The 144179-nt window shown below is 40.8% G+C and overlaps 3 protein-coding genes across 14 annotated transcripts; 2 read left to right on the top strand and 1 right to left on the bottom strand.

Annotated features, from left to right (window-relative positions):
- Nucleotides 1-28152: 28152 nt before the first annotated feature.
- On the top strand, nucleotides 28153-48387 carry IVNS1ABP (influenza virus NS1A binding protein). Of its 4 annotated transcripts, XM_084782247.1 has the most exons (15): nucleotides 28172-28438; nucleotides 33600-33809; nucleotides 35403-35531; nucleotides 35945-36114; nucleotides 36224-36299; nucleotides 38609-38782; nucleotides 39361-39486; nucleotides 40828-40935; nucleotides 44200-44329; nucleotides 44531-44755; nucleotides 45532-45653; nucleotides 45743-45869; nucleotides 45957-46088; nucleotides 46314-46487; nucleotides 47854-48387. In XM_084782247.1, the coding sequence occupies exons 3-15, from the start codon at nucleotides 35421-35423 to the stop codon at nucleotides 48105-48107; spliced, it is 1929 nt and encodes a 642-aa protein (XP_084638373.1). In that variant the 5' UTR covers nucleotides 28172-28438; nucleotides 33600-33809; nucleotides 35403-35420; the 3' UTR covers nucleotides 48108-48387. The 4 variants fall into 4 exon arrangements, with proteins under 4 accessions (XP_084638376.1, XP_084638374.1, XP_084638373.1 ...); XM_084782248.1 differs by lacking the exon at nucleotides 39361-39486 and having other exon boundaries at nucleotides 28169-28438; XM_084782249.1 differs by lacking the exons at nucleotides 28172-28438; nucleotides 33600-33809; nucleotides 35403-35531; ... (2 more) ...; nucleotides 38609-38782; nucleotides 39361-39486 and adding an exon at nucleotides 39882-40018.
- Nucleotides 48388-53826: 5439 nt separating this feature from the next.
- SWT1 (SWT1 RNA endoribonuclease homolog) lies at nucleotides 53827-110264 on the bottom strand. 6 transcript variants are annotated; one of them, XM_084782147.1, is made up of 21 exons: nucleotides 110128-110264; nucleotides 104736-104834; nucleotides 102963-103049; nucleotides 100871-100954; nucleotides 98322-98380; nucleotides 96256-96949; nucleotides 93245-93304; nucleotides 90824-90950; nucleotides 89592-89693; nucleotides 88487-88675; nucleotides 86782-86875; nucleotides 85695-85840; nucleotides 83251-83414; nucleotides 81206-81344; nucleotides 76551-76699; nucleotides 72070-72266; nucleotides 66574-66705; nucleotides 61440-61506; nucleotides 60023-60087; nucleotides 58303-58439; nucleotides 54561-54700 (listed from the first exon to the last, which is right to left on the bottom strand). In XM_084782147.1, the coding sequence occupies exons 2-20, from the start codon at nucleotides 104787-104789 to the stop codon at nucleotides 58337-58339; spliced, it is 2712 nt and encodes a 903-aa protein (XP_084638273.1). In that variant the 5' UTR covers nucleotides 104790-104834; nucleotides 110128-110264; the 3' UTR covers nucleotides 54561-54700; nucleotides 58303-58336. The 6 variants fall into 6 exon arrangements, with proteins under 6 accessions (XP_084638269.1, XP_084638271.1, XP_084638270.1 ...); XM_084782143.1 differs by lacking the exon at nucleotides 58303-58439 and having other exon boundaries at nucleotides 53827-54700; XM_084782145.1 differs by lacking the exon at nucleotides 58303-58439 and having other exon boundaries at nucleotides 53827-54700; nucleotides 83251-83411.
- Nucleotides 110265-110438: 174 nt separating this feature from the next.
- On the top strand, nucleotides 110439-143714 carry TRMT1L (tRNA methyltransferase 1L). Of its 4 annotated transcripts, none has more exons than XM_084782206.1 (15): nucleotides 110439-110764; nucleotides 116694-116804; nucleotides 118821-118934; nucleotides 121179-121243; nucleotides 123949-124078; nucleotides 125407-125530; nucleotides 126099-126178; nucleotides 131535-131778; nucleotides 134434-134646; nucleotides 136492-136682; nucleotides 138534-138612; nucleotides 139781-139947; nucleotides 140922-140984; nucleotides 143003-143129; nucleotides 143226-143714. In XM_084782206.1, the coding sequence occupies exons 4-15, from the start codon at nucleotides 121187-121189 to the stop codon at nucleotides 143476-143478; spliced, it is 1728 nt and encodes a 575-aa protein (XP_084638332.1). In that variant the 5' UTR covers nucleotides 110439-110764; nucleotides 116694-116804; nucleotides 118821-118934; nucleotides 121179-121186; the 3' UTR covers nucleotides 143479-143714. The 4 variants fall into 4 exon arrangements, with proteins under 4 accessions (XP_084638332.1, XP_084638329.1, XP_084638331.1 ...); XM_084782203.1 differs by having other exon boundaries at nucleotides 110439-110936; XM_084782205.1 differs by lacking the exon at nucleotides 118821-118934 and having other exon boundaries at nucleotides 110439-110936.
- Nucleotides 143715-144179: the final 465 nt, after the last annotated feature.

Here is a 144179-nt window from a genome sequence, read left to right as displayed (position 1 = left end):
AGAAAAACACAAACCCTATTAAATCTGCCTTGATATCTGGAATGGAAAAATGTCACAGGAGCTTTAAAGTCCCTTGGAAATAGCATCTTTGTGTTGTGATAAAAAAAAAATGACATCAGCTATACTAAATGCAAAACAAGAATGCAAAACTAGTTTTGAATATTTCTTGAGGTAGGGTCCATCACACAAAGCTTCCTGCCATCATTTGCAAGCCTTTCCTCTTCCTATGCAAAATGCCCAAATAAGGCTGGGCATGGAGCTGGTCCTAGGCACTCCCTGACCTGCACTGTCTTAAACCCTTAGGAATTTCCCTTAGGCATTGCTTGCTTGCTTTACTTGTTATTTATTTATTTAGAAATAAGAGTCTTACTCTGCAGCCTAGAGTGGACTCCAACTAGAGATGCGCACCCCCCCACCTCGGTGTTCTGAGTACTGGATGACAGGTGTGTGCTGCCATGCCCAGTTACCTCGGGCATGACCGTGTTAACATGTTGACAATTCATCAGCCTCCTCTAGACAGAAAATGGGGGTGGTTGGGACAGAAAATAGGGAAATTGCATGCAGAGCATACACATGCCTGCTGATTCTAAAACCCTACTACCTAGCCATGATAACTAGCCCTGCTTTGTTTATAACCTTAGCATAAACTCTAAGTGTTACCTGACCAGACCAAAGCGACACGGCTAAGGTCTTTGGATCACAGGTCCAGAAGTTAAACAGAAGAGTGTTAAATGCAAGGACGTCTTGCTTGCTCGCCCCCTCTTCTTTCCTCCCTCCCTCCCTCCCTCCCTTTGTTCTACTTAATCAGATTACTACAGGCTAAAAGACTGGTTTGTGGCAGCACCCACTCACTCACAGTCAGGCATGGTTACCTGGAGCAGGGGACTGAAGCTGAGCGCAGGGACAGAACAAACACCAAAGGGCCCCTCTCTGTCCCACGCAGCTCAGAGCCCCGTCACCCTCAGATGGCACACCCCAGCCAAAAACTAACTCAGAAGACCTGAAACTGAGTTTTCGCCAAGGCTCTTTTTCAAAGAGCTCTTTTGAAAATTACATTTTCAGTTACTTCTTTTTCACGCATGCGCACTTACCTGTGTATGCCACACCGTTGTGTATAGGGACCAGAGGACAGTTTGCAGCCGTCAGTTCTCTTCTTACAGCATGTAGACCCCCAGGGATTGGTCTCAGGTCATCAGCCTTGGCAGCTGGTGCCTTTACTCACTGAGAGATCTAGCTGGCACCTTCTTCCTCCTTTTTTAAAATGTGAATGAAACTATGTGGGCTGCTTGTCACCTCTATTGTGTTTCTTCAACCTTTCCAGAAGGAAAAGGCCCAGACTTTCCTGCTAGACCATGGACAGGGCCTTCAAGCTTGCTAAGTGTGTAATGAATTAGTGTTCATATACTCCCTTTTATTCCGAAAGACAGAAAATCTCAAGTCTCAGGCAGCTGGCCCCAAGTTGTTCAGTGAGGTACTGTGCTCTTGAATCCTAACCCTCGCCTGATAAGGACCATGCAGATGACACAACCTTAAAGGCACCATCAGGCTGGCCAAGAGTACCTTCACCTGCTAACCAGTCCCCCACATCCTTTTGGTTGTCTTTGTGAGAGTTTTCTATGTAGCCTGACCTGGAACTTGCTGTGTAGACAAGCTAGCCTCAAACGCATGGCTACGTTCCTGACTTAGCCCCCCAAAGTGTTGGGCTTCTGAGATGTAAACCAGCACACTCAGCCTCATTTCTCACTTTTATTTATCTTTGACATGGGTCCGCTCTGTTTCCCAGACTGACTGGTCTCAAACCTCCAGAGTGTGGGGGACTGTCACCAAGCTGAAGGTCTCCCCTCTGTTCTGGGATTCTCAAAGGAAAGATTTCACTGGAAAGATACAGACAGCTCATACAGAGGTTTGTTTAGAAAAACAAGACAAAGAATACACTACAGAGAGATACTGGAACAATCATCCTGTTGAATTCTGCTCTGTGGGTTTTTAATATTTTATTTATATGAGTGTTTCCCTGAATGTAGGTCTGGGTACCACCTGCAGCGTGATGCTGTCAGGGGCTAGAGGAGCACATGAGTTCTCCTGGAACTGGAGTGACAGAATTATGAACCACCATGTGCATGCTGGGAACCTAACCTGGGTCCTTGTCAAGGACAGCAAATGTTTTTAACTGCTGACCTGTCTCTCAAACCCCCACTTTGTCAATTAGTAAAGGTCTTATGAATACTTAGGAAGGGATAGCATATTCATGCTTAATATAGCCCTTTTCTCCTCCTGCATCACAGTGAACTCATTCTCCCATTTGGGGTACTCCCTATGTCCCATCTCCCTGGCCCCCATCCCCACCCCTGCCCCAGCTCCTCTTACCCCCCAACCCCCATGATCCTCTTGAAGAGCTCAGGGACGAGGGTTGCAAAGCTACAAAGAAAATGATATTATACTGAAAGCAGAGTCTTTTGAGTAAACATGTGTGTTGTTGCAAAAATTCCAGGGAACCTTATTTTCTGACTTAGCAAAAAAAGCCCAGCTGAAGTTTCAGGGAAGATAGACCACACAGGGGTATGCTAACCACTGGAAGATGAGGCTACCAAGATCGGTAGCAGTCCCTTGCTTTTTTTCCATCTAACTCCCTGCCAGACCAGGAGACTTAGCTACACATGTACAGCTGCAGTTTCCTTGGCTTGTAGAGGGATTTTAATTCAAAATATGGCTGCTCTGGCAAGATATCACATCCAAAGACCTTCTAGGTTCATGTGATCTGTTTGGAATACAGACTTGCCTTTAATCCCAGGAGACAGAGACAGGTAGATCTCTGAGAGCAAGTTTCAGGTAAAGAAAAGCTTAGGTCCAGGTATGGTGGTACACATCTTTAATCCCAGCACTCAGGAGACAGAGGCAGGCAGATCTCTGAGTTTCACTCAGTGCTATTCAGTCAGTTCACTTGAGTCAGTGAAGTGAGAGACAGTGCACTGGAGTTGAGTTTGTGGCAGTTCAGTTTGTAGAATTCAGAGGCAGTTTTACTGGGAGAGTTTTACAGAGACAGGTTACAGAGAGAGAACAAGCTAGATGCAGGTGAAGACAGGATGGTCCAGAGAATTAGAAGTAGCCAGAAGATTAGAACTAGATTAATAGAATTAGTTTAAGGCCAAGCAGAATAATTCAGTCAGAAGCTGAGAGAGGCCAGATTGGAGAGGAATTTGAGCCAAAACACCTGAGTTGAACCAGCCAGCCAAGGTTCAGAAAAGGCTAGAAAAGGTGAGCTTATTGAGCAGTAACTCTCAGAGGCTGAAAACATTCTAGGGCTAGATTAGATTATATGGAGGCTAGAAGCTTGCAGGACCAGGTCTAGGTTAGCAGATGGAGGCAGTAAGCCTCTGAGATGACAATTCCATCAGACCAATAAGTTACTTTCACATTGGGTCCATCACATCTAACTTCTACTCAAACAGGAAGATGTGATTATAAAAATACATAGACAGTCTCCCTTGGTCAGTGCATATCTAACTTGTTGGCTGGCTGGCTCTATTTTACAGGATTATCCCTGATGCCATATCCAGCTCAGGTTATTTGTAAAATAGACTACACTGTGTCTTATTTCCTTATGTCTTTTATGTTCTATGCAGTTCAGGCTAGCCTTGGGCCTGAGCCTCTTTTGCCTCAGGATTCTAACTGCTAGGTTTACTAGTGTCCACCACTACATCTAGCTTACGTGATAACCAAAGGCTATCCATAGCACCACAGGCTATCCATAGTACCACAGGCTATCCATAGCACCACAGGCTATCCATAGTACCACAGGCTATCCATAGCACCACAGGCTATCCATAGTACCACAGGCTATCCATAGCACCACAGGCTATCCATAGCACCACAGGCTATCCATAGTACCACAGGCTATCCATAGCACCACAGGCTATCCATAGCACCACAGGCTATCCATAGTACCACAGGCTATCCATAGCACCACAGGCTGTCCATAGCTGGCTAATTCAGGGGCTTTCTTTCTTTCTTTTCAAAGATTTATCATTTATACAGTATACTGCCTGCATGTGTCCCTGCATACCAGAAGAGGGTACCAGATCTCATTATAGATGGTTGTGAGCTACCATGTGGTTGCTGGGAATTGAACTCAGGACCTTTGGAAGAACAGCCAGTGCTCTTAACCTCTGAGCCATCTCTCCAGACCTGGTTCAGGGGCTTTCAACAAGCCTTAACAAAAGAGAAAAAGGGGCTGGAGAGATAGCTCAGAGGTTAGGAGCACTTACTATTCTTAGAGCAGACTAGGGCTTGGCTCCCAACCCAGCAGCTCACAACTCCAGTTCCAGGGAACCAGATGCCCTCTGGCTTCCAAGGGCACCTGCATACACACAGTGCACATACATTTACCTAGGCACATGCACATACAAATACATTTTAAAATCTTTGAAAAGAAGGAAGCATAGCTGTATGGCCACATATTTTAAGTAAGGGAATTTGGTTCTATGTAAAAGCACATCCAAATGTTGATGTGCTTCATTAGAAGGAAGCACTTATGAAAGTGGAAGTGTGGTACAATCCTATTACAGCTATTGCTGGTTGTGAGACCTGAAAGGGGAGAGAAACATACAGGCCAGGTCCCCACCTAATATCTTTGAAGTAGAAGGAGTAGTGAAGGGCAGCCCCCGAAGCCAGCTGAGTATTGGCTGAAGTTGAGACGATGAGCTGCATTGAAGATATCAAAATGGAGACTTTCAGTTCAGAATGCACAATAAGGCTGGATATTAAGATCTAATGTTAAAAATTACTTTTGAAGGATTTTGTGATAATTCCCATAATACAGTAGAGTCATGCCACATAATGTTTGGGAACAGTTTCTTTTTTGTTGTTTGGGGTTTTTTTGAGACAGGGTTTCTCTGTATAACCTTGGCTGTCCTAGACTGGTTTTGCAGACCAGGTTGCCCTTGAACTCACGTGGACAGATTTTTTTTTTTTTAACAAACAAAAAACAGAAAAAAAGTGTGGTGGTGCATACTTGCAATCTCGCACTAAGACGACTCATGTAGGAGGGTCAGGAGTTTGAGGCCAGCAAAGTCAGGTCATTCTTGTCTTCACATTAAGACCCTGTCTCAACACACGCACATGCACACAAACACACGCACGCACACACTAACAACAACAACAACAACAAAAACCCACAAATGATGTCACTTATCTGAAGCTCAGTCTTACAAAGGAAGCCAAGACTGTCCTCAAACTCACGACCTTGCAGCGAAGTGTCGTGCACGTGCCACCGTATCTGTGGGGGTTGGGGGAGCTAGAGTTGGTCTCTCCTTTCACTGTGTGGATTCCAGGGACTGAACTCAGGTAACCAGCCATGGTGACAAGAGCCTCTACCCTCTGAGCCATCCCAATGACTCTTATGTGGCAATCTTAATCAGAGTTCGAGTCACCTGAGAACAGAGACAGACATACTAGTTATGACATAATCGTTAGGATTAAAAATGAGATGGCAAGCAACAGATATGATATGGAGAGATTTATTTGAGGGAAGGAAAGGGGGGAGGAGTTGGGACTTGAGTGAGCCATGAAGGGGGGGGGAGGAGAGAGAGAGAGAGAGAGAGAGAGAGAGAGAGAGAGAGAGAGAGGAGAAGGGGGCGCCCTTAGAGAAAGTCCAAGGGAGAGGTATAAGAGTAAGAGACAAAGTAAGAGACAAGGTGGCAGGTCAGCCCTTTTATAGTCTGGCACACAGATGATGTCAGAAGTTGCTAAGCAACCTAGAAGCAGGCCACTTATATGGCAAGAAGAGGGAAGGAAACCCTGAAACTAGCCATCTCATAAGGCCCCTTTGCCCAACAGAGTAAAACTGTAAAGACTTTAACTGGAGAGTTGAATCATCAACCCTTGAATTCCTTATAAGCATCAGGGACCGTGCAGAGTGCTCCTTCACCTGCATGATGGCTGCACCCGGAGCCCTGGAGTGGCTGGCTGGCTCTGCTATGCACCTCAGAGAGCAGTGGCCCCCATCTGCCAGTGGAGGGGTGGCTGCAGTATGCCCTCCCCCAAGGCAGCCTGAGCTAACACTCGGTGGGGGTGGGGCTATTCTAAAGGGACTAGTCTAAAAGGAAGAGTTCTTTCTTCGGTACAACTTGCTTTCAGCATTGAACTTGACATGAAAACAAATACTGAGTGGTACTGCTATTGATACAACTTCTGGAAAAGATGAAGCCACACACCCAAGCCACACACATTTTCGGTATGTATGATCCATGATCTGAGTAGCCTGGCTTTTAAAAGAAAGACCCTGAAAAAAAAAAAAACAAAATAAATATAACACATCAGAAGTATTTCAAAACATATAATATTTTTTTCTTTCAGGGCAGCTGTGCCTCACTGTCCTGGACTCTTACCGAGTGCACGCTGTAAACAGAATTCCTTGTCCTTGATCTTACAGTAAACACTGACGAGCTCTCTGCCCCTGGGCTCTGACTCCAGAGGGCTCCTGGGAAAGGAAACAGCAAGCAATTATATGCACTTACTGTGAGAGTGGTTCACTGGGGCTGAAATGATAGCTTCTTGGACGTTGCCTCGCCCATGTTCCATGAGCAGAAATGATTTAAAAACCTATAAAGAGATGTGTAACAGAAAATAAGTAAAGGAAGATGAGTGGCACCTGCCATTTGATCACATGACATCATTCACATGCAGATGAAGGAGGGGCCTTCAGCTGGGACACTGGTGCTCCTCCTCCATATGATCCACCAAGGCAGCTGGTGAGTATGTTGGAAGGAAAACTGAAAACATTCAGTGCTATTCACTCCCAAGTTTGTCCAGAGCAACCCAGTGACCAAAGGCAGCCATTAGCTTCATTCCGTGCATGTCTGTGAGCCAATAAAGCAACAGGCACTGTGCTAGGCTCTGCAGAAAAAGACACACACATACACACATACACACACATATACACACACATACATACATACATACATACACAGACACACACATACATACACACACATATACATACGCACACATATACACACATACATACACACAAATACACACACATACACACACATACACACACACACACACACACATGAACTATACTATAACTGACCCGTTTTGAGTTTTTTTTAAATTTTGAGGCTGGGAGTGTAGCACAGTGGTAATGTGTGTAAAGTGTACACACAAGGCTCCAGGTTCAATCCCAAGCACCCAAAAGAAACAAGATGGTAACCTTATAGAGATAATTGAAATGCATTATGTATTTGTGAAGATGCACAATGAAACCCAATATTATGTAAAAATTAATGTATGCTAATAAAAAAACATTTCTAAAAAGTAACCCTAGCTGCTAATTAACAAAATGTATGGGAGTCTATCATTGTGGACTGATCCCTTTTACTATGGCCCAAGAGGTGATAGCAAAGTCCCACCACACCAAAACTGTGTGGCTTATCTGACCATGACTTCCAGACAAGTCAGGAGAGGAAGCCAGTGAAGGGCGAGAGATGACAGAGAAAATAATGGGCTTTGTTGCTTTGTTGTTTCCTTGTTGTTCCGGCTACTGTCTAAAGCTCACTGCCCATCTCACCCCGCACTGCACATGATTCTGACTTGTGAACTCCAACTTAATCTAACCTAGTCATTGAGCTAAATGAGTTAGATTTTGTCTTCTGGCAATGTCTTTAAAAGGCACACTGAATAGTACCTGGTTTGTTCTATTTTTTTTTTAAGATTTACTTATTTATTATTATGTATACAGTGCTCTGCCTGCTTGTACACCTGCACGCCAGAAAAGGGCATCAGATCACATTATAGATGGTTGTGAGCCACCATGTGGTTGCTGGGAATTGAACTCAGAACTTCTGGAAGAGCAGTCAGGGCTCTTAACCTCTGAGCCATCTCTCCAGCCCCAGTACCTGATTTTTTAAAATTTGTATTGTTAACATTTTTAATTAGGTATGTGGGGGGGTGTGCATGTACAGGTGCCTCCAGAGGCCAGAGGTGCCAGATCCCCTTGGAGCTGGAGTCAAAGGTGTTCCTAAGCCATCTAATATGGGTGCTGAGAATCAAACCCGGATCCTCTGCTAGAGTAATATGCACTCTTAACTGCTGCGCCATCTCTCCAGCCTGTTCTTCCTTTGTTTATTTGTTGTTTTGTTGGTTGGTTGGTTGTTTAATTGGTTGACTGGCTATTTGGTTGGTTAGGTGATTGGTTGGCTTGCGTTGGTTTTGGTTTTTGAGACATGGTTTCCTGTACCCCAGGCTGGCCTTCAATTTACTATGCAGCCAAGAATGACCTTGAGCTTCTGACCTTCCTGCTTCTACCTCCCACAGGTGGGGATTACAGGCCTGTGCCGCCACCCTGGGTTTTTACATAGTGCTGGGGCCAGAACCAGGGCTTTGTGCACACTAGGCAAACACTGGAAATGCATCTCCCAGCTCTGGATTGTATGTTTTAAAAGTCACACTGGAACCTCACTCTGGATCCTCCTCAACTTCTTAGTCCTTGTCTCTGTGGAAAGAACTAAGGCAGACATACAGAGTGCAAAGAGAAAGACAAAATGTTACAAAGTAATGTGGGGGCACTCTCAAGGGCAAAAGACCTCTGTCCCACAGAGTCACAGTTTAGCCTAACTTTCCTGAATAGATGGCTTCCCTGAGGGGCGTTTCCTGCTCTGGGAATTGACAGGCCTATGTGGACTACTTCTCACGGGATGCAGCAATGGTGTGTACCTGTTACCAGGAAGCCTCCTGTTGACAGCAATCTTTTACGGCTAGAGCTTTGGAACCAGCGTGAGACAGTAATCATTTAAGGACTGTCAGGGTATGCCTCAGATCCCTCCTTCTGACCAGGCAGCTGACTCAGGCAGGAGTCCAGCCATACATCTCTGTCAAGCCTGCTGATAGCTAACCAGGCACCTCACAAAGCATTGATCCCACTCAAGCTACTTAGTATTACCCCAGGGTTTGATTATTTATTTGTTTAAAATTTTTTTTATTTTTTGAGTGGACTCAGAAATATAAGCTCTTAGAAAGAAAGAAAGAAAGAAAAGGAAAGAAAGGAAGGAAGAGCCGGGCAGTGGTGGCGCACGCCTTTAATCCCAGCACTGGGGAGGCAGAGGCAGACAGATCACTGTGAGTTCAAGGCCAACCTGGTCTACAAAGTGAGTCCAGGACAGGCAAGGCTAACACAGAGAAACCCTGTCTCAAAAAACCAAAAAAAGAAAGACAGACAGACAGAAAGAAAGAAAGAAAGAAAGAAAGAAAGAAAGAAAGAAAGAAAGAAAGAAAGAAAGAAAGAAGCAGAGCAGTAGCTGGCATTCATGTAAGGCACATCCATGGAAACAAGATGCTGGGCCTCTCGGGCTTTGGTTCCTGGCTTCTGGGCTCTATTCAAGCGCTTTCTGACAGCATGTTGGTGGATATCTTCTTTAGAGAGGCTGGAAATTGTGCAGATTGTGCCAGAGCCCCAGGTGACACAGCACGACAACATCTATCAGCTCAAGAAAAGCTTTCAACAATAACAAGTTGAGACCCCTCAGAGTGACGAAAGCAGGGTTTCTCGAGCTGTGAATCATGACCCCTTTGGGGATTATATATCAGACATTCTGTATAGCAGATATTTACAGCAAAATTAAGTTATGAAGTAGCAATGAAATAATTGTATGGTTGGGAGTCACCACAACATGAGGAGTTGTATTAAAGGGTGGCAGCATTGGGGAGGTTGAGAACCATGGGACTAAAACAATACAATCTCAAATAGACGTGTGCTTTCTCTCCAGGCCTCCTTGAAGGCCCCTTACTCAATGGCAGGCTCACTCAGAGTCAGGACATCCTGCTACAGGGGAAAATCTTGTTTGCCATTCCTATCTCTGACTGAGGTCACATAGCTCCCGTCCCTTCTTTACCCAGAACTGTAGCAGCAGCCTCTGTGGTTGGGCCTTCTCAAACAAAGTCTAGAGGTAATGATCATGTCTAGTGAGTTTCTGATAGAACATGTGCACTGCCATCTTGATGGTGCTGGAGACGCCGGAAAAAAGAGTTTGTTTGCTTGCTTGCTGCTTGCTTGCTTGCTGCTTGCTTGCTTGCTTGCTTGCTTGGTTTTGTTCTGCCTTTTTTGTTTGTTCGTTTGTTTGGCTGGTTGGTTTGGTTTGGTTTGGGCTTTTGTTTTGGTTTGGATTGTTGCTTCTGTTTTAAGACAGATTCTCACTCTGGCCTCCATTTCAAAGCAGTCCCTCTGCCTCAGCCTCCTAAGTGCTGCAATTACAGGTTACAAGCATGAGCCACCAAGTCTAACAGAGATTTCAAAAGTGCAACATTGGAAAAACATAATGAACATTTTATTTTAGATAGAAATAGTACAATTGAGTACTTTTTGACTCAAGAGGATGCAGGAGGATACATTCAGCAAAACTACACACATAAATACATATAGTGTGTGAGAGAGAAAGAGAGAGAGAGAGAGAGAGAGAGAGAGAGAGAGAGAGAGAGAGAGAGAGAGAGAAAGGGAGGGAGGGAGGAGACGTTTGACAGAGATTGCTATGAAACCCAGCTTAGTAGCCTGGAATTTGAACTTGTAATCTTCTTCCTTCCACTTCCCTACTACTGAGACTCCTGGTTAAAACTAATAAAAAAAATTTGAGACAAGATCTCATTATTTGGCCCAGGTTAGCTCTTGAATTCTCAACCCTTCCTCCCACTAGAAGCATAAACCAGCCAGGCATGGTGGTGCATACCTTTAATCCCAGACTTGCGTGGCAGAGACAGGTGGATCTCTTAGTTCGAAGCCAGCCTGGTCTACAAAGCAAGTCCAGGACAGCCAAGGCTACACATTTGAAGCCATCTCCACAAGGAGGTTCTTTGATGCTCATCATCTTCTTTGAGGTGGGTCAGGTGTTTCCAGGAGTTAACCTGTCTCGTTGTAAATGAATCTTTAAAATAATAAAAACATCTTTAAATGCCACGTTCTATATTTCGCTGAGGTTTTTGAAGACCTTATCTAACTATTTTAGCTTATCTCTCTATAGAATTATATCTGTTACACCTAGGTTGTATATTCTTGTGATAAAAATAGACTAGTAGTAGATATGACCATAATTTGATCAACTAACAATGAGCTTGTATAACTTACTTATCCTAAACAGTCTGCAATACCACTTTCAAAGTATTGGAAGTAAACCTTGCACCAAGTGCTTCAGTTGCTGTTCCTCATCAGAATAGGACAGCTTCGAAGAAAGCTTCCAATCCCAATTGGTCCAGCATTTCAGTCTGTCCTACACAGGACTCTAATTAAGCCTAGAATTTATCGACATTTAGAAACTGGACCACAAATGCTATTCCTACCTTGTTTAACCATTTCCCCAATTTTATTTGGGCCCCATACAAAGGTATTCATCCCAAATCAGCTGGAAGAAACCTTAAGAGAATGACACTCCATTTCCCTTAAGGGGAGGTTAGGTAAGTTTTTGGTTGCTTTCTTGGGCAATAGATGTTTATTTTCATTGGGAGTTGGTTATAAGTTATTATTGGTCTTATTTACAGAAAAAACAAGGTTAGACTCAGTGATGTCTCTCTTTTCCTTTATCTTTCACTCTTAGGTTTGGAGATAGGGGTTGAAAAGAGAGAAGGGTGAATATAGAAATATATAGGGATGATAGGACAAAAATAGATTATTGAATCTACTCCCTAACTTAAGGCTTTAATTGTTACTCACACGGTTATTTTTAATTTACTGGTATAGAATTTTGTATATAGATGCAAAATAAGTTTAATTTTAGATACATTGGTATAGAATTCAAATTTAAGATTATTCTTCACACACATTATCTTTATTTCTTCTCTAATATGCAGTATTGTACCCATACAATTCAATTATCATACAAAGGATGTGGCTTCTAAGTCACAGAACAAGAAACAGCAGAAAGGTAGGATCATCAAATACATGGTGGGGTCGGGTGGGGCGGGGCGGGGCGGGGCAAACACTTACCAGGAACTACCTGAGAAAGCTGGATCAGCCCAGCCAGCGGGACTTCCAAAAAGAGCTCCCTAGACACAGCAGAGCCGGTGGGGCGGGCAAGACCTCCAAGATAAACTAAAACAACAGATAAGAGATAACCCTTTAACTAAGGCATTTGCAACAAGCCGCAGAAAACGAGTCGGGTGGCTGGATGGCCAGCTAGAGATCCGGACTGAGCTTTCTCTCCCTGGATGACCATCCCAAGGCAGAACCTCCAGCGCCTCTCTCCCACAGGTACTTTTATACCATGGAAGAAATAATAACCCCCACCCCCCCCCCTGGAAATGTTCTACCTTCTGTGTGTTTGTCCCCCGCCCCCAGTCCGGTTTTTTGAGACAGGGTCTCTCTGTGTAATCCTAGCTGTCCTGGGCTTGCTTTGTAGACCAGGCAGGACTTGAACTCACAGAGATCCACCTGCCTCTGCCTCCGGAGTGCCAGAATTAAAGATGTGTGCCACCATTCCTGGCATTTAAAAAAGGAAATACACAGCCAGGCGTGGTAGTGCATGCCTTTAATCCCAGCACTTGGGAGGCAGAAGCACGCGGAACACTGTGAGTTCAAGGCCAGCCTGGTCTACAAAGCGAGTCCAGGATAGTCAAGGCTACACAGAGAGACCCTGTCTCAAAAAAACAAAAATGAAAACAGTCTTTTCAAATGTATGTTCAAATGTATGTACTTATGTGAGTGCAGGTGCCCTTGGAGTCCAGAAGAGGGCAGCAGACGCCCTTGAGCGGCAGTTACAGGCTGCTGTGAGCTGTGAGCTGTGAGCTGTGAGCTGTGAGCTGTGAGCTGTGAACTGCCTGTGCTGGGAATTCAGCTTCCGTCCTCTGCAAGAGCAGTAGAGGCATACACCTAAGGCAGTGGTTCTCAACCTTCCTAAAGCTGTGATGACCCTTTAATCCACTTCTTCTTGTTGTGGTGACCCCTCCCCAACACACACACACACACACACCATAAAATTAATTTCATTGCTATTTCATATGTGTAACTTTGCTAGTTATGAGTCATAGTGTAAATATCCGATATGCAAGATACCTAACGTATAACCTCTGTTCAAGAGTCAGGGTCACGACCCACAGGTTGAGAACCATCTAGCTAAGCCGTAAGTCCAGCCTCTCCTAGATGTTTTTAAAGACACCATGCCCCACCCCAACCCCCAGAGGGGAGTGTTTTGCTGTTCTCTTCTCTCCCTGACACAGAGTTAGAAGGACCAGCCCATTCCAAGCCATGGGACCTTGAGACAAACAGGCTTATATCTGAAACAAGGTGGGGACAGCTCTGCTTCCAAAGCCAGCTTCTCAACGAGGTCAAACACCACACGACAATTCACCTGCACTGTAACCTGTGTGGTAAACAAGGACACATGACTATTCTTGCCCCTTCATTCCCAGGTATCTCTCTCTCTCTCTCTCTCTCTCTCTCTCTCTCTCTCTCTCTCTCTCTCTCTGACACTGCTGAGCATTCAGCGGGACTTCATCTCATATGACTAAAAAGCATTATGTTCTAGCTCAAGAAAGAAAATTATCATTTGAAGTATATTTTATTGTTATTGTGTGTGTAGGAAAGTCATGTGACAATTAGGAACAGCTTTTGAGACTTGGTTCTCTTTCTACTGTGGATTCTGGGGATGGAGTTCTAGGTTGCCCGGCTTTTACCCCCTGGACCATCTTGCAACAACAACAGCAAAATCCCTAACTCTTTACGTCGAAAACTTCGTTAAGAATTTACAGTCCTGCCCTTCCAATCTCTCCACAGTACAGAAATTCCAATCAGTCCATCAGTCTGCAGATGCAGATTCCTTGAAGGAAGAAAAGAATTTGCCAATAGTTCCTAACAAATTCCCAAAGGATTTTGCTCACACCCTCCTCAGCCTCCCTCAGCCTCCCTCAGCCTCCCTCAGCCTCCTTATTTTCCCTCAGTGCCTCTATCTGCCTCCTGTCTTACTGCGCATGCCCTCAGCTCCCTCAGCCCTCTCCTCTCACCTCACTCTCTCCATTGCCTCCTCCCTCTCTGTAATGGGCAGAGTAACAGATGCCTTTTAGACATGTAAAACTAGCTCAGTCAGGACCCCTGCTACACCCATGGCTGCACGTGGTAACCAGAACTCAGTGATGTCACTCACTCAAGATTACTAGACACAGTCCTCACACCCCATGACGCCCGCGGGAGACCATATAAGCAGAGACCGAGAGCGATGCTCTGCTCTGCACATCTGGAGAGACACCACCTTGATCTGCCCTGCGGCTGGAGCGTCCCTCGCTGGGATCTGACCCTTGAATCAGAGACTTCTGCTAGAGACTGGACTTTCACCTAAGATATATAGGTGAGCAGCCTTGGGGAGATACGCATAGGACTGTGGTTAGGAATTTAGAGTGTGAACATTGTGTGAAGACCCTCAGCATAGTAAAACACAACATGTGTTATTAAAAAAAAAAAAAAAGAATTTACCGTCCTGCTTGCCAGCCTAGTCTACAAAGGGAGTTCCAGGATAGCCAGGGCTACACACTGAGAAACCCTGTCTGGCAAAAAAAAAAAAAAAAAAAAAAAAAACAAGTATACATGGCAAAAATTATTACATATGGACTGCACAAAATTTGCAGGTTACATTGCGTAGGCTTCTTTGCAAAGGACTGTTTTCTATGCGGCCCTGCATAGTATACGCCTGCAAAGTTGGAATTTCTAGCCTAATTGGCACACGGAGTCTCTGTTACCTTCCATTTTCTTCTAGACCAATAGGATCATATTCACTCTGGGTAATTTGGTGAGAACGTCTAATCATTTTTGTAATAACATTTTTATGCCCCAGTCCAGATGCTCAAGACCTTTTGTGACCTCACATTACATCCAGGTAGAATTTAGAAAGGGCATGGAAATTACCAATCAGAGTTTTACCTTTGTTATAAGAAAAGAAAATTGCAACCGTTTGATTTTCGCCAATGAGGACTCAAGAGCCAGATGCTGGGGTGAAAGCCTACGAGCTCAAAGAGGCAGAGAGAGAACTCAGCATCCCAGAAGGAAAAGGCCCTTCTTACTCAGCTCACATCCCAGAAGCCCTTTCTCCTCCTCCACACAGTCTTAAATACCATTCTCTCAATGTTCCTTTATGCTTAATCCTTGTCAGCTGGTTTCTTGCTCCATCTCTTAACCTAGGGTTAACTTTATTAAATCTTGTTTACAGAAAGCTCTTGGATTAAAGTGTGTGTGTGTGTGTGTGTGTGTGTGTGTGTGTGTGTGTGTGTGTGTGTGTTAGCGATGAGCCACACCACAATTACTTGTTTACAGTAAACAGAAAGCTCTTGGGTTAAAGGTGTGTGTCACAACCAAGCCACACCAAACAATCTGGTTTTTACAGTTCATAATGGGATCAAATATCCTGCAACAATTTATTGTCACCTCCCCTCCCCAGGCTGATAAGGCTTGTTAATGACAACAGGTGGACACCAAATTAGCAATCAGCTTCAGCATTGCTCAACCTAACACTCAGCAGTAGTGTTCTCAACCTGCGGCTTGTGACCCCTTCAGGAATTGTTTACTAGATATCCTGCATATCAGATATTTTCATTGCTATTCATAGCAATGGCAAAACTACAGTTATGAAGTAGCAACCAGTTATGGCCAGGGGGTGGGGGGTTGGGGGGGTCACTGTAACATGAGGAATTGTATTAAAGGTCCCAACGTAGGAGGTTTGAGAAGCAATGCTCTAAAGCAAGCTTGCAAGCCAACTGGAATCAATGTCTGCATTGTGATATTTTTGTAGTTCTCGGGTTAAATTAAATCTCTCTCTCTCTCTCTCTCTCTCTCTCTCTCTCTCTCTCTCTCTCTCTCTCTCTCTCTCTCTCTCTCTCTCTCTCTCTCTCTCTCTCTCTCTCTCTCTCTCTCTCTCTCTCTCTCTCTCACACACACACACACACACACACACACAATCTAGCTCTTATTTTCTTATTTGTTTGTGGTGTGTGTGTGTGTGTGTGTGTGTGTGTGTGTGTGTGTGTGTGTAAATGTAAATTGTGTGAGATGAAAAGTCCGGTGGTTTCCCACATTTTCTGTTAAAGGACCCTTAAGATTTTAGTTTCCTTTGTGTTTAAGGTAATCACTATATGTTTTCATTATTTACTGGATTTATCTAACCTTGAGAGCTATAAAAAGTAATCATTACCTACGTGTTATTAGATCTTGACAGGTGCACTTTAACATTCATTGGTAATGAATAAGCAGTATGACAAAGTAACTCCAAATCTTGCTTACAGGATTTCAGAACCTGAGTAAAGAATTTTAAGCCCTGGTAATGAAGCCAGGAGTGCTGGCACATGTCTTTAATCCCAGCACTCGGGAGGCAGAGGCAAGCAGATCTCTGTGAATTCAAGGCCAGCCTAGTCTACAAAGCAAGTCCACTGGCAGACAGCCAGGCCTACAAGAGAAACCCTGTCTCAAAAATCAAACAACAACAAAAGACTTGGTAATGATCAAATGTACTAGTCTAGCATTGTACCAAAAACAAATTTTTTAATTACAGGAGGCATTAGATGTTTGCATGCTTTCAGTTTGCTGTTTCACAGCCCCACACCCACAATCACTTATTAGGTCAAAGATGACATCTTAATAACATGATGGCTCTGAGGGAGGAAGAATTAGGGTTTTGTTGTTGTTGTTGTTGTTGTTTTTGGTTTGGTTTGGTTTAGGCTGGCCTTGAACTCACAGCGATTTGCCCACCTCTGCCTCCTGAATGCTGGGAATACAGGCCTGTGCCACTATGCCTGAAAGAAGACTTGCCTTTAAGGGTGTGGCTCCGGAGAGTTCACCGTGTTCTAATGGGCTGCACATACTCATGAATCCAGGAGCATCACAAGTCAGAATAACTGGGTTTTGAGAGGAGAAAGGGAGGAGGGAGGAGGAGGAGAAGGAAATGAGAGGAAGGGGGAGGGAGGGAGGGAGGAAAGGAAGGAGGGAGGGAGGAAGAGAGAGAGAACAGAGCTGAGTTGGGAAGGGTGAAAGATGGGTTGTATCTAGTAGGAGTTGGGGGGAGGAGTGTGGGTGAATATTGTTTGCATATATGAGAGTCTCAAAAAATAAAATAATATAATAAACAACAACAAGACTTGGAAGGCTTTTCCTCTCTTCCCACTTAGGGCCCCGTCCTGCGGCCTGTGGTGTGACGCTGTAGGTCCTCTGATGAAGCTCTCACCTGAAGGACAAGTCTGTCTCACCTTCCCTTCTATTGAACTTGTAACATCTTTTATTTATAAAGACTCCCTGCCAGTACCTGGAATTGAAGAGGGTTTTGTTTCCTGTCAGTACCCCATTACTGCTGCCTGTGGGCCCTGATGGCCGTTACTAACTAATAATTCTAATGATGTTCCAAGAGGGAGAACAATTATTTTTCAAGTTTAAAGTAAAAGGAAACTGACCAGTGTGTCCTACTACCTCCTTGGAATACTGTTTTTTGGAGGGTAGAGGTGGGGGAGGGCCACGGACAGGGTGTAGTTGTCACTTTAGACTATATATGTAGCAGGTCACAAGTTACCCTGGTACAGTTCATATTCATGGGACACCAGTAGCAGCTAATGAAGCTATTTACTATAATGCAAGCAGGAAAACAATAGTACATGTTTTTTAATATTGTGTAAATTCTTCATCTGCTATGCTTTGTTTGTGTTTGTCATTGCACCTGAAAGTCTCTTTCCTATAAGAAATGCTGCTTTTAAAAGCATGTGATACTGGGGCTGGAGAGATGGCTCAGGGGTTAAGAGCACCAGCTGCTCTTCTAGAGAACCCAGGTTCAATCCCATCGTCCACATGGCAGCTCACAACTGTTTCTAACAGTTCCCGGTGAGCCCACAGCCTTACACAGACATACATGCAGGCAAAACACCAATGTACGTAAAAAAAAAAAAATAATAATTTTTTAAAAAACATGTAATAGCACTCAGGGAGGTAGAGGCAGGTGGGTCTCTGTGACCTCGAGGCCAGCCTGGCCTACAAAGCGAGTCCAGGACAGCCAAGGCTACACAGAGAAACCCTGTCTCAAAAAAAAAAAAAAAAACCCACACAAAAAAAGCCCAAACAACAACAATCCCAAAACAAAACAAAACACATCATACCTGGGTGGTAGTGGTGCATGCCTTTAATCCCAGCACTTGCGAGACAACTGCAGGTGGATCTCTAGGTTCAAAGCCAGCCTGATTTACAGACTGAGTTCTAGGACAGCCAAGGCTACACAGAAAAATCCCGTCCCGTCTACCCACAAAATAACAAACAAACAAACAAACAAATACATAAGTAAATATTACACATATATACCCAGATACATGCACAGTGTATATACTGTATATATACACTATATAATAAAATGCAAAACCTTTACCAGTAATTAAATGGATTGGTATGATGCCTCAGAAGGGTAAAGGCACATACCATTAAGCCTGAAAACCTTCGTCTGAACCACAGAACCCATATGGTGAAGAGAGACTCATTTCTCAATCTAGCAAGTTGTCCTTTGACATCCATACACATATCACAGCAGGTAGCCCAGTCCAGGAATTCCAGCAACAGGAGGTAGAGGCAGGAGGATCACAAGTCTAAGGTCAATTCTAGGCCAGCCTGGGATACAGGAGCCCCTGCCTGCCTCTCCAAAGCCAAAACTCAAGTCCTCACAAACCCTACATTGAAAGGTGACTTATATCCCACTATGGGGCAAGGAATGGTTATTTTATTTGTAGGGTCTTTAAAATAAGCAGGGGTGTGTGTGTGTGTGTGTGTGTGTGTGTGTGTGTGTGTGTGTGTTTTGTTGGTTTGGTTGGTTTTTGTTGTTGTTGTTTGGTTTTTTGAGACAGGGTTTCTCTGTGTAACCATGGCTGTCCTGGACTCGCTTTGTAGACCAGGCTGGCCTCGAACTCATAGTAATCCTCCTGCCTGTACCTCCCGAGTGCTGGGATTAAAGGAGTGTGCCACCACGCTCTCCGCAAATAAGCACTTTTTAAAATAAAGAATTTAAAATTATCATAAAAGTGATGCCACAGGCACAGCAGAATAATTCAGAAACACAGACGCAACCGCTGCTCTGGTTTGAATGCCCTCACCAAAGCTCCTGACCCGTAACCCACAGTGTTGCGATACAAAGAAGGTAGGGACTATAACTGTGGGGACAGGGGGATCTTTGGGAGGTGGCTGGGCTTTGATGCCCTAGGACTGTGGATTTAGGGGTAAGGTGCAAGGGTCTCATATATAGTCCAAACTGCCATAAATTTGCTGTGTAGAAAAGAATGGCCTTGAACTTCTGCCCTTTCGTAACGCCAAAGACTTGGGATTTCCGGTATACCACCATGTCTGGCCGGAACTGTGACTTTATATGAAGCGGAGCGACCTGAGACCTGAGCTAGGACAGTGCTTCACCATACGGCGCCCTGTGTCCACTTGGAACTCTACAAGGTCCCCCGCCAACAAGAAGGACCTTAGCAGATGTGGCCACTCAATCTTTACCTGTCCTGCTTTAAACTACAATTAAGTACACTTTTATTCTTTGGACTCAGTCTTTATTCAAATGTAAGGTTACTCAATTTGTCAAAATTATGAAAAATATTTCTTTAAAATGATTTGTGAATGTTTGAGCTTCATACATGTGATGAATTTTAATTGTTTTCTTTCCCGTTCCCTTCTCTCAGACCCCTCCCCCCAATGGGAGCCTGGCTCTACAAGTTCCCCGTCTTGCCTTCACATCTGCTTTCTGGGTGACGGTATTTCCTACGCTGAATGCCAGCACGAACCATTAAGCCTCTCCTATTATAAGCACTTACTGGAAAAAAAAAAAAGGCCACCTTGAGAAAAGATGCCCGGAACACAGCTCCTTTGATGACAATACACACAGAGGGGATTGGTTAGGTAGAGAAAGGGCCCGGCAGCAGCTAGACTGCTAGGTTACAAGTGATGAAAAGCCAAGTTGCCCGGTACCCAAAAGGAAAAACAAAACAAACAAACCCCCAAAACACTAATTGATTCATGTTAAGTCCGAGCCATTGGCCTCAGCTGGGGCTGGATTCCAAGGCGGCAGCACCCTGGGCACCAGTTGCTGGCTCCTCCCCCTTTGCTGTGCCAGACAGGCTTTCTGCAGCAGAAGAGGACCCAGGCAGCATTGGGCACATATCTTTGACATTCCTGGGCAGCCAGTTACCAAGGAGTCCTAGTCCAGAGCGGGAGTGGAGGGCTGTGGGGCTGTGGGGGGGGCTGTGGGGGGGGGGTGGGGATGGGGGTGGGGTGGGAAGGGGGGAATGAGTACGAGTCGGTTGGAAAATGTAGGTTGCTACCATAGCCCCCGTGTAACCAATTTTTCAGCTATGAAAGCTTGTCATTTTGAAAACTGGATGTTAGGACTTCACATAACTACCTCAAAGTTTTATGGCAGTAGAAAGACACTAGACTGAGAAAGGCTCTTACTTAAATGTTGTTGAATGATGCGCTTCTTGTTTGTTCTGTGTTCTATCTGAAGCCTCAAAGCCACGAATAAGGAAATCATTACTCACTCCTCCCATTCTATAGAGAAGTGCTTCGCACATACACATGCCAGACTTAGTTAAAAACAACAGAGCAAACCCTGTCTCGAAAAACCACCACCACCACCACCAACAAAGCAACAATAACAACACTTGGACCAGTCTAGTACCTATGAAAACTTCACCTCCCTTCTACATAAGTTCAAAATATGAAAGGCACTGAAGAAATTCAGGACAGGAATTCAAGAGTAATGAGTGTCTGGGCCTCCTCTCCACCACACCCCTCTCATGCGTTTATACCCTCTCCCATAAAGAGGTTATCATTAATGTTAAGTACGAATTATCATATAGGAGATGAAAAGAACTGATCAAGGAGTAAAGGGAATGCGCCTGAGTCCCTTGAGATAGCATGGACAGGCCGTCTCAACGACAACGTGACATCTGCACAGAAAGTTGAGAACGAGGGGAGGAGGAACTGCTGGTAACTCAGAAGCAGTGGCATGTTGTGTTTCTGTCTCGGTTTTGGGAACTGAAAAGAACTCACCCTGGAGGACAGTGCCCCAAAATCCCTTGGTGGGGACATATGCAATATGTTCTGAGATGGAAATAGAGGCATAAGGGCCTGCAAAGAGGCCAGCAAGAGAAAAAAAAACAGGCAGGAAGCAAGGGGAAAAGATGGAGGTGCCATTCAGCACCTTGGGGTCAAGAGTACAGACTGGGAGAAAAGCCTTCCCTGGCTTGGTGAGTGTAAGGACCTTAGCATAGGGGCGGGCAGAAGGGAACGCTGAAATAGATGAGGGGCTAGTTTTGATTCAGATGGAATTGTTACTTGTCTCTTAATACCTGAAAGTGATGCTTAAATACCCGAGGAGGAGAAAACAATGAGATTTCTGGGAGGTAGTTTATACAGGAGGTAAAGGAATAGAAGAGAGTTAATAGGCAGTCCATGGTTGAAGGTTAGATAAAAATCAATCTATTTCCTATTTGTACAGCAGAGATTTTATCCATCCAATAACTGGTTATCTCCCCCACCCCCAAATAATAACCTAGCTGTAAGTTTTAATTTAGCTCTTTTTTATTTTTCTTTATTTTTTGAGATTATAATTACATAATTTTCCAAGCTTTCCCTTTCTTCCCTCAAAATCTTATTTATTCTTCCTTGCTTTCTTTCAAACCTATACTATTACTATTACTATTACTATTACTATTACTATTACTATTACTATTACGGAGGATGTGTTCCTAAATACATAAATGCAACCTGCCCAATCTGTACAGTGTTACTTGCATGTGACGTGTGTTTTCAGAGCTGACCATTTGGCATTGGTTAGCCAGGTGTGCTCTTCCCTGGGGAGGACCATTTCTCCCACTCCCAGCATTCCTTGGGTGGTTCTGTGTGTTTAGGCCCCCTGCCTTTTCCCCTGCCTTCATTAAGCAGATACTTGGTAGAGAGCTGCTGTGGAGCATCAAGTGGGCCATTTGGGAGAATAAGAACGATGTAACCTACATCATTAACCAGTATGAAGAAAGTGAGGAGAGACTTGACTTTCTAAATTGTGTATTTCAAAACCAAGGTTGCAGCCTTCACATGTGGCCTCCTGACCTTTCAGCAGAGCCACCTACAAACAGCTTGTGTGTGTTTGTTGGACAGAAACAAGAAGCAAGCAGTCCCTTGCACAGAAAAGGTTACTTCTTGCTAGTTTCCCACGGGCAGTGTGGGCTCTAGGAAGTACAAGTGGCCGTGGTGTTACACAGGGAAATAAACGGAACAGAAACATCGCCCAGGAGGCCTGCTTAATAGTTTGCTCTTACAGCCTTTTGGTTTTTGTTTGTTTGTTTGTTTGTTTTGGGTTTTTGAGACAGGGTTTCTCTGTGTGGCCTTGACTGTCCTGGACTTGCTTTGTAGACCAGGCTGGCCTTGAACTAACAGTGATCCTCCTGCCTCTGCCTCCCAAGTGCTGGGATTAAAGGCATGTGCCACCACCGCCTGGTTTAGCCTTTTGGTTTATATAAGGTAAAAGTTTACTTCCTTTTCACATGGAAGTCTACAGCCCAGGAGTCCAGAGAAAGTGAGCAACAGCCCAAGGTCAGTGGGAACTGGGCCATTCCTATGGTACTGCCTTGCTCATTCTTTTGTTTGTTTGTTTGTTTGTTTATTTATTTATTTATTTTTTGGTTTTTCGAGACAGGGTTTCTCTATGTTATCTTAGCTGTCCTGGACTCGCTTTGTAGACCAGGCTGGCCTTGAACTCATAGCGATCCACCTGCCTCTGCCTCCCGAGTGCTGGGATTACAGGCGTGCGCCACCACGCCCGGCTTCTGCCTTGCTCATTCTTGTGAACTCATGGTCAAAAACAATGACTTGACAGTCTGGAGGTGCGGGGGGACGGTGGTTCATGCCTGTCATTCTAACACCCCAGCAGCCGAGGCCCCAGGATTGCTGGGAATGTGAGGGGCTGCAGGGTGAGAAGTGACCCATCATTTTAAACTCTAACCAGCAGGAAAAGGGCGTCCTGTTGTTAAGTCCTCACACAGTACTTCACTTACCAAAACTCTGAAAGGGAGTCACAGCTTTCAGTAAAGAAGACAAGGAAAATAGATGGAGGATAGGGGCAAGTACACATTTAAGACACACACACACACACACACACACACACACACACACCACACACACACACACACACACACACACACACACACACACACCACATACACACACACACACACACACACACCACACATACACACACACACACACACACACACACACACCACATACACACAAACACACACACACACACACACACACACACACACACACACACACACACACGATCTCCGTCACTTTTCGTCCCGAGTCTGCCTCTTGAGTGCCTGAATTTCAGGTGTGTGGCACTTTGCCTAGCATCCCGCCATTTTCCTGTCTAGTAAGATGTGAGAGACAATTGGGAGAGAATGCATTTCACTTCATAATTCTGTCCCTGAGGGTATTAATTTTAGAGAGATATGGCAGAGAGATATGACCATTAAGGAACAGAACCCTCTAGATTATAATATTATGACTCTGTCTTTTAGCAGTTGGAAAACTTGGCTCTCGAGATAATGCAAATTTTTGTTTTGCTTTGTTCAGACGAGGTCTCAGTATAAAGCCCTGGCTGGCCTGAAACTCAAAAGTGATCCTCCTGCCTCTGCCTCTTGAGTTCGGGGATTACAGGCGTGTGCCACCACACCCAGATCTAGTCCTGTACGGTTTTCTCATTCTTCTCTTAGTTGTCTTCAGATCACAGGGATTGGTCTGGAAGAAGGAGGAAGAACGTTCCACCCCAGCTGCTCTGCCCTTTCTGGCGTTTCCTTTCGCAAAACTTCTTGACTTCCCTTGCTGAGTGGTCAGTTTACACTTAGCACCAGCCGGTTGGTTGCTGTAACTGAACTGTACTGTGTCACTTTCATTCATGAAGTCTTCAAAGAAATCACAAGAAAAGACCTCTCTGGGCTGAACTGTGAAGATCATGCTACACGCTAACGTAACTTTGTTTTCACACTTGAGTCCTGACATTGAAACTCAGTACGAAGGGCATTTCTTCCAGGCTGTTCTTCCTTTTCAAGAATCAAACTGAGTAAACAAAGATTTTGCTCGTGCTGGGTCCGGGGGCCACACTGCACATTACAGGTATGCCTGAAATTGCAGTGCATGGAGGGTGGAGGCAGAAAGATATGGATTTCAAGGTTTTCCTCAGCTACATAGCAAATTTGAGGCCAGCCTGGGCAACACGAGACCTTTTCTCAAACAAACAAAAAAGGATGCTTTGGGTGCCTTTTGGTTTTGGTTTGGTTGGGTTTTGTTTTGTTTTGCTATAGAAGCCTAGAGTACCAGGGTAGAACAGAACACCTGTGGCTACATGGTGTAAGAACAGCACGTTTGGAGGTTCTACCATAGGAAGAATATGACAAGTTTCCTTTTGTGCTATTTTTAGAGACAGGGTCTTCTGCATCCCAGGGACAGCCTGGAACATCCTGTGGAGCCAAGAATGACCTTGGCTTCATGGTCCTCCTCTCCCGAGACCTGAACTGAGGGCTTTGTAGAAGCAATGGGGGGAGGGGCACTGTATCAGCTGAGCTATAGCCTAGTCCTAGTATGAAACGTTTTAATTCCTCAGAAACTGTCAAAAAGGAAAAAAAATCCATCAGGGAGTCCTTGTAGTCAGAGTAGGAGACGAGTGGATTTCCAAAACTTTATATCAGCGATGACTTCAGAAAACTAGCACAACGCCATTAGTAAGACTGTCTCTTCGGATACTGTAGCAACCAGTAAAGATAATTTAACACACTTAAGATGTTCTGATCTATACTTAAAGCATTTTCTAATCATCAGATTTATAAAAATGTAAATGAAAGTTTGCTTTATTCTGGTGAAAAAAAAATCTATGGAGGTCTTACCCAGGAAAGTGGAATCTTTAATAGCAGGGAATGTAGATAAAAGAAACAATATTTTAGAAAGGCACCATGCTCTCAATTTTTATGCATTACAAAACATAATGATTTCCAGTGACCTACTTTAATGCTCAGAGCATGGAAGCTGGAGGCTTTTCCCCTCTGCTTCTTTCTTGTGCCTTTTTTGATAACACTATTTTGTAGTTCTTGCTCTTAAGATTTCACTAATGTGCCCTGAACATACCTTGAAGGTCCAAAGGGGAAGAAGAAAAAGAAACTGAGGAAATGGAAACACTAGCTGCAAGGAATGAAAAATAACAGACAAGCCAGTCACTCTGAACACAGGAGAAAACCGGATTGGAGGACACAAAGCAGTGCTCTGCCAAGCTGGACCAGCGGCAGCTTTCATTAGGCACAGGACATACAGAAAATGTCAGCGATCGATCAAAAAATAGTGTCACGTGGCACAGATGGCTTAAAATGTAAACAAAAGTCGGACTCACAGTTAAGGTTGATTCTGATTTATGGAGCATCAGAATTGCTAAATGGGTAAGGTTTAACTAAGTCAAGCCTGCCTTAATTAGCATGTCCACTAAGTGAGAGAGCTGGAGAGTTATCTGAGAGGAGTGCAGCCAGTCCCACTGCGCAAAGCAGATTCAAAAGGAGCGGCGGTGGGTTTTAAAACTTTAGTATGTTGCGGGGAACAGTTGCTAGGATGCTCCTTTGAAGAGTACCTGTCCCCGGCAAAGCTGGGGACTTGTATGCCTATCAAGAGCAATCGGACGATTCCTACACATGTGGTCAGTGACCAACACTCAGGGGTTGAACCTTGTCCTCTCCCTTCAAATTCATGTGGAAGTTTTAACTCTCAGGGCGTCCAAACATGACCTCATTTGGGAACAGAGCAGTTGCAAGATTTAGCTAAAATAGGGTCATACTGGAACACAGTGGCCCTTACTCCTATGTGACTGATAACCTCTTAAAAAGGGAAAATCTGGATTACTGGCATGCAAATAAAGAAAATATCAAATACATATTAGAGTCTGGTGCCGGTAGTGTGCTTCTGTATTTCCAGTACTTGGAAGGCTGAGGCAGGAGGATCGTAAGCCCAAAGCTAGACTGGGATACATAAGACCCTGTCTCAAACACACACGCGAGCGCGCGCGCGCACACACACACACACACACACACACACACACACACACACACACACACACACACACTGCTGTAGAAGCCAGGACACTAGCAGATGCTAGCTGCATGGCCCGGAGCAGATCTTTCCCTAGTCTCGGAGAGAGAACCTCTGCTTAGCTCCTTGACCTCAGACTTAACGTCTTATTACTGGACACAAACGTTGTCCTTTAAAACAATCTGTGGTAACTTGTTTCGGTGGCCCTAGGAAATAAGCACATTGAGAATAAACAAGTTGCTGGCCAGAGTTCAGTATGGGACAGGATTTGAAGCATGATCAAAGAGAAAAAATGAAGATGACGATTGTCATCAATTCCTAACTTAGCCGACACAAAAGATGCACTCAAAAAATTAATAATGAGCACCCTTAGAAAACCTGTGCATGTGGGTTTGCAGTGTCAGGAAAGAGATGCAGATACTCAACAGCCAAACTACATCCTCAGCCCTGAGAACATTATATCATTTGTTGTTGTTAAAGACACAACACAAATAATCACTTATGGCACACTTGCAAGTGTCAGTGGCTTATTATACAGACTGAGATGCCTGAAAGACGGATGCAGTGTATAAGTTATGCCAGTATTCATAAAGAAGGAAATACATAAAGGCACAAATGCACTGCCTCTGATCACGCTGTAGCTTTAAGAGAAGTGTTGACTGTTTCAGATTACAAAGGCGCTATTTAGTGTACAGCAAGTAGGAGCATGTGTCCAGCAGGCCAGTCATGTGCCTGTCCCCAGTGGGCAGTTCATATTCTCTCACTGCTAGAAAGAGCTCAACAACCGTGTTCCTTAAGAATCTCCTCCTTTGCAACACAAGTGATGCACCAGCAGAAAGAGAAAAGTCGGGTGCATACGCCAGTCTTTTTCTCTTTAAGACACAAAAATCCCAGTTGACATCTTACTCCCTCCTTCCGGTAAACAACAACTACAAAAAGGAAATAAGTCTCCAGGCCTCAAGCTCTGATTTTTAAAATAGTAATAAAGACATCCCCCCCCAAAATTTTATTTCCTGCCCCATAAGCATAAACGAAGGATGAGTAGGAAGCATTGACAAAGAGCTCCGAGAAACGATGTAGAAACTAAGAGGGATGATGAAATACAAAGTTAGGTCTAGACTGTGTAAGTGCCCTCTTTAAACTAACCTAGAAACCCTTACCTAACTCGAGTATGTGCATAATTTACACACGTTTGGATATAATCTCACCAAATCCCCTCATCTTGCAGTGTGACCTTCAGAGTCATACGGAGTGGTTGTGGAGGGCAGCTTTAATCACATTTGACTTCTAAACAGATTGCCTCCCAGGGACAAGGTGGGTGGATAATTGAGCTTGGCTCCTGAGTTAAAAGGCCCCAGGAGGCAGAGATAGGGACTAACAATCCTCCAACCTACTTTCCAAAGAAGGCGACAGTAGTGAGGAATTGACTACCATGGGACAAAAAGTAGAAGTGAACCCGTTTTTATGGCACACTGATAATATCTCTTCAACTGGTCTCTCCACTCACTGAGCCCTCACCCCAAACCAGGCCAAAAAAGGGGCTGGTTGGTCAGGCCCTCCTCTCAGACTTATCTCTTCTTCCTCCATTCCTCACCCCTACACCTCCAAGGAAAGCACCTGACGCCCAACCACTGCGGGGGGGGGGGGGGGCTGTCCCACAACAAGTAGATCCAGTCTAGGGTGGTTGCCTAGAAGTCAAGTGTGACGCCTAGAGTTCCAATCGCCACGTCGGATCTCTGGAGAAGGCAGAGCAGGTGAAGGAGGCAGGACGGAACCGGTTCCTGGACAGTAAAAAAAAAAAAGGGGGGCGAAGCGAGGGTGTGAGGCACGGGAGGGAGCGCGCCCGATAAGTAACACGAGGAGCGGCGACCGCCGTCCGGTTCCCCCGGATCACCTTGCGCTGACCTAGTTGAGAGGGGGAGGGAGGAGGGGGCGGCCAAGGAGGGGGCGCAGGGAGGTGGGTGGGGCTCTGTCCGGGGGCGGAGCCTCAGAGCGGGCTCTTCCCCGGAGCTCGCCTCTGATTCGCCCAGGCATCCGAGCCGGAAGCAGCCGGGAAGCGTTGGCGCCAGCGCACGTGGTGACGTGCAAGGGAGTGCGGCGCGAGCGCGCTCGGCGGCAGCGGCGGCGGTAGTGTGTCCGGGACGCGCGTGGAGGTCGGTCGCTCAGAGCTGCTGGGCGCGTCGTGGCGGCGAGCGAGCGAGTTCCTGCGAGTACCCCGAGGTCTTCCTGAGCCAGGAGCCTCCATCCCGGTCGCCCCGCGCCCCTTCCCGCGCCTTCCGCCTGCCACCCGTCGAAGCTCTGGAGATGAATTTCACCATCTCTTTAGAGATGACCCAGGTAACGCGCTGGACGCGGGAGGAAGAGGGCGGGGTGGGAAGATGGTGACTGTGCGGAGCGTCCGGCTTCTCCCGGGAGGAGCGGGCATCGCGGGCACCCCGCGCTCGCGTTGTAGCCGGTTCGCGTGGTACGAGCGCCGTGGTCCAAAACCTTCCTGCGCCGGGGCGGGGACCGTCAGGCTTCAGCGCAGGGTGACGGAGGTTCTCCGGACCTAGCCCTGAGGACCGCTAGGAAGGATGGCTCGCCGGAAGAGAGCGGCGGCCACCACCGCGGACTGTGGGCATGGTTCCCCGCTGTCAAGAGCGGGTGCCGGCTGCGGGTCGGGACTCTCTGTGCTAAGACTCCCCGCAGCCCGCAGCTAGGGACATGGGGCTGGCTTCAGAGCGCATCGGTTCCCGGGACTTGGCGTAGGGTGGCACGGAGTCCCTGGTCGCCGTGGACCGCGGGGTCCTTTGTTCCAGCTCCACGTTGCCCGCTTTTCTTGCCAAGCGCGGGGAGAAGGAGGCGGGAGGAGCGAGGGAGCGGCTGCCCTGACGTGTCAGTCCTGAGTGACTGCGCCGCCGGCCAATCGTTGCCGGGGGTGTGCGGGGCGCGGGTGGCTCTCTGTGCCTTCCGAGAGCGCGTTATAGGCCTGCGGCGCGGGGTCCCTGCACTCTGAAATAAGTGGAGAGCATGCTTTTTGTCCCTTCACCCTTTTTTGTGAAGGACCTCGTTGTATATTCCTGAAAGGAAGACACCGAGAAATTTCCAACTGGAGATGAACATAAAGAAACATGAACACTCCCCATCCACCCCCAAACTTGAGAAATATTTTTGCCTTTTTCTCCCAATACATTGTAGACAAATGATTTTGGACAGCAGACATTTCAATTAAAAAAAAACATCAGACTGCCTAAAAGAGAACGTTTTGTTTGATGTCGACTGTCGGCCGTGGAGGTTGGAAACTCCCGACGTCAGGTTCTTAGGAGTTTTTGTTGTGGTCTCCTGTTTTGGCAATGCACCATAGTTCTGAAAGTCTGGTACACAAGGGCAACATGGCCTAGATCACAATGGCCATATTTTCTTTCATGCTAACACCAGTGGCATGAAAGAAAAATACTGATGAGAAACAGGAGGTTGAATCCTGCTAAAACTTAACATATTAAAAATGTTAAAGGAAGCTGGGTGAGGTGGCACAAGCCTGTAATCCCAGCACTCAAAAGGCACAGGAGGATCTCTCTGAATTCGGGGTCAGCTTAGTCTACAAATTGAGTCCAGGACAGCCAAGGCTACACAGAGAAACCGTGTCTCGAAAAATCAAGAAAAAAAATTAAAGGACTATTTTGTAAGCCTAGGAATGAACACTGAGTGTGTTGAGTTGAATTAGATTGAAACTAGTAAGTTCTAACGCTACCTAGCCGGGCATAAGGTCAAACCTCTGTACTTTGGTGGCTTCGCTTCACAGAGTCAGGGAGTGTCTTTCCTCTGTGATTTCTAATATGTGAAATACTGGGTTAATTAATAGACCTGTTTCTGTAGCCATTGTCTTAATTTATAGTTGTCTTCTTTGTTCTTTCCGAAGATAAAGCATTTCGGGTTTTATTTTAGGATTAAATTAGTGGGGGGTTGGTCTTTTGCTTTTAAATGGTGAGATTTTGCTTTTCTTGTTTAGATGTTTTAGGCACCATGTGAGTGTAGTTTTTCCAAATATGTTTCTTTGAATGTCTTATCCAGTGATACTAATGCAAACCTGAAAGAATTGTTAGCTTTTTATCAGAGTGGTGGTATGGTCAGATCCTGCAGGAAAGTATTCTTGCAGGTTGAGTATCTTCCTACCTTCTGTTGGTGTTAAAAGTATTATTGAAGTGATTTCTGGGATTTTATACTTAACTTGTAATGCCAGTTACTACTTGTTAATGTTTCTAACCCGTCAACTTCGGTTGTCAGCCTGGATATCCAACAGGTACCTCAATATTAGAACATCTCAGACTCTGTTCTTTCTCCTTCCCGTTTTTCTCGATGCAATATCAAAAAGTGATGTGTCGATAGCAGAGCATCCATGCCAAAATACCTTAAGTCCTCACTCAGGACCAAGCAAGCATGGGTGTACAGAATCTTCATTTAAATGTCCTGTGCCGTGGTTTTCCCAGGCATGCCCTACCATACCCCTTCTCAAACACCCTTTTTAAATACTTCATTTGGTCTCTATATTTAGCGTTGTTAAAACCTTAAAATAAGTTGGTTACTTCCTCTCGCACCATGTACCATGTGCATCCTGCAATCTACCATCTATTGAAACCAAAATAGCTACAGTTTCTGGAATATGTGCTGTCATGCCTTCCCTTCCCCTCAGCTTGAGCTGTTTTCTCTGCTTTCTTTGGCCTCTGAAATGTTTAAGGCTGGGAAATTGAGCTAATTCCATTCAGTTCTAAGTGTTTCATTCCAGTTCGAGTGTGCCATGTTTAGTGCCACAGACGTTTGTGGTTAAGTGCTTGTCCGATATGCACAAGGCCTCGGTTTACTCTAGCACTAGGGAGGGAGTTCTTTTTGGTTTTTCAAGATAGAGTTTCTCTCTAACAGCCCTGGCTGTCCTGGAGTAGCTTTGTAGCCCAGGCTGGCCTCAAACTCACAGAGATCCACCTGGCTCTACCTCCTGCGTGATGGGATCAAAGGCGTGCACCACCACGCCTGGCTTGGGAGTTCTTAAATTACTTCATAATTGACTTCCTTGAAGAAAAAGAAATTACCTTTAAACTTAAATATTTGTAGTTTACCTTGGTAATGTTTTGAAAACGTGATGTTTCCTTTTGCTTAATGGAGGGTGGGGACTGCCAGGCCTGTTGTTTTCACAGCCTGTAAGACCTGCTGGATTATATTTCACTTAAGCTAATCTTCTAGGCTCTAGTGATTCTTATGTTCTGGTAGTAAAAGGAAGCCCGCTGCCTTCCATTTCTCATGCTGGCCACACTAAGGAACTGGAATGTGTTTAGTATATATTCCTTTTGACCCGTTTCAGTCATAAAAATGGACTAGTTCAAACTGTATTTTAAATTTTATATTCTTGTATGACTTTGGGATGTTTGAACCTTGGTCTGGCTTTTGAATGACAAAATTTCTCTCCATTTTAAAATGTTATGATTGTGCATTAGTTTTATATATCAAATAAGAAACATGACATTTGAGAATACTTTAAGTTTTTAAAAGTATTGTGTGTGTGTGGCTGTTTTGCCTGCGTGGCGTCTGATATACCCAAGCTTACCTTAATGAAAGTGAACATGAATTTTAAAAACAAGTTTACACTAACTTAAACATCATTTGGACATGGGTTAGCTTTTTAAGTCAAATAGAGTTGTAATAATGGGTAAGTGATGGTAAAGGTGAAGTTTGTCTTAATTTTTTCTTTTTTTCTTTTGACAGTCTCATGTAACCTAGGTCAGCCTTGAAACTCATTATGTAACTCAAGTTGGCTTTGAACTCTTGGTTTTTTTGAGACAAGGTTTCTGTGTAGCCTTGGCTGTCCTAGACTTGCTTTGTAGACCAGGCTGGCCTTGAACTCACAGCGATCCGCCTGCCTCTGCCTCCCGAGTGCTGGGATTAAAGGCGTGTGCCACTACGCCCGGCTGGCTTTGAACTCTTAATACTCCCATCTCACTCCCAAGTGCTAAGACTATTGACTTGTGTGTCTCATATGTTAAGTTTTTTTTTTTTTCCAAGACAAGGCTTCTCTCTGTAGCCTTTGCTGTCGTGGACTCGCTTTGTAGACCAGGCTGGCCTTGAACTTACAGAGATCTACCTGCCTCTGCCTCCTGAGTGCTAGGATTAAAGGCGCGTACCACTACAACCCAGAATATGTTAAGATCTTAATAGGCAGAAAGTCAGATATTAAATAAAAAAAGCTGTATTCTTTTAACAACATTCAAAACAATATTGTGCAAGTACGTAATGCACAAGTGCATGTGCCAGAATTACCCCCAAAATTCTCTACAAAGTTTTCTCCTTAAAGACTATAGTAAGGTAGTGCCCCTTCCCCAAGTAAATCCAAGTTAGAACATCCAAGCTGTCAAAAATAATAGACATTTGGTGGGAGGTTGGCTCTTCTAGGACTCAGTTCAGTTTGTAGCAGTAGCTGATCACTCCTAACTCCAGGTCTAGCATAGTCACTGCCTCCTTCTGGACTCTAAGGGCACTGCAGCATGGTACACAGACATGTACAGGCAAAACGCAACTTAAGTGATTGTAAATCTCCAGTGTGTTCTCTGTGTACATGGGATGGGATATGTTGCACTCAGGAGACAGAGACAGGCGATCTCTGAGTTTGAGGCCAGCCTGGTCTACAAAGTGAGTCCAGGACAGCCAGGGCTACACAGAGAAACAGTCTTGAAAAACAAACAAAAAAGAGTATCTCGTGTAACACAGGCTGGCCTAAAAATGAACCTGGAAGCCGAGCACAGAACAGTTAGTTCTGGACCCCATGCATGTCTCCAGAGGAGGTTCTGAGTGCGGAGACCCGGGGTCTCTGCTTTCTAGCTCTAGGGAACGGGCAGAAGAGTTTACCTGTCAGAGGTTGGCCTAAGGTTTTCCAGGTAGAGAGGCAACTTGAAAAAGGGCAGGGGTGAAATGCCAAGCACACTTGGAGAGTGGGATGTCTGGCTTATAGCAGTGTGTATCTCTGGAAATAGTGCCCAAAGGTGGTTTCCTGACTCCCAAAGCAGACATCTTGTGTTTGCCTATTAGCTGGAATCTAATCATAAAAAATTCGAGAGTTAATATTTTTAATTTGTCCTTTACTTCTCAGGCTAGCATATGCCTCTTGAACAATGAGAAAGGATTTTGTTTTTTTGTTTTGTTTTTCAAGACAAGGTTTCTCTGTGTAACCTTGGCTGTCTTAGACTCTTTGTAGGCCAGGCTGGCCTTGAACTCACAGTTAATCCACCTGCCTCTGCCTCCTGAGTGCTGGGATTAAAGGTGTGCACCACCACGCCTGGCTAGGATTTTTTTAAATCACTATTTGCATGTTCAATAAAGAACTGCTAGTAGTTTATGTTTTTTTAAAATGTAGTATGAATATTTTTTGCCAATTTTTTTACGTCAAAGACTGATTTATTTTGTATGACCTGTTCTACCTACATGAAGGAGAGATTGGTTCGTGTGAATATCTAATTTAGATATGCTGTTGTTACAGATTATGATGCATGATTATCACAGAAGAAATTCATGTCTATAGCTTTTAAGGACTTGATTACATCATTTTCAAGCCTGCTAGTTTTGGAACCACCATTAAAGCCTAAGACAGCTACCTTCACTCCGCCACCCACCTTCATACCGAAACGAAGTGCTTTTGTCTTTGCATCATTTGCGTTCTCAGTGACACATTTCTCATCAGGAAAAGTTGGTAAGTGAATATTATGCATGTCTAACATTAACCAGCTTGGTGGTAACCACCCCATCCTGAAAAACATCTTTATCTCCCCTCCCCCGCTTCCATTTTTTTGAGACTGGATTTCTCTATGTAGCCTTGGCTGTCCAGGACTTGCTGTGTAGACCATGCTGGCCTTGAACTCACAAAGATCCACCTGCTTCTTCCTCCCCAGTGCTAGAATTAAAGGCATGTGCTACCACACCTGGCTCTTTTTAATTAAAATGTAATTATTTCTTCCCTTTTCTTTCTTCCCTTAGTGTCCCTTTCTGTGAACTATTTTGAGTTTTAAGTTACTTTAAAATGAAATCTCATACCACTTCTTTTTTGTTTGTTTGCTTGTTTTGTTTTTCGAGACAGGGTCTCTTCTGTGTAGCCTTGGTTATCCTGGACTCGCTTTGTAGACTAGGCTGGTCTCAAACTCACAGCGATCCACCTGCCTCTGCCTCCCGAGTGTTGGGATTAAAGGCGTGCACCACCACGCCCAGCCCCATACCACTGCTTTTTAACAGTGCGTTTTACATTTTATAAGTTAGGTTGAAAACATGTTTTGAGAACAATAGGCTGGAGATGTGGTTGTGCTTGCCTAGTATATTTGAGGCCCTATGTTCTGTTCCCAGTGTTGTATATGGAACATGTGTCTTCACAAAGAATGTTAGTTTTGCCAGGGGTAGGAGTACATGCCTGTAATGTCAGCCCTCTGGTAAAGGAAGGGGCATTGAGGAGTTCAGGGCCAGTCTCAACTGTGTTCTGAATTTAAAGCCAGACTGGGCTATATAAGATGTCTCAAAAAATGAACATTGAGAGCTGGGCCTGGTGGTACATGCCTGCAGTCCCAGCACTCAGGGAAACAGGCAGGCGGATCTCTTGTGAGTTCAAGACTACCCAAAGAAACCTTGTCTCAAAAACCAAAACAAACAATAAAAGAAGATTAATTTATTTCTATTTGGGAGTAAAGAAAGCCCAGCAGGAACCTCTAGACGTAGCTGTTAAGTCACTCGTTGACTAGGTTTGGGAGGAAAGTACTTCATTTCCCTCCCTTCAGAAGGAGTGTCCGTCAGACATGGAAACCTGGTTCAGGTTGTTGGGATTTTCACGACAGTATGACTGGTTACAAAAAACCTAGGATTGAAGTTGGGATAAAAACATGAGCATCCTGGCCATGGTGGCGCACACCTATTAATCCCAGCACCCAGGGAGGCAGAGGCAGGCAGATCCCTGTGAGTTCGTGGCCAGCCTGGTCTACAAAGTGAGTCCAGGACAACCAAGGCTAGCTACACGGAGAAACTCTTGTCTTGAAAAATAAAAAATAAATGAGCATCTTGAACCATTATTATTTCTGCTAGATTAAATTTTTGGTGTGTTGGTAGGATAGATTTCAGTATAAAGAAGATACTATATTATGTTTGAAAAAATACACCCAAACATTCTTTTTTGAAACAGGGTTTCTTCTTGTCTCTGCCTCCCAAATGCTGACTGATATTAAAGGCATGTATCACCACACCCTCTTGAAAAAAAACAATTTGCATGTAAAGTAACTTAGCTTTCTTTTTTTTTTTTTCTGTTTAGCCAAATTTATAAGGAAAAATGATTCCCAATGGATATTTGATGTTTGAAGATGAAAATTTCATTGAATCTTCTGTTGCCAAATTGAATGCCCTGAGGAAAAGTGGGCAGTTCTGTGATGTTCGGCTTCAGGTATTTAAAAGTTAATTCGTGACTCATAAAAGCCATAAGTTGGATTTTACCCTCCAAACAAGTGTTTAATGAGATGACTAGGTTTTTTTGAGATTTTATTTACTTTTCTTTTATGTGTATGGGTGTTTTGCTTGCATGCATCTCTGTGTACCACGTGTGTAGTGCCCATGGAGGAGAGAAGAGGACACAGGATCCCCTGGAACTGCAGTTACAGACTGTTGTGAGCGACCATGTGGGTGCTAGTTCTCTGGAAGGTTCTCTGAACCATTGAGCCAACCTCTCAGTTGTGAGATGCCACCTTTCTCATTTTTTAAAAGACTTAGCCAGAAACGGGAGACAGAGGAGGCTGATGTGTCCATCGGCTGGAGAAGCGCGAGGTCTCCGGGAGCCTGACTCTGGTTCTGTTATCTCAGGTCTGCGGCCATGAGATGCTGGCACACAGGGCGGTCCTGGCCTGCTGCAGCCCCTATCTGTTTGAAATCTTTAACAGTGACAGTGACCCTCACGGAGTTTCTCACGTGAAGTTGGATGATCTCAATCCAGAAGCTGTTGAAGTCTTGCTGAATTATGCATACACTGCTCAGTGAGTACCTCCACGTGATCCAGAAAATCAGAATACCAAGTGTCTGAATTTTAGAGCCTGGTATTATAACTTAAAAAAAAAAAAGACTTTATTCTTTTTTTTTCAATAGGTTGAAAGCGGATAAGGAGTTAGTAAAAGATGTTTATTCTGCCGCAAAGAAGCTGAAGATGGACCGAGTAAAGCAGGTAGTGTATTGCACATGGTGACAGAGTAGATTGGAGGGTGTTCTGTGGGGTTAGAATGTAGACGTTAGCATGAAACATTAATTAGGCCCAAGACTTTGGAAATTCCATCCCTTCCTCTCATCTGAGCGTCTGGTTTTGACCCTCGGGCTCTAGTCATGTGGGAGGGTCACCTGTTCTCTTGACTGGCAGTCTCCTCTGGCATAATGGCGATGTCAGAGTCTTTCTCAGTGATTTTTGCATTCAATATTTTTATATTTAAACTACTTTTATATTTTTCTGCGATGATGACAGATAGTATTAGGAAATGAAGTTACACAAAATGCTACACGCCTTTGATGGATAGATACATTTATTTCTGATAGGACATTAAATAACATTAGTGATACTGTAAGGTTACTACATGGAACTGTAGCTTGGCCTTGACATGAACCTTTTAGCTTAAGCATAAGCTGAGATCAATTTCAAAACTGCGTGTTCACCCTAGAGCAATGCAAAGGAAATATGTTAAGGGATTAAAGTGACATGCTCACAGTATCTGAGAGCATGAGTTAATGTGTGCATATGTTCTGCATGCGTGTGGGAAAGTGCCTGCAGAGACCACGAGAAGGCATTGAGTCCTGAGCAGCTGGAGTTAGCAGTGGATGTGAGCGACCTGCCTGATGTGGCTGTGGAAACCTAGCTCAGGTCCTCTGGAACAGCATTTATCACTTAGAAAAGCGGCCAGTACTCTGACCCACCATTTCTCCAGCACCCCCAGTTGTAAGATTTTTAACCAGAGACTGCAGCTTTGAATAAGGGCCAGGAAACCAAATATTTTCTTAAAGGGCCAGGCTTTTTTGGCTGCCTGGTTTGTTGGTTTTTTGAGACAAGGTTTTCCTCTGTAACCTTGGCTGTCCTGGACTCTTGTAGACTAGGCTGGCCTCCAACTCATAGAGATCCACCTGCCTCTGCCTCCCTGAGTGCTGGGATTACAGGCCAGGCCAGGCCAGGCCAGGCTTTTTTTTTTTTAAATAAAGTTTTATAAAGAATAGCTGTGTAGATTTAAGCTATACTTTGTAGTTACAGTAACAAAAGTGAAGCCATTGGTTCTCAAACTTCCTAATGCCATGACCCTTTAATACAGTTCCTCGTGTTGTAGTGACCCCCAACCATAAAATTATTTTTATTATTTCATAATTAATTTTGCTATTATGAATTGTAATATAAATGCCTGATATTTCCAGTGGCCTTAGGTGACCCATGTGAAAGGGTCATTTGACCTCCATAGGGGTTTTAACCAACGGATTGAGAACTGCTGAGTTAAACAATTGTGACAGACAATATGGCCCATAAGCCTAAAGCACTTCTTGCTTTTGCCGAAGACCCAGGTTCAGTTTGTTCTAAGCACATGATGACTCACAACCGTCTGTAACTCGGGTTCCAGAATATCTAACGTGCTCTCCTGGCCTCTGCAGACACTGCATGCACATTGTGTATATTGCACAGACAGACAGACATGCAGACAAAATACCCATACACATAAAATGAAAATAAGTGAATCTTAAAAAAAAAGAATCCTATGATTAGGCCAGCAAGGTGGCTCAGCAGATAAAGGTGTTTGCTGTGTCAAGCATGGCGACCTGATTCTGTCTCACGCAGAAAAGGAGAAGCTATCTACAGTGCTGCCTTCTCATCTCCACACATGCGCCTACCCTACAGATGACACCTGTACACACCACACATTTTAACAGAAATCCTATGATGCAGATACACGTTGACATTCCAGCTTCTTCCTAATACAGATGCTATTTTTCCAAAATTATTTTCTAATTTTCTTAACCTTGTGCTACATTCTGCATGTGCTGTACACTTGACTTTTTTAGTATAGCCCCATTTATGTAACCTTTTAGAGAGCCTTACCTGACTGCTACTGTTGAAACACCCAGAACCTGTACATTGCATTTCCATTTGTCACATCTGCTACTAAACAGGTTACATTTTTATACATTTTTATTTTATCTTTGATGTTTCTCATTTGCATTTCGTTGTTTGGTTTTATTTTGAGACATCTTGCTATGTAGCTCAGGATGGGTGTGAATTTAGACTTCTCTGGTCTCAGCCTCCCAGGTGCCCCAGATTCTAGGCATCGGCGCGCACCACGCCCGGGTAATGTCATTAGGACATGTGTTGGCAGGTTGTAAAGTCTGATGCTATCCCATTGTTAATTTGATTTCTGGTGCATCCTTGTATTTCAGGTGGTGTTTATGTATTGACGTTAAATACCCAGTAAACTGTATGCAAATATTGGCATGCTGTATTTCTTTTCTAAGGTCTGTGGAGATTACTTACTATCTAGAATGGATGTTACTAGCTGCATCTCATACCGAAATTTTGCAAGTTGTATGGGAGACTCCCGTTTGTTGAATAAGGTTGATGCTTATATTCAGGAGCATTTGTTACAAATTTCAGAAGAGGAGGAATTTCTGAAGCTTCCGAGACTAAAGGTAAGGAATAGGCCAGCTAGGCCACACAAATGGACTGGCACTCTATAGCAGCAGGCACAGTCTTTGTCTGGTGAATAGGGCTTACAATAGTGTGATACATTTACGGGGTTGCTCCTAGTGCCTCTCAGTTTGTTTACTTCCTTTATTTAGGCTTACTGATTTCCTTGCAAATTACAGAAAGTTCATGGAATGCAACTTTTAAAATACAATGTTGTCGAGAACGTAAAGAAAGTGTACAGTGTATTTTAACCGTATTAACTCCCGGATCCACACTCAACTTCATGTTCTCTCAAACTTTTTTGGCCCTGTGTGCTGCTTGTTACTGATGGGTATGGAACAACCCACTAAACCGGTGGACCTACCAAGAGCCACACCCAAAAGAAACCTTGCTTCCCAGAAATCGACAACTATTGGTAGCACCTCAGCTAGTGGCGGAACTCCTGACCCTAACCCCCCCCTTCCTCCCCCCCGGGAATAAAATTTTTATTATAAAACTGAACATGAACCTGAGAGCTAGAATTTCTTCAAAGCTGATGTGTGGGTGTCATTGGTTTTTGTTTTATTGTTTATAATTCTAGTTGGAGGTAATGCTTGAAGATAATGTTTGCTTGCCCAGCAATGGCAAATTGTACACAAAGGTAATCAACTGGGTGCAGCGTAGCATCTGGGAGAATGGAGACAACCTGGAAGAGCTCATGGAAGAGGTTAGTTTTAGAGTAAATGGGATCCAACAGTTCTTACAAACCATTTTTGCTATAACATGAAGGATTCCCTCTCACTTTTATTTTATAACCATGACCCTGAAGGATTTAAATTTTGCTATAGGTACCCCTAAGCTGAGAGACAGGGGGGGTGTCCAGGTGAGCTGAACGAACCGCTCAGTTTGCTCTTCTGCTTTTCTTTTTTTTTTTTTTCTTTTTCCTTTGCTTATTACGTGCTCTCTTTAAAGTAACGTGTAACTTGCTTTAGAAATGGGAGGTGGTACTGACATTTTCTGTAGATTCTTAAATTTTCTTCACAGGTTTTTGCTTTAAGTTTGACAAGTAGGTAAAGCTTCTAATGGTTGTTCCTCCCCATTGGTTTATCTCCCCATAGGTTTATTAACAAAACTAGGATCCCCAAGACTGAAGAAGCGAGAAGAAACCTCCAGTGTATTGACACGTAAAGAAGCAGCAGTCCTGCCCCAGTTCTCCTAAGAAAAGTCCGCTGTGGGCAGAGAACGATGATGATTTAATGGTGTTTACTCCTTTACAGGGTTCTTACCGCTAAAGCTTTGTGGTTTTCAATGGTGTTGTTCATACATCTAGTCAGTTAACTTGGGGCTGTTTTTAAAAAGTACACAAGAAAAACAAAATTTAATGGAGAAGTTGGGACTAGTCCATGTGTTGGAGCAGTGGAGTAACTTGGAGTGTGTCATTCCACAGAAGCCCTCCACGCTCAGTAAAGCTTACCTACTGTTAGGCTGACTCACCACCATTGCTGCATTATAAAAGGGCTAGCAGATGCTCTTTGAATTCTGTGACTTCCTACATGGGAGTCAGATGCAATAGTCGTGTACTTGCATCCATGCAGGAAGATTGCAGTTTGCTTGAAGTTTTGCATTTGTTTTTTGTTATGTGCTTTTCTTGACATTTCCTATAGGAGAGAAGTATGTTTATTCAGACAGTACCATTTATCATTAAAGGTGTAAACTATTCAGTATTTTATTGTAAATATATGTATTTAAGAATCTGCTGTACTATGCCCTTTTCTCTTAATGTCATATAATAGAAGCTATGGGAACAATGAAGATTTCTTTCAAGCCAATCAAGCCAAGGATTCTTCAGCCAGTATTAGAAGATTTTGTATTTGATTTTGATTTTTGTTTTTGTTTTGCTTTTTACATTTTTACCACCATGACATGTGTTTTTCTTTACTTCGGGATCCTGCCAGAGAAAGATGTCAAGAAGCACACTGGAGGTTACCTTGAGGCGGTTGTGTAATCTCATGCTAGCGAGTAGCCATGGTGACAGTAGCCACATGGGTGTTCTGTTGCTGTTTTGCAGGTTCAAACCTTGTACTACTCAGCTGATCACAAGCTGCTTGATGGGAACCCACTAGATGGACAGGCTGAGGTGTTTGGCAGTGATGATGACCACATTCAGTTTGTGCAGGTACACATTGCACAGTCTGAGGTAACCTCAGGTTAAATGTAACTGGAGACTAATAGCATACTTAAATTTTCCTTTAATAAAGGAAAGTGGACGAACTTCGTTGTTATAACTCGACAGAGACATTTTTGGGGGGATAAAACAAGCATATTTTAGAGCTTCCAGCATTTTTGCCACACCAAATAGAAGCTAACTCAGCAAATTAGATCGACGCCATTTACACCTTTTAAAATATGGTTCACAACTAGTAATAACAGTAAAATGAAGCAATATATTAGGTTTTTGTTATTTTGGCTAGGTTTTTTTAAAAAAGTTATTTGTAACACACATGACTAATAGGACCAGTTTTTTAAAAAATACAGTTGATTTACATTGCTGATGGCTGTGAAAGAAATTTTGACTATTTCTTTAATTACTGAACTCTCAAGAAATAGAAACAGCATCATGATTTATATATAATGTTAAGTTTACACACTGTTGAACTCAGAAATGGTTGATCATGTGTTACAATGTGATCTGGATATTTCTGAGGCAAAATGTATTAACGCAGTATAGCTTCATTGTGCTGACTGAGTTTCTTTTGTAGCCTTTATTAAACACATACTTAAGTCATAGTTTTTTAACTGTAGAGAACAAACATTGAGATGTATAAACAATTTTAACTTATGGACAACTGATAATATAAAAAAAAAACACCTTCTCTTGTTACTTTGTATATTGTAAATTAAACCCAGTGTTCTGCATGTACTTCATGCCCTCCAACGCCAAGCAACACCCTGGTAGCCGTACAAATTGTGAATATCACAGTGAGCCGCTCACTAAACCATGCTCTTATTAAGAAGTGCCCTGGAGCTTTCCTCTTAACCATTTTTCAATCATTGCCTATGCTGTCCAAAGAAACATTGCCCTAACTTGAGATACAGACATATTTTGCCTATATTTGGAGTTTTCAAGTAATAGTCGTGCAATATGCATTATTTTTACTTGGCATGTAGCTCAGTATTGTGAAAGGCTATGATAGAGAGCAAACCCAGGTTGCGGAGGGTTTCCTTTAACAGTTGGGTCAGTGGCCCTATCCTGACTTGTGTGCTTACGTTGTCAGGTTACAGCTGTCTGGTATCCTGTGGCAGTCCGTGGCATTTCTAAAGAATTTGGGGTCTTGAAGCCACATTTATATGTGTACTACCTTATATATGCTAAAGAAGCATAGACAGCTTCTGTTATAGACCCTACGGCTGTATTGTTTCAGTGGTAAACAATACAGTCTGAGAAGAGGCCCTGAGGGAGGCCATGGAGATGTGAGGTGGAGGGCATCATGACAGCAGGCTTAGGACTGAGAGGACTTTTCTTAGACAAGTGGTAGAAGATTATCTGTGCAAGGATGCTGCTCTGTGGTGGCAATCCAGTTTGGAAAGTAGGCGTACAGCTGATGCTTTTTCCTGTCAGTGGCAAGAAGTTTAATTGTACTTATTTTGTGTGGAGCTTGGGATCAAACCTAGGGTCTTTGCATATGACAGACAAATGTTCCACCACTGAGCTACATGCATGGCAAGGAGAATTTAGGAAGAATACTGGCGGTAAGAATATACACATTAAAGAAAGTTACTAGTGAAACACTTTGAAACAATTTAGACAGCTGTGTCACTTCTGTTTCTAGGTGGCATTTGTTAATCATAGCAAGTGGCTAACGGCTAGGTGGTTGTGTCTGGGCTATATGATCCAACGAGTTTCCATTTTTTAGCTTTCCAAAATTGTTGGCTTGGACTTTGCTTTTTTTATGGTCAGACACAGATGGTAGATTAAAGCTTGTGAGAACAGTTTGTAGACACTGCAGGTAATAGTTTACAGTTTCAAGAATGATGAGTTTAACAATCTAAGAGTATAGAGGAGAGAGGATGGACTCCATCCTCCAAATGTTGAGGTAGGTCTTAATAGTGGTTTGAGAAGTTTGAAGGAAAGTTTGAAAAGATCGTTAGGATGTGTGTCATTCTGACCTTTCTTGTTAAAATGGCCTGAGTAGAGATCATGGAGCAGAAAAGATGCAGGGCCATAACATAGACTTCAGAAACTGAAAACGCAGGTTGAGAGGAATCCTGGAAAGTAGAAGTGTGATTAGAGCCTGCTCAAGCTGTAAAAGCTACCTAAGAAGAAAGTGTGGAAGCCAAAGAAATTATAGGCTCTCATATCAGGTGTGTTCATTAAATAATGCCTGTAGTCTTTAGTGGTATAGTGTTGGTCACATTCGTTCATTTTCTTCAGTTATCATTCATACATTTAGAGCAGGATTTATTGCTGCTAAGCCTATTTAGTATAAGCATCATCTATTTCTTATTTTGGGACTCTTTTCCACAGACTGAGGTAGAGATATTAATATGTCTTGTAATAATTTAAAAATCAGAATCTTTCTTTGACGTTTTTCTGTTGCTTTTTCTTTCCACCAGCAGTACAAGTTTCTATTGGAAACTGTACTTGTTTGTGCAGTCTGTCCCTCGAGACTAGGATAAGTGGCTAAGCAGGGTTTGCCAGGTGTTGACTTGTAGTGCCTGTTCTTTTCATGGTAGACCTTTTAAGGCTCAGTATCACTTTAGCTCAGGCTGTGATGGCAGGTGTGCACCACCATCAAACCCAGCACTCAGGATTCTATATGATCTTTTCTCTTGGAATGGCAAGGGCTAAGGTAACTGAAAGAAGCTACAAAAAATCCTTTGTTGCCTCTCCCGTATTACAATTTTGTGAATGGTTCTTTTAGTATTACTTCATTTATTACTCTTTGTGTTGAGCTTTTACAGTATCAATAAGCAGCCCTAAAATGTACACACACATGCTTCTGATATGCAAATGCTTTTAGAGAGATTGGCAGAATCTGTGTGTACTCACTCCTTGTTGGCATTTGTATGAAGGATACAATTTTAGAAAGTTTCGTTAGGCTGACAGTTTCTTGCATAGAGCAGATGAGATGTATTTTTTTCTCCTTCCTGTTCCCACATTGAGATATCATTCTGCTGCTTGATCTGTGACATGTTTTTGAGTTGCTTAAATTGATCTTTTTCTGAGCAGCCAATTGTGTAGATGTAGCTGTTTCACTTTTAAATGATAGTGGATGTGTGGCAGGAATTTGGCTGGGAAGTGTTGGTTTGTGTTCTATGAGTGTGTTGTGTAGGTAGAAGGCGCTCAGTGTATCAGCAGTGTTGCACAATAGCTCAGGAACAAAGGTACAGCAGGAATGCTCTCTGGCTAGGTGTCTGTAGCTACCTTTTGATTTTGCAGAAAAAGCCACCCCGTGAGAATGGCCATAAGCAGATAAGTGGCAGTTCCACTGGATGTCTCTCTTCTCCAAATGCTTCAATGCAAAATCCTAAGCATGAATGGAAAATCGTTGCTTCAGAAAAGACTTCAAGTAAGTTTGCCTTCAGTTTATCTATTTGTAAGGATAGCTGTCAGTTTAATACTTTGAGATGACTAAGGAAAAACTCGGCAATGACATATGGAAAGCCGTAGCAGACGGTTCCGATCTGGAGACTGGAGTGCAATTCAGAATCCTCTAACCACCCCAAGTATTAGCAGTTCCATGGTAAACACAGAGCTCTTGTGTTCACAGATAACACTTACTTGTGCCTGGCTGTGCTGGACGGTACATTCTGTGTCATTTTCCTTCACGGGCGGAACAGTCCACAGAGCTCGCCAACAAGTACTCCAAAACTGAGCAAGAGTTTAAGCTTTGAGATGCAGCCAGACGAGCTCCTAGAAAAGCCCATGTCTCCCATGCAGTATGCGCGGTCTGGGCTAGGGACAGCAGAGATGAATGGCAAACTCATAGCTGCAGGTAAGAGCAGAACGATGAGTGGGACAGACAGTCCTGTAGATGAGCGTTTATATTGACTTATGACATGCAGATTTGGGGCGAGAGGACTCAGTATGCTTTGTTTCAATACAGAAAACCATTGCTGTTGAATATCCCTGCCTTTGACTAGAGGAGGTCATTAGCTGTTTAAGTTACATGGTGGTGTGCTAGGGCTTGGATGCACAGTGCCTCAGTGCTTGCTAGGCCAAGTGCTCTCTCTATATAGTACACCTGTATGTTAGAATACAGAGCAAATAAACTTAATTTTCAAGCCAGAATAAGCAGTTGGCTCATATAGACAATGTTACTCCTTGACTACTAGGAACATTTAGTTAAATATTTTTCTTGTTGGGTACGCTACTTAAAGACATTCTGTCAGGGTCCTGGTGAAATATAGTTTAAAAAAATTTTTTTTCTTCTTTTTACTTATTTAATGTATGTGAGTGCTCTATCTGCATGTTCACCTGCATGCCAGAAGAGGGCATCAGATCCCATTATAGATGGTTGTGAGCTACCATGTGGTTGCTAGGAATTGAACTCGGGACCTCTGGAATAGCAGGCAGCGCTCTTAACCACTGAGCCATCTCTCCAGCCAAAAATACAGTTTTTAATCTTAGCACTTGGGAGGTGAAATAAGAGGCTCACAACTCTAAGACCAGCCTAGGAGACATTGTAATATGCCCACTGCCACTAGGGATCAAATGCAGCCATTCTGATCCTGTTTCACATTTTAAGCAAACTTGTGATTCTTTTGCCAGGTGGTTATAACAGAGAAGAATGTCTTCGAACAGTTGAATGCTATGATCCACGAACAGATCATTGGTCTTTCCTTGCTCCCATGAGGACACCAAGAGCCCGCTTCCAAATGGCTGTGCTGATGGTAAGCACAGTACGCTGCAAAACAATCGTGTTAACTTTTTTTTTCCTAGACTTTCCTAGGGAAATTCTCACTTATCACTTTTGACATAGGGACAACTCTATGTGGTGGGTGGATCAAATGGACACTCAGATGACCTGAGTTGTGGAGAAATGTATGACCCAAGTATTGATGACTGGACTCCTGTTCCAGAGTTGAGAACTAACCGTTGTAATGCAGGTAATAAAATGATACTTCCCTTTTAACTGAGAAGGCCAGTGGTTAATTATGGTAATTCAATTATTGACATGTTTTACACCTTCCTAGGAGTGTGTGCTCTGGCTGGGAAATTGTACATTGTTGGTGGCTCCGATCCGTATGGTCAAAAAGGCCTGAAAAATTGTGATGTGTTTGATCCTGTCACAAAGTCGTGGACAAGCTGTGCGCCTCTTAACATTCGTAAGCTGATTGGTCTCTGTTGTGTTTTGGGGTATGGTTTTGCTACGTATCCCTGGCTAGCTTAGAGCTTTTTGTATAGGTAAAACTGATTGGCCTTGAACTTGGCAGTTCTTTAAAAGACCTGTGAATTAATAGATTGGCAGTTCTTTGAATTAATAGATTGTAACCCACATTTACAGTTTCAATAGCTTTAGTAATAATTCTGATTTGCCTTGATTTTTATAGGTAGACATCAGTCTGCAGTTTGTGAACTTGGTGGTTATTTGTATATTATTGGAGGTGCAGAATCTTGGAATTGTTTGAACACAGTAGAACGATACAATCCTGAAAATAACACCTGGACTTTAATTGCACCCATGAATGTGGCGAGGCGAGGAGCTGGAGTTGCTGTTCTTGATGGTGAGTTTGGAGAGGTGAATAGTACAAAATAGCAAGAGCTAGTTCGAAAATTCCAAGAAGGGTTACTTAAACACTCGCGTACGGATCGTGGGGCCTGGTGAAATGGCTCAGCAGGTAAAATGCCTGCCTTACTGGAAACAGCCATGAGTTTGGGATCCCCAGGACCCACGTAAAAGTGGAAGGAAGGAACTGACTCTGCAGAGTTGTCCTCTGTTACCATGTACATACCCATATCCGTGTCATACAATTATGAATAATTTTTTAAAATTCAGATCCAGTGTCTCTTGTGACACAAAAGGATTAAAAATGCCCCCCTCCCCCACCCCAAGTGTCCAAAAGTAAGCGAAGTACATTCATTCACCCACCTCTTGGTGGGTGTTCTTAACCAAGTTCTAAGTTTCCCTCTGTGAGCCGTATCCACAAACCAGTCTTGGATTGGTAAGTTAACATCATTGGGAACAAAGCTGAGTCTTAGCAAGGCTTTGTGGCTCAGCTAGTGAGCATATAAGTGCGCTGACAATAATTAGCAGCCTCCTGACCCAGGATCTCCAACCTGTGTGAGCCCTGTCAGTATAGTTACAGCTGTGTGTATACAAGCTTTATGCACACAAAATCAATCTGAGAATTAGTGTTTTTCCTCCCCCATGGAGTTTATTGCTGACATTTCTGTTATAGTATTTAGCTATTGCATAGGTACTTAAAAGTAGTCATAAGTATTTCTGGAAGAGACATCTGTACCAAAAATGCAGGTGAAAGCTCTAGAAGTTCAGTCACTGATCTTTTTTCTGTAATTTTTCCTTTGTGGTGCTAGTTTGAACTAGGGCCTCACTTTTACTGGGCAAGTGTTCACACGCACATACACACCCCAACTCCTCCTATAACTTCTTGGTCACATCCTTAAGCAAATTTCTACCTTTATATCTCTTAATTCTTCATCTGTGAAATGATCACAGTAATAGTTGCTAGACAGCCATGGGAGATGTACTTAAGATGATACAGTTTCCTTTTCTCCCTGTAGTTGCCTGAGTCTCCAAAGGAATGCATTCTTGTCCATTTACTGTATCTTATACCATGGTTTCTAGGACCCTTGCCCCAGTCACACAGACCTTTTCTTCTTTTTGTAAGATAAGATCTCACTATGTAGCCCAGGCAGACCTGGGCCCTCAGTCGTGGCTTCCTGAATGGTGACAGTACAAGTATGCATTACTATGCCTTGCCTACATAGGTATTTAATTAAAACTGTAAAACAAAACAAAAGAAAGAAAAACCCAGGCATTTCTACTTACAACTTACCCAGAGTTTTGGAGGTTTTTAAAATTTGTTTTTCTGAGCCCGTTTCAACTGACTGTCGTGTTTCTCTTTTTAGGCAAACTGTTTGTAGGTGGCGGCTTTGATGGCTCTCATGCTATCAGTTGTGTGGAGATGTATGATCCAGCTAGAAATGAATGGAAGGTGATGGGAAACATGACTTCTCCGAGGAGCAATGCTGGGATCACAACTGTAGGGAATACCATTTATGCAGTGGGAGGATTTGATGGCAATGAGTTTCTGAACACGGTGGAAGTCTATAACCTTGAGTCGAATGAGTGGAGCCCTTACACCAAGATTTTTCAGTTTTAACAAATTTAAGATTCCCCCCAAACTAACAGGCTTAGTGATGTAATTGTGCTTAGTAGAGGTACACTTGTGAATAAGGAGGGTGGGTGGGTAGATGTTGCCAACAGCAACACAGAGCTTTTGCATATTGCATATTATTAAACATGCTGTACATAATTTTTGTGTTTGGAAAGGAATGCGAAGATGAAGGTCTGTTTGTGTATTCTTTAGACGTCTTTGGTTGTTTTACTTTTTGAAGGTTGATACTGTAAAAGAATAAACCATGAATTGATTGGGAACATCATTTCAAGAAGTCCCTGCTCCTCCACATTTGTTTTGCCAATTTGCACATTAAATGACTCTTCCCTCAGTTCTGTCTTAAGGGGCAAGAGGGGTAGGGTTTAAACGTAGGCAGTTGGGTTTTTTAAGGGCCCTTTTTCAATAACTGGAACACTCTATAACAAAATACTTATTTAAATAGATAACAATGACTATTTTTGTTTTTATTAAAAGAAAGTTGACATGCCTACCAATATTTAGTCTTTTATGATTACATTTTTATAACTTTTTATATTCTCAGCAGAGTGCTTTATCTGTTGAAGTAAAAATGTGACATTCAAGTTATCAAAGCAGAGTGGCAGTCGGAAGGATGCAGAGTCGGGTGTTTTCTTTTAAATGCTCAGAATGCATTGCCGCAGCTGTACTTTTTTTTCTTTTTCTATTTGACAATGCAGTATCAATGTTTATTTTGATGGGGTTGCTGAACAGTAACGTCATAATAATTCAAACCTGGGTTTGATGAATTACTTAACTTACTGAGTAGAACATTTAGCCTATCTTTATTTATCGTTAACAAAACAATTGTTAAGTGGAAGCCTTTGGTTGAAAGAAATTAAAACTGTATTGGGTTTGTGAATGCACCCTTTTTCAGAAGTGTTTTGTTCAGCTTTCTTACTCACCTGGATTAATACTGGTTGGGGTGACTCAGTGTCTGATGTGTAGTGCTACACACTTAATTTATGGTGCCCAAATAAGCAAATCCTAATGCTTTCTGCAGATGCAAACACATTAAAGGTACTTTGCAGTAAATTCTTGCACTGTGGGATTAATGTCTAAATGTTGATATATTGCTTATAATGTGGGTTGTTTTTTCTCCAGTAAGGGTGAATTTACAGTATCAGTGGAAAATACTTACTCATCTGCTACATCTGCTATAAGGTTAGTGTTTTACAGGAACCAAGTCAGCCAGCTGGCATAAGATGACTAAGTGGCTGGCATGGGCTGTGGGTGTTGGACTGGTCCTTTCTACCCCATTTCTTTGGTGTACAACCACCAAGAAAGAAAAACAGTTTGCCTGCTGTGTAGTTCTTATTTCCCTGGTTTGGTGTTGGATTAAACTAGTTTGGCAGGTTGGTGGATTTAATACAGCCTAGTGACTGTTCCTTATACAGATCTCTGTATTCTGTTCAGCCATGAAATAAAGTTTGAGTTGAGGATCTTGAAAATCACTTTTCATGCATAAGTCACATGCTTAATGCAAATAGTGTGAGAATACTTGATATGGAAATTTGCCTGAGTTCAAAGTTGTCACAAAATAGGAAATAGCCTATCTCAATACCAAAACAAACAAACAAACAAACCACAGACAATTAGTGTTTATCTCCATCTAAAAGTTGTGTTTCCTTCCAGGAAGGAGAGAGGGGCATTGTCTGCATACCTTTTAAAAATTAGAGGTTATTTTAAAAATTGGAGTGATTTAAAAATTACAATTTGCAATGCCTTTTTTTTTTTAAAGCTCTTTCAAAACAAACAAAAGGTCTCTATGTCTGGCTGGCCTGGAACTAACTATACAAATCCAGGGTGGTCTTGAACTCGAGATCTGTCTGCCTTTGCCTCATGAGTGCCAGGATTAAATGCACATACGGATTACCATGCCTGGCACCAATAGCTTTTTAACTTTTAAAAAATTTTTAGACTTATTTTATATGTACGAGTATGTACATGCAGTGGGTGTATGCTGCGCCCACAGAAGTCAAAAGACCGTGTCACATCACCTGGAACTACACTTATTTATGGATGGTTGTGGGCCACCACATGGGTCCTGGGAGCCAGCCAGATTTGGGGCTTCTGCAAGAGCAAGTACTGCTGCCCATGTTTCCAGCCCCATTCTACATTTTATTTATTTGTTTATATGTAACAGCCCTGGCTGTCCTGGACTCACTTTTTAGACATAGCTGGCCCTCAAATTCTCAGAGATCTGCCTGCCTGCTTCTGCCTGACTCAATTCCACACTATTTGATCAATTGTGATAGCACACAACATTTAAAAAAAAACTTAAACTTCAACAAAATATTTAGCCATTCTCAAGCATGAGTTTTCTTTTTTTAACATGGGATCAGGATCTCATCATGTAGCACTTGCTGGCCTCTAACATAGATTCTCCTGTCTCTGCCTCCCAAATGCTAGGGTTCAGCAGCCCCCACACCCAACTGAGTTTTCATTTATTATGATTTCTAATGAATATCATGTTTAGAGTAGTTTGCCATTGCTCAAAGTGTTCTACAATTCTCTAAAGATAACTGGGAAGGGTGTGCTAGAATGCCAGAATCTTTATTAACAAGTCAGTGTTTTTATCTAACCTTTAACTGGACAGAGACAGAGGCAGAGGCTGAATGGTCCAGGTAAAACAGTCCTGCCATTGCAGGGTTGCCCCAGGAGTCTCAGTTACAGCAAAGTATCTAGTATTTCTCTGGACTAGAAGGATCTAAGTCAATCTTAATATACATTAACTGAGAAGAATTAACTGAATAGTAACATTAACAAGAAGGGGAACAAAGCACAAAGTGATTTAACTGAATCAAAAGGGAAACTCAAAATGAATGTTAAGTCTAGTACAGCCAAATAACAAATCTACCCTTACAAAGTTCAGAGTGGATGGAATACAAAGGAACAACTGCCATCAATCCTTAAGTTTATCAGAAGTTAAAATGATACACTTTAAATGACAAGTATTTGCACAATGGTTAATAAAAGTACCATATTTACAGTGGCATAAGCCTTTTGTCCCAGCACTGAGGAGGCAGAGATAACCTATTTTATACTTCATGAGTTTCAGGCCAGCTAGGGCTACATAAACTTTACCTAAGGAAAATAAAACCCAACATTTCATCTGTACTCAAGATTGTTAGGGCCTCACACAAGACACACAAGTGTTCTGCCTGTGACCCTTAACCTTGCTGCTAAAAACTCTACACCTTACTAGGAGTGATACTGACATAGCAAACCACCCAAGTTGTTAGAACATGCAGAAACTGGAATTCCTAAGGTGCATGCTCATGTAGACACTTTGAAAAGTACAGTTCAGAAATGCCTGGGACAAAGTAATCACATTGATGGTTAATTATAAAAGTGGTATTTGTTCGCACACAGACCTGTATGGGATTAGGTTCATTTGGGATTCCCAAACTAAAGCCATAGTAGCCTACCAACTGGCTAATGGTGTATTCTAGAATACTGCAGGATAAAAAGAATGATGGTACTGATGTACTGCAAGCATTGAGAAGTAAAATTCTGCCCTTGCTTTGAAACACATACTAAAATTGGAGCTATACAGATTATCAGTATGGACCAACACAAGGATGACGTGCAAATTTGTAATGAGTCTCCTCCAACCCAAAGGACATTTTCCTCTTGACACTAGGAGGACACTGTAAGAGATAAAAATCTTCTGTTGTCTTTTAAAGAATGTCAGCTGCTCCAACTGTGAAAACTTCTACTCTTGGCAGAAGACAGAAACTTTTGAGAGCATCTAGCAGTCTGTCTGAGCTTCTGAATCGTGACATAACTTTCTCTAATACAACCATTCAACTCATTTTTGGCAGGCCAGTCTCAGTGCTTGGCCTTGACTTAGAAAAGCTCTTGAGAATGGCTTTCTTTCTCCCACTCCCTCTTTTTGTTTTGTTTTGGTTTTTTTGAGACAGGGTTTCTCTGTTATCTGGGCGGATTGGCTTTGTAGACCAGGCTGGCTTTGAACTCACAGAGACCTGCCTGCCTCTGCCTCCTAAGTGCTGGGATTAAAGGCATGTGCCACCACCGTCCAGCTTGAGGATGGTCTTTAAGTAGATGTGGTAGTTATTGTGCAATGATGGACACACATGATGGTGGAAGAGACAAAAGTGACTTCCTGGGTGTTGCTTAGGTGACTGTTTCCAGCAAGTAAATTCTTAATAGGAAACTTCCTTTGCTTTGATGTCATTCAGGCTTTTCACTTTGAAGGGACACACAACCCCCTATTTCTACTTGGCTCAGCTTACTCTGTTTAGACACAGCAGGGCAGTGGCATAGCAGCCTTTGATACCATATGGCGTGACCACTGGAACATACTGGATGCTGGGGTGACCAGCTCCCGGGCATCTAGATGTAAAATGATTTTCATATTTTAAATAAAGTGGAGAAACAAGAGAGGGTACACACACATGTGGGCAGAACAGTTGTTATTATACACGAAGATATTTTGGAAAATTTATAATTTTTTCCCAGCCTAATTTTATAAAAACTGATCTGTTTCTTCCTAGGAGAGGATATTCTGGTGTGGTGGGTCCCTGGCACTCTATTTTGTGGGGCCAAGGAAAACTGACTAAAGAATTGAAGTATATATACTACTTCACTAACGCTTGCAGTGGACAACTGTTGACTGCAGATTAGAATTTTATAGTTCTGTTTCACTTTGACATTGTAGGTCTTTGCTTATCTCATAGAAGACCATCACAAGACAGACCTAAATGCTACTGTCTTGATGTTCAGAATGTCATCTTAATGGAAAACAGTCTTCTCAGAGTCAGTCTATATTTTTGTAGTGTCTTGGCCAACTCTTAGCGAGCCCAGGTCATAGTGTTCACATTCCCGACTTGCCAACTGCCTGGACCACCTGTCTGAGGAGTGCTTTTCAATCTTGACTCATCACAATAGGCTGGGATGAATGACCTTCCCTAAGTATTCAGACCAATCCGAACTCTCCAGAGTGCCACTCAGAGTACCTGAAATCCAGAGACTGGACAAACTAGCCACCCTGCATTTTCATTGCTCTTAGGATCTTTTGTTCATCTACCTGAGTAACTGGACCTCTATGTAAGCAGGAACTACACTATCATGTTTAATTCAGTATTGGGGCTCTACCTTTGCTTAGACTTGAAAGCTCTGTGCTGTGCATTGGACAACAAGCTACTTAACAAATCCAAACCCTTGAATTTCCATTAGCCCCTTGAAATATGCCCCATAAAGACATTCTTCTTGAGCCAAAAATCCCTTTCCAAAGGGATTTAATACTATATGTGCCACATTAAAAATATCCAGGGTAGGAGGCTGGACAGTGAGATAGAGCTCAGTTAGTAAAGGCTTGAGGACCAGTGTGTGATACCTGCACCCAAGTGAGAAAGCCCAAGCAGTGAGACTGCCACAAGTTCAAGGCCAAACTGAGCTATCATGCCAGGCAAGGAGGAGGAAGACATCCTGACATGCTCAAGCTTCTAGTGGTTGTGAGGCTCATAGCCCTGCTGGATACTCATCTCTCTCCATAACCTTTAATGTGTGGGTTTTCTCACCTTGCAACCATACAGCTGAGCAGATCTTTTACCAACTACTACTGAATGTCCAGAATCAATTATTTATACTGAAAAGACTCACTTTCATAATCACACTGTACTCATTTCAGAGACAGACTTTGGAAGTAAACTGAAAAGCAAAATATTATTAAAATAAGTTATTTATTGCTATTTTAAAAATAAATTAACATTTATTAGAAAGTATCAAATTTGATTTAATCTAATATTAACAAAAGCATAATACACTCCAGTAAACAAGGATTTCCAACTTAATGTGTAACTAAGTCAATTAAATACTTTTAGGCAGGGGCAAACAAGCCACTGCCATGTAATTCCCAAAATCCAAACAGCTTCACATTTAAGGTGCTCTTCTCCACTGGAAATGCACAGAAAAATGATACATCCCGAAAGCTACAGAGAAGGCGCTAGCTAGCTCAAAATTCTACTTCATATCCCTGAAGGAGGTGGTAGCTTTCCCCACCAGTTTTATATAATTGACACTTTGTTCATGAAAGCAGCCCATTCATGGAATGTGGTAGCATGGTCATGTCTTGGGGCTTGGCAGTGTCTGCTCATGTGCCCACATTCAGAGTTAGGAGAGATACTAAGGCTGCGGGCTGCCATCATTTCACAGTGATTCCTGCCTCAGGAACACTGAGAAGATGGCTCTCTTCTCCTTAGAGGTAGGAAATATTGCCACTCCAGAAAAGCTAGGTCTACAGTTCATCTTATAGTAGATTCAATAAGATGGTCAATACAATTTTTTTGTATCTATGAATTTTTTTCTTTCTTTTTTTTTTTTTTGCAATTCTAGGTTTGGCTCCAAAAAAGCAACCAGGTTGAAAGTTGGGCTATTCATGAAGAGAGATGCCATTCGTCCTAAGACCTTAAGTCCTGTTGTTGAGCATGTCTTCACACCATCCTCTGTTTTTGGCCTCCATATAGACAGATGCACTGCACTGCTGCATGGTATATTCCATCTCAATGAGCTGGCGGCATCCAATGGTTAATTTTTCCCTATGGGAAAAAGAAGTGGTAAATCACCACAAAACAGTCAAAATATCACTGGACTCCGGAAGTAGAGGCAGGCAGGTATCTGTGAGTTCAAGGCAACCTAGTCTATGAAGTGAGTTCCAGTCTTGCCAGGGCTACACACCCTGTTTCAACAATTATTTGGTTGGTTGGTTTTGGTTTTTTGAGACAGGGTTTCTCTGTGTAGCCTTGGCTGTTCTGGAACTCACTCTGTAGATCAGGCTGACCTCGAACTCATAAAGATCCGCCTGCCTCTCCCACCCAAGTGCTGTGATTAAAGGTCCTCTCCAAAAGGAGTATATCCTCTTAACCCCTGAGCCATCCTCCAGCCTTCCACCTACATTTGACATAAGAGAAGCAACGAAGTAAATCTCCAAATTGTCCTCTACCTTCACATGTATGCTGTGGTACACATGTACACACACACACACTTTTAAAATAAGAAGTAGCTATGCAGCTGAATGTGGTGGCTCTTAGGAGGCTAAAGCAGGAAAATCCTCCAATTCAAGGCCAGTCTCCCATACATAGTGAGTTCTAGACCAGCATGGACTGGAGCGAACAATCTCAAAACACACAACAAAAATAGGAATTGCATATATTTACTGTATACAGCATGGTTTGCAATATGTGTACATTATTGAATTGGCTGGGTTGAGGTGATCAATACCTATTACCTCCTAAGCATCTCTTGAACTACTACTCATAACTGAAATTTTGTGTCCTTTAACATCCACCCAATCTTTCTACTACCACCTCCAGGCCTATTTCTGAATTCCACTATCTTGGTTCTGCATAAAAGCAAGATCATAGAATAATGACATCAAGGCTTGTCCATATGTCTACAAAACAGAACTTGCTTCTTTTCAAAGGCTAAACAATATTCCATACAGCATTTCCCTTATCTATTTATTAGATATACTTTAGACTGATCCCTAATCTTGGCTACTATGATCAATGCTACACTGAAAATGGAAGTGCAGAAATCTTATAAGCATATTATGTCTATTTCTGTTTGATATATTAAACATTTTCTCGTTTTTGGCAGTCCTGAGGATAAAACCTAAGACTTTATGCATGTGAAATAAGTGTTCCACCAGCCAATCGTCTTAATATTACGTGACAATTTGGAGAGAAAATGTTCTTCTTCACAAAGGTAAATTTGGGGAGCTGAGCACAGATCCTTAGATACCCAACAATGGAGAGACTTCCAGCTGTTGATTCCTAGAATTCAAAAATAAAGCTTCCCATGGCAGAACTCTCTGTAAATAGGCAAAGTTTAATGTTTAAGTAGAACACCGTGAGTTGAACAGCCTAAATTTCAATCTTACTCTCTGAAGGACCTCTCCTAGCAGGAGGTGAGGTTATGTTTAGATGTCACCAAGGAGTAAGTGACATCTGTAGGACAGATGGCTATACTGTATCTACTTCAGTTGGAGAGTTAAAGAAAGGGGGACTGTAGAGATCACTATCCTGAAGGAATGGACACTTCAGAAAAGGCAAGGTGCCATGCTGCTGCTCTTTAAAAAAGGCTGGTGGTTGGGTAAAAGTGCTTGTTGCTAAGCCTGATGACCTGAGTTTGGTCTTCAGAATCCACATGGTAAGAAGAGAACCAATTCCAGCAAACTACTATCTGACCTATACATGTCCACAACCAGCAATTAAGTGAATATTCATAACTCCAAACCAAAGGTGGGATATACTGGGAGTGATGGCACATACCTTTAATCCCAGCATTTGAGAGGCAGAGGCTGAGGCCAATGGATCTATTTGATTTTGAGGCTAGCCAAGGCTACACAGTAAGACCCTGTCTCAAAATAATGTCAGAAAGTAGGAAGGCATGCCTAATATACTCCATTGCCTATATCATGATTTTTTTAATTACTGTTTTAAAAAGTTTATTCTGTGTTGGAGCCCAAAGGCCAAAGGAAGATGCTGATGGAGTTAACAAGAGGTTCTAAACCACCCAACTTAGGTGCTGAAAATAAAAATCAGGTCCTCTAGAAGAGCAGTGAGTACTCTTAACCTCTAAGCCATCTTTCTGGCTCCAATTACTTTTTTAAGAAATGAGATTAATTCAGTTGACTGTCAAAAGCAATAGGGGCCTACAAATTATGACAGCCCCAGTTCTAGGACAGCAAAGCATTATTACCTTTAATGTATTTCCACCTAAGAGAAGGTATCTCTAAGCTCAGGAAGGACACTCAGTATCTAGTACAGTCTGACATGTTAGATATTCAGGAAAGGGTAGTTATCCTCATTATACTAAGAATGTCATTACTTCCTGGGTTTCCAGAATGGCTCAAAGCCATGTCCACAATGTTAGCAAGGACTATAGCTACTCTCCTCCCACACAACACATCCCTTGACGTAGGTAGGATACCAAGGGAAAAGAGCTACTCAGGAACCCATGAGAAAGACGAGACAAGAAAAAAGTAAATACACTATATACAAATATCCTCATTTCTGGAGGATATGTCTTCTCAGAGACTGACTAAAACCCAATTTTAGTGTGGGGATGGGAAAGAAGGAATAATGGGAGGATAACTAACACTAACAACTTTTGAAAAAGCCATATGGACACCTACTACAGTGAAAGCTTCCTAAGACTATATAGATAAACATATATACATGTAAAAGGAATTTAGAGGGAGTTATCCTATAATCAGAACACAACAACCAAACTAGATATCATGACCACCAAATAAAAACCCAGTAGTACCAGGAATAAGTTACTTCTTTTTGAGCTGTTAGTCAATTTGATCAAATAGACCCCCAAACATAGACAACTGGTTCTGTTCTTTGGTTAGCTTCCAGAACTTGACAGTAGATCCTATTGTAGGAAACACCACATAATTGAGTCATTAACATGGAGAGATCAAGTGGGTATTGACCTGGAAGTTTCATCCAGCTGGCTAGCTTTTACAGAGCTGGAAGGTGCTAGGAATGGTACCAGAAAACAAACTGAAGAAAACTAATCTTCAATCTCACTCAGCCATGACCCACAACTTGCCTGCAAGATATGCCCACTGGCACAACAGTGGCATGAATGTTGTGGGGTTAACCAAATTATGGCTGGATTTAAGGCCTGTTCCACAAAATGAACCCAGACCTGGCATTGTTAATGAGGCCAATGAGAACTTGTGACTTGATAGGCCATAGGCCCTTGTAGAAAACCTATTAATTCTACTCAATGGACACAGCATTAAAATGACTCCTAATGACTTACTGCTATACCATTGATCATTGCTTGTCTCAGACTTCATCAGAGAACCTTGCAGGAAATGGTGATCAACACGGAAAACCACACCAGTTAATATGTAGACAGTAAAAGACCTTAGACACACTTAATCCTAAACAAGACATATATATCATACCCTCCCCTTTAAGGCTCATGGATCTTTGAGGAAGAAGATGGGACGACTGTACGAGCCTGATGATGTCAAAAAATGGTATTTTCTGTATATGCCAGGGCAGATAGATGCACACACAAACTCACTGAGATGTGACAGCATAGATAAGACTTACACAAGCTGAAGTCAGACAAAATCGAAGTATGTGGAGAGAGAGGTATGGGCACACAGTCTCACCCTTCCATGAGGAGTTGTTGGCATTTGATAGCAGTCAGGAAAGACAAAGCCAGTATTTCTTTAATGGTGTGACCTCTATATTACCACATTCCATGATAAGTCCCACATTCAACAGTAGTTGGCCAACACAAACTGGACTTGATGGGAAAAGGAGAGGGTGAGGGAGAGGGAGAGAGAAACGCATGAAGTTGGGTGGGTAGGAAGGTGGGAGGGGTGAGTATGATCAAAATACATTGTTTGAAATTCTCAAAGAATTAATAAAAATATTATTTTAGAGTTACTCTAGGCCTATTTAAACAACTACTCAAAAATAAAGATTTTCAGAATAGCCTTGCACAAGGTTCAAAATAGAGATAAAAATGTTTTCTTATAAATTCTAAAATAAAACAAAAATTAGGCATGTCTACATTCCTATCTTTCGCCATTTATTCTACAGCTGCAAACAAGCTGAACTATCTTTCAGTAACTGAATCTTTCTCTCTCTCCTTCCTTTTTCCTCCCTTCCCCACCCTCAAGGTTAAGAAGGGCTCCCTCTCTTCAGCCTAGTAGCCCTGAGTTCCTTCCCTTCATGTGAGTCAGCATTGTGGCAATGAGTGTTCAGTCATTTCCTTCAGCAAGCTATCAGTGCAGGCTGTTCATTGTAGCTGGTGTGGTGATAGAACTTGAGTTCCTTTCCTCAAGATTTGTCTATTGTATAGATGACCAACCTCTGACTTTGTCTCTCCAGCATCTCCAGTGAGCCATCTTCCTTGAGCACTCACCTCTTGGTAATAGGACCCTCACAAAGACGAGAAGCAGCTCAATACATTCTTAGGTACTACCTAACTACAAGAAAGCTCTTCCTTGAGGCCCATAAAAGCCATTTATCTGAGTCTAAGTTAAAATGAAAAATATTTCTACTTTCTTCCTGACAGTCTTATTGTCTAGAGTGCCTTAAATATGTGATCTTCATGTCTCAGCTTTGCAAGCAGCTGAGATTACAGGAATGCACCACCACACACCTACCTAGCACATTCTGAATTCACATAGAATAGATAGATATGGCCCACATGAACAAAAGCTCTTTAGAGTCTTCAATAATCTATAAAAATAGAATGTGGAACATGTCTATAGTCCCAGCTAATAGGCAGGCTGAGACAAGAGGAGTTGCTGGCTCTCCCAAGTTCAAAACCAATCTGGGCAATACAACACCACCTTGCCTCAGAGTAAATAAATAAGATTGTACATACATGCACACATGAAAGAATCTTGAGGTCAAATATGTTAAAACCACTTTAAGCCATATAGGTGATAAATTAACAGAGGCATTTTACAGATATGAAATATTCCATATTAACAAAGGTTTAAAAAGGTGTAAAAGGGGTTAGGGAAATCACTTCAATAAAGTGTGTGCCATGAAAGCATGAGGACCTAAATTCAGATTCCCAGCTTCCACACAAAAAGTCAGGCATAACAGCATCTGCCTGTAATCTTCATGCTATGGAGGCAGAGACAGGCAGATCCCCAGAGTTCACTGGCCAGACCCTATCTCAAAAATAAGGTGCAGAGTGACTGAGGAAGACAGATGACTCCTTTACGAGCTTACACATGCATGTGTACACACACACACACAAACACACACACACCCCATTTTTAAAAAATGGCTTCACCTCCACAGTGATAGCAAATAGGGTAAAAGCTTGTGACAGATGTCTCATTATCTACATATAGATGTGCTTACCGATACTCAGTCTGAGAAACACAATCATAAAGTTCCTGGGCAGTAAATTTGACATTTTTATTTACCTAAAAAGAACCAAAATACAGTTATTAAGGAGATATGGTAAATAAAATGGGTGATGAACGTAGAGTTAGAATGGGGCATATCCTGAGAGCAGAATCTCCAATCTTCAGTCACTGCATAAAAGACAACTAAAACAGTAAAAGGAAGAAGTTTAGTGAACTATGTGCAAACTTTAGTCCTATTTACAACTCAATCTATTCATCGAACTAGAAATACTAGAAATGAAATGGGCCTAAACATAGTAGAATCTTTAAAAAGCAGATTACTTTGGCGTTCAGCTGGACAGAAAAAAAAATACTTCTATAAGCGGAATGAAAAGGGCTTGCCCCACAGGTATTTCTGTCCCTCGCTCTTTCCTTCCCCCACCTTCATTCATTCATTCACTGCGTCATTTTCTTCCTCCCTCCCCGCTTCCTTATGGTCTTAGGAATCAAACTCAGAACTTCATGCATGCTAAATAAGTTCTCTACCCTAGTGCTATGCCCCAACGCATGAAAACTTTTTAAAAATCTGTACCTTAAAAGCCCAGAGACATAATTTATAAAGCCACTCAAGTTGTTGTATACTTGGAACACAAAATTTAAAAATCTTTTTTGAAGTTTTATTATCATTAATGTGTGAGTGTATGTGTTAGTGTGGTGGTTTTATGCCACGGTTCAAGTGTCAGGGTCAGAGGACAAATTTGAGAGTCAGTGGGTTCCAGGAATGAAACTAACATCACCACGTTTATACAGCTTGCACTCTTTTACCAGCTAAGCCTAGAAATTTTTATTTTTTGGAACTTACTACTACTGATGCAGACAATGTTCTATTTATGTGCAATGAGTCTGTTTCAAGGCTTCTGCTACACTATCAATACTAGATCTTCACTGAGACTTCTCTCAGCTGTCCCATTTTTGTCCTGTGTTACAGAGATCCTACAGCTTCAGATCTGCAGGACTGACCTCTTCATGTCAGCAGCTCATAGATGGGGTAGATATTGGGTGGGCCAACTCAAAGCCCTGGATCTGTGCTGGATGGTAGCTGACTTGGTAAGCCCTCCAGCTCTCCAGTACTGGTCCCAGTAGCTTATCCGAGTGCCTAACCCAGCAAGGGGTGGGGCCAGCTCTCTGTGCTGCAGGCTATCTTGTATAGCTTAAATATACACTTTTAAAAAACAAGTAGAAAAACAAATGTCACTGGCAAATTTTTATGACACTCAGAAGCTTTAATTTAGGTCAGCCTACACAGCCTGTACAAGACAGCAAGATCCTGGCTCAAAAACAAACAACAAACAAAATCTTCATTTGAAGAAAATGTCAGTGTTAATCTTACTGTACTTATTTATATCAAACAATATAAGTACTTTTCATACCTCATACTTGATTAAGAAGTTATAGAGAGTCTCAATATCTTGGTAATTACTATTAGGAGCCAAAATCCTAAAATGAAACAAACAAAAGGACTATGAAAATTAACTTTAATTTTCTCCTTCAAACTTATATGTATTCATGTTTATAAGGTTTATTAAAGGTTTATAAAAACATTAACTTAATGAGATCAATTTATTAATATATTTTAGCTTAATACCTACAAATTAACAATTACAAACATTTTTCTTTTTAGCTTACTGAGACAAGTCCTATGTAGCCAGATTGGCCTCAAACTGGAAATATAGCCAAGTCAGGCCCTGAACGCATAATCCTCCTAAGTACTGAGATTACAGGCATACACCATTGTGCCTATCTGCCATATATGTAAATTATAATTCACACATTGCATTATGCATTTGTGCATTCCTGAAAAGGAAGACACAAATATGAATTTACACTCTGTATCTTTTAAGCTGTAGATTTCCTTCTATAATGTTCAGCCAGGTCAAAAGACAACAAACAAAACTGACCGAGTAGTTCATATGCCCAAAATCAGATTGTAAAAGATAAATCTGGAATTAGAACCCAAGCTTTATCTTATTTGCCTTTTTAACTCATGAACTGGGTTATCAAGTCATCTATCATAGAGTTCCAATAGTACCATATATTGTACTACTTTTTTTTTTTCGAGAAAGGGTTTCTCTGTGTAGTATTGGCTGTCCTGGACTCGCTTTATAGACCAGGCTAGTCTTGAACTCACAGTGAACTGCCTGCCTCTCAAGTGCTGAAATTAAAGGCGTGCACTATCAAGCCAAGTGATATTGTACTACTTTTAAGATAAAGGGAAATAAAGGTAAAATGTGAGCATGTGTGTCAAAACAAAATGGAACTATGCTATTTCAATAAGCACAACAAATGCTAATGAATTTCAATCATTACAAAACCATTATCCAGGTTTAATTTTTTAAATATATCCCTACTGTTCAAAAGAAAACTTTTAAACAGATTTCTTTAAAAAAAAATATTTTGGGGGCTGGAGAGATGGTTCAGTGGTTAAGAGCACTGACTGCTCTTCTGAAGGTCCTGAGTTCAATTCCCAGCAACCCCATGGTGGCTCACAACCATCTGTAATACAATGCCTTTTTCTGGTGTGCATAAGTGTACTCATAAACAAAATAAATAAATCTTAAAAATATTTTGGTTTGTTTTTTAGAAAAATGTCTTGCAACAGCCTAGGCTGGTCTTGAACTTTCCGTGGTCCTGCCTCAGCCTCCCTGGAATTACAGGTTTGTACCACTAAATTTAGCTAGCTGGGCTTAATTTGACTTAATTTGATTCTGTTTTTAGGAATATTTCAAGCACTACATGTCTAGTTACAAACATGTTATTACTAATTTTCATATAATAGTTACATCTTTATTTACTCTTTTTAAAAAGATTTATTTATTTTTATTTTATGTGTTTTGTCTGCATTTATATATGGACCATAAGCATTCCTGGCCCCTGAAGCGGCCAGAAGAAGGCGCCAGATCCTCTAGAACAAGAGTTACATCCAGATGGTTGTGAGCTGCCCTGTAGATACTAGGAACCAAAGCAAGGCCCCCTGTAAGAGCAACAAGAGGTCTTCACCACTGAGCCAGCGCTCAGCCCTGAAGTTGTCATTACATTTTCTGAAGAATTAGAAGAATAATGGGGACTGGAGCAATAGTTCAGCGGTTACAAGCACTGACGGGGTGTTCTTGGAGAGAAGCCAGGTTCATTTCCCAGCACCCACATGGCAGCTCACAACTGTCTGAAATATCAGTTCCAGGGAATCTGAAGTTTTCTTCTAGCCATCAGGCACCCACATAACTTACATGCAGACAAAGTACTCATACACATAAAAGAAACAGATTAATGACATAATAATAATGACAATGGTGATGAGAACTTATGGCATAGTGGCTGGTGCCTGCAATTCCAGCACTCAAAAGACTATGGCAAAAGAAACCTGAGTTCAAGGCCAGGTCAGGATACACAGTGAAATCCTACATCAAAACAAAACGTTGTAATTTTCGTAGTTCCTTTTGATCAGTGAATGGTGAGATGAGTATTAAACTTTTTATTCACACTACTGTTTACTGGTAGCTCAAGAGATAAAAAGGCTAGAATGTACCATTGCACATAATTTTTTAACTACCTGTGTATAAATCCTCTAGGAAACTTATTAAATATACAACCTCCTTTCTGCATAAAAATGTCTGGTTATTTTTACTTAAGTAAGTTTAGATTAAGATTACATTTTAAAGAAGTTTTCTCTCTCTTTTTTTTTAATGTGCATTGGTGCTTTGCCTGCATGTATGTCTGTGTGAGGTTGTCAGATCTTGGAGTTACAGACAGTTGTTAACCTGCCATGTGGGTGCTGGGAATTGAACCCAGGTCCTTTGGAAGAGCAGTCAGTGTTCTTAACCATCGAGTCATCTCTCTAGCCCCAAGAAGTTCTCTTATAAACAAGTTAAGAATCACTGGGTTAGTTACTGATACCAACTCCTCCCTCCCTTCTTCCCTCCCTCCCTCCCTTCCTTCCTTTTTGGTTTTTCAAGACAATGTCTCACTATGTATATATGTAGCCCTGGCTGTCCTAGGCTTGCTTTATAGACCAGGCTGGCCTCAACTTCACAGAGATCCAACTGCCTCTGCCTCTCCGAGTGCTGTGATTACAGAAGTATGCCATCATGGCTGGCCCAGCACCTCATTTTCAAAGCAGAACTATGTCCAACCCAACACCTTATTTTCAAAGCACAAAAAATATATAAAACTGAGAATATTATCTTCTTACTTATATCTTCCCTTGAGACAGAGTCAGTCCTCTCTCTCTCTCTCTCTCTCTCTCTCTCTCTCTCTCTCTCTCTCTCTCTCTCTCTCTCTCTTTATTTTATTTTTCTTTGGATTTTTGACACAGAGTTTCTCTAAGTAGCCCTGGCTGTCCTGGACTCTTTCTTTCGTTCCTTCTTTTTCTTTCTTTCTTTTAAGTGTAGCCTTGGCTGTCCTGGACTCGCTTTGTAGACCAGGCTGTCCTTGAACTCACAGTGATCCACCTGCCTCTGCCTCCCAAGTGCTGGGATTACAAACGTGCACCACCACGCCTGGCTGAGACAAGAGTCCCTTGACATGGCCCATGCTGGCCTTAAGTTCATGATGTAGCCCAGTCTCACCTCAAGTTTGAATTGTTCTTGACCTAGACTCTCAAATACTAGAGTTATTTTAAAACAACTTATAGCTTAGTTTATAAAGTTATTAATATGTTAGTGGGTGTAAAATGATTTCAAGAGACTAGCATACTATACAGTTTTTCCAAAGCTTTTTTTTTTTTTTTTTTTTTTTTTTTTAATCAGAAACACTCTGTCAAGGAACTCTTATGTATGTGGTTTCAGGGATACTCTGTGAATATTGGAGTGCACATCCAGCACACAAGAAGGCACCATTGCTGGGTTTTTTTGTTGTTGTTTTGGTTTTTTTATTTTGTTTTGTTTTTTTGAGACAGGGTTTCTCTATGTAGCCCTAGCTGTCATCGAACTCAGAGATCCTCCTGCCTCTGCTTCCCAAATGCTAGGATTAAAGGCATACACACACACTCTTCCCTAATCCCCAGCCACTACTGTGTCTTTTAACATGACTATACCCATGTTGGAGTCAGAGGTTGAACCATATTTATCTTTGTTTCCCTGATGCCTAGTATGATGCCAACCCCAGCTGGTGCTCAGTAAGCACTTAGACAAATTTATATCCTTGCTTTCTGCAGATGTTATAAAGTATAGATTTATATACTCAAAGTGAACCATAGTCACTTTAATATTTATTAATATTTATTATTTCATATTACTTGAAGTTAAAGGATTTACTGCAATATAGAAGCTGTATTTCAAATAACAATATTGTCAAGACTTTAATAACTGTTCATTCTAAAAATCACTCAGACAAACTGAGGTAAAATACTGTCTAAATATTAATAATGATATGAATTTTTATTTTTTATTTTTGGTTTTTCAAGACAAGGTTTCTCTGTGTAGCCTTGGCTGTCCTGGACTCTCTTTGTAGACCAGGCTGGCCTCGAACTCACAGCAATCCACCTGCCTCTGCCTCCTGATTGCTGGGATTAAAGGTGTGTGCCACCATGCACAGTATGATACGAATTTTTAAAAGCTATAAAAGGAAAAACTATTATTTCCTCTATATGACGAATATTTAAATCAGACATGTATAAAATCTCAACCATCATAAGACCACATTGCCTCTTATACTGTATTTCAGTTTGTAGTATGGTGAAACTCCTTTTAGATTTTTTTTTTAAGATTTATTTATTTATTTTGTATATGAGTGCCCTATCTGCATATACACTTGCATGCCAGAAGAGGGCATCAGATCCCATTGTAGATGGACCTTTGGAAGAGCGGACAGTATTCTTAACCACTGAGCCATCTCTCCAGCTCCCTATTTTAGGAATTTAATCATGTTAAATATTAACATATTTGGGCCAGGCGTGGTGGCGCACACCTTTAATCCCAGCACTCGGGAGGCAGAAGCAGGCGGGTCGCTGTGAGTTCGAGGCCAGCCTGGTCTACAAAGAGAGTCCAGGACAGCCAAGGCTACACAGAGAAACCCTGTCTCGCAAAACCAAAGAAACAAAAACAAAAACAAAACGTATTTGTTTAAGAGGGGCAGTGATAATTAACATATTTCTCCAGGGTAATTACTAAGTGCCCAAATGTGCCTGGTACTGTCCCAGAAGCTGTAATATATGAGATAAAAACAGAGTATCTAGGTTTTTTTTCCTATAAAAGGAAAAGGAAAAAAATTTTTGTGTTCCAAACTAGAAATCCATATTATCTGCAGGAAAAAGAGAAAGGTAAATCTAAAAGCCAATCATTTGTTAGGTGTGATGGTGTACACCTTCAATCTTAGCACTCAGGAGGCAGAGGCAGGCAAAGCTCTGTGAGTTTGAGGCCAGCCTGGTCTATACCTGATCTGCCAAGGCTGAATAGTGAGACCCTGTTTCAATACAAGCCAATATATATATAACTTTCTAGAAGACTTCTAACAGGTCTAAATTAAGCTGATAAATATAGAATTTATAAATTTTAAGTTTAATATGTTTACCTTTGAATTCCTTCAAGAATATCCTTCACAGCTGCCATTAATTTTTGAAGATATATAAATGCTTCTTCAAATGATGCTATTTTTGAAGTGGTCAAAGTTGAACTTGAGTCCAGTGTTTGAAACACATCTGTGCTAAAAAATGAAAAAGAAGTATGTACTTACTTAGTATTTAGGTCTTTTCTTCATTGAAGACATATAAAAAAGTAACAATATGATTAATCTTTTGCAATGGTTATCTATTTAAATTAGAAATAAAAGACAACATGAAAGAAATCTGGGCTAACATCCACACAAGGGATATTAGCCACACACCATACAGATGTAATTTAAAGGAACTAATATAAAAGCTAGATACATTTCACTCTAAAATATACATTTAAGTCAGTACTCAAGAACATAAACATGAAGAAAGAACTAGGTATCAGAGTAAATAAAAACCTGGAAGTTCAGGGGCTAAAAAGATGGCTTAGAGGTTAAGAACACTAGCTGTTCGTCCAAAGAACCTAAGCTCTATTCCCAGCACCCACATGGTGGCTCGCAACCATCTACAATGAGATCTGGTGCCGTCCTCTGGCTTCTGGATCATATGCAGGCAGAATACTGTAGAAACAATAAATAAATAAATCTTAAAAAAACAAAACAAAATTAGAAGTTCATCCTTGTAATCCTATTTCCAGAAAGCTATTGTGATGGCAATAGATACTGAAACTTTTAATGTCTACTTAATAAACTACTAAGATATTTTTAAATGTTTATGCATATATGGATCAAAAATAAGACTAGGTATTATGGTACAGTTGAGAGTCAAAAGCAGACAGACTAAATTCAGAGTCAGCCTGGTGTATGTAGCAAGCTCAGATCAGCCAGAGCTACATAGTGAGACCCTGTCTCTAAATAAATAAGTAAATATTTATTAGGTAACAGTAACTATATTAAAAATCAAAACACTTTGTATATGAATGGTGTCCTCCAAATTCACATTCATCTAGAGCAGTGGTTCTCAACCTGTGGGGCCTGGCCCTTTTGGTGGTCATAGGACCCTTTCATGGGGGTCACCTAAGACCATCGGAAAACAGATATTTATATTATGATTCACAACAGTAGCAAAACTACAGCTAAGAAGTAGCAATGAAAATAATTTTAAGGTTGGAGGGTCACTACAACATGAGGAACTGTATTAGAGGATCGCAGCATTAGGGCAGTTGAAAACTACTGATCTAGAGCCTCAGTATGGACCTCATTTTAAACAGTGCTTTGGCAAATATAAATGGTTGAGCTAAAAGAAGGTTGGAGTAGAATAAGCTATGCCCTCTCCATGAAGACAAAAGTAGAGACTGGAGAGATGCATTTACTAGGCAAGCATTGAGGTTGACCACTGGAAGACAGAAAGGCACAGAGCAGATTCTCAATTAAAATTCCCTCCAGTCTTTTGCTTTTCCAGTTTGGGGCCTTCATAACTGTTCACAAATAAATTTTACTGCTTTAAGATATATAGTTTTATGGTGATTCATTGCGATACCTCTGGGAAACAAATACATATGACTAGAAGCAAAGATGTACCTATAGTATATTAAAAACATTAACTGTGATACCCTTTAGGTAACAGCATTAAAGAAAACATAAAGCTGAATATCATGGCACATGCCTGTGATCACCACAGAGGCAAGAGGATCTCTGTGAGTTTGAGGTGAGCCTTGTCTATACAGTGAACTCCAGGACTACACAAAGAGAGCCTGTCTCAAGAAGAAAGAGGAGGGGGTGGGGGGAAGAAGGAAGGAAGGAAGGAAGGAAGGAAGGAAGGAAGGAAGGAAGGAAGGAAGGAAGATAAGATAAGATATCGGAGTCTGTAGACCTTAAAAACTATGTGATCCTATTCTGCCTCAAGATAAACAAACTGAGTGTCACAAAGACTAGATAGCTTTCCTAAAGTCATTGTCTTTATTCTCCCAACAGGAACTGTGGTACAGTTTTTTACATAGCAAAAATACTAAGTTGAGATGGTGACCCACGTCATTAACCCCAGCACTCAAGAGGCAGAGACAAGTGGATCTTCCAGGCCAGACAGGGCTATGTAGTAAGACCATGCCTCAAAAAGAAAAAAGAAAAAAAGAAGGGGGGAAAAAAAGAAAGAAAGAAAAGAAAAAGGTAGTGAAACATTTTTCTTTACGTTATTTTTATACAAAATAAAACATGGGAAAATAGACTAAATAAATATTACTAATATAATTCCTTATAAATATAGTCACCCTGAATGAGTTGGTTCTGGTTAGGAACATTTCAAATCAGTTATATATAAAAGCTGCAATCTACTGTCAGACCCATTAGATTCAACATTATGAAATAAGCTATTCACCTGGTTAAGTGGTCAGTTTATATAAAATTATCAATGACCAAAAGCAGTTTCTTTATTGCTTTTTCCTGCACAGTATTAATAAAGTTGAGTCATTTTGAATAATAATGACAAAGGTAATAAATTATAAATATAAATCATTCTGAAAATTCAAAAATACACATATAGACAAGTGCCTCAAACACTTGAGTAATGAATTTCAGAAGAGCCTTGCTTTGTTTTGTTTTGAGACAGGATCCTATGTGGCCCAAGCTGGCCTCCAAGTCACAGCCATTCTGTCTCACCCTCCTGAACAATAAGTAGGATTACAAGCCTATGTCACCATGCCCAGATAAAAGATTATTTTTGACCTGAATCAGCAATACAAAGCACTCAACATACAATTTTCTCATAAATAGACAATAAAAACCTGACCTGATATGACATAAGTTCAAAACTGATTATCAAGCCATAAAAACAATGACATTCATAGCTGTGAAGAAGGACTTGTCTGTTTCTTTTCCTATTGTTAAATAAAATACTTTGACAAAAGCAATTTAAGAAGGAAAGAGTTTATTTTAGTTGACAGTTCAAGATACAATTCATGGTGGGGCTTTGAGCCACCAGAGCTGGAGGCAGCCAGTCACACTGCATCCACAGGAGTGGATGAATGCATGCTGCTGTTCACAGCCAGTGCATCTTTTCACTTCAGTTAAGCAATCAAGATAACCTGCAATAAGCATACTCATAGGCCCATCACTCAGATGTTTCTCGACTCTGCCAAGTTGATAACACTAATCAAAAGCATGTTCTAGTAACTTATATGAGTAATTAAGAATAGACTTACCAGACCTCCAAATGAGCATTTTTAAATGAATTATAGTCAATGAGTTCTATTGCAATTCTGGTATACAGCTTGACTTGTGAAAAAAAAAACTAGGCTAAATAAATATGTATTGTTAAGGTAATATAAATAGTGTTACTTACTGAAATGCTATTATATATAAAGTCTATTATCCAGAAATAGTACAGAGTTCTTTAGCATGCAATACAAATGCCTGAATATTATAGATCAACTCCTATGTTTTCTAATATCTTCGATGTGGTTTTATATTTAATATAAATATATATTTATATTTATAAATATATATATATAATAAATATTTATATTTATATTTATATTCTTGCCTCCTATATGTGGTAATTTTCTGTACACCAGGATTGTCTCCTATATATGGTAATTTTCTGTAAACCAGAATATTGGATTAGCCAAAACACCAAAAATAATGTTGACTAGAAAAACAAATTGATACATTAAAATTATAAGTTTGTAATATAATCTTTAGTTCATATATTTCATAGTTTATGTATTCTAGTGTGATGGGTTAGAAAGCCAAATAGCAAGCCATAATTTGTTGAAATATGTTTAATTAAAGCCAAGAACTAAACAAATGAGCTCAAAGAACAAATGAGACAAATGGGATGGTAGAGAAAAGGAAAGACAGATGAGAATGAGGCACAGGGAAATATACAACATAAACATATACTTGTATTAAATTTAAAAATAGATATACAAGTAAATAAATAAATAAATGAGTTCCTAATATCCAATGTTGTAATAGTCAATTGAGAATAGATATTTCAGGCTGGAGAGATGGCTCAGAGGATAAAGGCACTGACTGCTCTTCCAAAGGTCCTGCGTTCAATTCCTAGCAACCACATGGTAGCTCACTACCATCTATAATGTGATCTGATGCTCTCTTCTGGCCTGCAGGTGTACATGCAGTTAGAGCACTCACATACATAAAATAAATAAATAAATAAATAAATAAATAAATAATTTTTTTTAAAAAAAAAGGAGAGAAAATACTGCTAATATTAGTCTGGTGATTTTAAAACAGATGACCTTAATCTAAAACAACTGTCACACTGGAGCTTGAGCCAAAGTCATATTATAAAGACAATGGGCTTAGGCAAAAGTATAGGTGTTCATCTATTTTAAAATCAGTGGTTTTTATGTAAGCTATGATAACAGTACCTTATTTGAAAAACTATTCAAAGGGAATGTAGCCCAGTGTCAGTACACCTGTCTAAAATACAAGTGCTCCTAAATCCTGGGGGGTGGAGGAGAGAGGGCAGCAAAATGGCTTAACAGTTAAAGATTCTTGCTGCTAACCTGATGACCTGAGTTTGATCCCAGGAAATCACAAAGCAGAGAGGCAAAGAACCCACTTCTGAGCCAGGCATGGTGGCACACGCCTTTAATGCCAGCACTCAAGAGGCAGAGGCAGGCCTAGTCTACAAAGAGAGTCCAGGACAACCAGAATTACTACACTGAGAAATCCTGCCTTGGAAAAGAAAAAAAGAAAAAAAGAAGGGGGGGGGGGGGAACACACACCTGTAAATTGTCCTCTGACCTCCACACTATGACACCCCCACACCCACAAACACACAAATAAATATAAAATAAAAACTACCCAAGAATGATCTCTGTATCTATTCATTTCAGAATTCTAAATTCAGTGTATTATGTTTATATAATAAATAGTATTTTTTCTTTTAAATAACAGTTATTTATCAACCTTTAAAACCTTTATATGAATTCTCTGTAATCAAAGAAACTTTTCTCAAGTTAGTTCCAGTTTAATTACAGAGTCACAGCGTCACTGGTTGTGACCTATGCAAGCAATGCTCCTCATCTTTTTTTCTCATTTCTTTTTTCTTTTTGAACTTTCAAGACAGGGTTTCTTTGTGTAGCCCTGGCTGTCCTGGCTGTCCTCAAACTCACAGATATCCACCTGCCTCTGCTTTCAAAGTGCTGGGATTAAAGGCATGTGCCACCACCACCCACCACTCCTCATCTTGATTACATCAGAATCACCTGAAGAAAATGCACTCTCAGATTCATGTTGCTCCTACTGAATCCAAATTTCTAAAAATAGTGTTTAGATATAGAAACTTTAACATTTTCCAGGTAATTCTGATTTTTACCTCTATTTAAACTTAACTATTTCTAATGTACCAATTTGACAAAGGGCTCTTAATATGACAATCTAGCACAATAAACTCATAGCCAAAACAATAACAGTAGAAGTGGTAATAATAGAAACACTACAAAAAGCAAATTTGTCATGATAAAGTTGAAAAATGTCTTGGGAATTTAGTACCTGTTCTGATATATTGAAGTCCAAACATTCTCCAGGACAGACCAGATTTCTTGATGCCTGGTGAACTGAGGAAGCTGGTGAACTGGAGAATCCAAAAAAACACTGACGTCTTGGTTATGAAGCTTCGTCAAAGAAGGGTCGTCCTGCTTTTTACTCACTGTGCTTCCTGAAGAGTTTGGCTTAAATTTTGTCTTGGCCTGTGACATAAGAATTACATAAAATGCACACCCAACCCTTCACTAGCAATTGAGAAAACAGTTACTAGCTTTCCAGACATGCTGGCTCTTCTTTTCTTTCATATGTATAGAATATTCCTAGAAAAGCATTAGACTTAGAAAAGATATTTTTCTTTCCTATTTAAATCAAATATGTTCAGTTTATTTACTATAGTAACTGTTTTTACCTAATATATGAATGTCAATTAAGAATACTGTTCGATATATTATTACATAGAGACAAAGGACAAACTAGGATGGTTAAATAGGGAGGGGGATGGAAGAAGAGGGCAAAGAAGGAAATCTAGGAAGGGACTACTAACACTAAAGGCCTGAAAATCCATATGGAAACCTACTACTGTAGAAGCTTCCTAAAATACATACATACATACATACATGAAGGGAATCTAAATGGAGTAGCCAAATAATAGGGGAGACAATACCCCAACTAGACATCTCATGCCACCAAGGGAAACCTCCAGTGCTAGGAATGGGTTATATTTTGTTGAGTTGTTGGAAACACTCAAACATCACAGATTATTGCCAAGGCTATTGATTACCACCACAACCTGATAGTAAGGCATTACTGCTGAAGACAAACCTTACACATACCATGTAACACACAGAAGTTGAGTTGGTGTCTAACTTTAGAGACTTCACTACAACTGACTAGTGTTCATGGTACTGGAAGGTTCATTGCCATGCTAGCAGAAGAGAAAGGTAATCATCAGTATTTCTCAGAAACAAGCCTTGTGACCTACAAGATTAACTAGCCTGCAAGAAACACTGGCACAATAGTTAAACGCTATGGGAATAACCAATCCCTTTCTGATTGAATTTAAGGCCCACTCTTTTGTTTGTTTGTTTGTTTGTTTTTCAAGACAGGATCTCTCTGTGTAGCCTTGGCTGTCCTGACTCACTTTGTAGACCAGGCTGGCCTCAAACTCACAGTTAGCCGCCTGCCTCTGCCTCCCAAGTGCTGGGAATAAAGGTGTGTGCCACTATGACCAGCTCCTAAGGCCCACTCTTAAGATGGAATCCATATCTGGCACTACTAAAGAGGCCAAGAACCTGAGACTAGATAGGTCATGGGCCTAGGGAAAACCTAATACTATTCTACTAGAGGAACATAGCAATAAAATGGCGCCTAACGACATGCTGCTATACTCATAGTTCAGTGCCTTGCTCAGCCCTCATCAGAAGCTTCCTGCAGTAGATGGGAACTAACACAGAGACCCACAACTGGACAATGTACAGATAGTGGGAGACTGGAACACTTAGTCGTAAATGGGATGTCTTCATCAAAGTCCTCCCTTGACGGCTCAGGGATCTATATGGAAGAATAGATGGAAAGACTCTAAGAGCCAGATGTGATAGATGACTCCAAGGAAACAATGTCTTCCAGACACAAGATTGAAGCACATATGAATTCACAAAAGCAGCAGCAGGACACAGAAGGCCTGCACTGCTTCAAGCCAGATGGGTCTAGTGTAAATTATCTTGTGCGCCTAGCCCTTTAAAGGAACCCCACTTGCGAGCCAGGAGTAGTGGCACATGCCTTTAATCCCAGCAGTCAGGAGGTAGAGGCAGGTGGATATCTGTGAGTTCGAGGCCAGCCTAGTCTACAAAGCAAATCCAGGACAGCCAAGGCTACACAGAGAGACACTGTCTCAAAAACAAAAACAAACAAACAAACAAACAAAGGATCCACAGTTGCTAGTCAGCTGGCTCTTTAAGAATTCTTAGCTGTTAGAACTGCTTGACCCTACCATCTTTGATGTTCATTACCTCTTGGATTTCTGGGAATAAGATAGGTTATAAAAACCAGCTGAGGCTTGGGGAGTTGGGAGGGGATGGCTGGCAGTGTGAGAAGAGAAGACAGTTGGAGAAGAGTAGTTTGTTAGGAGACAGTAGAGCCAGGAGAAGCTGAACTGAGCAGATAGGCTAGAACAGCTGTTATAGTTTGGAGCTGCTAGTAGTTAGGAAAACTGGGGGGAAGGGACTGTTTAAGCAAACTGTTAGGGAATTGAACAGTTGAGAATAACATCTGAAGGGGCTGGGCTGGAAACTGGGAGGAGGGATGGCAGGGAGATAAAAGAATAATTAGTGTTCTAAAAGAGCTAGCCATTTATAGTTAGGATTCCAGCACTGAGAGGATCAAACAGACACAGGCTCTTATGCCTAAAACCAAAAAGATATTTGCAATTGATACCCGCTTGCAAAGGCAAAATTAGTTTTCCAATAGAGTCTCACTAGGTATGTTAACCATACTTTTAAGGTTGACCCCAATGTCCAGGAGTAGGTGGCCAACACAAACAATACTTATTTCTCTAGAGTTAAATTTCCATATTAATAAAGAATAATTTCAAAAGTTAGCTTCATGTCTTAATATTTTTATGCTTTAAAGTGTTTTAAACAAAATTTCTTCTTTTTAAAAAAGATTTATTATTTATACAATATTCTGCCTGCAACGTGCCTGCCCACCAGAAGAGGATACCAGATCTCATGTATAGATGGTTATGAACCACCATGTAGTTAGGTAGGTATTAAACTCAGGACCTTTGAAAGAACAGCCTGCTCTTAACTTCTGAGTTCTCTCTCCAGCCTCTAAACAAAATTTCAGATACTGTAAATAGTAACTGTTACTATTTATGCAAACATGCCATGCACAGGAGCTTTCTAAGAGATGGCCCAGAGGTTAAGAGCGCTGACTGCTCTTCCAGAGGTCCTGAGTTCAATTCCCAGCAACCACATGGTGGCTCACAACCATCTATAATGTGAACTAATGCCCTCTTCTGGCCGGGAGGTGAACATGCAGGCAAAGCACTGTATACAAAATAATATATAAATCTTTTTTTAAAAAAAGATTTCATATTAGCTCAATCCTCATGACTACCCAGTATTATGACACAGAACTGAAATCCTATGAAACAGAAACAATTTAGGGTTTTTTTTAAGATTTATTTATTTATTTATTATTCTGCCTGAATATGTATCTACACACCAGACAAGGGTATCAGATCTCATTGTAGATGGTTCTGAGCCACCATGTGGTTGCTGGGAATTGAACTCAAGACCTTTGGAAGAACAGGAAGTGCTCTTAACCTCTGAGCCATCTCTCTAGGCCCAATTTAGATTTTTAAGTGGAGCAAACTAATAAATAGATTTTAAAAACTTATGCAAGATAGTAAGAAGCCTAACGAAGATTTGACTCTCAGCAATCTATAAAAGAGGTTATGATCCCACACCAAGTGCACAGGTATTATCATTCTCTATTTTGTGGGGCAGAAAGCAAAAAGAGATCATCCCCTCATTTTGTCTATTTATATTAAATTATGAACTTCATAGACACAAATAATGGACATATATAAATATACATAATTTTTTTCTTCTTAAAATATAAATTTTGTGGACAGGCGGTAGTGGCTCATGCCTTTAATCCCAGCATTCAGGAGGCAGAGGCAGGTGGATCTCTCTGAGTTCTAGGCCAGCCTCGTCTACAAATCAAGTCCAGGACAGTCAAGGTTACATAGAAAAACCCTGTGTCAAAAAACTAAAACACCCCAGGCAGGTCAGCTCAAACTACTGTACCAACCAAGGGCAATGCATGCAGTAAACCTAGAACTCCTACCCAGATCTTGCCAATGGACATCACATTCTCCACAGTTATATGGACAGCAGGGACTGATTCGGACATGAACTATGCTACCCCCTATTTGACCACTTCTTCTTGGTAGAGAGGCCTGGTAACACTCAGAGGAAGAGTAAGCAGGCCACCAGGAAGAGACCTGATAGGCTGTGACTTTATAGATGGGGACAAATTCCCCTTCTGTCACAGACCTAGGGGAGGGGAATAGGATGGAGAAGGGAGGGAGAGGGAACAAGAAGATACAAGTAAGGAGATAACAATTTAGATATAATAGGAATACATTACTTAAATAAAAATTTAAGAAAACTAAAACATACACACATGCACAAAAATCCCAAAATTTACATTGTTTTTGTTTTTTAATTATTTGTGTGTATGAATGTATTGTTTGGATGCATGTATGTATGTGCACCACGTGCATGCCTGGTGCCTAAAGAGGTCAGAAGATGGTACCTGAAGCCCTGAAATGAAGTTAAGGACAGTTGTAAGCTACCATGTGAATGCTGGGACCTAAATTAGAATAAGTCAGGGTAATAGGATCCTTTCACTTCTGTCCACAAAATTCCTGTTTGAAATGCATGTGATCAGCTACCCTTAGTCATCTCTGGGCATCTTACCTCTGCAAGTACTTGGAGGAGTTTGTTTACTTGAGCAAAGGTCTGGGGAAGAATGCCATCATAATTCGACCTTGTACTGAAGGCATGTAACAGACTTTTAGAATCCTGAAGCAGGAACTTCACTGTTGTAAAATCCACTGAATTATTAGCTAGTTAAGAGAAAATTAAAGAAAAAACTATGAAAGAACAGGCATACAATGCAACAGTCCCTTGAAATACTAATCAAGTATTATTTCTGCCATTTAAACAGATTAGACACACATGACACAACTAATATGTCTGTGGTATCAAAAGCAACAACTGAACACATTTTTCATGGCAAAGTATTCATGTTGACTCTGGATTTCTGTTTTTGGATTCTTTTATATATTTGTTTTTATGTTATGAGCATTGGTCTTTTGCCTGCATGTATGTCTGTGTGACAGTGTTGGATTCTCCAGAACAGGAGTTACAGATAGTTGTGAGCTGCCATGTGGGTGCTGAGAATTGAACTGAAGTTCTCTGGAAGAAACAACCAGTATTTTTAAACTGCTGAGCCATCTCTCAGCCCCTCTGTTTTCAGATTCTAGGAGTTCTTTGAACACAGCCAACTTCAAAGGAAAGGAAAGTGGAATATTGCACTCCTCAGTTGAAAAGGACTAATCACTAGAAAAAAACCTAGTGTCGTGTCTTCAAAGCTGAAGCTGTCACATCCACATAAACTATTACACAGGAATGTTAGAGGCGAGCAAGTGAATTAGAGGTGGCTCCTGACATGATTAAACAACTATCATGCAAAACCATACCTGAAATTTCATCACGTGAGAAGTAAAATTGAAAATAATATATTATCTCTTTATATACAAAAGAGTTCAGCTAATAAACAGACTTTGAACAACAGTAAGAAACAAAAGAAGCTAAAAATTTCCTCCTCTAAATTAAGACAACCTACCATAATAACTTTTTCTCATTAGGCTAAAAAATTTCCACTAAATTCCCAAGTTGTTGGTGACAATCATTTCAAAGGTTTAAAAAGTTATGAAGAAGCCATAGTGGTTCATGCCTGTAATTCCAGTACTCAAGAGGCAGAGGCAGGGAAATTGCTACAAGTTCAAGGCCAGTCTTGTCTACATAGTGAGGGAATGCCTGAAACAAACAAAAAACATTTGAAAAGCAGGACATGGTGATGCACACCTTTGCTCCCAGCACTTGAGAGGCAGAGGTAGGGAGATCTCTGAGTTCGTGACCAGCCTGGTCTACAAAGTGAGTTCCAGGACAGCCAGTGCTACACGGAGAAACCCTGTCTCCAAAAACAAAAACAAAAACAAAAAATTTGAAAATGAAATAAAGTAAATTTCTAATGTCACAAAACAAAAGAGGGAAAAGATAAATCTTTCCGTCGTTAAACCAAAATACAAGGTAGTTGCTTCCCAAAGGCAGAATCATTATGCTGTAATATTTGCTTTGCTTCTGTTTTAATGTTCATGGCTTTGGAGGCTCTGCCCCATCCTCCCGCCTCCCCCCCCCCACACACACACACTCACACTCGAGGAAGCAGAGAACCTCAGGTATTCCTCCTCGCAGGTCCCTCACTGGACTAGACTAGAGCTTGCCTAGTTAGGTTAGGTTGCTGGCCAGCAGGTCCCGAGGCCCACCTGTCTTCTCTCCTACCCTTATCCTTGTATTCAAATACCCACTACTGCACCTAGCTTTCTTACATGAGTTCTGGGGATTGAACTCAGGTCCTGAAGAGTGTCTGGAAGCATTTTACTGATTGAGCTATATGCTCACTTCAGAAACTATTATATTTAAATTTGACCATGGCTTTCCATTGGAAAAATGAGTTAAAATCAAATATAGCATCCCCATGTATTATATATAAGAATTTGCTCATGGGATTCTGAAGAGTCAAATGAAATTTTAAAAATACTTTTAAAGGCTGGAGGGATGGTTCAGCCGTTAAGAGCATTTGTACTCACAGAGGACTTGGATTTGATTCCCAGCACCTACATGGTGGTCAACAACCCTAACTCCAGATCCAGGTGATCTGCTGTCCTTTTATGGCCTCCATCTATGTGGTACAGAATGACACATCGGCAAAATATTCACACAAAATAAAAATGAATAATAATGTCCTTTTTAAAGAAGGAAAAAACATTTAAATAATTATTCAGTAATTTTTTAAACTTTATATTTCAATACAGGGTCTTACCATGTAACTGGGCTGAGCTGCAACTAGCTACATAGAGCAGGCTGGCTTTGAATTCAAGTACCAGGGTTAAAGGTGTGCGCCGCCACGCCCAGCCACACTTGGTGACTCTAGCTGACTAGGATGGCTATAGTCAAGACTCCTCGATGGATCTCTACTTCCCACACCAAACAGCACCTTTCCTGACAGGAACACTTTTAGTTCTTTTTAAAGGCAATGACTAGTTTACATTTCTCTGGGGAGGAAATGAAATATACTACATGTGGTACAGACTGGTGTACTCATGACCTGGCCAGAGTAGCCGTGTTTACTCAATTTGCCCTTTCTAGTTTAAATGATTACTTAACCATCTTTGTAACTTAAGTGCTTGTAAAAAGAGCCTGTGAGCTCACAAGCTCACAAGGGTCACCAACATGTCTGAGTAGTGATCACAACATGCTAATGACTACCTACCCCCGACTTAGGAATTCCCCTAAAAGTCTTTAAAAAGAGCCTAGAAGCTCATGCCGGGGTTGTCAGGTGACCCCAGCATGCTGGATTTCTACAGAATAAATGCTCTTTGTTGTTTGCATACTATTTGAGCCTGGGGTCTTTTCTGGACCCTAACACTTTAAAGAACACTTCCCCCAGGTAGCCTGTGTTTATCCTTGAATCAATTCGAATCCCACTAAAAAGGTCTTATCGCTGGGTAAAGTTGCACACTGCAACCGCAGAACCTGAGAGGCTAAAGAGGAAGAAAAGCCAGGCATGGTGGCACACGCTTTTAATCCCAGCACTGGAGAGGCAGAGGCAGGTGTATTTCTGAGTTCAAGGCCAGCCTGGTCTACAAAGAGAGTCCAGGATGGCCAAGGCTCCACAGAGAAACCCTGTCTTGAAAAACCAAAAATAAAAAAAAAATAATAAAAAAAAATTAGAGGAATAATACTTTTAAGGTCAGCTTCAACTATACAAGCACATTCAAGGCAAGCCTGGGTTACATGAGAGAGAAGCTGTCTCAAAAAACTAAAAGAAAGAAATAAAAGCAAAATAAGAATGATGAATTCTATGCAGTCATTTACAAACACTTCTCCATGAACTAATACAAGGATATTAAGCTTGGTATACTGAAGTCAAACACATGTACAATATAACAACTATGGACACTGCTATTAAAAAACAGTAAACAGCCGGGCGTGGTGGCACATGTCTTTAATCCTAGCGCTTGAGGGAGAGGCAGGAGACTCATGGGTTCAAGGTCATCCTAAGATACATATTGATTTCAAGACAAGCCTAGGACATAAGTTCTTGTCTTGGACTGGAGAGATGGCTGAGAGGTTAAGAGCACTGGCTACTCTTCCAGTCCTGAGTTCAATTCCCAGCAACCACATGGTGGCTCATAACCATCTATAATGTGATCTGATGCCCTCTTCAGGCGGGGAGGCACACATGCAGCAGAACATTGTATACACAATCAATCAATAAATAAATCTTTTTTTTTTAAAAGACCCTGTCTCAAAACAAAGTTAACCATAGACCAGGAGTTATATATTCTCCACAAGCCACTAAACAAGAGGTATCAGATTCATCTAGATCAAGGACTAATAATTAGGTACCCAATGACTGGAAAACTAATTTTTAATAGAACATACAGCCAAGTCAGGAAGTGGTAGCACACAACTTTGATCCCAGCAGGAGGGAGACAGAGACAGGTGGATCTCTGTTACTTCCAGGCCAGCCTGATCTACAGAGCTAGCTCTAGGACAGCCAAGTCTACATGGAGAAACTCTGTCTGGAAAAACCAAAACAAAGAAGATATAGCCATTGGATCTTTAGTTTTTCTCCCTACTTCCAGTAACAACTACTACCTATCACCTTTCTACTTACATGTTAGGGCAGAATACTGCTCACCTTTAGGAAGATAATCACACAAAAGCAGCTAAATGAATTTTTTAAGCCGTCACATAACTGGTGTCATTGTTAATGTTTCTAGACACTGTGAATATATACTTTTAAATAATATGTACTTTAAAAGCTACTTTTGGAGCTGAAGAGATGGCTCAATTAATAGTTCAAGTGCTTGCTGCACAACCATGAGGACCAGACTTCAAATCCCCAGAAGTGCATGGTGGGTGTGCAATCGACCTGTCTCCATCTCCCAAACTCTGGATTAGAGCACACTGCTGCACACTGCTTTTACCGGGCTCTAGGGATCTGAAGAGAGGTCACTATGCTTACACAGCAAGTACTTTACCTACTGAGCCATCTCCTCCATCCATTTTGGTTGGTTTGTGCTTGTCTGTCTATTTTTAGAAAAAGTTCCATATAATTTAGGCTGGCCTTGCACTCACTATGTAACAGAAGTTTGCCTTGAACTTCTGACTTTTTTGCCTCCACCTCCCAAGTGCTGGGATTACAAGCATGTGCCACCACACTAGGTTGACTTAATGCTTTAACAGATTATTGTGAAAGTAAAAAAGAAGACTCATACCTTTAGAGAGATTTTCATATAGGCTCTCAATAGTTAGAAGCAACTTATTTTCCATAACTAATCCAAATACAGCCATCCAATGTTTTTTAAAGCACTGTAACAGATTTATTAGAGTCCATGGTGGTTTCAAGTACAGTACCTAGAAAGTATTATAAAATCATCATCTACTCATTTACTTTACCTATTATTTAAACATACCAATATAGGAACTTCCATACATACCCCTAACAAAACTATAGCTAGTCAGACTATTTGTAAAGTAAGAGGTACTAATCACAATTTTAAAGTGATGAGTCTATTACAGATTGATTTTTATAAAATTCACATTATTAATCATTAGTTTCATAACTTTTAAGTATACAAAGAAAGCAAACTCTAATTATAGAAGTAGCATAGTTTTTTATCAGAAAGGTACTTCAATCTACTTTTTTCCTTTCTTTAAATGAATGCTTTTTTAATGTGCATGAGTGCACCTGGTCACCACAGAGGCCAGAAGAAAACATCAGATTCCTTAGAATTGAGGATTCAGTTGTGGGTGGCCATGTGGGTGCTGGGACCTGAACATGAGTCCTTTGCAAGAACAGCAAGTGCTCTTGACCACTGAGTAATCACTCCAGCCTCTTAATCTACTTTTCTATATGGTCATTTCTATAAGCAAAATAATCTAAATATTTCATACTACCCAAGGGAAAATCTATATAGGAAAAAAATCAAATGTTACTCATTTGCTACATTCTTACAGAGACATATTTATAGATAATGAAAAGAGGATATATTTATAAATAGATAAATATAGGTATTTACAGATAATTCAGGAAGATGCCAATGCCTTTTTCTGAATCATTCATATTTCTATGAAATATCTAATTTATACCAATCCTCCTAGATCTTTTCTTATTATTCATTATTATTTTTGGATCAGCAGTTGAGAATATTGTTAAGCACCAAACATCACAATCGCAAGGTTTAGAATCTTATAATAACTGGAATAAAGATTTTAGCTACAATTAATGAGCTGTAGCATTTCTCCTAATTACAAATTTGATTTAAAACAAACATTAAATGTTTTAAAATCATGTTTGCTAAATTTGGTGTTTCATTTAACTGTAGAAAAGACACAGCACTTACGAAATTCAAAATATCTTATTATGATCATTTTTTACTTTCATATTTACATGGCATAAAGGTCAAATATACAGATATTTTTGTCAAACATTTTGACCAAATCAAATTTAATGAGCCAAGTAGTTGTTTGTTTCTTCTGTTTGGAGACAGGGTCTCTTGTAACCTAAGCTTACTACATAGCCAGAAATTATCCTGAACTCCTGATCCTCTTACTTCTATCTTCAAGTGCTAGGATTGTCAGCATGTGCCATTACACAAGCTTTATGTAGCACTAGGGAAAAAACCTTGTGGCTTCATGCATGCTAGGCAACCATTCTACCAAGTGAGTTATATCCCTGGTCCTTGTGGGAGACTCTTAAGGATTCAATTTAAGCTCTTGGAGATCAATGTAGCCAATATTCATAGTAGATGCACAATAACGATTAGTTAATTAAAAAAAAACACAGAATCTTCCCTTGGAGTACCTCATCTTTCTCATTTTTCCTAAATATACCTCCTTTTGCTCTGTTCAAAATAAAGAAAGGCTATACAGTCCTAACCTGTAAGAAATGTTCATCATATAATTATCAAAAAGTTATTACAAGGTGGGCAAGATGGTTTGGTTCACTAAGGCACTTGCCACCAACATGGCCTTTATCAAGATGATCCACATGTTAGGAGAACCAATTCCTGCCAACTTGTCCTTTGACTTCCAAAGGAGCACCATGATAAACACATGCATGCACACATACACATACTTGTACACACACATACACAAAATAAATATATAAAATCTATTTTTAAAATTTTAAGTTATCAAAATTCAGAGGAAATGTGAGCTATGGATTACTGTAAAACCTTTTAATTTACACAAATATCTTCTAAGACAACAAATCATCAATAGTAGAAAGAGATCTCAACTAATATAGTTAAATAAGTACCTCCATCCAAAGATCTCCAAAGGCAATTTTCATTTCTGTTTCTAATATTGAAGATAAAGCTGTCCCAAGAGATTTTTCAAGATCACATATAATGCGTTCAAGTAGAATGGACAGCCCAGAATTTGTAGACTCGTCCTTAGATGTTTCTTTTACAGGTGCTACTGCTTTAAAACAAAGTTTCAGGCCTTACTAAAACAGGTTTTGTTACTTTGGGACAGGGTTTCAAGCAGTACAAGCAGGTTGACCTCAAAGTTGCTATGTTCCTAAGGATGACCCTGACCTTCGAATCCTCTTGTTGCTACTTGCCAGTGCTGAGCTTGCGACCATGGACAACCATGCACAGTTTATTCAGTACCTGGATCAAAAGGTAGAGCTATGCTCATGCTAGGAACGCTTTACCAGCTGAGTGACATCCCCAATCCCCACTTAAGGTTTTTGACCGAAACAAAAACCCTATGATTTTTTTTAAACTTAAATAGAAATATGAGAAAAACGTTATTTTAACTAAATTGAATTTTACTATTTTCTTTTTGTGCCGTAAGCAATGGTGCTGGCCTCATTTTACATATTTTTATATTGCCCATCTCTTAACATTAAAGTATTTCTTTTATTATGATTACAAAAAAAAAAACAAGCAAAAAACCAAAAACAAAAATGAAACAATTAGGAGAGGGACTTCCCTTCTCAATGCTGAGACAAATTTTATTATTTTCAACCGGAAGAATTAGAAGACTACCTTGCTTTCTGTTTGTTTTTTAAACACCTAGCAGTTACATCAAAAATGTTCTTCTTCCCCAAAACAGTACATATTCAATCTATATGAATAAAGTAAGCTTCTAGCTTATCTATATTCATGCCATCCTCTTTCAAAATAAGCTTTCGTAAATTGAGTTGCTACCATCTCATTAGTATCTTTTTAGCTGTTATTGCTTTGTTTTTCGAGACAAGGTTTCTCTGTGTAGCCTTGGCTGTCCTGGATTCACACTGTAGATCAGGCTGGCCTTGAATTCAGAGACCAGCCTGCCTCTGCTTTCATGAGTGCTGGCACTACAGGCGTGTGCCACCATGCCCAGCTTCATTAATATCTTTTACATCTAAAAATAACTGCAATTTTCTTATGGCAAATTCAAATATTAAAGGCCTTTCTTATCTCTACAAATACTGGCTAAGGATTTAAGATGAGCATAATATAATGTGCAAAGTGAAAGCTTACTGCTAAAAGAACATACACTAAAATATGCTGTAATGCCTCCCAAATGTCATTTTGAATACCAAGATAAAGATATACTATTCTCAAAAAGGGAAGGAAGCAATATATATGAGTATATTAATATTTATACAACTACCTATAAAAGTATAACTAAATTTTAAATACCTCAACAATTACTTTCCCCACAGGGGAGAAGAGGCCAGAAAAGGTGGTCAGACCCCTGAACCTAGAGTTCTACATGGTTGTAAGCTACCTAATGTGAATGCTGAGAACTGAACTCTGGTCCTGTGAAAACGTAGGAAGCCCCACTAAGCACTGAAGGAAAGTGTTCCCCCAGGAGGGAAAGTTTACATACATTTATAAATAATGCCATGCAATTTAACAGTCCATCAAATATCAAGTCACAGAACAAACAGTTCATTCTAATAAAAAAGCAACATTGCAGGGCTGGAGAGATGGCTCAGTGGTTAAGAGCACTGTCTGCTCTTCCAAAGGACCCAGGTTCAATTCCCAGCACCCACATGGCAGCTAACAGCTGTCTATAACTCCAGTTCCAAAGGATCTGATACCTTCACACTAATGCACATAAAATAAAAGTAAATTTTTAAAAAGCAGATTTGCCTTTATTTTTTTATTGGTTTAAATTTTAAGAAAAAACTATATTACTAGAGTTATATGATATTTGCTTTTTCCATATTAATAAGGGATTAGGAATATGAAGCTAATTTAACAAAAACATTAGAATGCTCCACTTCAAAAGAGTATTTCCAGCCAGGAGTGGAGGCGCACGCCTTTAATCCTAACACTCGGGGAGACTGAGACAGGCAGATCTCTTTGAGTTTGAAGCCAGCTGGTCTACAAAGAGAGTTCCAGGACAGCCAAGGCTACACAGAAGAAACCCTGTTTTGAAACAAAACAAAACAAAGAGTATTTGCTATTAATAATTTAAAAGATATATTTTGCAAGGAACAAGTTATCATGTCCATAATGATTATTAAAAATGTGAGAAATGGATAAAAAGAAAATAATTGGTAAAAGTATATGGACATGGACAGCAATAACAGTAAAGTTTGCTTTTGCATTTTATAATTTTTACTTAATATATATGGGCAAGTGTTCCAAACATACTATTATTTTAAATGTACAAATGAAAATTGTATAATTAGTTTCAAATGTCCCCAAGAAATACTAGTGCATAATACGTATTTCTAATTATTCATAGTAAAAATATTACCTGCTTTCAACTGTTGCTTAGAAATACAAGGCTGATGGCACATATCTGTGTTCAGAGTTAAATTTAGTATCTCTGCATCCAATTCTTCTTTACTGAGTGACTTCACACCACTTATAATGCCTTTACTTCTTAAATTTCTATCATCCCTAAAGGTCCAGTTAGTGAAAAAAAAATTTTTAGAGAAATCAATTATATATTTAAAAGATCAACTATGTGTCAATTCAAACACAGATCTAATCAAAGAATGATTAATTACCAATATAAACAATAAAAATAGTTTAAAAGTTTAGAAATGAACTGGATAAAAACATTTATATGGGACTGGAGAGGTCACTCAGTGGTTCAGAGTGCTTCTTATTCATTCACATTACCAGACGCCCCTGGCTTCTGAGAGTACCTGCACTCACGTGCACATACCCACATAATATATGCATAATTTAAAATTACAAAAATCAAACCTAAAAAAGATTAAAGCTTGTATTATTTGAAGCTTCTATAAACTTCTCTTTAACACCTGTATAATTTTATTTTCTGCCTTTTAATTTTCTGTCAATATCTGTGTATGTGTGTTCACACATGCGCACATCACATGCACAGGTGCACGGAGAGGCCAGAAGAGGCTGTCACATTCCCTGGAGCTGAAGGTCTAGGTAGTCATAAGCTGCCTGATGCTCGCTTGGAAACCAAACTCAGGTCCTCTGGAAAAGCAGTACATGCTTTTTACCTGCTAAGCCATCTCTCCAGCTCCTAGGCTTCACGCTCTTCTTGTATACAAACAAATAACCAACTTCTTACCTCATATAACTAACAAAGTCTTTAAGATTTTGATACTAACTTTTCCTCTTCCTCTCTTAAAAGTATTCTGAATACTATCTAAATTAAACTAAATAAAAGTTTATCAAAAAAAGTTTATCTATTTAGTATCTTTATCTTATTCCTCTTGAATCATCTATCACAAAAAAATAATAGCTGAATATGATTAGTGGTAGATTTAGAAAATAATTGTTGATTTGGTAAATATGATTTCCAAAAATTCTTTGCCATACGCTATTATTTTTTTTAAAAATCACAATACTGTGAAACTCACGTGCACAGAATGACAAGAGAACATGGGAATAATTCCTGGTACTGAAGGCAGCACTTTAATACTCGATCATCATTGTTCTCATCACTCAATCCATCTGTAAATCAAGCAGAGGCAACCATCAATAATCTAGACATGGCTTGAGCATGTTGACCCATGCCTGTCATTCCTGTTTTCAAGAGGCTGAGGCAGGAAGATTGCTACAAATTCAAGGCTAGCCTGGGCTAGAGTGAGACCCAGAAAATAGGAGGAAAAAGCTGGGGTAGGGACAGGGCGGGCTGTGACAACAGCTTAGTCAAAAAGTGCCTGTTTCCTCAGGACAACTGAGGAAGACACCAAACATCAACCTCTGACTCCCACGCACAGGAATAGGCCTAGGCGCACGCGCGCGTGCGCACACACACACAAACCAGAAAAATATTCCCACACGAAGATAAGAAAGAAATCTCATATCACCTGATTAATCTAGGCAATATTTACAAATTAAAAACATGGCCGGACATGGTGGCACATGCTTGTAATCCCAGTACTTAGGAGGGGCCTCTGCCTCCCAACGGCAAGGATTAAAGGCATGCACCACACATGTGACTGCAGTATACTTCTTATTCTGGATTAAAGGCATACACCACACATGTGACTGCAGTATACTTCTTATTCTGGATTAAAGGCATGCACCACACATGTGACTGCAGTATACTTCTTATTCTGGATTAAAGGCATGCACCACACATGTGACTGCAGTATACTTCTTATTCTGGATTAAAGGCATGCACCACACATGTGACTGCAGTATACTTCTTATTCTGGATTAAAGGCATGCACCACACATGTGACTGCAGTATACTTCTTATTCTGGCAGGTGGTATTGATTATAAGAGATTTGTTATGTATGGAACTAAGAAGGATATGAGAAATTTCCATAACTTCTGCTCAGTTTTGTTGTAAAGCTAAAACTTGCCTAAGTATCTATTTTTTAAAAATATATCTGAAAAGCAGAAAACTCATTAAATAAAATGAAGACAGCAAAACAGTGTCCTCACAACTGTGAATCCAGACTTCACTTAAATTGGACATTGCCTGGATTCAAAGGAGAGAAATGTGATCAGAATGTTAAATATCTGGTTACCAAAAGCTGTGTTCTAGTCTCAATTCAATCACTCAAATACTATCAGTAAAATATATAATTGCATCATGTTTGAAATTTTCTCAATTTATAAAGTCTGTAACAAAATTTCTTGTGTCTGCTTTTCCTTAACCTCTAAAACACTGCATTTAGAGAAGGGCAAGAAAAGAAACACGGGCCCTTGGCAGAAAACACAAAAAGTAAGAAGGGAAGACAGAAAAAGAAAGAGAAGGAAGGAAAGGGCTAGGCAGAGAAGAGAAAGGAGACGGACAAGGGAAGGAGAGGAGGCAATAGAATGGAAATGTACATCAAAAGAGAAGGGGCAATCCAAAGTCTAGAGTATAGCCAAGTATGTATAAAACTATATAATCACTAAGTGTGAAATACTAACATAGCCTAAGAAAGGATAAGAAAGACATTAAAACAAAACCAAAGATTCCCATCATAAGCCACAATTATCACAACACCCTTTACATTTCACAGTCTAAGGGCAACACACTTAATTTTTAAACCATTTCCTTCCAAAAATTAAGCAAGCACACAAACAAATCTGTATCAAGGCATATCCAAGAGAACAATACTTACAAAGTTTTTGGGATGCCAGCTGTAATGACTGACCCCATAGCTTTCTATCTTGATTTTTGAGGCTGTCGTTAATGAAATGAATTGCAGGTACAGCTTTATGTTGGACATGTTTTAGTAATTTTCCTGCCTTCATACGATCTAACTCTTGCATAACCACCCAGGGAATTATTAACACAAGTGTGTCAAAGCCTAAAAAACAGAAAGATTTTTTTTAGAATCCAACATCAGTTTCTAAAAGCCAAAGTTTTAAAGTACGGTCTCTGGGCCACAGAAATGGCTCGGCAACAAGTACATTTGCTGCCAGGCCTGATGACTCATATGGTGGCAAGAGAAAAACAGACTCCTACAAGTTGTCTATAAGTTGTTCTCTAACTGCTACACATATGCTGTGGCATGCACGAATGTGCACACACACAAATAAATGTAAAAAATAAAGTACACAAATAAATGATATACCTAAGATATGGAAACTAAAAAGGATCCAAAAGCCAAAAGAATGTTAAGAATTTAAACATGGGGCTGAAGAGATGGCTCAGGTTCAATTTCCAGCACCCACATGGCAGTTCACACCTGTCTGCAACTCCAGTTCCAAAGGATCTGATACCTTCACACTAATGCACATAAAATTTCTTTAAAAAGTCAATAAATTATATATATAAAAAAAAGAATTTAAGAGGCTGGAGAGATGGCACAGTGGTTAAGAGTGCTGCCTGCTCTTCCAGAGGTCCTGAGTTCAATTCCCAGCAACCACACGATGGCTCACAACCATCCATAATGTGATCTGATGCCCTTTTTGGCAGATAAAACATTCATATACAAATAGTTTTTTTTTTAAAGAATTTAAACATTAAAAACTACCAGATTATAAAAAGAATGAATTTAGCAGAAATGACTCCTATAATCACGGTTTACAATGTAAACAATTTCACAATAAACAATTTTAAAATATAGTAAATGCCATCCAAAGTGTTTTAGATTTCTAGGTTACACTATTAAAGATATTATCTTAAAAACTTCAGATGATGGAGTATGACTGAGAAAAACAACTGTTAATATAAAGTATCAACCCCCAAAGAAAATCAGGATCTGTGAATTTTATAAATACCTGGTATTTCTGTTGTCTTCAAAATGTTAACAAATTTGAGATGATTCATCAGAACATTTGTGTCAATAACAATTAGAAGCTTTTTGTCTGAGGCAGTATTTGCTAGAGAAGAAGAGCAAAGTCAGTATTTCATTACTTGATATTAAATTATGACTAAATTTGGGTATCATCAAAGTACAGGTTATTCATTTTATTTAAGACTTCTCTGTCTTGAAGGCTTAATGGTATAAAAGAAGAATCAATCAAAGGATCCTCAAGGTTGCGAATTATCTGACCTATCACTTGCTGCTGTGTGACTTTCTCCCCAGCCAAGGGTTCCCTGGGTAGGACCCACAAGCTTGTTTAAGGCAGAGAATCTGGACAGAAGAGGGTGGAGGAAGCCTCGTCTAGGTCAGAGGAGGTGAAGCCTGGTGAAGTAGGAGCCCAGGAACAAACAGGGTCAAGACTAGAGAACTAAAGTATTTTAGGGAGCATACCTATGGGAAGAAGCCCTTTCAACAGCACTCCAAAACTCCTGTAACTGCAATTCTTAAGGGAAAAACAGTAAGTTCCCACCCTAGTAAGCTATCATCAATTTTGGGGACATATTTTAATCACAAACTGACCTGTCCCAGCAATGACTATGGTTCTAAATCCTGCCCTGCATCCCTGGTAGTTATACACTCAAGAAGTATCAATTAATTTTATTATACCCTCAATAAAATATCATTGAAAACTTAAATATGTATAAAAGTAGCAGTGTTATTCCATAGGACTATTGGGAAGATCTAGTGAGTTTCCTACTCAATAATATAGAAAAATGCTTAGAAATTGATGAAAGATGAGTATTTTAAATATGAATAAAAGGTAGCACTATATTCTTTATAGAGAATTCAAATTAGTATACTAATTAGGGTAATCTCATTTTCTTTATTTTGTGACAAGGAATATATAAGACTCAGAAGTAAAAATTTTACTATATTAACAAGAAAACCATGAAAATAAAACCTTTATGCAAACTGTCCTCTATCTGATCAGTGCTTCATAGATTAAAAGAACTGAAAGTTATAATTAAGAGCAAGAATAAAAGACAGTGCCTAATATTACTTCTTGAGAAAGAGAAATCCTAGCAATGGTCTAATAGGATAAAAGATAAGCCATTATGATTTTACATAAGCACATTTAACATTTTCACTATAAAAATTGAATACTGGCACATCAATTGTTAGAGAAGGACAGATCATAGAGTATACCAGAAGAATGTACATCATCTTCCACCAAGTCAATTTCCATACTCATTAACTCTCCAGACGGTGGAACCACAGGTAAATCCACACTTTTTCCCACGCGTGCAGCATGGAGCTCTTCTACTATCTGCATCTGAATTGTAAAAGACCCCAGTGAAGAATCTGAGTTACTTTCTGCAGATATTTGCTAAGAAAGGAAAGCAATACATCATGGAAACGCTTTACCGACAGAGATAGCACAGTAAAACATATGGATTTATAACCACAGTTATAAAATCAATTCCTTTCTGTAGCCTCAGGCAAACTGTTTTACTACTTTAGAACTTAATTTGCCCATCTATAAAGAATATTAAATTTTATCTATTTTCTTTAATACTTTTTGTTTTATTTTATTTTCCTGAGACAGGGTTTCTCTGAGTAGCCCTGGTTCTCCTGGAACTTTGTACACCAGGCTGGCCTCAAACTCACAGAGAGCCGACTGCCTCTGCCTCCTGAGTGCTGGGATTAGAGCTGTGAGCCACCACTACCCATCAAGGATTTTTATATATTATTAAAGTAAGTCGTGTAATGTTCCTTATATAAAACCTAGTACACATGCAACAAAATAAATTCATTCTTGTTTCTCTTCTCATTTCAAAGTACTTTAAAGAGTCACCTTTCTTTTACTGCATGTGAGCTGAGGCTATAGTTGAGTGCTAGAAAGCTTGCCTAGCACGTGTAAGGTCCTGGATTCAATCTGTCTCCACTACAAATCAAGAATGTCTTGTCCAGTGTCCTTGAGATGTCTAATATTATTTATCAACTATCAGAAGCTAAACACTAAATATTTTATTATTAATTGTATTACACTTTAAAATTTTATTTTGTGGGGCTGAAGAGATGGCTCAGAGGTTAAGAGCATTGTCTGTTTTTCTAGAGGTCTTGAGTTTAATTCCCAGCAACCACATGGTAGCTCACAACTATCTGTAATGAGATCTGGTGCCCTCTTGTCACCTGCTGGTATACAGGCAAGCAGAACACTGTATACATAATAAATAAATAAACCTTAAAAACAAATCAAAACCAAAAAAGGGCTGGAGAGATGTCTCAGCGGTTAAGAGCATTGGCTGCTCTTCCAGAAGTCCTGAGTTCAGTTCCCAGCAACCACATGGGATCTAATTCCCTCTTCTGATATGCATGAAGACAGAGTACTCATATACATACATACATATGCAATAATGTACATATATATATATTTAAAATAAATGAAAGATGGTGGTGGAAAACTTTATTTTGTACTAGAAGAATACAGGAGTGCATGTACCCAGACATCTTTACCTACAAGCCACCTTGTTGGCTCTGAACTATAAATCCTAAGATCCTTCTCACTTTAGAAGTATCTCTCTGATGGTATTCAGATACAAAATATTAAAACTATGGCTGGGGCTGGTGTTACATACCTATAATTCCAGCACTCAGAAGGCTAAGGCTGGAAGATCATGAGTTCAAGGCCAGTCTTCTTTACACAACAAGGACAAGGCCAGTCTGAGTTACACAGTTGGAAACTGTGTCAGATTTAAATTTTTAAAAGAAAGAAGAAATGAGAATATATTCTCTTTAAAGAATACACGAACAGTCTTCTATCAAGGAGCACTGACTCATAAGACAAAAAATACAATTAACTATTATAAACAAACATTATTCACTATTGTTTGAAGAGAAAAAAAGTTAGCAAATTTTAATTTACTAAGACGACATAAAATCATACACAATAATTTTATGAATATAAACCACAAGACTCCAGGTAGAAAATAAAGCAATAGGCAAAAAGGTGAAATACTGTGGACTTTCATTTTTCACTCAATAACAATTTCATCTTATTTCTGAGAAGACAAAAAACATGGTGTGTCACATTGCACTTTGGCAACTCTAGGTATACACATGCAAAAGCATAACATTAAACCAAAATAAAAGTAACTTCTGGCCCATGAACACCACCCTCTGTTTAAAACAGATTAGCTTATTAGAAGCAAAGGCAAAAGACAAGTAAATGTAAACTTCTCCCAGTACCAGAGATCAAATCCAGAGCCTTACACTGCTACACAAACACTCTACATCCCTAGTCCCTCCAAAGGGTGTTTGATGACCTAATTAAAACTTAGAAACTGAACTTCCTAATAAATTGATGTATAGGACTTTTATGGAGTTTAAGTAGAGACATATTTTCACACTGCCAAGGTTTTAAAAAATATTTTATTAAAAGCAGGAACTGCTTAGCTAAGCACCCTGGCATCTATACCTGTAACTCCAGCATTCAGGAGGATCACAAATTTGAGATCAGCCTGGGCTATAGTGAGACCCTCTCCCATACCTTCATACACCCCCAAAAAGGAAGAAAGAACTTTGAATTTCTTTAAAATTATCAAAGTAAATAAGTGCATTGGTAACCTCTTCATCTGTATCTTGGATATTCTCAGGTGACACTGAAGAACATGGTGTTTCAAAACTCTGAAATGAGAAAGGGTTTGGAGTTAAACCTTGCATGATATATAACAGCATCTCTGGACTCAGGTGATCAGCTACCAGAACTGGTACCCAACATGTTAACGCGTGCGTGTGTGTTTCTGTGTGTGTGTGTGTGTGTGTGTGTGTGATAATCAGAGGACAACTTGGGAGAATCGGCTCTCTCCTTCCACCATGTGGGTCCCAGGGATCAAAACCAGGTCGTTAGGTTTGGTGGCAAGTGCATTCTTCCACTGAGCCATCTTGCCAGCCCCCCATCACAGTGACAAAAAGTCTCCAGCTGACCCCCTATGAGAAATCATTTCTAGAAGAGAAAAGTCCTGTGCTACCAAGTCATAAAATGTGAGTCATATCCTTTAGGGCTTTTAGTTATTAAAATATTCATCTTCCAACAATTATATATCACTCTAAGGAATCTCCATCATAAAGATAAACAAGTAGGTTTTCAGTGGCAGAAAAACTGTATTCAGAAATCACCGAATTGCTTCACAGCCCTTTGGCTACGATCCATTTTTACAAGTGATCTGACAAAACAACCAGAGAAATCCAAGGACCATTACAGCTAAGAAAAAAAAAAAATAAGAGAAAGGCAGCAAGCTGTATTCTACAGTGAGAGCACCAAGGGTCTGGCTTAGTTTCTGTCTTCTAATAGAGACAAAATATCTTTCCAAAAACCCTAACTCTGTTCCAGCACTTTAATATTTTGACAAGAGTTATAATTCCTTTTTCCTCTTACTTTAATTTTTTTATTTATTATATTAAAAAACTTTTTTACTTTAAATCTTATTAAAATTTCTTTAAGGTTTTCTTAAGAGTGTCATGGAAGCTAGAATGATCAGAACTGCTTGTAACTAGACATTCTAAGTACCCATGTTTTCTTTCATCTTTAGGGCGGTTCTACCTACTGTTCTCTGACTTCATATCACTTCTAGAGAGGTCAGTGAGTCTACCACCTAACAATGCAGGACACTCATGTTAACTGTCTTTGAAACGTCCTAAGAGTATTACAAATGGAAACATTAGTGGGCATTTAACTGGTGCTGCACTATACTATGCTTTATTAAATACACTAAATGAGGATAACAGTTTATCTAAATTAGTGACTCTAAATAGGAAGATGTGACTATCTTGCTCACTCCCTCTCTTCCATCTACAAGATGAAAAACAAAACACTAGGCTTTCCTATGAGACAGTCTTAGTTACTGTTCTACTGCTATGAAACAGCACTGTGACCAAGGCAACTCTTATAAAAGGAAACATTCAACTGAGGGCTTGCTTACAGTTTCAGAGGGTTAGTCCATGATCATCATGGCTGACAGGCAGAGCACTGGAGCAGCAGCTGAGACCTACATCCTATCCACAGGCTGCAGGCAGACACACTGGGCCTAGCGTGGGCTTTAGAAATTTTAAAGCCCACCCATAGCAACACACCTCTAATCCCTGTAAACAGTTCATCAACTGGGGACTAAGCATGCAGACATGTGAGTCTATGGCAGGCATTCTCACTCAAGCCAATACAGGCATAAAACCATCTATTTCTAGCCGGGCGTGGTGGCGCACGCCTTTAATCCCAGCACTCAGGAGGCAGAGGCAGGCGGATCGCTGTGAGTTCGAGGCCAGCCTGGTCTACAAAGCGAGTCCAGGACAGCCAAGGCTACACAGAGAAACCCTGTCTCAAAAAACCAAAAAAACAAAACAAAAAAAACAAAAACAAAACAAAACAAAACAAAACAAAACAAACCACATCTATTTCTGAACCCTGGGTTTCCAGCCAACACTCTCTTTTCTAGGTCTCTGTGTGTCTCAGTTTTTTCTTTTCTTTTGCTATGCAGAACATGATAGCCTCAAACTTGTAACAATCCTCCTGCCTCAGCCTCCAGAGTGCTGGGATTATGTAGGCATGCAATGCCACAGATTTTCTGTATGTTTTATTTTTAAGGACAAAGCATATTGTAGTTCAGTCCAGGCTGGCTTTGAATTCACTACATTAGTGAAAGTGAGCTTAAATTCCTGAACTTCTGCCTCCAACTCCCAGTTGTGTGCTACTACACCCAGATTTTAAAATGCTAGAGTTGTAATAACTCAAAGTTCTAAAAGTTCTCTTAAATGTAAATAAATTTATTCACCATAGAAAAGGTCAGAGAAAGGTTATTAAAGTGGTCCACAAATGCCAATCTATTATGTAGTCCAGAAGCAAGAATGTGCCAAGGTTTCTAGCCTGGATTCTGCTCATGTTGTGGCAAGAGAGAGACATCAAGATTAGTACACGAAAGAAGCCAGCTCACAAAGACTAGAAACATACCTCCACCAGGGTTACATGTAAGATCAACACATGCACAAGAAAAGCTTGTGACATACAAATGTGGGAGAAGGTGAGTACCATGAATATATGGGTAGAGATTTACGATTTTAATTTAAGGTGTGATAATGCAATGCATAAAGCTGTATACAGAACCACAAGTAACAGAGTACCCACAGAGAAGTCCAGCGCTAAAAATAAGCCAGAAATTCCACAGAAGAGTAAGAAAAATGTGTAATTTGTGCAGTAGGTAGGAAGTTGAGTTGCTAAAGTTCCTCTCTGTCCTGGCCAGCTTCCTCCCTTTGGAAATCTATCCTCTCCAAATAAACTGTCACTGCCCGGAATGATATCCTTTCTGAATAAATTCTCTCCCTTTGCTTAAGTCTACCTACATGTCTCTGTTCAGTTCTTTGTCCCAGAACACAAGAACCTGAGTACTGCCCTATGATTCCAAATCCAGGTGCTATCAATGTCATCCTAAGGGAGCAGACTGAAAGAGATTATCAGACATGGATACACTACCTGCATGACTAAACTTGAACCAGTCTTCTATGATTATCATCAATAACAGAAACAACTAAAACCTGGTAATTTTAAATAATCTTACTAAAACCAAACCCTTCATGTTATACATTACCTGGGTACTGTTTTCCTGAGCATCTGAACCTTTCACTTCTTGGTGCTCACGATGATACTTTCTTTTCTGTTCACAAACAGCCTGCTGCTTATGTGTGGAATCTGAAAACAAGGTTTCTGTTTTATGCCTGGACAGATGTGATGACATCTGGTAACTCTGCAAGCATTGCTTTTCTTCCTGCTTAGTCTTTGACTTACTAGAACCTACACTGAAGACATTTTCTTCTACAAGCTTCTGGAGGGTGCTAGGAGATTTTTTTGGAATTTTGAAACTGATCTTCTTTCTTTCAGATTCAAACGGTTCCTTGATTATATTGCTGAAATTGTAATTCGGAGGAAGTTGATTTTTCTTGCATTTCTCCAATCCTTCAGAACTCTCTTTAAGCTTATTGCTCTTTTCTTTCAGTTCTTTCATCTTCTTCTGAATAAGTGAATGAGACCAATTCTTTTCCTTTGTCTGGCCTTCAGCTTTAGATTTTATATCTTCGGTAATTTTAAAGCTGTTACAGTTTTTTATCTCATAATCAAGCTTACTTCCAATATTTGTCAATTTACTATCTTTAAGTTTAGTATCTTTAGTTCCACTTGATGAACAACTCTGTGAAGCAATTTGATTATTATTTGAATACGATGCTACACCGGTTGAAGAACTGAATTTTGGTCTCTTTCTAGGTGTGTCAACTTCCACATTCAATCTATAAAGCAGTACAGAAACTTGGATTAGTTATATTTGTTATACATACTGTTACAATGTGTCATTATATTACAGTTAGCTGGGCTGGTTCTAGACTTCTTAAAAATGTAAGAAACAGGGCTGGAAAGATAGCTCAGTGCTTAAGAGTTCATATTGTTCACACAGAGGGCCTGAGCTTCATTCCCAGTACCCATACTGAATAGCTCATAACTGTCTTTAACTTAATGTGCATATAATACTTTTTATATTTATCCTCTCATTAACAAGAAATTTCTTTTTTCTTTTTCTTTCTTTCTTTTTTGGTTTTTTTTTGGGGGGGGAGGTTTGTTTTTGTTTTTTGTTTTTGGAAACAGACTTGCTTTGTAGACCAGGCTGGCCTTGAACTGACAGAGATCTGCCTGCCTCTGCCTCCCAAGTGTTGGGATTACAGGCTTGCAGCACCAAGTCTGGCTAACAAATTTCTTAACTATAAATTTTTTGGAAATTTTTATCAGAAGAATGAAGAAATTTTTTTAAAAACCTAATTTCCTTGTCTCTGCCATCATTCTTCACATCTTTAGTTGTAACCACATGATGGTTAAATTAACTTAACATATAATCTATATATAATTTTCAAATTAGCTTCACAAATTCTCTACTTATACATATGATAAAGGTATGTATTTTATAATTATGTATCAAAACCAAGTCCCTAGAGTTAATAATAATCTATACTGTGTTTGAGGGAATTATAAAACAGTTTTGATGGTTTTTCATTTCACTCAATTTTTTCTTAAAATTCTAGAATCTATGATATTACCAGAAATATTTGCCTGCAGAACAGTAGTAATCAAAGTAAATAAAATGTTTTCCAAATTTAAACATTTAGTCTAGGGCCAGCAATGTGGCTCAGTGGGTGAGGATACTTGCCACCACCAAGTCTGACAACTTGAGTTCAATGCCTGGAACTCACATAGTGAGGGAAAACAAACTGTTCCTGCAAGTTGTTCTCTGACCTTCACATACACACCAAGGAACACATACATGCCCCCAACATAAAATGAATAAATATAAAAGTAATTAAAATTTAAATAAACAAATATTTAGTCCTGATTTTTATCATGGTGGCTCAAGATAAGGAAAGAGAATCTTGAGTTCAAGATTTAACCTAGGCTACACGGAACGATCCAGGCCAGCCTGATCTATGTACATAGCAACACTCTGTCCCTAAATCCCAAGGGTGGGGATACAGCCCAACAATAGAGTGCTTGCCTAGCATACAAAAGATACTGGGGTTCAATCCCCAATACTGAAAATAAACTTTTTAGTCTCACTAATTCTGAGCTAAAACTGTGTAAAGATATTAAAAAAAAAAAGAGAGAGAGAGAATTTACCTTTTCAGACCTTGCTTTCTGTTTGTATTATAATATACAATGTCTGTATCATCAGGTTTCTGAAATTAAAAAATATTTAGAAAATATAAATTGTGTATGTTGCTACAGTTAGCAGGAAGAAGAATGGAGACATCTGTGCTCGTGAGTAGGCGACCATAATAATGTACTTAACCTTTCTAATCATCTTGGAGCAGACATTATCATCTTTATTACAGACAAAGCACCCAAAGTTTACAGAGTTTGGTATTTTCTTTCTTTCTTTCTCTCATTCATTCATTCGTGTATTGGTTTTTCGAGACAAGGTTTCTCTGTATAGCCTTGGCTGTCTTGGGCTCGCTTTGTAGACCAGGATAGCCTCAAACTCACAGATCTGCCTGCCTCTACCTTCCTGAGTTCTGGGCTTACAGATGAGAGCCACCATGCCTGGCTGAGTTTGGCATCTTTCTGATCATCACAGTGGAAGTTAGTAGCACTGTCATGATCTGAAACACATCTGTCTGACTCAATTCTACCATCCCATCAGAGGATCCAGGCACAAAAAGATAAAGACATAAAGAATATACAAATAGCCTAATTATAAGGATATAACTAAATATCAAAGTAAAATAACAGTATGTTCTAAAAGTTTAAAACATCCACCATTAAAAGACAGAAGATAGTCATAGGAAAAGATTAGTAGAACATTTGGGAAAGATTGAAAGCAGTAAGTAATATGAATTCAGCAGAAAAAAAAAAAACTCAATCAGCCAAGCTAGAGGGAGAGGGAGTCCGTCAAGAAGCAATGGAGAGGGGAAAGGGCAGTGAGGAGGGGATAAGTTTTATAGTTAAGATTAGACCAAATTTAAGTTGGCAGGGGACAAATAAGAACATTGAGCCTGGCAGTGTGTACATGCAGCATGTGCAAGACCTTGGGTCTGATTCCCAGCACTAACAATGATATAAAAAACAATAAACTGAAACAAATTTAATCAGTCATATGCCACATATTTTTCATCAGTAACAGACCACACATTTTACAGTTACTCCATGATGAAACTGGAAGAGAATGCATAGCTGCAAAAAGGCACGAGAAAAGGAAACCTCAGAAAAATACAAACAACTCTCAAGAAAATGCTCAGTGAAGGATACAGCAGCAGCTTTTGCAGACCTCAACAATCTACATAAAAGCTTTAAAAAACACAGCCCACAATACCAAAATGTTTCCATTAATAAAAAATGTTCATGCTGCATGCAATATTTTGTCTGCTAACTACAAACAAATTTCTAAAAGTGATAACCCTCAAGAAAAGTCTCAGGCAAGTCTCTGGAGGTGTGGCAGAAGAAAACACTGATATCACAGACGTTGGCAGGTGCCCTGTGCTACTTCTGACTCCTGTTCCCGCATGGGACTGGCTAGTATGTCTGTGTACGTCCATGAGTCTTAGAATTTTTGGTTTAGTTTAGGTTTTTGTTTTGTTTTTTTCTTTTTTGTTTTTATATTTTGTTTTGTTTTGAGACAAGGCTTCTCTGCCGTAGCCTTGGCTATTCTGGACTTGCTTTGTATACCAGGTTGGCCTCAAACTCACAGAGATTCGCCTGCCTTTGCCTCCCAAGTGCTCAGACTAAAGGCGTGCACCACCAAGGTGTCTTGGTTTTTAACAAAAACTTTTAAGGAAAAAAATTTAAGTTATATAGTAAAAATTCATAGAAAACCACAAAAATGTTACTTTGTACATTCAATAATGTGTGTTTTAAACTGCTATCATAGGGGCCGGGCGGTGGTGGCGCACACCTTTAATCCCAGCACTCAGGAGGCAGAGGCAGGAGGATCACTGTGAGTTCGAGGCCAGTCTGGTCTACAAAGCAAGTCTAGGACAGCCAAGGCTACACAGAGAAACCCTGTCTTGGAAAAACAACAACAACAATTTAATCTTTTGTAACATATTTTTTACTGTTTCCTTCCCTCTCCTTCCCTCCTTCTTTCTTTCCTTCTTTTCTTTGGAACTGGCAATCTCACTCTATACCCCAGGCTGAACTATAGCTGTGTAGCCAGGCTAACCTCAAATTTGCACCAAGTGTGACCTAGCACTGTAGAGGTGAAGACAAGTGAATCCTGGGAGCTCACTGGCCAACCAATGAGCTCTCGGTTTACTGAGAGACTGCTTCAGACAGTAAGACGAGAATGACTGAGCAATGTACGCAGTGTTGACTTCCTGCCTTCACACACATATGCACACACCCACATGAACAAAAAAGTAAAACCCTGATAAATAACTTTTGGAAAGTTAAAAAATAAAACAAAAACACTGGTTTTCTATTGGTTTTCACTAAGTAAACACAATAGAAAAAAATTACAGAAAAATACAAAGAGAAATTTTCTACCATAAAACTTTACTATGTCCAAGTGTACTGAGTGCCTCAAATCAACTACCTAAAGAGTAAAGCAGAAGGACTGATTCACCCAAGAGTTCAAAGCCAGCTTCAGCAATACAGTGAAAGTCAATCTCTTGAAAAAAAAAAATTGAAACCATGAGAAAAATAATATTCAGTTATGGTATCTAAACACTAACCAGTTTTCTCTTCTTGGTTGGAGCAGGTTTAACACAGTGCACTGAACTAGAGGAGCCTGCTGAGATCTCTTCCTCCTTCTTGTCCTAAGAATGCCATTCAGGAGAAAAATTAACAGAAAAGCACAAAATAAAGCCGGACTTCATCACTATCAAAAACTGATATTCTCATTCAAAGCTGAGCTCTGAGAACACTGAGAGGCAGTAGATTCAACCAGAAGGAGGACTCAAGGAGAAGTTAGACGCCTCGGGTGAGCTGTGTACAGTCAGTGTGGACAGCACTGCCACAGCGGGGTTCAGTCCATTAGACACAACTTACGTCCCATTTTCAGTGGATCTTGAACTCAAAAGGCTGAAAAAGACAACGTTGTATGAACTATCTTCTATTTTACCAAAGATATAGCAGATCATGAGCTAAGTCTTTAAAAAAACAAAAACAAAAAACAAAACCCCTAAATTCTTGCCTCCATAAAGGTTAAGATCTAATACAGAAACATAACTATATGTTAGCATGTTAGATGACACCTCAGATGAAATAGAAAAGGTGGACAAGGAAGGTGAAGAGCTATTGGTAGGGAGATCAGCAATTTTTGAATGTGTTCATTAAAAAGCTCCACTGATAAGCTGACAGGTGAATGGAGACCTAAACGAGAAAGCAAGGGCCAGGAGCATAGCTCAGGCAGTAGACTGCTTGTCTAGCAGCACACACACCAACATAGTGGTCCACACTTGTAATCCAAACACTGCAGAAAGTAATGATAAAGTAAGTCAGGAGAGTAGATGGCCTTCCCAGTCCCAGAGGGGTTTTTAACATGGAAAACCTCCAAAAAGTACAGAGAAAGGAGTGACATAACCTGACTTATATTGTAACAGGACCACATAGGCCACATAGGTGTTATGAAAAAACCATGAGGAAGCCAAGGCAGTGACAAGGAGAGGAATTTAGGAACCAGTGAAATAACTAAGGAAAAGAAATTCTTTGCTTAGATCAAAGTAACAGCAAGAAAGGAATTAATGAGACTCTGAATATGTTAAAAAGAGAAAACTGACAGAAACTGATTACACACTAGCTGCAGATGCAGGCTAACTACCAAGTTTTCCTAAGCCAAAAGAATGGAACTGTAATTTACTATATTAGGAAAGCTGAACTTGGGTACTTGAAAGGTTATAGCTTAACAAAATGAGTAAGAAAGCTGCTTCCAGTACTGGTACACCCCTTTAATCCCAGTACTTGGGAGGCAGAGGGTTCAAAATCAGCCTGGTCTACACACAGAGTTCCAGGAGAGTCAGGCTATATGTAAAAACACTCTGTCTTGGGGGATGGGGGTGGGAGGAGGAAATAAAGGAAGGAAAGAAAGAAAAAAGGAAAGAGAGAAAATGACTAAGAGCTGTGTGTAGTGACACACACTCATAACCCCAGCTCTTAGGACAACTAAAATAGGAGAAAGGGTCTAAGGTGTTGGGGGTAGGGGGGCCTAGACTGTGCTACACTAACAATGCCTTAAAGATCCTGCTTCAAGGAAAAAAAATATGGAGGAACCAGCAAGGAACTTGCCTTGCCAGGTCAAAGGAAGAGAGCATGCTCAGTCCTAATGCAACTTAGCGGGCTGAGGCAGGTGGGGGCTCCCCTTTTCTGAGGAACAGGGAAGGGGGATGGGGGAAGGGAGGGAGGTGGGACCAAGAGAGGAGGGAAGGGGCTACAATTGGAATATAAAGTGAATAATAATTAATTTTAAAAAAAGAAATCTGAGAAACAGTCATCAAAGATAGAGGAAAACTAATAAAGCAAAGTATCTCAGAAGTCAAGTCTGGAAAGTGTTTCAAGCAAAAGGCATAATCAACTACAGCAAACACGGCTGGGACGTCAAGGCTCTCCTGGTTAGCTGATGGAGCCTTGCAGAGAGCACACTCAGGAGGAATGGCAGGGAAACTACTCCAAGCCTCAAGTTCTCATCTGTGACTTGGACAATAAAAGTAACTACCTCACAGGTCTGCAATAAATTTTTATATCTCACTGTAAAATTAAGGTGCTTTTTAAAAATTACATAGTTTTTAAAAATAAGGTATCATTAAGTCAGCAAATTAAAATTCTTACTTCATCAAAAGTTAGTGAAGAGGTGGTCTGTTTTTTCTGAGACTTTTCTTCTTTCCCACAAGATTCTTTAGTAGACATCTTGAGAAACTAAAATAAACATTCAAAACATTTTTTACCACAATAAAAAGTATATCACAAGCCACTCCTCCCTTAGTTATACAGGACGAAAATTTTACAAAATGATTTTCATTTCCTTGCCACATCCAGCGCAGCAAAAGCTAAAACTTGGAGGTTCTGGAAAAGAGCAGTGAACTGGGCCTCACAGGGACCCTGGTTCCTGTCACTGAGGAAAGGCAACAGCTCTGTTTCACTGGGAGGGTCAGGCTTATCTAGAGCTTTATGACACTAAGGGTCAGATCTTCTGTAAGACAACACTTCCCCCAAAAAACACACCTAAGGGCGTTTTTTCTTCTGGCTATCAGACGGCCCTACAGTTTCCAAAGACAGTGAGCTCTAAGGGGAGGGAGGCTTATCTGAATCACAAGCTCTGCCCTTGATGGAAGCTTTATTTCTTTTTAAAATAATTTATTTATCTTATTTACATGGTGTTTTGCCTCTATGTGTGTCTGTGAGAGGGTGTCAGATCCTCTGGAACTGGAGTTAGACAGTTGTGAGCTGCCATGTGGGTGCTGGGAATTGAACTCAGGACCTCTGGAAGAGCAGCCAGTGCTCTTAACTGCTGAGCCATCTCTCCAGCCCTTGATGGGAGCTTTAAAGGCACTCTACATAGCAAAAATTTCTAGTCACTCTCAAGACATGATTCTCTCACTGTTTCTCAGTGTTTACTTACACTCTCTTGCATGAAGATCTGCCCATTCGGCTTCACCAGTCAACTTTCAGAAAGGTCCTCAGGACAATGCCTTGAACCCCTGCCTTCTCCCTTAAGCATCAGATCAGCATTTTTTGCCGCCTAAAAGACTGCTTATTTTGCCCTACCCACACCTGAAATCAGAATAACCATAATTCTTCATTTCTCAACATACTGTCTCTCTCTATGTGACGCTTCTAACAAGCTGTATACATTTTCCTAAGCCCCAGTTTCATCTTATGTAGATTAGAGACAACATATACTAGAACAATTTTTAAGGAGCTGAAGAGTACAGTAGATATGAAAACTACTTTTAGGCTGATGAGATGGCTTAAGTGGATAAAAGTGTTTCCTGTACAAGCCTGATGACCTGAGTTTCATCTACTAAACCCATGGTTGGAGGGTCCTCTCATTTCTACACACTGTGACACGCATGCTCCCACACTTATGCACTCACAATAAGTAATAAAAATTTTTAAATACTTTGAACAAGGCTGTATATGGTAGGATCTAAAGAAATACCTATATGGTTAGCTTTCTACCAGACCTAGAGTTCCTTGAAAATTGTGCTGCATTAAAAATTTGGAAAGTAGCGACAGGCTGAAGAGATAGAACAAGCCTAGAATCCCAGCACTTCGGAAGCTACAGCAAGGGGATGGCTACAAGTCCTAGACCAGACAGCTACATACTAAGTTCTTCAGAGTAAGACTATATAAAAGAACAAAGCAAAAACTAGAGAAATATTCAGGAATGACTGGGTGAACGGATGCATGAATTCATCCTCCTCGCTGTATCAACCTTTTTATTCTGAGCTATTTCCAACTCTTTCCTAAATCACAGGTTCTCTGTCCATTTCCTTTACTTTTCCAGCCCTGCTTTAGACCAAGTCAATACCATTAGCAGATGACCAACAAAACACACCCCCCCAAAAAACACAGGAAATTGTAAGACAAGCATAGTCATACCTTATGGTCATAAACAGTCTCAAGCTTGTGGGCACTGGCAGTACAGAGCAGCATCCTGTGCTGGGATATGGTGGCCAAAGACTGGAAGCATCACCAGATCTGTCAGGGCAGGACAACATGAAAGTCAAGTCCAAAGAACAGGTAATAGCTGGCAGCAACAATATTAATATAGGAAAGGCTATAAACCAAGTAATTCCAATTGTTCCTGTTTATTTGTGATCTAAATAGTTGAAGTATAAAATATGATCTCCCAGCGTTTGGGAGGCAGTGACAGGCTACACAGTGAGACCCTGTCTCAAGGAAACCAAACCAAATAAAATAAGTAAGATTTAATGAACTTGAAGAAAAATGCTGAAGGAGGGGGGGAGTTTAAACATCAACATATGAACAATCAACAAACTTCTAAGAACAATCTTTTAAGTATCAAAAATAATTGCCTTCAAAGGGAGTTTATGGTAACAGCTGAATTCATGCTAAACCTTTTGGTTTATTATAGTAGTTTGTTATTCTCTTGTTTAAAGGATTTCATTCCAGTAGAGTGGAAGGCAGAAAAAGAGAAGAAAAAGAAAAAACCTTCTAGCTGGCTTAGTGGCCCATGCCTAGCTGTAGTCTCAGCTACTTAAAGGCTAAGAGAAGAAAGACTGAGTCTAGGAGTTCTAAGTCAACCTGGATCGTTTCTTCTTCTAAGACATTGATTACAGGGTATGAGACTGCCGGTGACATTTATGTTGATCCATGTTCGCCTGATGTTGTTGTTTTGGTCACACCAACACTATCTGAAACTTCTCTGCCAATGAGCTACTTTGAATAGTCTGTCTTGGGACTTCTATTGCTGTAACAAAGTCCATGACCAAAAACAAGCTGGGAAGGAAGAGGCTTGTACTTCCATATCACACAGTCTATCACTCAAGGAAGGCAGGGCAGGACCCTGGAGACAAGAGCTGATGCAGAAGTTAAGAAGCTACTTACTAATTTGCTCAGTTGGCTTCCTCACACACTCCAGGACTTCCTGAGCAAGAATGACACCACTCACAATGGGTTTGGCCTTTCCACATCAACCAATAATTAAGAAAGTGCCCTAGCCAGGAGTGGTAGTACACGCATTTAATGCAAGAACTCCAAAGGAATAGGCAGGCAGCTCTTAAGAGTTCCAGGCCAACCGAGGCTACATGATAAGACCCTGTCTCAAAAGGAATGGCCCAAGACTTGACTACAGGCCAATCGTATGTATGTAGGCATTTTCTCAATTAAGATTTCCTCTTCCCAGATGTCTCTAGACTATCAACTTGACATAAAACTAACAAGCACAGCATTCATGTGTGCTACGACATATTCATATGAGCATAAAGTTCACATTCCTTTTATGCAAACTAACAAACTAACTAAGAAGGACTTCTTGTGCGAGCAGTTCTCTATATTCTAGCTTTTTAAACTATGGGTTATCTCCCTATATTAGCAACATTAAAAGGATTCTGATCACAGAAAGAATAAAACATTGAAAGTCATGTGTAATGAATCCTAGGTGTTTCTGGCCATCCTCACCAGTACTCTATCTGTGACTTCACTGCAGCCTTGCACTTTGCATTTCACATCTTCTTCATACCCATCCTGGCTCATATTCATGACTACTGTATGTCATGAACTGCAGTGTTTTTACTGGATATGCAAATTTTCACTCTTATAAAATATTAATAATGGCTTGATTACAGAAAACAGAATTTTAGTGTCTTCCTACAGCATTCAGTTACTTTATCTTTGGACTGTACTGTTTTAGAATATTTGTGTGCAAATTGCTGTCTGAGTTGATGACTTTAGTTTCCTATTTTTACAAAGTTAAATGAATTTTGGTTTGAGATTAGGAAAAACTTTACAATTTTTTAAATGATCCTAGATATACTTCTGCTGCTATGCATGACATATTATGTGAAAAAATGTTCCTAGCACTGATGATTAGATAAATCAAACTATCAATCAATCAAATCTGAGAAGTTGAAGATGTTCTTGCAGTATAAAAATATAATATATTCATATAAAATATGCCTATTTCATTGGCATGCAAAATTACTTTTACCTTTAATAAATGGTAAAAAATATATATACATATGTGTGTATGTGTGTGTGTGTGTATATATATATATATATATATATATATATATATATATATGGATTATTTTAAAATAAATTCAAGATTTTTTTTTCTTCCAAGAGAGGGTTTCCTCTGTGTAGCCTTAGCTGTCCTGGACCTCAAACACACAGTGATCCACCTGCCTCTGCCTCCCAAGTGCTGGAATTAAAGGCATGCGCCACCAGGCCATTCAAGATTATTTTCAGCAAATATTTAAGTGTGTGTGTGTGTGTGTGTGTGTGTGTGTGTGTGTGTGTGTGTATGTGTGTGTCCATCCATCCTTTATCCCTGGGTCCAATAAAAACTTCTCAAGCAAAAAGGGATCAAAGGTAGAAAATTCTAAGAAGCCCAGCTATAGCTGGTTCCCCAAAAGCACTGCATCTTAGGACTCTAATAGTTATATGGTATCTTCCACAGTGAACAGGGACAACCTATAAAATTAATAGGACATCACTGCATAGTGTGCATTAGCTAGGATTTCTATCGCTGTAAAAAAGGTCATGAGCAAAAGTAACTTGGCGAGGAAAGGGCTATTTCACTAACACTTCCACATCATAATCCATCACTGAGGAAGGTCAGGTCAAGAAGCCAAGCAGGATAGAGATCTGGAGGCAAGAACTGATGCAGAGGCTATGGAGGAATATTGCTTACTGGCTTGTTCCCCATGGCTTCCTGAGCCTGTTTTCTTATAGACCACAGGACCACCTGGCCAGGGTGGCACCACTCAAAATGGGCAGGGCCCTCCCACATTGATCACTAATTAAGAAAATGCCCTATCAGCTTGCCTACAGCCCAGGCTTGTGGAGCCATTTTCTCAAGATTCTTTCTTCCCAGGTATGTCTAGGTGTCAATCTGACAAAACAACCAACCAGCATAGATGGCATGTAGTTACCTCATAGAAGTCATGTGGCTTCTGTCTTTTTGTCTTATATTACTCATTCTAGGGAAAGCCAGATACACCAAGTCCTAAATGACACTCAAGCAGCCCACAGAAAGTCATACCCAGCAACCAAAGCCAAGTTTCAAGCACATGACTTTGAAGCTGACTCCTGTCAAGTTTTTACATGACAGTGGGCCTAGTAGATATCATACTGTATACTCATTAAAGACCCAAAGCCAGGGTCTGGAGAGATGGCTCAGAGGTTAAGAGCACTTGCTGTTCTTCCAAAGGTCCTGAGTTCAATTCCCAGCAACCACATGGTGGCTCACAGCCACCTATATCGAGTCTGGTTCTGGTGTCCTCTTCTGGCCTGCAGTTGTTACCTGCAGGAGAACACTGTATATGTTAAAAAAAAAAAAAAAGCCAGATCTACCAAGGAAGTTAAATTTTAATTCCTGATCCACAAAAACTGTGGGAGTTAATGTTTACTGTTGCTTTAAGATATGAAGGAATTGGGCTGGTGAGACGGCTCAGAGGTTAAAAGCACTGACTGTTCTTCCAGAGGTCCTGACTTCAATTCCCTCTAACATGATCTGATGCCCTTTTTCTGGCCTGCAGGTGTACATGCAGGCAGAACATTGTATACAAAATAATAAATAAATCTTTTTTAAAAATATGAGATAACAACATAACAGTGGTGGTGCATGGCTTTAATCTCAGCACTCTGGAAGGCAGATAAGACACAGTGCTTGTTTGTTATCCATACCCAAAGTCTGGGTTTCACCCTCAACACCACAAAGGCTGACAAGAGTGACAAGAGTGGAGGTGTAAGGGGTGAGATGGGTGCTCCAGAAATTAAAAATAATACCATTTCTTTCTTATATAATAAACTTATTTTTATTTTATGTGCATTGGTGTTTTCTCTGAATTCATGTCTGTGTGAGGGCAATGGATCTCCTGGAACTAAAGTTACAGATGGTTGTGAACTGCTATGTGGGTGCTGGGAATGAAACTGGGTCCTCTGGAAGAGTAGCCAGTGATCTAACCACTGAGCAACCTCTCCAGTCCTAGTTACCATTTCTATAAAGTGTAATCGGTGCTATTATCTCACTTTAAATAGACTGCTAAATAGTCAACTCTGCATATAGGTATACTAGTAGTAAAAAAAAAAAAGTGATGGCTTAAAAGGGCTTTAGTTGTATTGGGGTATCAGCTCTCTAACCTACAAGAATGTACTCAACAGCTAAGCAAACACTTCCCACAGAGACCAACACAATGAAGCCCTTAGGACCTTTAGAACTTGCAAAAGATTAGTGGAGACAATGTATTTATATTAAACTGGGGAAGGGGAAAAAAAGCCTTCAAACACTCCAACTAGGAAGGGCAAGGAGAAAGCAAACTTCCAGACAGCATTTCAAAGTGCCAATAATCATGCACTGTCTCTTATGGTTTCCCAAAAGAGGAGGAAAAGGACCCGTGAGCAAGGACTTGGCTTTATTAACTGGAAGTGTGAGGTTTGTACCTGAGAACTTCCTTTAACGTTCAAGACAGTCCCAAGCGGGGCAAACAAAAAGAAAATTCAAACTGTCTTGGTTTTCTTTCTTCGTCTGCTTCAGAGCGCTTATTAAAAATAAGGAGAAAACGGGCTGGAGAGATGGCTCAGAGGTTAAGAGCACTGACTGCTCTTCCAAAGGTCCTGAGTTCAATTCCCAGTTACCACATGGTGGCTCACAACCATCTGTAATGAGATCTGGTGTCCTCTTCTGGACTGCAGGCGTTACATGCAGACAACACTGTATACATGATAAATAAATAAATCTTTAAAAAAAAAATAAATAAATAAGGAGAAAAGCTTCGGTGCCAAACAAGTCCAGGATAAAAAATATAAAACCTGAGGCGCAGAGGATTCCCTAGTCATATATACCTTGGAGAATCTGAAAAGCACCAAAGCGTCCGGAAGGGCAGACCTTTGTCAGTAAAAGCCTAAAAACAGATCAAAACAGCAAAAACAATCTCCTGCAGCCACGGCGCTGGTAACGTTCGGACTGAAGCAAAATATGAAGTGAAGAGTGTCCGGGTCACACGTGTGAGTGAAGTTGGGAGAAGGCTCAGAGCCAGGACCCCTACTTCACAGGGACTGACAGGAAAGCGCTGCGGCAACTCGTAAACTGCCCCGGCCCACCCCCTCAGAAGCCGCCATCCCCGCCTCAGGTCCAGCTAGAGCAACCTGGCTCCCGGCCACACCCTCCACACAGAGTCCACAGAGTCCTCCGGCCCAGACCTCAGCTCGCGCCTCCCGAGCCCGACCGGCGTCGAGGTTCCTGAGGCCAGGAGTGAAAGTCTGTCACCCACCGAAAACACCACGCACCCCGAATACCTTAACTTACCAGCGGCGGCGGCAGCGGTGGCGGCGGCGGCGCCAACAGCGGCGACTCCCCAGTCCGGGCGGAAGCCACAAGCGCCTTCCCAGAGCTCACTGCACTCTGGGAAATGTAGTCTGTGCTTGGACCCAGCCAGGCGCCGAACCCTCCAGGAAGTTCTAGAGTTCGCGGAGATCCGTATGTACTTCCTCCAAGGACCGGAAATGAGCTCCGCCTAGGAGGCGCGATACCTCCTGGGTGTTGTAGTCTTAGTTCTGTTTGGTGGCGGCCAGCGCTGCGGAGACGTACCGAGGAATCGGAACTCTTTCTCCTCATTGGACACTGTCCGCCGCACGCTTCTGCGCAGTCTGTGGTGGCGGCGTAACGCCTCGGGGAAGGGGAAGCGGGCGAAGGCTCGAACTGTTTCCTCTGGCTTTCAGTTTTTCTGCTGACAGGGTTGGGTCACAGGCGCTTCGCCGTTTGCCTGTGGCGCGCGTACAGCCTTCCCATTTGCTTCCCCGCGCTTGGATCCAGCCCTGTGGGCATTAACGTCAATTATCCCACTCCGCCGCGAGTCCTCTCCGCGTCCCCTGGCACGGAGGCCGTAACTATGGAGAATATGGCGGAGGAGGAGCTGCTACCCCAGGAGGAGGAGGAGGCCCAGGTCAGGGTCCCGACCCCAGCCCCGGATTCGGCTCCGGTCCCAGCTCCGGCCGCAGATTCGGCTCTGGACTCGGCTCGGACGCCGGACTCGGCTCCAGCCCCAGCCCTTGCCCCGGCCCCGGCTCCGGCCCTGTCCCCGTCCCTAGCCTCTGTCCCCGAGGAGGCTGAAAGCAGTAAGTGCAGACGGCCTGATGTTTCTGCTGCAGAGAAGCGAGAAACCGTGCCTTGCTGGGGAGTAGGGGAGGCCCTTCTCCGGGGTGGTTTTTAATGTGGAAAGGCAAACTTAGGGAAATGGGGGGGGGGGGGGGGGGGAGGAACCAGAGAGGTAGGTAAGAAAGGAGTACAGAATGGAAAGGGATACTGCGATAAACCTCAAGGACATCATCGTGAAGGATATATGAAGGCCAGGGGTGATGCAGATGAAAAATAAACAACGAGATTAGTAGTAGCTGTGTCGGTTAGTGTCTTTAGTAGTAAACCATCTCAGCCCTGTCTACAATAGTTAACAACAACTGAACTGTGTTACAGGAAACGCAGACAGCCTCTAAGATGCTGTCAAGATTTAGAAACTATAAAGTAATTTTTCAGTCAGGGCTAACACACATAGGTGAACTTACTAAATCTTCTGTAGTGTATTTTACATCCGATTAGAACGTGAAAATCCATGTCTTGCGTGGAGAAGAATCTGCTTAGTACCAGTTGAGCTTTGTACTTCATTCCATAGGAAGGCGATCCTGAAAACTTGATAGCCCATATTTTTGTTAACCGGATGTGTTTATATGCGTTCTGAGTGGTGGTTTATTTGATCATACAGGAAACACAATAATAGTAGTAACACCCTAATGATCTTCTTAATACTTTGTACAACGGGCGTAAGAAAATTTCAACAAGTTCTTTTAACAAATCTTGTGGTCCGTAAATTCATCTTTATACTCCTTCTGAGTTATCACTTATAAGAAATTAAGTCATATTTAGTATTTCTAAGCCAATTTGGAGTTTGATGTATATAAAACAGTCATATTCCAAGAGATTTATTTTGCAGTTCTAAAACCACATTTAAGAGTAGCAGGAGCGAGCCAGGCGTGGTGGCGCACGCCTTTAATCCCAGCACATGGGAGGCTGAGGCAGAAGTATCTCTAGAGGCCAGCCTGAGCTACATGGGGCTGGGTAACAGAGCAACCTGTCTCACAAAACAGGGGGGGCGGGAAGTCACAGGAAAAATCAGCCTGCAGGCCCCCCCCTCATTTTCAGTCACAGTTTATAGTACAAAACAAGGCCTTCCTCACCCCCACCCCCTTTTTTACCTGCAGTCTGATGGACAGGGAGTTTTACACTGTTGAGGGAGTAGCTGGTGCCTTCCTGATTACGTTTAAATCAGAAGTTGGTTCGGGAGTTTGGGGAGTGCACGCCTTCACTTTCTCACCATTGTAATGCCTTACTATAGCAGCATGGTAGTGCATTTCTGTAATCTAGTGCTCCAGAGACTCTTAGCAGGTCAGCCTGGGCTGCCTGAGAAGAGAGTGTCTCAAAGGTGTGTCAAGTGTTGGAGGAAGGGGGTTGGAGATTGTTGCATATATGTGCTAAAACTTACAAATGTGTTGTTTGAAAAATGTGTGCTTTAAGCACACAGTAATCATTTTTTTTTTTTTTTTTGGTTGTGAGCCTAGCTTTTAACGGCTGAGCTATCTCTCCAGCCCATAATCATTTTTTTAAAAATGTATTTTCAGATGTAGTTAGTCCTTTGAAGTCAGTCACAGCAGCCAGGCAAGATGAATGTAGGGGGTTCTGAACTACAGTTGAAAGTTGAGGAGAAAGCAACAGAATTTGTAAAAGAGCCTTCTAGTGTATTGGGTTCATCTCACATAACAGCAGGTTTGCTTTCTTGATTATTAGCATGTTATAAAGAACGCCTCGGCTGCTTGTTACAGGTACACAGTGATATCTTAACATGTTGAACTGGAAAGTGATTTCACATATCCATGTAGACATCATGTAGATCCATGTAGATATCATGAATTTTCAGACAGTAGTGTACTAGATCATTTTCAGTTTTCTTTTTCTAACTTAGTAGGATCTCTCTTATTTTGTACTGCCTAACAAAATAGTCCATAGCATACCTTTATGCAGCATTATATATCCTGTGGTGCATACATGTCTGAGCTATGAAACAAAACCTTTTGCAATTTCAAATATGGTAGTTTAGTTTGTACAAAGGAATTACTTTTTAGCCATTACTATCAGATCTAAAAACTAAAGATACTTTGTGTGTGTGTGTGGGCACGCGCACACGCGCGCGCACCTATATCTCATTAGAAGGTTTTAAACAAGGCCTGGTGTATGAAGTGACTCATACCTGTAATCCCAGCATTTAGGAGACTGAAGTAGGAGGATATTGAATTTGGAACCGTCACAGGTTCTTACCTGTACAGTGAGCCCCCATCAAAACAGTAGAGTAAAAAGATAATAATACAATGTTATTTGTTATTCTTTGCTTTTGTTCAGAAACTTGTCTTTTGAGCAGAAATGTCTGATGGTGTTAGATTCCAGATTTAGTGATGAAAATGTGCTACTAAATTCAAAAAGTCTGATGGTTTTTAAGAACTATCTAACTGTCTTTAGTGCCTTCTGCAATTGACACTTAGCTACCAGAACAGGAATCAAGTACAAGTACTGCCTTTTTATTGTTTACTATGAGAAAGACCCAAAAGAAACACAGGTTATGCTCACAAGTGAATGCTTGTACTGAGAACAGAGCTGGGAGGATAGACAGGAAGATGGCAGCATCCAAATTTTAATTTTAAAAAATTTTCAAGATTTATTTAATATGTATACAGTTTTCTGTCTGCATGCATGCCTGTATGCCAGAAGAGGGCATCAGATCACATTACAGATGGTTGTGAGCCACCATGTAGTTGCTGTAAATCGAACTCAGGACCTCTAGAAGAACAGTCAGTGCTCTTAACCTCTGAGCCATCTCTCCAGCCCTTGAAGTAAAAAGTTCAAGGCTTTAAGTTATTGAGCATGTTGACTGAGCCTTGAGGTTTATTTCAGTATCTCTTCCTTTTTGGAGATGTTTGCCTGTCAGTTAGCAATACCTTGTCTGATTTATTCAGGCTCCCGCTTTGTAAATTTGCCTTTCCTTTGGAATGCACATGCATTCAGAACTCTTCATCCTTAGGAAGAAAAACACTGCTCTACCAAAGTTCCTGTAAAAACATACACTTTGGTTTTCTGCGTTTACTTTCTCTTTCTGTTTGATTATCAAGTCTCTGCAGTTTTTAAAGATCAGGAAGGTTGGGCAGTGTGGCACACACCTTAATCTCAGGAGGCAGAGACAGGTGGATCTCTGGTCTATAGAGCCAAGTTCCAGGACATCCAGTTCCATACAGAGAAAGCTTGTCTTTAAAAAAAAAAAAAAAAAAGGCATGGAGACTATGTACTCAATACAGTAGTCTTCTCTTAATCTTCCCAGCTGCAGTGCTTAGTTTAGTGCATTACTTTCATATACTCTTCTCTTTTGGCTCCTCCTCGGTTCCCCTGCCCATCTGTCTGTCTGTCTGTCTGTCTGTCTGTCTGTCTTTCTGACTCTACTTTCCTGATTCTTTTGACTCAACTTCTCTTATCTGTATCTTTCCACTTGCTTCTAGATGACTTTTACTTTACTGAGTAAAAGTTTGGGACTGCTTCTGCCAAACACGCACACCAGAGCAAGAACATGGTCACATGGTCAGATATATTCTGGGAAGTTTAACTTAAAAAAAAAAAAACCTGTCTCAAAAAGAGAAGAAAAGAAAGAAAGAAAAAAAGAAATCTGAAAGTGCATGACTGAGACAAAAAGGAAGGATTAAGAAAACTAAACTATATATTAATTGCATAAGAACTAACTTGGGCCTGAGATGAGGTGTCCCTGTGGGTAAAGGCTCTCACTGCCCTCCTAAGCCTGAGTTCACTCCCTGGAATCCACTTGGTAGAGAGAACCTCCTACCTCAGCTTGCCCTCTGGCCTTCACACTCTTGCTCTGCCACCCAGACATACAAAAGAAATAAGTAAATGTAATTTTTTAGAATGAATTAATTTTACAGCCAGATGTAAATACACATGCCTTTAATGTCAGCACTCCGGAGGCAGAGGCAGGTGGACTTCTGTGAGTTCGAGAACAGCCCTGCTCTACAAAGTTCCAGGACAGCCAGGGCTATTTCACAGAGAAACCCTGTCTCCAAAATAAACAAAAAGAATTAATTTTAGATGATCTAGCTATTTGACTATATCCATAACTGGTTAAGACTGCTTCTTATTATTTTCTCTTTTTTACATCATTTTTCTGTAGGCTCTTCTCGTCTCATGGCATTATCAAATGTGTATATTTATCATAAAACTTTCTTAATCATTTCTGAGCTCCAGACACAATTTTCAAGTGCCTATTGGGCATCATTACTCTGAATAGTATATAAAACATACCATGATGAAAGTCAAACTTCCTTTTTTTCCCTTGTCCTCTGTCTTTCTACCAGAAGAGTCTCTTTCCTTCCCTGGCTGTGGCTATGGCACTGTTGTTCTTCACAGCCACATAAAGTCAGAATCTCAGGATTGTCTTCACTTTGCCTTCCACCCTGACTTCTGTCCCAGGCTCTGTTCCTTGTTTCGTTGTCACTCTGTTCTCTCCTACCGCTCCATTTTCATTTTCTCACCTTCCTGATGATCCTACAGCTTCCAGATACTTTCTTGAAGCCTTCATATCCAGATCATTTGCTCCCCCAAAACCTGAGATGACTTCCCATTCTCAAAAGAATAAAGGCTAAGCTAACTCCAGCAGACTTCAGTTCTCCTCTGACCTATGCTTCCCTTGTGTATCTTCCACCCATCCTACCCACCCCCAAATATATTACAGTGTAGACAAGGGTTGGGAGAGCTGGAAGTTCTAGACTACTAGCTTTTTTGTTCATGGATTTCTAAGACTAGTCACCAGGGCTGGAGAGATGGCTCAGGGGTTAAGAACACTGGGTGCTCTTCCAGAGGATCCGGGTTCAAATCCCAGCACCCACATCGCAGCTCACAACTATGTAATGCACACCCTTGCACAGACATACATGCAGGTAAGACACCAATACACATGAAATCAAAATAAACAAATTATTTAAAAAAAGACTAGTCACCATGTCTACTTAATTGAAATTCTGTTTATAACCTAAGTTATGAAATTATGTTTATGATTTGGTAATTCTGAAAAGTACCATTGTTAGCCACTTGCTGGAATTAACTAGTCATTCCTTGGTATCATATTACCTTTACATCTGACACTCATTTCATTTTACCTATTACTGTTAAAAATAAGCATGTTATTCTCTTGCATGTGGTTAGAGTGCTTTGAAGACACAAAACATAAATTGTAGCTGTCAAGCTCTTTTGTGCAGGATAGAATTTTGTTGTTGGGGTTTTTTGTTTTTGTTTTTGTTTTTTGACATGGTTTTATATATCACAGTCTGGCTTTGAATATACTTTGCAGTTGAGGGTGACTCTGAACTTCTGTCTTCCTGCGTGTACCGCTGTGTGCTAAAATTACAGGTGTGCACCACCATGCCCCATTTCTGTGGTACTGATGATCAGGAGCAGTTTCCTGGATGCTGGGCAAGTACTGTGCCAACTGAGCTCCACCTCCAGCCCTAGGGGAGAAACGTTTTCCATGGAATTACCTTGACTAAATAAGCTTTGAAAGCTGAACAGTACAAGTGGAGTTTTTCTCTAGAACTTTTGCACATTGGAGTAGAGTTGCCGTTGTCTAAACTGAGTTGTAGCAGCCCCCGAAGGGAACTAGACTCTACACTACAGAAAGCAGAAGGATAATAAGCTTCCGTATGCTGGGAATAACTAAAATTGGAATGGGGGCAGGGAGTTGCTCAAACCATCTTCTAACTCTTAAAATTTCTTCTCAGAGAGACACATCTCAATTCAGAGGCGGCTTGCTGATCTGGAGAAGTTAGCTTTGGCGACTGAAGGAGATGTTGACACTGCTACTTCTCTCAATTCAGATAACCTGGATACAGGTATTTCCTTGTTGGGGCCTACATACACACAGACTTAATTTCTGTTTTGTTCTTTTTGTTTTTGATTTCTTGAGACAAGATCTCATACATTTTTGTTGTCAATGTTCTGTTTTTTCTTTTTTCTCTTTATTTTGAGACATTCGTTTAACTTCTAATGGATTACCATTTTCACCTCATGAAAACAGTTTAAGAATAAATGTATTCCCACTGAACTAAAACAGTAGTAAAATAATATCCTTGAGATTACAATTTCATTTTTAAGGACTGTGTTTCTATACGGTGGTAATTGAATTAGCAACAAGTTTTAGACATTCCAAAACAGTATTTTAAATCACATAGCAGGGACTGGAGAGGTGGCTCGGTGGTTAGAGGGCTGGCTGCTCTTCCAGAGGCCCTGGGTTCAATTCCCAACATCCACCTGATGGGTGACAACCATCTATAACTCCGGTTCCAAGTGATCCAGTGCCCTCTTCTGGCCACTGTAGGCACCAGGAATGTCCACAGTATATAGACACACATAGGCAAAACATAGACCCTTAAAATAAAAAGAAATAACAGCAATCAAAATTCCCTGGCATAAAAGGGAGGCAGCATAGTTAGTACAAAAGTTCTAAACTGTTGTCAGCCCTCCTGCCTCTACCCTGCTGTTAATTGTTTCAAGACAGGGTTTCTTTGTGTATTCTTGGCTATCCTGGACTCACTTTGTGGACCAGGCTGGCCTCAAACTTACAGTAATCTGCCTGCCTCTGCCTCCTGAGTGCTGGGATTACAGGCATGTTCCACCATGCCCAGCGCTTAATCATTCTTTCTTTAATAATATTTTATTTATTTGGTCAAAAGAGCATGCCATAACATATATGTGGAAGTCAGAGGGCAATTTGTGGATGTCAATTCTTTCCTTCCATGTGAGTTCCAGAGATCAAACTAAGGCTGGATGGTGAGTGCCTTTCCCACCCAACCGTCTCATCTCCTTCTGGTCCACTACTCTAAGTGCTTAGTTTTCATGTTTGTTTGAAAATAAGCGATGGATATAGAAAATTTAATGATGCTTACTCTTGTATTGTTCTATATGTAAGAGATATTTGCTGAATTTAAAATATCATTATTGATTTGCTCTTTGTGTATATTTTACTACTTTAAGCATAAATTTGTGTATAATTTACTACTTTAAGCAGAAATAATTCTTGTTTCCCTGCTTATTGGTATGGACAGGGCAGCAAGCAGTGTGTGGGTCCTGGACATTGAACACAGGTTGTCAGACTTGGCAGCAAGTAAATGCCTTTACCATTAAGCTATCTTTGCCAGCATGAGGTTTTAGTTTTTGACACTTTATCGGAATTGTTATTTGAAGTGTACTATATTACTATGTTAATGCTGTATTTTGATGCTCCATATAGTCTTTTCAGGAGTACTTCCTAAATAAGAGAATACATGTGTATTATATAAGTGTAGTAATATGAAAATATATATTCAATGTGTAAATATATAAATGTAGTAATACACTCAAATTCAGAATATGATGGTTTTACCAGGTCCCTGATTTTGGAATAGCAATGTATTATGTTCTGTCTTCTGTTTTTCTTGCCCAGTGTTTAGGTTTCCTTCCCCGCTGCCAGGGTAGTAGGGAAGTACCATGGCAGGTTGTTCAGGCATCTCTGCCCAAACTGTGCCCCTGCAGAAATGGCACTGTATTGATTTTCATTCTAAGGTGCTGAGTGTGGTCTCTCTGACAAAAGTTCAGCTGAGGGGAATATCACTTTTTTAATTCCTCTGTTCCTACTGGCAACAACTATCATTAGCTAGCCACAGATAGCAGAGTTTCAAGGCTAAAAGATGGCCCTGTGTTTATATGCTGCAGTTCTTACGAAGGGCATCCAGATAAGAAATAATTACTTTCTTCTTACAGTTAAGGAAGCTCTACCTTGGAAGGTGATGAGTACATGGGGGTTCCCTGCTACTCTGTAGCTGGTTTTAGGCATTCATAGATGACACTCTGTGCTTTTTCTTCTTTTGAAGAAAACTGTCAAAGTTGCCCACTGTGCCCTAAGGAAAAGTTCAGAGCTTATAGTAGTCATAAGCTTCGTCGACACCTTCAGAATTTACACTGGAAAATCTCAGTTGAATTTGAAGGTTAGTATTTTTCTGCTTTCCTAGAGTACATGAAATTTAACATTTGTTAAATTACAATTTTATTGTAGATGTAATTAAGTATTTTTACTTTGTATTATGATTTATTTTGGTTTTTTTGAGACAAGGTTTCTCTGTGTCATTCTGCCTGTCCTGAACTCACTTTGTAGTCTAGGCTGGCCTCGAATTCACAGAGATCCGCCTGCCTCTGCCTCCTGAGTGCTAGGGTTAAAGAAATGCTACATCACTGCCCAAGTTAACTTCAAAGTTTTATTTCCACAGTCTTAGTTAGGTTCCTATTGTTATGATAAAAAGCAACGTGGGGAGGAAAGAAGTTTTTTTCATATTACGCCTTGTAGCCCATCATCCAGGGATCCAGGGAAGTCCGGGCAGGAACCTGGAGACAGGGACTGAAGCAGGGGCTGCAGACAGAAAATGCTGACTATGTGGGCCAGTCAGCATTCTCTCACTGAGTTAATGGTTGCTCGGGAGGGAAGAGACATTTTCTTCAGTAGCTTAGCCACTGGTAAGGTGCCTGTGCTGATGAAAGCAAACCCTCCCCTACGCTCCTATAAATAACTAATGGTCATAATCTTTTTTTTAAGACGTAAGGTTAAAAGGGGCTAGTTGGGAAGAGGAAGGGGTCAGCAGGAGTGAGATGGGATCGAGATATGATCGTTTTCGTCCTAATTAGAAGGTTCTAAAGTACGGGGCAATATTTTAAAGGGAGATCGTGCAGAAGGAATGAGACATGTGAGAAAAGCCACGAATGCTGGGGTTTCGGACTCGGGTAACTAGAAAAATGGAGTTGCCCTTATGAGCCAATAGCAACTGCAATTGGAAAATGTATGGGGTGCAAGGCCCGGACCTCAGCCTTAGGCGTATAAAGCTGAGAATTGTCCAAGTGGAGACATCCAGTATCCTATAAGGCTGTATGAATGTGAAACGTAAGGGAGTAGTTGGGGGTAGATACGCATTTGGGAGGTGGCAGACTGTAGATAGTATTTAAAGCCATGAGATGTAACGAGATGGCACATACAATCAGCAGAAAAAACCCAGCTGGAGCTGAGGTCTCGGGCAAAGCATTAGAATAAAGGAGAGATAAGTTAGAAGCTTTGAATTAGGAAAAACTATAAGTTATTTCATAAGCAAAATAAAACTAAAGAGATCTGGTTCAAGAAAATTCATAGGGACTGAGATATAGGTCAATGATAGAGTAATTCCTTAACATGGAGAAAGCTCTAGAATATATCCCTAGAATTACCGAAAAAAAGAAAGAAATAAAGAAAACAAATGAATGAATGGAAGAAAAGGAATAATGATTTGTTGTAAGACAGGATCTCAAATAGTCCAGGCTGGCTATAAGGAGCTCTAAAGCTAAGAATGACATCATTTTCCTGCCCCTACTTCCCAAGTGAAGGGTTTACAGGCATGCTACACAGTACCTGGTATTTTGACATAGGAGTTTTGAGATGACCAGTAATCAATTAAAATTCCTTAACGGGCATTTAGAATTCGGGGTCTTGGTGTCAAGAACAAGTTAGTTACTAACACTATAATTTAAGATTCCTTCCCTTAGGAGATCATTGAAACCATGAAAAAAGTTAAAGTTCCCAGAGGAAAAACTACATAGCCACCATCCAAGCCAGACAAATATCTTGGGTATAGGACAAATTTTAGGGTGTAGAGGGAAAAAAATCTAAAGATCAACACCCAAAACTTAGAATAATAAAATCAAAAAACAAAGTAAAGATTTTTGAACAGATAAGAGGAAAAGCAAGATCATCTGGTGTGGTTAGTGACAAAGCATGAAGCAGGAAGATGTCGCTCAAGAAGCTAAGTGACTAGGAACAGCCATCGTAGCAGAACTAGAAAGTGAACACACATCTCTATTTGTTTATATTGATATGTCTGCTTTGTCTTGTTTATAACACAAATGTTCTTGAAGTAATTATGTTACAAATAGAAGAATAATCCTAATTATTCTTTTTTTCTCTCTCTCTTTGAGACAGGGTCTCAGTACACAGCCCTGGCTGACCTGGAACTCACTGTGTAGATCAGGCTGGCCTCAAACTCACAGAAATTCACCCACCTGCCTCTGCTTCCTGAATGCTGGGATTAAAGGCATGGGCCAGCATACCTGGTGATCTAATTATTTTTAGAAAATTAAACATACAGTTACAACTTTGTGTGTCACTCGGCTGTTTGGTGGATGATAATAACACAGCGAGCCCTTTATCATTCTAGGCTACAGGATGTGCATCTGTCACTTAGCTTGTCGGCCAGTGAAGCCAACCATTGTTGGAGAGCAGGTAATCAGATACTAGATTCTTATTTTTAAATTTAGATGATGTAAAGAAAGCAACATTTTAAAAAACTACCCTTTGCCGAAAGCCAGGAATCTAGTCTAGATTTAAAATTTTTAAGAACATGTTCAGCAGTATGGGTCTTTAATTTCTTTATTTTGGGGACAGAATCTTCTATAGCTCATACTGACCTCAAATTAACTATGTAGCTAAGCCTGATCTTTACTTCTTGAGTTCTGGGATGGTAGGCATGTGCCCTCACTTCCAGTTACACAGTACTGGGGATTGAACCCCGGAGCTTTGTGCGTGTTCAAGTACTCTACCATCCTTAGTCCCTGTTACTCTAAAATCTTTACCTCAGTGCTTTCAGGTGATTATAAAGGAATAATATAATATGTACAGAAAAAACACTGTTGATCCTTTTTTTTTTTTCCATTTTATTTTATGTGTGTTGCTGTTTTGCCTGCCTGTATGTACCACTTCCATGGCCAGTGCCCATTGAGGTCTGAAGAGGGCATTAGGTCCCCTGGAACAGGAGTAACAGATGGTTATAAGCTACCATGTGGGTGACAGGAACCAAACCTGGAGTCTGCAGCTAATGCTCTTACCTGCAAGGCCACCTCTCTGGGCCTCATTTTATAGTTCTTTATTTCTGTTAGGTAAATTATTTTTATGATCAAAATGAAAATTAACAATTAATTAAGATGAAAATTTCAGTAGATAATTTTTGCCTTGGTAATAAATTTTGGTGAAGGACCTTCTAATATCTGAGCTAGTAAATACCTTCATTTTTTTCAATTTCATGTTCTCCTTCCCTCTGTTCATCTTTTGATTTTTGAGACAGGGTTTCTCTGTGTAGCACTGGCTGTCCTGGTCTCACTTTGTAAGCCAGGCTGGCCTCGAACGTACAGAGATCATAATACCTACCTCTGCCTCCCAGAGTGCTGGGATCACAGGCGTGCACTACCATGCCCAGGCCTGTTCTTTTTAGGCTTAATTTTAAACACCCAGGAACCTGAGGAGTTTTTTGGCTTGACTTTTGGTTGTTGAGATAATGTCTCGGTATACAGGCCAGTCTGGCCTTGAACATGCTCTGTAGGCCAGGATTGATTTGGCCAACAGGGAATACTACCTAGAAGATTGTTTTAGTGATGCTACTCGGAAAACGATTTCTTAAATTCTGTGTGGGAGTGTGTATGTTTGTGTGTGCGCATGTATATGTAGAGGCCAAAGAGTTTGACATTGGTGTCTTCTTCAGTCATAGTCCACTTCCTTTTTTGAGACAGAGTCTCACCCTGAGCCTGAAGCTAACTGATTGGCTAGGCTGCACAGCCATTGACCTCTACGAGTCTGCCTGTCTCTACCTTGCCAGTTCCAGGATGCTAGTAACACAGCAGCATAGCTGGACTCTCATGTGGCTGCTAGGGATCCAGGTTCAATTCCTCATGCTTGTGCAGCAGGCACTCTATACACTGAGCCATTTCCCTAGCTCCCTACTGAATCCTCAGTGGGAATTCTTATTTTGGATCTTTCTTCCTTCTTTCCTTCCTTCCTTCCTTCCTTCCTTCCTTTCCTTCTTTCTTTTGCTGATAATAAAGTGTGAGAGAAAAAGTGTTCCTTAAGCTGTAGATGTAATCCAGTAGCATAGTACTTGCCTAGCATATGTGAGCGCCAGGAAAACGAAATAGAAAGGCACCAAGTCATATTTTTTAATATGATTGTCATGTATTTTAAGAAACAATGTAGTGTTTTTATTATCCCACACTAGCTGTGCGTCACGTAAGAAAGAGGTGCTAGCACTAAAGACATACACACTAATAAAGACTCACTAGAGTAGAATAGTCTTTGGTTTCCAGATATAAGAAAAATTATGAAGCTAGGATTTTTTTTTTTATTTAAGTAAGAGTGTGTGTGTGTGTGAGAGAGAGAGAGAGAGAGAGAGAGAGAGAGAGAGAGAGAGAGAAACACACACAGAGACACAGAGACAGAGACGGAGGGAGGAAGAGGAAGAGGAGAATATGTTTCTTCTGCAGCGCACCTGGGTAGGCTGGAGGGCAATTTTCAGGAGTCAGTTCTCTCCTCCCACCTGGATTTCAAAAATTAAACCAGGCTGTACTTTACCTGGTTTAGTCCTGAAAAACAGACTTCTCACTCTGTACCTAATATTCAAATAGAATACTGGACTTGGCCCAGATTTTTAAAAAAATCTAAAGAGCTGGTTGCTAAATATGGATATTGTTACAATTAATCTGTGTCCTTACTGTATTTACATCTATTTCTATCTGCGTGAGGTCAGTACTCTAATGGCATGGTAGTGTTCGTCTCTCTCCAAAGGCACAAGCTTAGTGGTACTATTGGTAATTTAAATCTGTCATGGTCATACCGTGAAACTGAGTTTAGTAGAGTATTTATACCAACAAGTCTACAAATACTTGAGATCAGGTCTTATTTTCTAAGAAGGCCACTAAGTTAGCAGCAGTACTGTCAATATCAGCATATACAAAGTAACAATGCAGTGATTTACTGAACAGGACAGCTAAGTTGTGGCCTGCTGTAACAAAGTATATATATAAGCATCACTGATGATGTTATCCTTCAAGTTAACATCTCCTTTCATACTACTAAATCTAGTACTCACTCACATAATGCAGCTTGGAACTTGCATCTCATTGCCTTGATAACCTGTTTAAATTAAATGCTCTGTTTGATAGATGTCCAGTAAATTGGGTGCCCATTACCATTGCATCATTTGTTCAGCAACAATCACCAGAAGGACTGACATGCTAGGGCATGTTAATCGCCATGTGAATAAAGGAGAAACTAAATCCAGGTATATTGCTGGTAAGTTAAGCAATCTTGTTAACAATAATAATTAGCTCCTTAAACAAAATGGTCCAATTACTCTTTTTACACGTAAGCAATTAAAACATACTGATTTAACTAAATAAATAATTTGATTGACAAGTAATCCATCACTTCACATCTTTTCTATGAAGTTTCCAATAATATTCAATTATCCTCAACAGATATTAACAAATGTTATAAGTACTGCAAATGACACTTGTGCCAAAATAGGTTTCTTAATGAGTTTAGAATTATCTATAATGAAAAATTATAGAATTATAGTCATACATAGAACTGTAGTCCTATTGCAGTAACTGCTGTACTTATTTTGGGAAAAGGATACCCAGAATGCAGACCTTTATTCTGCGGGATGTAAAATGACAAAGATTAAGTTAATGCCTAGGACCAAGAGCATACATTTCATTTTCTCACAGGGTATCATTTGCAAAGGCTGATTTAAGACATGCCTCTCCAGTGAGTATAGAAAGGCATACAACAGTAGAAAAGGTTGATAGTATAGAAGGGGAAATAGGAGTGTATTTAATGTTCTGAATATAATATTAACTAAAAAATATCTAATTATTTTTCCAAATTGTATGTCTTATTTCTTTAGTGTTTAAAATATATATTCATATGTTTTCACATCAATATTCCATTTGAGTTTATAGCTAAAGGATTATAATACATACTAAATATAAAATGTTCCTGTCATTACTTAATAGCCTTTTGAATGCAGCACTTAGTTTAAAAGTGTAATTATGGGAAAGTGGGGCCCACGGGTTGCTTAATGGGTAGAAGTCCTTCTGCAGATGCCTATGAGCGAAGCTCCATCCCTGGACCCCCAAGGTAGCAGGGGGAAACTGACTCCCAAGGCTGTGCTTAAATTCAATATGTTCGGAAAAATACTGAGATTCTTATTCAGCCAACTAATGGAAAGCAAACATATAAATAATCAATTTCTATAATATTACAAGACACCCCCCTAGCCAACCTATAAGAGCATCATATAGTACTTACTGAATCATAAACATATTTTAGGATTCTATGCTATCAGTGGCATACTTAGGTTTTATAATACTGATAATAGTGATACACAGTCAGAATTTAAGTCCTTACATTCACCAACTACTTACCTGGGCACAAGTCTTTCTCCAGACAGTTGAATAAATTTACCCTGTGGTTTTCTTTCCTTTTGTTTTGTTTTTATAGCTACCAAGCTACCTGCTTTAGCATAAAATAATATATAGTGTTTTTAATGGATTATGTTGGATATTTATCATTATTTTCAATTACCTTTTAATAATCTTTTTTCCCTTCCATTTTAGCTTCTTCTACCAAATCATCTAATGAAATTTTGAAGGAAACAGACACAGATATACAAGTTTTTCCTAACTACTCTATACCTCAGAAAACAGATTCATATTTTAATCCCAAAATGAAACTAAATCGGTAAGATAGATTGAAATATTTTAGGACCTCTTTTTTTTGGGTGGGGGGGTAGGGAACAGAGTTTTAGTACCTCTTTTAAGCTCTGTGTTCACATGTGTTAAGATTAAAGTCTTTGGGCATGGTGCTGTACACCTGTAATCCCAGCACTCAGGGAGGCAAAGGCAGAGGGATCTCTGTGAGTTCAAGCCAGTGTACAACGTAAGTCCAGAACAGCCAAGACTACACAGAAAAACCCTGTCTTGAAAACCAAAAAAAGAGAAAAGAAGAAGAAGATGATGATTTAAGTCATCTATTTTAACATTTTCTCAAAATATTTTTTTTTCTTCCAAAGACTAAAATAGGCCCAACTTTATGTAGTTAGCCCTGAACAGACTGGTGGAGGAAAAGTTTCATTAAATAATTGGGGCTTGTTAAATAAAATTCAATTAGATTCATGGTTTTACTTCACAAAACTTAAAGGTCTTGAACTAATTTGGGAATGTATATTAAGTAGGTATGTCTGTTTACAATTCCACCAAGATAAAATCATAGTGCAGTAAAGTTATTTTAGCTTGTTCTTTCTTTCTAGTCAGATAATATTCTGTACGTTGGCTGCTTTGGCTAAGGAACGAAAACCTTTGGAGTGTTTAGATGCCTTTGGAGCCACAGGTAAGTTAAAAAAAAAATTAATTTGTACATATATGCTTTTTTGTTTTTTGGGTTTGTTTGATTTGGTTTTTTGAAACAGGGTCTCTCTGTGTAGCCTTGGCTGCCCTAGACTCACTTTGTAGACCAGGCTGGCCTCAAATGCACAGTGATCCGCCTGCCTCTGCCTCCCAAGTGCTGGAATTAAAGGCGTGTGCTACCACTTTTTAAAAGTTCTTTTAGTGTGTATTTTATCTGCATGGATGTCTGTGTATCAAATCCGTGCAGTACCTTCAGAGACTAGAAGAGAGCATCTGATCTCCTGGAACTGGAGTTAGAAATGGATGAGCCATAGTGTGGGTGCTGGGAATTTAGCCCAGGGCCTCTGGAAAAGCAGCCAGTGCTCTTAACGTATAATTCATCTCTCCAGCCCCTATACAGTGTATTTTCTTAGAAAACTTACATGGATACCATGTCTGGCCAAATGTTTTCATGAGCCGCATGTGGTGGTGTACACCTCTAGTCTCAGCCCTCAGGAAGCAGAGGCAGGCGGATCTCTGGGAGTCCAAGGCCAGCCTGGTCTACAGAGTGAGTTCCTAGATGGCCAGAGCTACATAGTAAGACTTGGGGGGAAAATATTTTCATGTAAAGAAAAGATTTAAGATTCAAGGTAAGGTTTTACAGTTTTTTATGAAACTTTTCAAAAAGATTGTATACAAAAGTCTATAATGAATTGATTCTTATGTATCACTTCAAAACTAATTCACTCATGTTCAGTCTTATTTTATCAATATCTCCACAGTTCAGATTTCATACATTAGTCTCCTTAGTCCTGTTGATTGAAAGCAAATTCTAGACACATTATTTTTTGTAAATACTTAAGTTGGATTACTTAAAAATGAGGTTTTTCCCCACTGAGGTATCAGTGTGTGGCTAGCTTTCAACTCCTTGCACTCCTGATCCTCTTGCCTCAGCTTCCACAAGCTGCGATTACAGAACTATTCCTTCCTACTCAGCTATAAGGACTTTTTTGTATTTCGAGACAGGGTTTCTCTGTGTAGCCTTGGCTGTCCTGGCCTCACTTTGTAGACTAGGTTGGCCTCAAACTCACATCTGCCTCGCAGAGTGCTGGGATTACAGATGTGTGCCACCATGCCAGGCAGAAAATTTTTTAAGTAAAGATATGGTAGCATTATTATACCTAGAAAATGAAACTTTAATTCACTAATATCAATAATTGTTTAGATATTTAAACATTTTTTAAAATTCAAATCAGAATCTGAGGAGTATATATTTCCATTGTTTCAAGTCTAAGCCTCTTCTTTTTTGTTGTTATTCTTTTGAGACAGTCTTATTGTGTAGCTTTGGCTGACCTGGACTCACTATGTACCCCAGGCTGGCCTCCAACTCACAGAAATTCTGAATTCCACCTGCCTCTGCACCACCATGCCCAGCTAACACTCTTCTTAATATGATGCCATGTCATTCTGAGAGTATATGTGCATAAGTATGTGAGGGGGCATGGTGCACCGTGTGTATGTGGGTGTATTGTGTGCATGTGCATACGTGTGCGTGCGTATGCATGGTAATTATTTTTTCCCATAATTGATTTTTTGACATGTAGTCTCTGGCCATCTGGATTTTTATTGAGTGTCTCACCACAGCTCTGTAACATACTCATAGCCTGTATTTTTCCAGATTGCTCTGATTCTCATGTGGCACAGGCTGGCCTTCAACTGGCTGTATATGACTGAGTATGACCTTGAACTCCTGATTCTCGGGCCTCCATCTCCCAAGCACTGGGATTACAAGTATATGCTACCTATCTGGCAGGAAGGGGGAAATGTTGGTGTTTTGTTTTGTTTTGTTTTGTTAAATAAGCTGAAGATCAAGCTGGCTTTGAACTCAGAGATTTATTTGCCTCTGTCCCTCAAGTGCTGGAATTAAAGGCATGCACCACCACACCCAGCCAGAACATTTTTTTGTGTGTGTGGAGAATATTTGTTCACTGAAATTAGGTAATATCTAATAACTCTTTTTTGTGTTAATTGTTTATTATTATGAGAGTGAGAGGCAGAGAGTGCACATGTATGTGTGCATAGGTCAGAAGACACTGTCAAGAGCTGCTTCCCCCATCCCACCATGGTTGCTGGGAACCAGGCGCAGACAGTTTGGCTTTCTGGGCAAGTGCTTTTACCTGCTGCGCCCTGTGTTTTCCCAGCCTTTGTGTATTTGGATGCGTGTTGCCTAGCCTTCAGCATTGTGGTTTGGTTTGGTGTCCTGAGACTCACACTCCCTCTGTAGCTCAGGTCGGCCTAGCGTTGACCTTGAGCACGAGCCTGCCTTGAGCTGCTGCTCCTCTTGCTGCTGCCCCCTGCCACCATGCCTATTGTCAGCCTGCACTGAAACTCAGCACCTTTTTCTCAAAAGACTTTTAACAACAGAAAAAAGAAAATAGAGACAGGAATTTCTGAAAGGCCATTTGTGCTTGTCCCAAATCTTCATAAAGACGAACCAAATTGCACCCTTCAGAAGTGAGTACTGAGAGTGGAAGCATTAAAAGCTGTGCTTTCTAAGCTGCTGGTGTCGGTAAAAGCATGGACTTTGGGGCCAGAGTCCCTGAGTTTAAGTCCTGCCGTCATCACATGCTAGTTTTATGACCATAGGAAATTGTGTCTGATTTTTTTTCATGTATTAAAGCAAGGGTGCACAAACACCCTTACAGTACTGAAGATTTAAGCCTCAGCACAGTTAAAGTCATCAAAACAGTGCTTATTATGCAGGAAATGCTATAGAAGTATTAGGCTTCATCTTCATTGTATTATTAGCACTTTAACTATCATTATCACCTTTAATAATACATCCATTTAAATGGTAGCAGTAATGAGGAAATCCTTCCAAGCTGAGCCATTTAAATGTGTGTGTGTGTGTGTGTGTGTGTGTGTGTGTGTGTGTGTGTGTGTGTAAGCCAGAGGTCAGCACTGGATGTCTTCCTCGCTGTCTCACTGACCTTGGGTGGAGCTCATTGATCTGACTAGATTGGTGAACAAGCCCAGGAATCCTATCTCCTCCTCCTTTCCAGAGTTCACATTACAGATACTTGTACACTTGGCTTTTCATGTGGACACTGAGGATCAAAACTCAAATCCTAATGTTTGTATACATACATTTTACTGACTGAGCTATCTCCAAACTCTGTTTTTATTCATTCTTTTCCATCACCAATTCCATATCAGAGGAGCTTTGTTCTGATTTGGGTTTGCTTGTGTGTTTTGTTTTGTTTTGAAACAGCATCTTACTGTTTTGTTCTGGCTGATCTAGAACTCTATGTACACCAGGCTGGTCTTGAACTCACAGACATCTGCCTTATTCTGTCTCCCAAGTGCTAGGATTAAAGGCATATGTCCCCATGCCCACCCTGACTTCGCTTGTCATGTAACTCACACTCCTTTCCCATTCCTTATCTACCAACTTAATGACAAGTCCACTGTGTCATACTTAGCACTGCTAAACAGCCATTTCCCTGAGGTACTTATTTCAGTGTTACTTCTCAGTCAATAGCATGCATCTTGATCATGTAAAGCCAAAGGGCTCCACAGTTCATTGTCACCTTCATAATAATATGATCCTTTTTTCAAATTTATTGCAGTGTTTTTCTGTACACATTCTTTTTACTTTTTACAATCTGAAACTATTAAAGCCAATTCTGCAAAAGGTATAGTCAGCATTTTTATAAGCTGCTGTATCTGGCAGCATTTTTTATTGGCTTCTCAACCATTATCTGGAAATTGGACATCCTGGAAGAGCATCATTAAAGCAGCTCTCCCTTCCTTCCTTCTCAGTATATCTTTGTGAAGTTCTAGCAGTTATTTGACTCTGGCCTGGTGCTCATCCCACACGTTCACTGTGACAGTCTGAAAAAAAAGTACATACAGTCCTACACAGTAGGTAAGATATATTTCCATTTGTGAGGTAGAATTGTATAGAAGATGTCAGTGTTACTGATGGTGTGTTAGAAATCCCTATCGGTTGGGCTTATGTCATCATCGCCAAGTTAGTAAATGCTCTTCATGACCTTTCTGGCCCCCATGGAAAGCCTTGAGGGGGCGCTTCCTGCCTGGGTTCTTGCAGTACAGACAGAGTTGCTCCTTAGGCTTCACAGTGGTGCTTTCCTGTGCTGTGTGAAAACAGGGCCTAGAAAGGTTATTTCTTCTTTATTTCATTTATATGTGTGAGAATGAGGGTGTGTGTGTGTGTGTGTGTGTGTGTGTGTGTGTGTGTGTGTGTGTGTGTGTGTGTGTGTATGCACACACAAGCTTGGGGTGGAGCGTGTCAAAGGATGACTTTTGGGAGTTTGTTCTCCTTCCACCATGTGCTCTGGGCGGACAGTCAGATTGTCCGGCTACTCAGAGAGCACTGTTTTTCTTCTGAGCTCTCTCATAAGCCTGCAAGCTCCTTTTCACATTTAGAGAGCTGAGTGTTTTAGTGCATGACTATAATCCCTGCACGCAGGAGGCAGACACAAGACAATGGAGACTTCGTGGCCGGCTGAGAGTGACGATGCCTGCTTCTGATTGCAACACTTGGGAGGCAGAGACTGGTGGATCTCTGGGAGTTCAAGGCCAGGAATTCCAGGACAGCCAGGACTACTGACCTAAAAAAATAATAATAAACTACTACTAAAAAAAAATTAGCCAGGAATGGTGGTGTACACCTTTAATCCCAGAACTTCAGGAGGCAGAGGCAGGCGGATCTCTATAAGTCCGAGGCCAGCCTGGTCTACAAAATGAGTCCAGGACAGCCAAGGCTACACAGAGAAACCCTGTCTCGGGAAAAAAAACAAAACAAAAAAAAAAACTACTGCCTAAAAGAGAGATTGCAAGGCCAGCCTGGACTACTAAACAAGATCTTTATTAAAAAACCATTGTCGAGCCGGGCGTGGTGGCTCACACCTTTAATCCCAGCACTCGGGAGGCAGAGGCAGGTGGATCACTGTGAGTTCGAGGCCAGCCTGGTCTACAAAGCAGGTCCAGGACAGCCAAGGCTACACAGAGAAACCCTGTCTCGAAAAAACAAAACAAACAAACAAACAAAAAACATTGTCTTTGTTTTTTTCTGATATTTGAGGGTAAACTTGAGCAGCAAGACTTTGAACTTGAAGCTTCCTTTGCAGCAGACTATATTGCAGCCTTAACAGACTATACAAAGAAAAGTGTGTGTGTGTGTGTGTGTGTGTGTGTGTGTGAGAGAGAGAGAGAGAGAGAGAGAGAGAGAGAGAGAGAGAGTGTGTGTGTGTGTGTTGCTTATAAAACACTTTTTGGTCATGAATTATTATTAAATTTTTTTAATATAAAGATTGATCTTCCCTATTTCTCCCAAGGAATAATGGGATTACAATGGGCAAAACACCTTGGAAATGCAGTCAAAGTTACAATTAACGACTTGAATGAAAACTCTGTAACTTTAATTCAGAAAAACTGCCACTTAAACAAACTGAAAGTGGTGGTAGACAGTGAGGAAAAGGAAGAGGGTAATGCCCTTGAAGACGATGGCACTCTGGGGGACATCCAGGTGACCAGGATGGACGCCAATGTACTGATGCACCTGAGAGCTTTTGATTTCATGTAAGTGACCAACATGTGTATCCTAAACAGATCTCCTGGAAGTGGGTGCTTTTTTTTTTTTTTGAGACTGGGTTTCTCTGTGTTCTCACCCCCACCCACCCCACCGCCCTTCACCCCCCCTCTCCACCCCCCACCCCCCCCCCCCCGCCCTGCCCCAGCTCTAGCAGAACTTGCTCAGGGAGCTGCCCAAAGACCAGACTGACTGATGCAGCATGGGTCACTGCATCCTAGGCTAAGGGCCTATAGGGAGCACTACTGTGACTGGAGGGAGTACAGGCCTTTACCTGGATTCCTGCAGGCTCTCACGGCTCTATGGGAGGAGGCACCACTGTGTCTTTAGGCAGGGAGGCAGTCTAGGTGGCTCTGCAGAGCCAAAGAGACAGTTGGAAAAGCCAAGAACTAAACTTCATTGTGCATTCTAAGTCTCTTGCATTCGGTGTAGCAGAGGAAAGTCTAAGCTAGGCCAAAAGACAAAAGATTAAAAGGAGAAATGGGACCAAAAAGGGAAGGAGGAGGAGGAGGAAGGAAAGAAGGATGAAAGGACTAAAGAGAAGAACAAACGGATGAGAGGGAAGGACCCCACTCGAGAATTGGCGGGTAGGGGTTAAGCCCTCAGGGTTGTAAAGGAAAAGGAGAGATCCCAGTACATGGCCTTATCTCAGAAAGAGGAACAGCCCCTTGGTAATCTGGAGGTGGCTTTGAATTTTTTTATTAAAGCAGGACCAAGTCTGTGACACCTCTCACCAGATGGGATTTAGGGGCCTGCTGAGATCAAAAGGGAATCCCTCCTCCTCCTCCCCTCCCACGCCCAGGGCAATAGACCAGCTTTCTGGAGGGGAATAGACCTCCACCCCATCCAGCAATGCCCTACACTGTGAGCCTTGGCTGTCCTGGACTCACTTTGTAAACCAGGCTGGCTTTGAATGCAGAGATCCCTGCCTCTGCCTCCCAAGTGCTGGATTGAAGACGTGCCCCACCACTGCCTGGCTTGAAGTGGGCACTTTAAAATTAAAGACATTTGTGGTGGCTTATGTGGAGGAATTTTGACTTAGAACATGGCCGCTCTGGCAAGAGAACACATTCAAGACCTTCTAGGTCTGTATGATCCAGCTGAAGTACAAACAACACCCTCAACCTGGAAGACAGGCAAGCAGCTCTGAGTTCAAGGCCAGCCTGGCATATAAAGCAAGTTTCAGGTAAAAAAAAAGCTTAGGTCCACGAGTGATGGTACACACCTTTAATCCCAAACAGTGAAGGTAAAATTAGTTTGTAAAAAGAAGCACCCATGTTTGAAAGTGATGTCTAATTGAGTGGCAGAAAAGGTGACGAATCAGAGAAAGATTTAACAAAATAGAATACACTGTATTATCATGAGAACAGAAGAAAGGGAAGCTACTTAAGCGAGGACTGTAAAGCTTGGGGGAGAGTTTTACGGCGAGAGGGTGAAGAGGGAACAAGCTCGACACAGGTGAAGACAACAGCTGAGGAATAAGAGGGAACCAGGAGGTCGGGACAGATGCTAAGGCCAAGCAGAGCAATTAAGAGGCCAACAGAAAAGCCAGCTTGGGTAAGTCAGCTGGGAGAAGCGTTTGAGCGGGAAAGGCGGAGTCGAACCCGCCAACTAGAGCTCAGTAAGAACCAGAAAGGGTGAGCTCATTAAGCAGGAGGTCTCAGAAGCTGAAACATTCTAGGCCTAGGTTAGCAGACAACAATCAAAACAGGTGAATGAAAGTTCCTTTTACAGCCTTGGCTGTCCTGGACTCACTTTGTAGACCAGGCTGGCCTCAAACTCACATCGATCCTCCTACCTCTGCCTCCCAAGTACTGGGATTAAAGGCATGCGCCACCACACCCGGCTCAGGTTTTTGTTTTAATACAGTTTTTGGCCTTGGCCTGAAATACCCAATAAGAGAAATTTCAGACTTCCTGGGAATGAACTTTTGCTCTTAGGCCAATTTATTTCCATGTGTTTGACATATCCTAGACTGATTGTGTTGCTATTTTTCTGTTTAGACTAGTTTTTTCTGGACCTTGGCTAGGTTTAACACAAAATGGAGTTTCTTTTTCAAAATGGAATTTGTCTAGTCCTTACAGTAAATTCATATTAGCCCAAGCTGACCTCAAACTGGGAATTCTGCCTCCACCTCCTTTTTTTGTTTCTTTGTTTTTTGAAACAGGATTTTTTTTCTGTTTTAACAGTTTTAGACTCCCTTTGTAGATCAGACTAGCCTTGAACTCAGAGATCTCCCTGCCTCTGCCTTCCTAAGGGCTGGGATTACAGACGTGTCACCATGCCAGGGATCTGCCTCCACCCACCCCCTTTTTTTGTTTGTTTGTTTTTTTGTTTGTTTGGTTGGTTGGTTGGTTATTTGAGACAGGGTTTTCCTGTGTAACAGTCCTGGCTGTCCTGGACTCATTTTTGTAGAGCAGGCTAGCCTCGAACTTACAGCTGTCCGCCTGCCTCTGCCTCCCCAGTGCTGGGATTAAAGGTGTGCGCCACCACACCCATCTTTGCCTCTACCTCTTGAGTGCTAGGATTACATCACACCTCCCTTACAAACTTTTGAACCTACAGAATGTCATCACTAGAAATAATACTAGTATAATGTGGATTACTGATGCAAGCTTAATCTGTGTGTTTTCTTTCTGACTTAGACATCTAGATCCTTTTGGAACATCAGTGAACTATCTAGACTCTGCATTCAGAAACGTAAGAAACCTTGGCATAGTGTCAGTGACTTCTACAGATATCAGTTCCTTGTATGCCAAGGCACAGCATGTTGCCCGGCGCCACTATGGATGTAACATTGTCCGAACAGAGTATTACAAGGAGCTAGCAGCCAGAATTGTCGTAGCTGCAGTGGCAAGGTACCAAATTGCCAATGGTGCACCTACTATGTTTTACTGTGACTCATAATTTTGAAAAGATAATACTATGAATGAGTTCTTATTTTTCAAAATGTACATGACCTTTTAAATTCTAATCCCTTATGTAATTTTAATTTGATTTAGTGGTTTTAATGTTATGGGGGGTTTCTTTCTTTTTTTCTTTTAGACATGTATTCATTTATATGTGTGTATTTGTATAGGCTCATGTCTGGAGGGCAGAGGACAACTTGAAATAATTGGTCCTCTCCTTCCACTATGTGGGTTCTGGAGATCAAATTCAGTTATCAGGTCTGGCAGCAAGCAGTTTTACCCACAGAACCATTTTGATGGCCTATTATTTTTATGTTTTGTCATAACTTTATTTAAACATTTATATCTGAAATATACAAAAGAAACAATAAAAGTGAAAATTAATTTCAGACCTCTCTAAATTCAATAATTACAGAAATAGGCAAGAGGTAGCAACATAAACGGGAGAAACAAAAATTGTTTTTAGATTTATAAGCTATTTGAAAGACCACTTTATCCTCATATAGTCTAAATAAAATGATGACTTCCATCTCGATTCAGAAAATGACCATGTAAAACAGGAAGGTCTTTCCGTGTCTCCCCAGGATTTCAAAGCTGTTGAAATGAAGGAAGATTAACATATCTACTGTGTACAGAATTTTATGATACAAGAAAATATTTTTTAATATTTATTTATCGTGTGTGGTGGAATGCACACACCACATGCATGCAGGAGCCTGCTGGGATCAGCAGACAGCCTCCGATCCCCTAAAACTATAGTTACAGGCAGTTGTAAGCTATCATGTGGGTGCTGGAAAATGGTCCCCAGTTTTCTGCAAGAGCAGCAAGCACTCTTTAGTGCTGAGCCATCTTTCTAGCCCCTAAAGAGTAACTTAATAATGCATTTTGACATCAAGATAATGGATGATTAGCCCATTTATTTGCCAACCCAAACAGAAGTTCTGCAGCACTTGGATGGATTTTTTTTTTTTTTAAAGATTTTATGTATCTTTGTATGAGAGCTCTATTTGCATGTACACCTGCAGGCCGGAAGAGGGCATCAAATTCTAGTATAGATGGTTGTGAGCCACCATGTGGTTGCTGGGAATTGAACTCAGGACCTCTGGAAGAGCAGACAGTGCTCTCAACCTCTGAGCCATCTCTCCAGCCCCTTGGATGGATATTCTTACCTCAGCAAAGTAACATGGTTATTAGTCTTTATAGGTCTTCAGCACATGTTAAGTGAGCAACAGTCCTAATACAGAACTTGCACATGATGTTTGTTATATGTACTCAGAGCACTCATAAGAGCACATTTGGGAGTGGTGTGTCTTGTAGAACTTAACCTACAGAATTTGTGAAACTACTGGGCGGACGAGCTTTGACTGTTCTTCAGTACATAGTCAGAAGCTAGCTTACAATTCTGCAGATGGTCAGTATTCAGTAAATATAGATGGTTTGGAAGATGCTTTTTTAGGGAAAAGACTGATTAAATTCGGACTAGTAATCATGACTACAGACAGGAAACAATCATGCTGAAAGCCAGAGGTTACAGTCCTATTGGAAGGCTGTTCTAAAGGCGCCTCTGGAGTCTGCCGACCTCGCCGGGCAGCCGTTTCTCCGGCACTTCAGTTTGTGTGCAGTTGTGGTAACAGTCCTTTGAAAGCACTGCTACAGAAGACGGACTTTCCCACAACCCACCCTTGGTGTGCTGTCCAGGTTAATTATGTCAATACAGTGCTATACAAAGGAAATGACAAGCCGTCAAAATAGCTTGTGGTTTTTTTGTTTTTTTGTTTTTTTGTTTTTCAACAGAGCTGCAGCGAGGTGCAACAAAGGTATAGAAGTGCTGTTTGCAGTGGCTCTGGAACACTTCGTGTTGGTAGTGGTGAGGGTCTTAAGAGGGCCGACTTCAGCTGATGAGACTGCCAAGAAAATCCAGTACCTGATCCACTGCCAGTGGTGTGAAGAAAGGATTTTTCAGAAGGATGGGAACATGGTAGAAGGTACGCTAAGTTCTGCTGGTATTTCACAGTGACTCTGCTGCAGGGTTAAAGCACTCCTGCCCTGCCTTTTATGGAAACATCTAGAGTTAACGTAGTTTTGGCACTATCAGCTAATTTTAGGAACATAAATAGTCTATGTGTCTAGACTATTATAAATTATTATAATTTTTTAATAAAAAATATTTTATGTTTCTGGTCAAACATAAATGCTACCAGTTATTAAATTCATTCAGTAAACATTTAGTCCCTGCTGTATTCCAGGCCTTAGGACACACAGGGAAAACTGCTTGCTTTCTCAGGACAGAGCAACAGTGTTGCCTGTTGTTTGTCTATTAAGTTCTTGATATTTTTCGGGAGAGGGTTGTTATTGAGATAGGGTTTCTTTATGTAGCCTTGGCTATAGACCAGGTTGTCCTCGAACTCGCAGTGATCTGCCTGCCTCTGCCTCCCGAGTGCTGGGATTAAAGGCGTGTGCCACCATGCCCAGCCCTTGATTTTTTTTTTTTAATGTATATGGGAGTTACCTGCATATATATATCTTGGTATGTGCCTGGTACCCACAGAGGCCAAAAAGGGCATTGAGTCTCCTGGAACTGAAGTTACAGACAATTGTAAGCCACTGTGAGTGCTGGGAATCAAACCCAATTTCTTTAGAAGAGCAGCCAGTGCTCATAACTGGTGAAGTGTCTATCTCTTCAGCCCTCAGATACATTTTTTTTGCGGTGGGTCGGGGGTGGGTTTCGAGACAGGGTTTCTCTGTATAGCCTTGGCTGTTCTGGACTCACTTTGTAGACCAGGCTGGCCTCAAACTCACAGCGATCCACCTGCCTCTGCTTCCTGGAGTGCTGGAATTAAAGGCATGTGCCACCATGCCCGGCTAATAGGCTAATGAGATACAAATTTTTAAGAGCTCTCTACAATTGAAGTTGTTTACCCCTTGCTGTATAAATTACAAGATTTTTTTTTTAATTTTGTTTCTTTTCCTTCAGTTTGCTTCTTTGCTTTGTTTGTTGTTGTTGTTATTGTTGTTTTTAATTTAGGTTTTGGGGTGCTTGAGGGGTGGTTGGTTGTTGCTGATGGTAAAGTTACCTACATTCTATCTTTGTTTGTAAAGACATTGGTATTCTTAGGTACTTCCAGGGAGGGTAGGTTTTATTGACTAGGCCAGCACTTCCCCACTACTAGACAATACATCCTTTTTCTTGTACTAAGCCCACGTTTTGTTTCTGGATTTTTTGGGTCCCCCGCCCCCCACGGAAGGGTGTCTATTCGTACACCTCTAGCACGCAAAAGGATGCTTTTCAGATGTTTTTATTTTTGACAGTGTATCATATATCTCAGCCAATGGTGACCTTGAACTTTTTTCTTTAGGTTTTTAAAAATTGCTTTTATTTACTTATTGTGTGTCTGTGTGTGTGTGTGAGTTTGCGATTGCATGCATGAGAAGATCAGAGCACAACCTATGAGAGTCAGTTCTTTCCTAGAGCCATGTGCGTCCCAGGAACCAGCTGCTAGTCATCAGGCTTGTCACCAAGGTGGCAAGCACCTTTACTCTCTGAGCCATCTTACTGGCCTTAGCCTTGAGTGTCTGATGTTCCTGCCTGTGCCCCCTGGGTACTTAGTTTACAAGTAAACTACCTTGCCTGCTTTGTGAGGTGCTTTGGATAACCTAGGGCTTTGTGTGTGCTAGGTAAGCACTCTACCAACTGAACTATGTCCCCGGGCCTAACTTATTTTATTACACTAGGAATCGAAGCCAGCCAGGCAGTTAACAAACTAAATTTCTCCTACCCAGCCATTTAATGTAAAGTTATAACACATTTTCTCATTTATCATGTTTTGTTTTTACAGAAAACCCATATAGACAGCTGCCTTGTAATTGTCATGGGAGCATGCCTGGCAAGACAGCAATAGAGCTTGGGCCTCTGTGGTATGTACCTAGTCACCATGTTCAGGCTTGGCTTACTGTCAGGTTTTAAAGTCTAAGAAAATGATTTGTGACTCCCCTTCTGTGAACCTGAGTATTTTCCAATTTCTCTCAATTGTCTAAACAAGCTGATAGGATGAAAGGTAAGCTGGATCTGCAAACTCAGTAACTTGTGTCTGAGTAGTAAGAGTTTTTGAAAAATGGGGCCTAGTGGTACAGGCCAGTGATCCCAGCTACTCTTGAGGCAAGACAGTCACAAGGTCCAGGCCTGATATACAGTGAGGTTTTTTTTACTACAGCTATGAGTTCACAGCTTGCCTGGGCAAGTCAGTGAGAAACTGTCGGGCAAACTATTAGAGAGAGGGGGTAAAAGAAAATTGGCTGGACATAGAGTGAGTGCTAAAGTACTCATCTTGCATGCTTAGGGCTTTAGGCTCACATCCCAGTCGTGGGAGAAGACAGCAGTCGTTACTGCTTGAGGTGACCTAGATAGCTAGCAAGTAGAGCCAGGCTGGGATCCAGACTTTTCAGTCTTGGAATTCACATCCTGTCAATTATGCATATGCTGCTCAGAGTAAAGGGAAGCATTCTGCCCTGGAGCCTTTTTGAAACAGAGCCTCACTACTTGGCCTGAACTTCGAGTGTAGAATAGGCTGCCCTTGAACTCACAAAGATCTACCTGTCTGCCTCCTCAGTGCCAGGTTTAAAGGTATGATGGTGCCCTGGACCATTTTTAAACTGTAGCTCTCACATATGCACCAAAACTTTACTGGCTAGGGTGCACACTGTGAAAACTTAGGCTTCGCATTGTGTTCTCTTTACATTTATAGAGTTTTAAAGGCTCCATAGAATCAACATTGTCTTTTCTGCCTGACTGTTTTCGAGATACCCACTCCATTTTCCACACTACTCTTCAATTTAGGAAGGCCAATAAATTCTTGTTGCTTTATGTGAATGAATTTTTTTTGGCTAATCTTAATTTACAGAGCTAACATGATTTTTTTTAAAGGTAAGAACTAGTATATAAATAATCCTAAATCAAAAATTCCTGAATTTCAATATTACTCTATTTTATAATTTATTATATGCTTTAGTTGCATAATTGTGGGGGGAAATTTAATAAAAATGAACATTTCTCAAACCTAGTTTTCTATATGTTTTTCTTTTCCAGGTCAAGCTCCCTTTTCAATACTGGATTCCTCAAAAGAATGCTATTTGAATCTCTTCATCATGGTTTGGATGACATTCAGCCCCTGATAAAGACGTTAATCTTTGAGTCAGAGTGTACTCCCCAGAGTCGCTCCTCAGCTCATGCACCTCCAGACCCCAGCAAGCAAGGTGACTCTGGCTCCTTGAATTACTCTTATGTGATGGCCAGAATGTGTATTCATGGGATAATGTGCTTTTAAGTCGGTCCTCCATAGTGAGGCCAATTGTATTCTGGTTGTAACTTTTTTTTTTCTGGAGGCAAGGTTACGTATAGCCCAGGCTGGCCTTGAACTCTTGATCTTTTTGCTTTCACCTCCAAGGTGCTGGGCACACACTGCAGTGCCTGTCATCCATCTGTCCACCTTTTACTCTTCTATAAAGAGCAACTATAGGTAACTATAGGAATACTAGAGCCAGAAACTTTGGTAATATCCATTGAAATGCAGAAATTTGATTTCCATAGCACTCAGGTTTACTCCTTAAACAGGCAGTACAGCGCGACTGGCTCTGATAGAAGGCAGCGTGCAGACTTAAACAGGCAGTACAGCGCGACTGGCACCGATAGAAGGCAGCGTGCACACCGGTCTTCATGCTTTCCTGGGTAATCACAGGCTGCTGCTGCAGATGTAATATGTCCTTTGCTTTTGTATTGAGTACAGGCTTAGCCTTAGCTGGCCTGGAACTCACAGTGATCTATCTGCTTGTACCTTCCAAGTGCTGAAATTTAAGATGCGTGCCACCATGCCCAGCTGAAAATAGATTTTTAAAATTTATTTTAACATTATTGGTATCAGTGTGTGTGTGTGTGTGTGTGTGTGTGTGTGTGTGTGTGTGTGTGTGTGTGTGTGTGTGTGTGTGTGTGTGTGCAGGCACATGTGTGGACGTTAGAGGACAACTGACAACAGTTTGTCCTGCCTTTCCATGAGTTCTGGGAATTGAACTCAGATTACAAGCACCTTTCCCTGATATGCTGTCTCACTGGCCCAGAAAGTTGGAAATACCATTCTTGTATGTCCAAAAATGTAGACAGGATTCCGGTTTTATTTAAACATTAAGTTGTTAATGTCATCTATAAATATGTTTCCCATTTGTTTTTATTTTAGAAGAAAATGGTGTATTTATTAAAACTACCGATGATACCACAGTAGATATTTACAGTGCACAGGGTATGTATATATTGTAATATGTAACTATTAAGTATCAGTGCATTCTAAATATGTCGTATAAACAGAGTATACACAGCATTCAGGCCTGTAATTATAAGCTGCAATAGTGGAGCAGCAGTTGCTCACTTAAATGTTCGTCTTCAATGAAAAGAAAACTTAACAGTTCCTGTTAAAAGTACATGGTTTAGCCGGGTGTGGTGGCACATGCCTTTGATACCAGCACTTGGGAGGCAAAGACAGGCCAATCTCTGAGTTCGAGAGTACAAGGTCAGCCTCATCTACAGATAGAGTTCCAGAACAGCCAAGGTAACACAGAAACCCTTTCTTGAGAAAAACAACAACAACAAAATTTTTTTAAATAAAATCACCAGTCCTGTCAATTTAGCACCATAAGCTAATTTGGTAGAATGCAAACCCCTGAAAATGCTACCGTGCACTGAACAATAGAGGACTGACAGGCAGCACTGCATGCTGTAGTGCACATCAGTCCAACCTCATTGTGTTGGTGCTGGAGCCTTTGCCAGATCCTCCACTTGTAGCAGAAATGTCTTAAATGGTTTTAAGGATAAAAAGTAAAACATAAAATACTTTCAGACATGTTAAATTTGTAAGGTTTTTCTTATGTCTAGGTTAAGAAAGTTGAACTAATCTCTTTGGGCAGTTCTATAGCCACAGGCCTTTATGTTTATATGAAGACTATCAGTATAACACAGGCAAAGAAAACCCATGGTCGCGTCTAATAGTTACTACTAAGACAGTTTGTTCGACTTGTTTATCGAAGACCTTTTTATAATTTGTTGTGCATGTGAATATTTTCTTTCACTGTGTGCCATGTTGATTCCATGTAACAATATAATCAATTTTACTTAAATGGTTTAATTTTAATTTGGGAATCGTAAGTTGCCATTTCATATTATTGTAAAAAGGAAACAGTTCAACAGTTAATTTATCTTTGGATATCATTTACTGTTTTCATGCATTATATCTGCCTTCTAATTACTTATGTTTCAGCAGGTGTCAGTTGTTTGTCCTCCAGAAGTAGCATGTGAGGGTAATACCTACATATAATCAAGGCTTAGCTGGCACCACAGCACATTCCTTAGTGCTGGCCGTGAGGGAGATTTGACAAGAGGAACTCTTGAGCTCACAGCTTTGGAACTAGCCTGAACAAGAAGAAGACCTGTCTAATATAACTTCACAGGCTGAAAGTTCAAGTCACATTTCCTTTTAGTATTTGAAGTCTCTCTGATGCGTGCACACACACACACATGCGTACATATGCCTTTTGGAAAACTGCAGAACTGGAATAACTCGTTTGCCTCCTTTCACTTAAGATGGAAAGCCTAAGTACTGTGTTGAAAAATCAGCAAGGAGATCATATATTCTACTTTAAAAAAAAGATTTATTACATTTTTAGTGTTCAGCCTACATGTACACCTGCACACCAGAAGAGCCCATCAGACCCCAGTATAGATGGTTGTGATCCACCATGTGGTTGCTGGGAATTGAACTCAAAACCTCTGAAAGAGCAGTGCTCTTAACTGCTGAGCCATCTCTTCAGCCCCCTAATTTTTTATTTCTTGAGAATTTCATACATGGTGGTTTTGTTGTTATTTTTCACATCATTGAAAACTAAACATGTATCAGTAGAACATTCAAGAGTTTAAAAAAAAAAAAAAGAATGACATTGTCTCTAGGAATTTAGATTGTAATTTAGGGAGAAAGGACTTAACACATTCTAAGACCTGTATACAAGAAACAAGGAAAAAGAATTACAGAAGTTGGCCAGGCTGTCGAGTGGTGGTGTGTGGACTGTACTGGACGGTGAAGTGGTAGCTTCGTAAACAGGCTACATACAGGTAGTGCGAACAGTGGCGCCTTAGAAGGACATAGAAGGAAGCCCTGAGTCAAGCAGAAGCAGGACAGGTGCTGTGAGTGATGGGCAGGGGGAGTAGTGCAGTCAACAAGCGCATTCACCTGCATTTCTGAGAGTGTGCTCATTTGTGTGTGTGCTCCAGGGAAGAGAAAAAGTAATGAAACGGCCAGTAACGTAGCCAAGAAGCAGAAGAGTGACGCCAGCTCTGTACATCCTCCCTTTTATTACAACATCCACAGACACAGCATCAAAGGAATGAATATGCCAAAGTAAGACAGCCAGTGGTAAAACTTACTTCATATTTTACATCATTGTGATTTAAGTAGAAGCACAAGAGCCTAATAAACTTTCTTTCCTTATTCTAGGTTAAAAAAGTTTCTGTGCTGTCTTTCCCAAGCAGGCTTTCGAGTAAGCCGAACTCACTTTGACCCAATGGGTGTGCGTACAGATGCCCCTCTGATGCAGTTTAAATCTATCCTGTTAAAGCACAGCACCCCCACCTACACTGGAGGACAATCAGAAGGCCACATGCAATCCGTGTCAGAGGATACAGTGGCTGACAGGGTGGAAATGTCCATGAATGACAAAGCAGAAGCAAGCGGCTGCAGAAGATGGTAAACTCGAAAAGCGTTTCTCCTCAGGGTTCTGTTCAAGGGCCTGATGGCTCTGTACCACCTGTAATCCTTTTTTTATTCTTTCAACTTAGTGATATAAGATTTTTTTAAAAATTTAAAAAGCACTGTTTTCATTCAGAAAATTGGCTGTTTGGACTTGGCTAGTGTGAGAGCTTTGCTTTTTAAGTTTTTATTATTTTAAAGAAGAAAATTAATAAAAACATTTCATGATGAAGCCAAGTTTCTGCCTGGGCTCACACTACTGTTTAGTAATTTAGAAATTTTTCACATTTTTCACATGCATCTCTTAGAAATGGTAGCATATTCTAAAAGTCATCCTTTTCCTTTTCTGTTACCAGGGATTAAACCTACAGGTCAGGTTCTCAGGTAGCTGTAATGCAGGCATGCGCCCGGTGCTCAGCTGAGCATTTATTATAGTGTCTCTATAGTGTGTGTGGTATTTCCTTCTTGTATCCAACATACAGAATAAAGCTTTTATATACTAAAATGGCCCTGTATAAAATATAAAAAAATGTTCTTCTAAAGTCAGGTGTGGTGGTGCACATCTTTATCTCAGCACTTGGAGGCAGAAGCAGGATCACTGTGAGTTTGAGGCCAGTGAGTCCTGGTCAGCCAAGGTAACACAAAGAAACCCTGTCTTGAAAAAAACTAAAATAATAACAGCAATAGTAAATTAATAATAAC

The sequence above is a fragment of the Acomys minous genome, assembly GCF_964271855.1.
Source record: "Acomys minous genome assembly, chromosome: 1".
In the NCBI taxonomy this organism is placed as follows: domain Eukaryota; kingdom Metazoa; phylum Chordata; class Mammalia; order Rodentia; family Muridae; genus Acomys; species Acomys minous.
This window is presented reverse-complemented; position numbering and strand designations above follow the sequence as displayed.

What these genes read in the sequence shown, in the direction of transcription:
- SWT1 (XM_084782143.1), bottom strand. Translation starts at nt 104,789, where the DNA reads ATGCTGCTCTGTACTGCCAGTGCCCACAAGCTTGAGACTGTTTATGAC. An exon ending in TTGGAGATCTTTGGATGGAG is followed by an intron (nt 81,345 to 83,250) that starts GTACTTATTTAA and finishes AATACTTTCTAG; the next exon opens with GTACTGTACTTGAAACCACC. An exon ending in TCCTCCAAGTACTTGCAGAG is followed by an intron (nt 72,267 to 76,550) that starts GTAAGATGCCCA and finishes CTTATGTCACAG; the next exon opens with GCCAAGACAAAATTTAAGCC.
- IVNS1ABP (XM_084782247.1), top strand. Translation starts at nt 35,421, where the DNA reads ATGATTCCCAATGGATATTTGATGTTTGAAGATGAAAATTTCATTGAA. An exon ending in AGATGGACCGAGTAAAGCAG is followed by an intron (nt 36,300 to 38,608) that starts GTAGTGTATTGC and finishes TTCTTTTCTAAG; the next exon opens with GTCTGTGGAGATTACTTACT. An exon ending in ACCACATTCAGTTTGTGCAG is followed by an intron (nt 40,936 to 44,199) that starts GTACACATTGCA and finishes TTGATTTTGCAG; the next exon opens with AAAAAGCCACCCCGTGAGAA.
- TRMT1L (XM_084782203.1), top strand. Translation starts at nt 110,711, where the DNA reads ATGGAGAATATGGCGGAGGAGGAGCTGCTACCCCAGGAGGAGGAGGAG. An exon ending in AATCTCAGTTGAATTTGAAG is followed by an intron (nt 118,935 to 121,178) that starts GTTAGTATTTTT and finishes TTATCATTCTAG; the next exon opens with GCTACAGGATGTGCATCTGT. An exon ending in GTCGTAGCTGCAGTGGCAAG is followed by an intron (nt 134,647 to 136,491) that starts GTACCAAATTGC and finishes GTTTTTCAACAG; the next exon opens with AGCTGCAGCGAGGTGCAACA.